The sequence below is a fragment of the Panthera pardus genome, unplaced genomic scaffold, assembly GCF_024362965.1.
Source record: "Panthera pardus isolate Hobbes unplaced genomic scaffold, ASM2436296v1 HiC_scaffold_18, whole genome shotgun sequence".
Taxonomy (NCBI): Eukaryota; Metazoa; Chordata; class Mammalia; order Carnivora; family Felidae; genus Panthera; species Panthera pardus.
The window spans coordinates 6,176,244-6,298,139 of NW_026526743.1; the positions used below are offsets into that span (position 1 = coordinate 6,176,244).

The following is a 121,896-nucleotide window of genomic DNA, read 5'->3' on the forward strand; positions in this document are numbered from 1 at the left end:
TGATCACCTGGGCACGAAGCTCTAGTTAAGAGTGTGGGTGATGGGTCCAGCTTTTTCCTATTGTTCTTCAGGTGTGCAAACAAGTGTTTTCTTTGTTTTTTTTTTTTAATGAATTCCTTCTTTTCTCCACTGATTTGAGATCTTTGGAAAGAAATTAAGTGCTCACAGAATAATTGGAAAAGCTATTAAGAGGGCTACTTTTTAGTGTTCCAAGAATGATTTTCAGTGTAAAATGCAAATGAACAATCAGAACAAACTCTCCTCTGGGTCAGGTATTACAATAATTGACTCAATATCCTATTTACAGCTGTCTGTAAAAATTACAAAGATGGAATCAAAAATGGGATGCAAGCTGTTGCAGCCACTCTGGAAAACAGTATGGAGATTCCTCAAAAAACTAAAAATAGAACTACCCTACCACCCAGCAATTGCACTACTAGGTATTTACCCAAGGGATACAGGTGTACTGTTTCAAAGAGACACATGCACTCCCATGTTTATAACAGCACTATCAACAATAGCCAAAGTATGGAAAGAGCCCAAATGTCCACCAATGGATGAATGGATAAAGAAGATGTGGTATATATATACAATGGAGTATTACTGGGCAATCAAAAAGAATGAAATCTTGCCATTTGCAACTATATGTATGGAACTGGAGGGAGTTATGCTAAGTGAAATTAGTGAGAGAAAGACAAAAATCATATGACTTCAATCATATGAGGACTTTAAGAGACAAAACAGATGAACATAAGGGAAAGGAAACAAAAATATACAAACAAGGAGGGGGACAAAACAGAAGAGACTCAAATATGGAAAACAAACTGAGGGTTACTGGAGGGGTTGTGGGAGGCGGGATGGGCTAAATAGGCAGAGGGGCACTAAGGAATCTACTCCTGAAATCATCGTTGCACTATATGCTAACTAATTTGGATGTAATTTAAAAATAAAAATAAATTTAAAAAGTACATGTAGGGTTTTTTCAAAAGTTTGCCTTCTGTATATCTCTTTTTAATATGTAAGTTGATTTGAAAATATTTTTTGGAGATGTTCTCTAACATAGACCTTGTAATTTGACTTGGAATAAATATGAAATTTTTAATATGAATACTTTTTTAAAGGCAAAAACTCTAGGGGCGCCTGGGTGGCTCAGTCAGTTAATCATCTGACTTCAGCTCAGGTCATGATCTCACAGTTTTTGAGTTTGAGCCCCGCATTGGGCTCTGCGCTGACAGCTCGGAGCCTGGAGCCTGCTTCAGATTCTGTGTTTCCTTTTGTCTGTGACCCTCCCCCACGTGTGCTCTGTCTCTCAAAATAAATAAAAATGTAAAAAAAAAAAAAAAGAAGTTAAAAAAAAAAGGCAAAGACTCTATTAAATATATTTAGGCATTACCCAGCCTTGAAATTTTTTTTCTCTCTCATCATGAATAAGACATAAATGTGAAGGTTGTATTTTTAGTAGCAGCTGCATAATTTCATTACAGATAGGTCTTTGCTTTTCCCTTTTATTTAAAATAGAAGAGAATGTTTTCTTTCCAAGCTATGAGTACAGTTATTTTATAAAGTTATTTTTCTCCATGTTATGAAAATACAGTAAAAATACATACAATGAGTTATAGAGTGAATATCAAGTATCTTAGTTTTTAGTATAAAAATTTTATTGACGTATAACTTACATGTAATGATATGCTCAGATCTTAAATGTACCATGTAACCAACTTTTACAAATTTGTTACAAATGAATTTTTTCATGTAAACTACACCCCCATCTACATAAAGAAATTTTCTGTCAAAAACAAAAAGATGGAATCAAAAAGCACTACTATCACTGATGCTGCACCCAGAGACCTTGGACTTGGACAAAGACATATTGCTGTAGGAAACACAACACCTTTTCATGGCTAAAACCTCAACAAATCAGGTATAGAAAGAACATGCCATAACATGAGTAAGTCCATTTACAACAAACCCAAGCTAACATTATACTCAATGGCGAAAAAGTGAAAGCTTTTCCTCTAAGATCAAGAGCCAGACAACTGGGGGCACCTGGATGGCTCAGACAGTTAAGCGTCCAACTCTTGGTTTTCGGCTCAGGTCCGCATCTCACGGTTTGTGAGGTTGAGCCCTGTATCAGGCTCTGGGCTGGCAGTGGAGCTTGCTTGGGATTCTCTCTCTCTTCCCTTTCCCCCCACCTCATGCACACATGCTCTCTCTCTCTCTCTCAAAATAAATTAATATTTTAAAATTTATTTTTATTATTTTTTTAACATTTATTTATTTTTGAGAGACTGAGAACATGAGCAGGGGAGAGGCAGAAAGACAGGGAGACACAGATTCCAAAGCAGGCTCCAGGCTCCCAGCTGTCAGCACAGAGCTCGATGCAGGGCTCAAACCCACGAACTGTGAGCCAAAGTCGGACTCCCAACTCACTGAGCCACCAGGTGCCCCTAAAAATGCTTTAAAAAGAACAAGACAACTGTGCCCACTCTCACCACTGTTATTTAATATAGTCCCAGCTAGAGCAATTAGGCAAGACAAAGAAAGAAAGGCATCCAAATTGAAAAGGAAGAAGCAAAACAGTCATTATTTGCAGACGACATGATCTTCTATATAGAAAATCCTAAAGACTTAACAAAACTGTTGGAACTAATCAATGGATTCACTAAAGTTACAGGGTGTGAAAACAACAAACAGTTGCACTTCTATACACTAACAGTGAAACCTCTGAAAAAGAAAACTATCCCATTCACAACAGCATCAAAAATAATAAAATACTTAGGAACACATTTAACTAGGAAGTGAACAATCCATACAATGAAAACTACAAGACCTTGATAAAAGAAACTGAAGACATAAACAAATGGAAATATATCCTGTGGTCATGGAAAAATTAATAAATTGTCCATACTACCCAAAGCCGTCTATAGAGTCAATGAAATCCTTATCAAAATTTTAATGGCATTTTCCCAGAAATAGAAAAAAATTCTTCAAGTATGTATGGAACCACAAAAGACCTTGAATAACCAAAGCAATCATGAGAACGAAAAAACCAAAGGCATCACACTTCTGATTTCAAAATATACTACTAAGCTATAGAAATTTAAAAAGTACATTACTGGGGCACGTGGGTGGCTCAGTTGGCTAAGCATCGGACTTTAGCTATGGTCATGATCTTGTGGTTCGTGGGTTCAAGCCTCGCATCAGGCTCTGTACTGACAGCTCAGAACCTGGAGCCTGCTTCAGATTCTGTGTCTCCCTCTCTCTCTGCCCCTCCCCTGCTCGTGCTCTCTCTCTCTCAAAAATAAATAAACATTAAAAAATATTTTATGTACATTACTAGTATAAAAATATCCACATAGCCCAATGAGACAAAGTCCAAAAATAACCCCCCACATATATGGTCAGCCAATATTTGACAAGGAAACCAAGAACACTCATTGAGGAAATAGTCTCTTCAGCAAGTGGCTTTGAAAGACTGGGTAAAAGCATGCAGAAGAATGAAATTGGACCCCTTTTCCAATCACAAAAATCAACTCAAAATCAACTTAACTTTATGTTTTAAGACTTAAACATAAGACTTGATGCCACAAAACTTTCAAAAGAATATGTAGGGGAGAATCTCCTCAACATTGGTCTTATTTTTTTTTTTTTTTGTTTTTTAATAAGACTCCAAGACCAAAAGCAATAAAAGCATAATCAACAAATGGTACCACCAACTTAAAAGCTTCTGCACAGCAAAAGAAACAACAAAATGAAAAGGCATCCTATTTGCAAACCATACGGGTTAAGGGGTTAATACCCAAAATATATAAACAATTCCTACATCTCAATAATTTTGAAAAAACCCAATTTAAAAAATGGACAGAGGAACTGAATAGACATTTTTCCCCCAAAGAAGACATCCAAATGGCCAACAGGTACATGAATGGATGCTTAATATCATTAATCATAAGGGAAATACAAATCAAACCCACAAGGAGTTGTCACCTCACACCTGTTAGAATGGTTATTATCAAAAAGAGATAGCAAGTGTTGAGGATTTCGAGAATATGGAACCCTTGTGCACTATTGGTAGGAATGTAAACTGGTATAGCAACTATGAAAAACAATATGGAGTTTCCTCAAAATATTAAAAATAGAATGACAGTATGATCCAACAATTCTAATTATGGGTGTGTGTGTATGTGTGTATATATATGTGTGTGTATATACATATATATGTATATATACATAGGCATATATGTTTGTGTGTGTGTGTGTGTGTATCCAAAGGAAATAAAAAACAGGAACTTGAAAAGATATGCACTCCCATGTTTATTGCGGCATTATTCACAATAGACAAGACATGGAGACAACCTAAGTGTCCAGCAGATGAATGGATAAAGATGTTGTGATACATATACACATAATGGAGCATTTCTCAGCCATGATACAGAAGGGAATCCTGCCATTTTCAACAACATAGATGGATCTTAAGGGCATGAATGCTAAGTGAGATAAGTCAGACAAAGAAAGACAAATACCATATGATGCCACTTATATGTGAAATCTAAAAAAGCCAAAGTTGTAAAAACATAGAATAGAATGGTGGTTAACAGAGGCTGGATGGTAGGGAAATTGGGGATATGTTATTTACAGGTACAAACTGAAAACACATAGATAAAGACGTCCTGGAGAGCTAACGTACAGCATAGTGATTATAATCAACAATCCTGTATTACAAATTTCAAAATTGCTGAGAGATTAGATCTTAATTGTTCCCACTATGAAGGAAGAAATGATAATTACATGATAGAGGTGTTAGCTAATGCTACCTTGGTAATCATATTGCAATATGTAAATATATCAAATTTACATGTTACACATCTTAGACTTGCATAATGTGTCAATTATATTTCAATTAAAGATATAACGATCATTGTGTACTTTATGTTAAAAAAAACTGGTAACTGGTGTTCAGGGAATGATTTACTGAACAGGATAATCATGGCTATTGTTGAAGCTGACTTCTATAGATTTAGATTCTTAATAGCCATTTTCAACATTCAAGAGTGGAAATTCGGAACTGTAGAATCCCTAAGGATCAGCAGTAAGAGACAAATAGTAGGAGAACATGAAGCCAAAGTATGAGAAGTATACATCAACCATAGGTAAGAGCCTACTAAAGTAATGATATAAAAAGCAAGAATAGAATTCAGCATGTAGAAGACAACAAAGATGGCCACCAGCATCACGATGGCGTGGGCAGCTCTGGTCTCTGGTGGGCATTTGTGGTAGCCTTTGCAGTTATGAGTATACTGTATTTTCTGGTGGTGCCTGTGCAGGAGTGGCACCATGGAACCAGTGGAACAGACTATGAGGCCAATAAAGATGGAATCAGAGACAGACAACAAGAATAAAAAGCCTGGGGTGCCTGGGTGGCTCAGTCGGTTGGGTGTCCGACTTTGGCTCAGGTCATGATCTCACGGTTGGTGAGTTGGAGCCCCGTGTTGGGCTCTGTAGCCCGCTTCAGATTCTGCCTGCCTGCCTGCCTGCCTCTCTCTCTCTCAAAAATAAAACATTTTAAAAAAAAGACAACTCCTGTAGTAGGTCCTATGGATGAACAAAACCATTTGCCTTGGGTATAGTTTTATGTGTCCTGCGAACCAGTGATTTTCACAGGAACATAGATATTAATTAAGACACTGGAAATCCAGCAGGTTCAAGAGTAAAGACCAAGGACCTTGGGGGCTCTTCCTCTGAGCATCATCCTCCCTGCTCTCCTAGGGAAGAGAGGGACACGCTGAAAGGTGCTCAGGACCCAGGTGGAGCACAGGGAGGTGGTGCGAGCCATTTGGCGGGTGTAACAGACAAGTTTACACCCAAAGGTGGACAGGGGTTGCTTTAAGACAAAAGATGCCATAGCATGTGGAGTCCCAGTGGAAAGAAGAACCAAGAGATTGGCTATAGCCATGTGGGGGAGAATCATGTTGGGGAGCCTCCGCTGGTGTCCACGCAAGATTGGAGATATGTTATGACATTGGTAAAAGACCCAACTCCAATCTATACCACAAAGATGGTTTTCAGAGCCACTTCCCCTGTGGTTCTTAGGATATTGTTCTGAAAAGACATTGTGAGCACTTCAGAGTGGCCTGGAGTGAAGAGTAGGCTCATTGGTGGCTCTTCGTAGTTCTATGACCTTGTAAAGGGATCCTATGGCTTTTCTTCTTCTGACAAGGGACATGTGACCATATTCCACAGGCAACTTAAACTGGATGACATACCACGGACACCAATTTCCCAATTTCACGTTATTACTTTGTAGTTATGTCTCTTTAATTTCATGCTCCGACCCCCTGCCCAAATATAAAATCCATGAACGTAAGAAGCATGCCTGTCTTGGTCAAAAATATGGTTGACACATAATGAGTATGACATAAATGCGTACTTTGTAAATAAACGTGAAAGGAGACAACAAGAATGTTACTGTAGGGTCTTTATAATTCATTATCATCCTGTCTGCCATTATAATACATTAATAAAGTTAAATGGAGGGGCACCTGGGTGGCTCAGTCGGTTAAGTCTAGCACTTCAGCTCAGGTTATGATCTTGCAGTCTGTGAGTTCGAGCCCTGCCTCGGTCTCTGTGCTGACAGCTCAGAGCCTGGAGCCTGCTTCAGATTCTGTGTCTCCCTCTCTCTCTGACCCTTCCCCACTCATACTCTGTCTCTCCTTCTCTCTCAAAAATAAATAAACATTAAAAAAAAGTTAAATGGAAATGTAAAAACAATACACAAATTATAAGATTATCTAAAAATTACAAGAATACACATTCAACTTCTGAGAACTCAGTATTATATATTAAAGCAATTTTCAAAAAATCAGTAGCCACCTGAATACACATGTCCCTGAAATGTCCTCAGATCCGCTACTCAGTATAGAAAATATCCCTAGTGGCCAAAGAATTCTAGTTATTAATAATTCCACAGATTGTAACTTGTTGAGAAGTCTGTTCCTCGAGAGCTTTTTCAGCACACCTCAGTCCACACCAAAAAGTAAACACTACTCAAAACAGCCGATCAAAACATCAAGTTGTACACCTTCAGTAGAGACAATTTTGTTAGTCAATTATATCTCAGTAAAGCTAGTAAAAGAGTATCATTAAACCATTGCACACACAGATTGCTTCACATCTTCAGTAGTTTTTGAGTTCCTGCATTTTGTCTGACTCTTTAGTTGGTTCTGGATTTTTTTTTTAATTTTTTTTAAGAGAGAGAGCAGGAGGAGGGGAGGGGGGCGCGAGAGGAGGGGAGGGGGGCGCGAGAGGAGGGAGGGGGCGCGAGAGGAGGGAGGGGGCGCGAGAGGAGGGAGGGGGGCGCGAGAGGAGGGAGGGGGGCGCGAGAGGAGGGAGGGGGGCGCGAGAGGAGGGAGGGGGGCGCGAGAGGAGGGAGGGGGCGCGAGAGGAGGGAGGGGGCGCGAGAGGAGGGAGGGGGCGCGAGAGGAGGGAGGGGGCGCGAGAGGAGGGAGGGGGCGCGAGAGGAGGGAGGGGGCGCGAGAGGAGGGAGGGGGCGCGAGAGGAGGGAGGGGGGCGCGAGAGGAGGGAGGGGGCGCGAGAGGAGGGAGGGGGCGCGAGAGGAGGGAGGGGGCGCGAGAGGAGGGAGGGGGCGCGAGAGGAGGGAGGGGGCGCGAGAGGAGGGAGGGGGCGCGAGAGGAGGGAGGGGGCGCGAGAGGAGGGAGGGGGCGCGAGAGGAGGGAGGGGGCGCGAGAGGAGGGAGGGGGCGCGAGAGGAGGGAGGGGGCGCGAGAGGAGGGAGGGGGCGCGAGAGGAGGGAGGGGGCGCGAGAGGAGGGAGGGGGCGCGAGAGGAGGGAGGGGGCGCGAGAGGAGGGAGGGGGCGCGAGAGGAGGGAGGGGGCGCTAGAGGAGGGAGGGGGCGCGAGAGGAGGGAGGGGGCGCGAGAGGAGGGAGGGGGAGCGAGAGGAGGGAGGGGGAGCGAGAGGAGGGAGGGGGAGGGGGGATGGAGATGATCTCAAGCCAACTCCACACTCCACACAGAGCCCAACGAGGGGCATGACCCTGGGATCACGACCTGGGTTGGACGCACAACCAACTGAGCCACCCACGCGTCCTCGTTCTAGATATTATAAATGAGAATCAAAATAGGTACTTGAGCTCAAAAGCAACCATAGCACACATTAGGTGGTGCATTAAAATAAAGACTGATCTGAAGCTTTATGAGTGAAAAAGAAGACTCTGTTACCTACAACAGAAAAATAGATTTATTCCAAGAAAAGGTGTGAAGCCTTCTAAAAGCAATAATCCTGATTATTACTGCAGAATTGAGAACCCACTGTCAGAAGGTAAAATAAATTTTTAAAAATCCCTGAGGTACTAATCCTTCTTGCTCTAGGGGAAAATTGGGACCATGTTATGGAACTACTGTGTAAAAAAAAAAAAAAACAGCACAAGAAGCCACACCATGAAAAGTTTGTTACCATCTGCTTTGGATTCACCCAGTTCAGGTCTTATCTCTTATTCCCCAGTCATCAATGGTAATTAATGGTGCTGGGACATGAGAACACAGCCTTGAGCTCTGAGAACCTGTTCCATCATTGGGGATATGGGAATGACATAACCTTGGGTCAGAGGCTTAATCTCTGAGTAGAGGAAGATTCCAAACTCTGCATCCTGGAAGCTCTTATGGTGTGTTATAATTATCCACTTATGAGCTTAATCCCACCTGGGGAGCATCACCCTCTGTGCATCTGTTTTCTCACTTAAAAGTAAAGTTTGGGTGGGGCACTTGGGTGACTCAGTCAGTTGAGCATCCGATTACAGCTCAAATCATGATCTCATGGTCCATGGGTTTGAACCTTGCGTTGAGATCTGAGAGCCTGGACCCTGCTTCCGATTCTGTGTCTCCCTCTCTCTCTGACCCTCCCCCACTTTGTGCTCTTTCTCTCAAAAATACATAAACATGAAAAAAAAATTTTAAAGACTATAGAAAAGTAAAGTCTGCATCAACACAGACCAGCGTTCGTAAACCACATGTAGATATGCAAGGTCAATTTCATGTCTGAGATCACAACAGGTAGAACAAAGTTCTCAAGTGGTTGTAGGAACTATTTTTATGACAGGTGTTATTTGTTCCCTTGTTTTAATTTCCTGCCACAGCGAGGGATAGGAGGGAAGAATAATAACATGGAAAATGCAATGAACAGATCAACTATACTCCAACACTCACACTATTGTGTGAGACTGGAAAATGAACCAGAGTTCATCTCACTAAAATTTTCTCTCTCCTCTTCCTGCACCAAGTTAAAGGTAGAAGGGCCCTTCTCTACTCATTTAGAGTATGAGCAATGCCCCCACGTTCCTCAGTGGATAGGTCACCAGACAGAGTCTCAATTAGAAGCATTGCCCCCAGAGCTCAATACAGACCAGCTAGACCTACAGATATCCTGACCACCTGCCCACAGCAGCAGATACACGTACCTCCATGCACACATGCAGAGTATCTGCCCGGAGCGTCCTAGGTTACCACCCAAAACACATCTTAACAGACTTACAAAGACTGAAATTGCATCAAGTGTCTTTTCGAGCCGCAATGACATGAAACTAATAATCGGTAACAGCAGGAAACCTGGAAAATCCACATTTATGTGCAGATTAAACCACGCACTCCCCAACATCCAATGGAGTGAAGAAGAAACCAAAAGGGAAGCCAAAAAAATATTTTGAGACCAGCATAAACGCAAACACAATACACCAAACTTATGGGATTCAACAGAAACTGTTCGAAGGGGGCTATTTATAGGGATAAACGCCTACCTTAAGGAAAAAAAAGAGCTCAATAAACCACCTCACTTTATACCTCGAGGAACTAAAAAAAAAAAAAAAAAAAAAAAAAGAACAAATGAAGCCCAAAGTATGTAGAAGGAAGCAAATAACAAACAGCAGAACATAAATAATGAAACAGAAGCCAGCAAAACAATAGAAAAGAGCAGTGCAGCCCAAAGCTGTCACTACTTACCGCTGGCAGGGACACACAGGAGGACAACTGCATTTCTGGCCAGGAAGCCGATTACATTTCCAACCTATCTCGCCCTCCATCCCTTTTCTTACAGGAGCCAGCTGAACTCACTTCCCTAGAAAGAACCAGAAACGTGTTTTCACTTCATCACGCAAGGAACCCACGTTCCTCCTTCTCCTCCTGGATGCCCCTCCACCCAGCACCCCAAACATCTCCCACCTCCTCTAGCTGCAATGCACTCTACTTCACCTGCTCAGACACCTGACGGTCCTTTTCCATCACCACACCAGCTTCTTCTCTTCATCTCAAAGTGGGGCGTATCCCTTGCCTTATTTACTCTTTCATTCTCTCTCTACCCCTGCACTGAGCTTTGTGAGGGCATGAAGTATTCTCCTAATAGATGCTCCTGATAGATGCTCAAACCATACCACCTGGACACGGTGAGCCACAATCGCAGGAGGAAAGACAGAACGCTTTCTGGTGTCTCCTTTGACTTACAATTAATTACCTGCAAATTCCCTGGCACGCCAGGGTGCTGGGTTTTACTGTAGCCTCAGTGACTCACTTTCCACATAACAGGACAAACTGCATGCCAGCCAGTCCTAAAAAGAAAGAAAAGACCCTGAAGCCCTATTTTTGCAACAACATTTCCGATGATACAGCTCCACTTTCACTAAAACAAAGTTTAAAGGCAAAAAAAAAAAAAAAAAAAAAGAATGAAAGAAAGAAAAAGAAATTTAAAGGCAGCTGTGTCTCTTGTGCCTACACTTTCTATTCCACTAGCTTCCTCGTATTTTCCAGAATCTTCTTGCTTCTGTGACTAGGTGCATACAGTATATGGAAGCAGCCAGAGTTAACTGTGGTGCTGAGCCGGCAGAGGGGTGTGCACCCCATCTCATCACAGATGAACGCAGACCCTAGAGCTGCTTTGTAGTAAAGTGATAACGTAGAGCCCAGAAGAGCCTCCTAGAGGCATCATCACGTGCTGTGGACAACAGGGGAAAAGGCCCTGGATAGAGAGACACTGAGAGTTGTTTCACATGCAAGCCTCAATCTGTTCAGGGCCAATAAAACAATACCTTTTTTAAAAAATGTTTTCTCAATGTTTATTTTTGAGAGAGAGAGAGAGAGAGAGAGAGCATGAGCAGGGCAGGGGCAGAGAGAGAAAGAGACACAGAATTTAAAGCAGATCCAGGCTCTGAGCTGTCAGCATAGAGCCGGACATGGGGTCAAACCCACAGACCACAAGACCATGACCTAAGCCGAAGTCAGATGCTTAACCGACTGAGCCACCCAGGCGCCCCAAATAATTCCTTTTTAACAATGGGAAAGAGGGGCGCCTGGGTGGCTCAGTCGGTTAAGCGTCCGACTTCGGCTCAGGTCATGATCTCGCGGTCCGTGGGTTTGAGCCCCACGTCAGGCTCTGTGCTGACAGCTCAGAGCCTGGAGCCTCTTTCAGATTCTGTGTCTCCCTCTTTCTCTGACCCTCCCCTGTTCATGCTCTCTCTCTGTCTCAAAAATAAATAAATGTTAAAAAAAATTTATAAAAAAAAAAAAAAACAATGGGAAAGAACTCAGTGACTCTGGTCATCAAGGGCTTGGCACAGATTCCAAAGAGACCAGGGCCTCCTCTCTCTTATGGTCAGGGACCCAAGGCACAGGATTTGCAATGAACCACACGAATCTAGTCCCACTCTGAGACACCCCCAACACACATACACACACACCCTCCACCCAGCTGTGGCACAGATGCAGACCCTCAGAGTGAGACACGGTGGGCATGTGTCCTGCCCAATGTTGGTGCACAACCACACCCTCAAGTACCTCTCTTGTTGGAGACCCTGCTCTCCTGGATTTTGCCCTGAACATAAGAAACCATTCACCTGACGGGTTTTTGCTCCAGAGTCTGTGCACAGAAGTGTCAGACAGGACTAGCCATAGTTATAGAGACAGGTTCCTAGACCTGATCTCCCCACACAGATGTCACCTGTTGTCTCGGTAACACTACCTGCATAGAACATCTGGGGTGTCTCCAACAGAGCATAAATTTTATCCCCAGTGCAAATCACCACCATCCTCTTTTCATGATTAAGGACAACTTCTGGCAATTAATGAGAAGATCCCCATGGGGGGGATGGGTAGCCAAACAGCCGGAAAATTTGTCTACATTCTCGGTGGAAAACTGTAGCTCAGAACCAGTTGTAACCTGGCATTAAAGGGATACCCAAAGGTGCATCAGGGAACATGATCAAGAAGACGTGACTAGTGACTTACCCATGAGCTGAACCCAGATACTCAGAGGCACTTCATTCTCTCCTCTGACCTTGGAATGTAGGATCCGCTTGGTTTTCCCACACCAGAGGCTGCTCCAAGGACGTAGGCTTGACAGAGTGATGTGATGTTGAAAACATCTGCACAGTACACGTGCCTGAGCCCAGTTAATGCCTCTTTACAAACCTTTAAGGGTTGGAGAGCAGATGTGGGGATTCGTTAGTCTTGCTGCTGCCCAAGACAAGTCTCGTGTGTAAGTTCCTCTTGCTGTTAAAATGGCCACCTACTAACCTGGAGGCGCTTGCGTCTTTCTCTGGTCTGTCCCCGCCCTCTCTGTATGGGGGCCCGTTTCACATCACACCAGGAAAGTCTCCACAGGACTCCCTTTGCTGGATTTCCAAGGGGGCGTGCTCCTCGCTGCTTTTTCAGCTTTCCAAAATGCTGACCGTGATCACTGGGTCAGGGCTCTGGTCTTAACATGACTTTAAATTCCATGCTTCTTGCTATTTATGACCCTATGGCTTTCCAGTCTGGAAAATAGCCCAGTTTCAAACCATCTTCCCCACGTCAAAATACGGGTATCCCTAATGCCCACATGACTCCAAAGGAAGATAATTTCCCTTCCCAGTAGCCACTCAGCCCTGCCTCCTGAGCCTCTCATTGTGCAACCAGACTCCCCTCCTGGATCATTTGCACAGGGATAAAGCATTCCTTTATCTATGCATTGGGCTTAGGGCAAAGCCATATAGGAAATATAATATGATAACAAAAGAATTCAGACTTCCAGTGCCAGCAACGCACCCTGTATCTGAAAGCCTGTAGTGCCCCCAACCTCTGGGACAACCTTACACCCCCTCCATGGATTTCCAACACTCTTTTCACCCAGAAATTGTTCTTTTTTACCAGATTTTGTTTACTATCGAGTATGTCTTCGTGTTTTTTATTCTACTTTTAGGGCTAATTCTTTTTTAAATTTTATTTTAGAAAGAGAATGAGAGAAGACAAGAAGGGGAGAGGAGCAGAGGGGCAGAGGGAGACAGACAGAGAATCCCAAGGAGCCTCCACATTCAGTGTGACACCCAACACAGGTCCTGATCCCATGACCCTGGGATCACGACCCGAGCCAAAATTAAGAGTCCGACGCTCAAGTGACTGAGCCACCCAGGCACCCCTAATTTTTTAAAGTAAGCTTCACCCACTGTGCAGAGCCCCATGTGGGACTTGAACTCACAACGCTGAGATCAAGACCTACGCTGTGATCAAGAGTCAGATGCTTAACAGACTGAGCCACCCAGGTGCCCCTAGGGCTAATTCTCTAACACTATGTTTCACCCACAATATTTTATACCAGTTTGAACATTTATCATTTCAAAGAGCACTATTTAACATTTGCTCATTAAAATAGAAATTTTAATGGATGTTTTCAAGCACACAAGCCTGTAGACTCATTAACCACAAGCATTATAATAAAGATAATGACTATATAAGAGCACGGATAGAGCAGAAATGTTAAAAATGGCACCATGGTTGATGTGATTAGATGTCTGCTCTGATTCATAAAATGTTGAATGACCCAACAGGTTGCTAGGAGCATAAGATCTCATAGCCCAGAAGTAAATTTGTATGCTTTAATAGGAAGGATAAACAAGCCATCTGTGGCCCTGTTGGTTGAGCCTCTGAGTTAACCTTAGTTCAGGTCACGATCTCACAGTTCATGAGTGCAAGCCCCATGTCGGGCTCTGTGCTAACAGCACAGAGCCTGTTTGGGATCCTCTCTCTCTCTCTCTCTCTCTCTCTCTCTCTCTGTGTCTCTCTTTCTCCCTCTGCCCCTCCCCTGCTTGCTCTCTCAAAAATAAATAAAACATTAAAAAATATATTAAAAAGATAAAAAGGATAAACAAGCAAGTAATTTGTTACAGTCACTGTAAAGAAAACAGTTTCCCCAACAATTGTAGACCTGTACTTATCTAAGTTGACAGCAATGATTTAGGTTCTGTGGATGTTGATTTTCCTGTGGGAACATTTGATGTGTTCAGACCCTCTGCCTTCCCCCCTCAGTTCCCTTCACTTGCTTTCCACAGAGCTACTCCCATTTCGTTTTCCTTCTTACAGAGATGATGACTTTCAGAGAGAGGATTTGGTGTCAATTCCAGATACTTATATTATCCAAGTCATTTGCTTGTGCCACAGATTTGGTGATCTCCATGTATGCTTCCCCTGGTGCTTGAAGTGATGGGTTCTTTCAAGAGTTAAGGCCTCTGGTTCCAGTAAAATTGTGTGTGGAATCAAGAGAGAGACTGCCTGTCACAGCCACACAAAAATGCTAAGCCCAAGACCTGTCCTTGGATGGTTCAAAGCAGCATATTTTGTAGACTGGAAAGTGCAGGATATGCAAGAGGGTGGAAGTCAGGGCAGAAACTGTCATGACTTTGGGGGACTGAAATGAATTCCCACCAAAAACAACTTTGGGCTTAAGTAAAGTGGTATCCTTCTGGATCTGGCCACATGAAAATGCCACAGAACTAAAAAAAAACAAAAACAAAAGCAAAAAAACAACTATCAAATAATCTTTCTTTATGGCAATTGCCAGTCAACAATACTCTAATTCCATCATTCTTCTACATTTACAAGTTGCTGCCAGACCCATCTATCTTTGATTGTAGCCTGTCCCACTCCAGCTCTGCAATCTTGGGCAAATGAAAGGAAAGAAGCCAAGGGTCAGTGTACAGTTTTGCATCCAGTGAGAAAGCCCTTCAGAAATTCGGTGACACCTTCTTCTCTCCTCTTTCCCGTGTTCATCCCTCTCTTGCCATGTCCTTCCCCTCTCGGGCTGCCTTGCAGTTGGCAGAACTGCAGAGGTAGTAGGTAGAATAGAGTAGAGGTAGTAGAAGGAATCCTTCTAGAATGCAGGGCAGTGAGGGCAGGAGTAGGCAAAGCAACCATGTCGTTGAGTGTTTTAGTCACCACCAATCCAGGGATGCAGGTGGTGAGGAGATAGGAGAGCCATGTCAGGAACAGTAGCAAGAAACCTGCATTGCATGAGAGTGCTGGGGGGATGGGAGAAAGCAGACAGAGGACGCAAGCAGAGTAGTTACGAGATTGGGATCCTCGAGCATGTAAATCACGGTTGAGCAAATAAGAAATATATTGAAGTGAATGTAGCACAGTTTTGTCACTGTTTATAAGCAGAGAACAGAGAGAAGCTAGAATTAATCCTGGGGGTTGGTTTTGAATTGGAGTAATTCAAATGTGAGTAACTCATAGTTCATTATGGACATGCATGTGTGCATGTGTATGAAACCTAATCATGAGCTTTTTGCTGGGAGGTCCCAGAAGGAATGGCATACTAGGAGCAATGTACAAAGATAAAAACAGGTCTTAGTGTCTAGCAACCAACCTCCATTTGAAGGCATCAGTATTCTTTGGTGAAATGATGGATGCAAGGGCTACATGGAAAACAGCACAAGATGAGCCTACAACGACTCCTTTTTTTAAACCGTGCAGCTATACAGATCTTCTATTGGCCAATCTGGGACTACATGAACATAAAAACAGATAAATGACTGTATCAGAATGCAATCTATTAAATCATACAAGAATTTAGGGATCCTTTTGACAGGAATAGAAGTGAATGAATGAATGAATGATTAAATAAATACATGGGGTGAAGGGAAGCCTCTTTCTTCAGTAGATTCCTACTAATGTTGAGGGCTGATATGAGAGAACCATCCTATTGTTTATTGATTCCCATGGGAGCTGTGACAGCTAAGGCAGGTGAGTATAAGGTGACGAGGAACAGCATATTAGGATAGTCTCAAGATATCTCCCCATTGGGGCGCCTGGGTGGTTCAGTTGGTTAAGCATCCAACTCTTGATCTCAGCTCAGGTCTTGATCTCAGGGTCTTGAGCTCAAGCCAGTGTTGGGCTCTGCTCTGGGTATGAAGCCTACTTAAAAAAAAATGGGCACCTGGGTGGCTCAGTCAGTTAAATGTCCAACTTTAGCTCAGGTTATCTCACAGTTCGTGAGTTTGAGCCCTGTATCAGTCTCTGCGCTGGCAATGTGGAGCCTGTTTGGGATTCTCTCTGCCTCTCTATCCCTTCCCCACTTGAGCTCTCTTGCTCTCTCAAAATAAATAAATAAACCTAAAAAAGGAAAGACATCTCCCCATAATGTGCCATGATGAGAAACATTGGGAAGAGGACAGCCTCTTTTCCAAGGTCCTGCTACCAAGGAAGTGTGAGCTGAATTTGGTCATAAGAAGCCCAGAGAGACCCAGGGGAGTGTCATTCAACAGAACAAAACAGGGTGAGAATATAAAAGAAAGGGAAAGTCATCCTAACAGTTTGAGCCTGGAGAAGAAGGAAGAGACATGGGCAACGAAGCATAGCACACATTCCCAGTTGGGAATCCCAACCAGAAAGGAAAAGAAGATGTTTTTGATCTCTTGGAAAATTTGAGTATGACCCGTGGATACAGCAGTGGTGGTGTATCTACATTGATTTTCTAAATCAAAGGACAGAATATTGTTATGTAGTCATGTCTTTGTTTGAGGGAAAACCACACTAGTGAGTTTGGGATGATGTACACCTTGTATGTACATTGCTCTCAAGTGGGTCAGAAAAAAAAAAAGTGATAACAGAATAAAACACACAGAAATTAGTTGATAAATAAGTGTGGTAAAATGTTAACTATTGGGGTATCTGGGGAAGAAAGAAAATTATGTATATTTGAAATTATTTCAAATTAATAATTTTAAAAATAAAAATAATTCAAAGGCATTGAACTTCTCAATTTTTAAAATGAGATTGGATATTGCTAAATATTTTTATCATTGATCATATTTTATTACTTTTTTTCAAATAGACATTTTGTACAATAGGAAAAACAGCAAGTGAAATAAATATATATTTAAATAAATAAACACTGAAACAATTCACACAGAGCAAACCTGTATTCCAAAACAGCTGAAGGAGGTGCTTAATACTGAAGGAAAATTCTACCAGAGGAAAATACACACAAAAGAATTATTATCAGCAGAATTGGCAATCATGTGGATACACGTGTAATCTATACTATATTATAATTCCTTATTTTCTATAAGAGACAACTGGCTCATGACAGCAAAAAATAATAGCATTAATTGTGGGTAATAACATATGTAGAATAAAAATTTATAAAAATAATATAAAAATTATAAGATACATGGAATTACACTATTGCAAAATTCTTACATATTCTTACATATTCTGTGAAATGGTCACAGTAGTTCTCACTAGGATATAACATTTTGGAAAGGCACTTTATTTATTTTTATTTTTTTAATGCTTATTTATTTTTAAAAGAGGGAGAGAGACAGAGTGTGAGTGGGGGAGGGGCAGAGAGAGAGGGAGACACAGAATCCGCAGCAGGCTCCAGGCTCTGAGCTGTCAGCATGGAGCCTGACACGGGGCTCGAACTCATGGACTGTGAGATCATGACCTGAGCTGAAGCTGGACACTTAATGACTGAACCACCCAGGTGCCCTGGAAAGCTGCTTTAAAACAGCTACAACAACCACTAAAAATAGTTATACCTTAACACCATTAATTTTTTCAATCTTTATTTATTTTTGAGAGAGATAGAAAGTGAAAGTGGGAGGGGGCAGGGAGAAAGGGAGACAGAAGATCCCAAGCAGGCTCTGTGCTGTCAGAGCAGAACCCCCAACATGGGGCTTGAACTCACAAACGATGAAATTATAACCTGAGCCGAAGTTGGACGCTTAACCAACTGAGCCACCCAGGCTCCCTGTCACCACTAATTTTTAAAAGGAACTATTAGGGGCGCCTGGGTGGCTCAGTCGGTTAAGCGGCCGACTTCGGCTTAGGTCATGATCTCACGGTCTGTGAGTTCGAGCCCCGCGTCGGGCTCTGTGCTGACAGCTCAGAGCCTGGTGCCTATTTCAGATTCTGTGTCTCCCTCTCTCTGACCCTCCCCCGTTCATGCTCTGTCTCTCTCTGTCTCAAAAATAAATAAACTTTAAAAAAAAAATTAAAAGGAACTATTAGAAATATCAGACATCCCAAAAAGAGGCAAAAGGAAAAACAAAGAAAAAAGCAGATGGGACAAAGACAAAATTAAGTCCCCAGTTTCTATATTTCAGTGGTAAACTAAAAAATCTGAATGACAAATCTACAGATGGTAGCTTTAACCCTCAATATTACTTTATCTTTTTTTAAGCGTATTTAATGTTTATTTATTTTTGAAGAGACAGAGTCCCAAGCAGTGGACAGGCAGAGAGAGAGGGAGACACAGAATCTGAAGCAGTCTCCAGGCTCTGAGCTGTCAGCAAAGAGCCCGACTCAGGGCTCGAACTCATGAATTGCGAGATCATTACCTCAGCTGAAGTCCGATGCTCAACCGACTGAGCCACCCAGGCACTCCTACTTTGTTTATCTGATCAATGAACTCAACCATGTAAAGAAAGTCTGCAAGGTTCAAAGGCAAAGCAACCCATTGGACAACATTGATTTTCTGTGTAATACTACAGCATATTAGGGAAACAGGAGTGAAATACAGTAAGAAAGTCACATAGAAAATTCCTCCATCTGCCAGGTTTCTTACCTGCATCCATGAAATAAAGGCTCTGCCCTCCATGGAGTTGTATTTATCTACATAAATATTGGATTTATGTACCAATGTATGCCAGTGTGTCCGGCATGCCCACACTGAGATAAAATTTGCAGAAACACTTCGAATACTCCTGAAGAAAACAGATTCGTTTCAGCAGCTGCAGTGGTCAAGGGGGAGACATGTTTCTTCAACAACTTTGTGTGTCCGTTTCAAGCTCATAATTTGCAGATTGACTTTGAGGTCTCTTGGTGCAACCCCAGTATCAAAGTCACCCTCTAAGATCACTGTGGATATTACGTAAAAAAACAGTGCTGAGTAAACGGTCACTGAATACAGTGATCATGGTAGTTATCAAAGCGGTCTTCTGCATATTTACATTTGATTTCTAACAACTCAAGAGTGGGACCTAGGAACCCCAGAATCCCGAAGGATCAGCAAGAAGGGGCTAAAAGTGGGGAAACATGAAGCCAAAATATTAGAAGTCTCTATCAACCATAGACGGAAATCTAAAAAGACAGTGACATAAAACGCAAAAATGGAATTCAGCACATAAAAGTTCACAAAGGTGGCCACCAGCATCAGGATGGTGTGGGCAGCTCTGATCTCCGGGGAACATTTGCGGTAGCCATTGGGGGTGTGAATATACTGTATTCTCTGGTGGTGCCTGTACAGGAACAGCGCCATGGAGCCACTGGACCAGATCATGAGACCAATAAATATGGCATCGGAGACACACCACAGGATGACAGTGCCTGCACTCGGAGTTGAGGATGAGCAGAACCACTTCCCGAGGATGTCACTACTGTTTCCTGTGTCCTGTGAACCAGTGACTTTCACAGGAACATAGATATTCATTAAGACACTGAACATCCAGCAGATACAGCAGGAAGGATCAATGATCTTGGGGGCTCTTCCTCTGAGCATCGTCCACACCGCCCTCTCTGGGATGAGTATGAAGAACTGATGGGTGCTCAGGACACAGGTGCAGCACATGGTGGTGCTGCGAGCTACTCTGTGTACATAATATAGAAATTTACACCCAAGACTGGACAGGGGCTTCCTCAAAACAAAAGCCGCCATCTTGTGGGGAATCCCAGCAGAGAGAAGAACTAAGAAATTGGCTACAGCCTTGTGGGTGAGAATGGTGTTGGGGAGCCTCTGCTTGTGTCCACACAAGATTGGAGAGACATTAAAGAAGAAGAGGGTGACATTGGCCAGAGTCCCAATGCCCATCTGGAAAAGCAAGATGGTTGTCAGAGCCACTTCCCCTGTGGTTCTTTGGACATTGTTCTGAAAAGACATGGTGAACGCTTCAGGGCGGTCTGGAGTGAACAGCAGGCTGTGTTAGTGCTGGCATAAGGATTCTTCTTATACTTACATGACCTCATGAAGGGATCCTGGGCCTTTTCTCCTTCTGAAAAGGGAGACACAGTCATATCCTACAGGCAACTCAACCTTGAGAGCATGTCATGGACACAAATTCACAATTTCACGTTATTACTTTGTATTTCTGTTTACTTTTATAATCTGACTCTTCGCCAAAATGTAAGTTGCCATGAATCTAAGCACCATGCCTGCCTTGTTTAAAAAAAAAAATGTGATTGACCCACAAAAAGTGTTAAATAAATATACACTTAGTGAATAAATGAGTGAGAGGAGACAGGCACATTGTACCCCTTTTAGAGTTCACAATTATCCTGTCACCATAATTCATTAACCTAAGATAATGAAGTAGGAAAATGCAAACCCATGTTCAAATATATAAGATAATATAACTCGTTAAAATTGCAAGAAAATCAACTGTCAGCTTTCGAGAACTCTTAACGTTATTCATCAGAGTGATTAGACAGAAGGAAAAAAATCAGTAGCCTTCTGAATATACAGTATGACCCTAAAATGTCCTCAGAGTGAACACACAATGTGATTTCCATGTCAAGTGTTGATCACAGTGACCAGAAGAAAGTTAGTTCCCATATGGTGTTAAAAGTAGACAGGGTGCCTGGGTAGCTCAGTTGGTTAAGTGTCTGACCTTGGCTCATGTCATGATCTCGTGGTTTGTGAGTTTGAGCCCCACATTGGGCTCTGTGCTGACAGCTCAGAGCCTGGAGCCTGTTTCAGATTCTGTGTCTCCCTCTCTCTCTGTCCCTCCCCTGCCCATACTCTGTCTCTGTCTCTCTGTCTCTCTCCAAAATAAATAAACATTAATTTTTTTTTAAAGTGGTAAGAGTAGAAATTTTGATTATGGTAGGTAGTATTTTTTCCCTTGTTTTAAGTATCTACCACTACCAGGGATATGAAGAAAATGTATTACTATGTTAAATGGGAAGAACAGATCAGGTATGTTCCTCCAAACTACTTCTGAGACTTGAAAATTAAATATAATTCATCTAACATTTTTTCTCTCTCGATGCCACACACACACACACACACACACACAATACAAAACAAAACCAAAAAAATGACCCCCCAAAAATCTCAGGAGGAATAAAAGAGGCAATTGCATCCTCTAGCAGGATTTCAGAAAGAAAAAAAAATAGGGTCATTAAATCATAATATCATTACGCCACAGACTGTTTTTCTCTCGGAATATCTGTTTGTACATGAATGTGTGTGTCAACGGATCTTATTAATGTCAGGATTTTGAAGTTATAACCCAAGCTCTACACATGAAGTTTCTACTTGTATATACACACAAGCCTAAAAATCTGTTAGGTCTGAGAAAATTAGCAGACTTTTGAACATGGTTAAGGTCAGTGGCTCTCCTCATCCAAAGCTTGGCTCAGAGCCCAACGAGATCCCCATCTTCTTTCTCTCTCCTTGGCAGGGACCCTAGAACACAGAGATCTGCAGTGAATCTCCCCACTGTAGTCCCACCCAGGGACACTCCCCAGCACATATCCACTAGTCACCAGCCCAGCCAGAGCACCTCTACAACCTTACTACACAAACCCAGTTTTGAATTCTTGTCCTATTGCAGACTCCTTGTCTCCTGGTTATTTCCCTGAGACTGAACATAAAGAAGCACTCACCTGGCTGGTCTTTGCTCCAGAGCTTTGTGCAGAGAAGTGTCAACCAGGATGAGCCATAGTTATAGGGCCCCTAGACCTGATCTCCCCACAGAGATGCCATTACCATGTCATGTGTAGTCTAGGTGACACTGCCTGCATGGAGAGTCTGGGGCATCTCTAACGAGAGGATTTCATCCCACTGCAAGTCTTTACAAGCCACTTCTGGTAATTAATGGTAATTTTCGGTAACTGATGGGAAGTTCCTGAAGAGTAGCTGTTTCTATGTTCCCTGTGGAAAAATCTAAGTTCAGAGTCAGCATTGCCATCCATAGAATTGAAACTCAAGGCTGGGTCAAGGGTCTCTTTCATAATATCTCCAAATGGGCATTTTCCTCAATGCTCTCGTGTTTCCAGAATCGGGCCAACACCACAATTGGCTCAAACTGAGCATCTCTCTTTGATCTGGTACCTAGAGTCTCCTCTGACTTAAATACCACAATTCTTACCATTTATGGCCCCATGTCTTTTACTTCTGTAGAATATCCCACTTGAAGCTAGTCTATCCTGCTTCAGAATCCATGGGCAGCCCCAATGTCCATGTACCTCCACAGGAGGTCATGACCTGATTCCCAAATCATCCAGAGGGCACTGCTCCCTCGTCTCTCATCAGTCAACCAGGCTGTCCTTTATTTTCAGACTTTGCCCTGGGAAGAAGTATTCCCAGATGTACACACAAGATTCAGGGAGAAGTAATATGTAGGACAGATGGTAGGGTAGCATGAGATTCTTTAAAATCAAGGAAAAGGCCATAAAGCAAATAGAAAATAGGGCAAAACATTAAAGAGAAAATTCACAAGATAGATGAGAAGACGGCCCTCAATCCTATGAACGTTAATTATGGCAAGTCAATTAGTTGCTTTTCAAGATCGGTTTGGATAGTCTATATATTTTTTTTTTTTTTTTGCATTTTAACAATTTTAGAATAAGCTTGCCAATTTCAACAATGGCAACAACAAATACAACACAAGTGGGAGGGAGTCAGGACTGAGATTTGTCAATGTATGGGGGCATAAATAGAGTCAAGGGATGTATGGGAAATCTCTGTACCTTCCTCTTGATTTTGCTGTGCACCTAAAACTGCTCTGAAAAACAAAGTTTGCTAAAAGTTTGTGGGAGGGTGGATGGGCTAAATGGGTAAGTGGCATCTACTCCTGAAATCATTGTTGCACTATATGCAAACTAACTTGGATGTAAATTAAACAATAAATAAATTTTAGTGGCACCTGGGTGGCTCAGTCAGTTAAGTGACTGACTTCGGCTCAGGTCATGATCTCGCAGTTTGTGGGTTCAGGCCCTGTGTCGGGCTCTGTGCTGAACACTTGCTCAGAGCCTGGAGCCTGCTTCAGATTCTGTGTCTCCTTCTCTCTCTGCCCCTCCCTTGCTTGTCCTCTGTCTCACTCTCTCAAAAATAAATAAATGTAAAAAAAATTTTTTAATAAATTTGAAAAAATTAAAAATAAATAAATTTTTAATATTCAACCAAAATTGAGTTCTATATAGGGTCAATAAGGCATGAATAATTTATGGTAGAGGCAACAGAAAACCAGGCCATCTTTAATTAAGCAATGTATTTATGTATATTTGAAAAAGAAAACATTGGATTAAACTCTGTATATGCAAGTGAAAAAAAGAATACTGAATTTTCTTTTATGCTTATTATTTACTTTGAGAGGGAGCGAGAGGGTCAGAGAGAGAGAGGGAGAGAGAGAATTCCAATCAGGTTCCACACTGTCAGTGCAGAGCCTGACACAGGGCTCAATCTCATGAACCGTGAGATCATGACCTGAGCTAAAATCAAGAGTCAGAAGATTAACAAACTGAGCCACCCAGGTGCCTGAAGAATACTGAATTTTTAAAAAAAGCTGTTGGAGTAGCATATTCTAAAGGATAAGTAGAGGGGTACCTGAGTGGCTCAGTCAGTTGAGCATCCAACCTCAACTCAGGTCATGATCTCACGGTTCATGAGTTCAAGCCCCACATCAGGCTTGCTGTTGTCAACCTGTCAGCACAGAGCCCACTTCGGATCCTCTGTTCCCCTCTCTCTGCCCCTCCCCTGCTTGCACTCTCCCAAAAAATAAAGAAATATTTGAAAAAATAAAATATAAGTCGAGATTTGGAAATGTATTTTTATTATTTGACCACAAAACTGATCAAATCTCAATTTGCACAAACTAAAAATGGAAAGTTTGGGTGGATGCTGGATATAGGGACAGCAAATAAAACCTAAAATCTATAGACACATTCTACCATCACTTCTAAGTCAAAATTGTCAGAGGATTATGGTTCCTTCAAATCCAAGCGCCTACCTCCATCCCAAGACACCCACTAAGAAAATAAAGTCATGCTTTCCAAAGTGTTTATCCATTTAATGTATTCCTCTAAATACTGCAAGGGAGGGTGGGAATTTTAAAGATGGGGTGGGGACTTAGGCACAGTTGGCACTTATAAACTGAGTCACATTCCACCGTCATATCGCTAGGACGCTGTAAAGGGACAGGTCTGAAATCACAGCCCCCACCTCCATGAATTACAGTTTATAGGACAGGGTATGTCAGGATGAGAACACCCACTGTGACTGAGGAGAAGCCTTTGTGAGACATTTACTTGAGGTGTTCCCCATCAAGAGAGCACACCCCTGACCCTGTACTCTTCGTTGACCCAAAGTTGGTGGGAAATGGTCAGGTGGGGATTTTTCTCTTCCACAGTGGTCAGTAGCATCTGAGTCTCCTCATCAAACGCAGATTTGTCCAGCCTGGGAAAATGGAAAGCACATTTTCTTGACTTCATGCATCATCGTTTGCCTGTCTACATCCCAGTGCTGCTTACCAATCCATTCTTTCCTAGAAGTGACTGGGAAAATCATTGTGAATGAGTGGAGAAAGGGTAGGAATGTGCAGAATGGGGTTGCGAATCATTCTGTTCCTCATCAGCATATCATCCAGGGGCCTGGCATATGGAGGGCACCGAAATATTCATTCTACAGATGCCAAATACATACACTGTACATGCAAATATCATGTTCAGAATAACACTGACTGCTACTCTTCTAGGAAAGTGCTTCTGGGTCAAAACTGCTCAGCCCTTTATAGACCCATCTGTCACGTCCACGATGAGGTTACATCTTTACAGGCAATACAAGGCAGGAGATGGTGTTTATAGGAAGGTGGCAGTTCTTACCTGGGCAATTTTGCCTCTCAGAGGACATGTGACAAGGTCAGGAGACATTTGTGTTTTACTTCAGGGAACGGATGTCATAGCTATTCTTTTTTCATTAATTATTAATTTTCAAATTATTATTATTTTATTGAGATACGATGGATACATAACATTGGATAAGCTTAAAATGTACAACATTGGTTTGATACATCTATATATTGCCAACTTAGCGTTAGCAACATCCATCATGTCACATTATTATAATTTCCTTTTTTTGTGGTGAGAACAATTAAAATCTTGGCTCTCAGCAACCTCAACGTTTCCACTTTTTATCATCATGACCAGAGGAAGGTGCTATGGGCACGTAAGGGGCAGGAAGAGGCCAGAGACACTGCTTAACATCCTGCAATGCACAGGATACCCCCATAGCAAAGGACCCTCCAACCCAAATGTCAGTCACGCCAAGAGTGAGAAAAACCTACTAACCTCACTCACTCTGAGGTGTCTCACCAACAAGGGAAATGGCGTCCACTCACCCAAGCCGCTGCAGGGTGCAGTCCAGATGGCACATGGCTTCACAAAGCACCACTGCCCCATCATGGTCCAAGCTAATCCAGTCCAGGTTCAGGTTCCTCAGTGATTTGCAGCCAGTGAGGGCCGAGGCCAGGGCTTCACAACAGGCAGTGGTGAGGTGACATATTTCCAGCCTGCAACAGGGAAACACAGCAGCTTTGGCAGGCCAGAAGGCACACCACTGTGAGATGCCAATTCCACACCTCTGAGCAGGAAACTTTAGAGTCTAGACCACTGGTTCTCAACCAGGGCCATTGTGTCCCCTGGGGGACATGTGGCAACATGTGAAGACATCTGACACACCTGGACAGTGCTGCTGGCATCTCTCAGGTAGAAAGAAGCCAGGGATGCAGCTGAACATCATACAGTGAACAGGACAGCCCCTTCCCCACCACAGCAAAGAACTACTCAGTCCCAAATGTCAATAGAGCCAAAGTTGCGTGAGCCCTGGCTTCACAGTATGGCATTTTGCTAATCAGATCATTCCAGACACACATGGTTTTAAACCTGCTTCCCCTAAGTACCACTAATCCTCCAGCCTTTCTTATTCTTGAAATGGGCAAGACTTCTCATAAAGATACTCTGTGACGCTCACCCAAGAGTCTCTACTTTACAGTTCGGATGCTTCAGAGCTTCACATAATTCCTTGACTCCGGCGTCTTGTATGTCATTGCTCCCTAGTTTCAGGGTCTTTAGTTTTTCATTGCAAACAAGAACAGCAGAGAGGTGCTTGCAACAAAGAGGAGTAAGGTAACAATCCGACAACCTGGGGAGAAAATACACACCACGAGATACAATCATGAGGTCCCATCTTGCACAGCTTAGCTTATTTTCAATTACGCATATGAAGGAAGATGTCCCCGAGTATTTCTGAGATGACGATGGTGATGTTTCCTCCACCTTCCTGCCCAACATGCTGGGCTGTGATTCTGCTGCCTGTCTCTGCTCTCCCAGGGCCTCTGTACTTGTTCTTGCTGGTTGAATGCTCCTGCCCAAGTATCAGTGGGGTTACTCCCTCACTGCCTTCAACTCCCTGCACTAACATCACCTTTGGTGAGGACCTTTCTCACTATTTTATATAGCATCATGTCCCCAGTCTCTGTCCTAACTCCCTGCACTAACATCACCTTTGGTGAGGACCTTTCTCACTATTTTATATAGCATCATGTCCCCAGTCTCTGTCCTACCTCCAAGCTCTCCACAGTATTTATCACCCACAGCATATGTATACATATGTTCATAAGTCTTATATAATGTATGCATATATTCATAAGCCTGTATGGACACATACACATGTATGGACATACCTAGACATACATATGTTATATATGTGTGTGTGTGTGTATGTATGTATCTGTCTGATATATGTGTGTATGTGTTTCTGTGGTTCTCAAGCAGGAATGATTTTTGTCCCTCCCTCCTGCCCCAGGGGACTTTGGGCAATCTCCACAAACAATGTTGGTCTGCCATACTGGGAAAGAGGGTACAACAGCATCTAGTGGGTAGAAGCCAGAGATGGTGCTAAACATCCTATAAAAGATCCTACAGGACAGCCGGTCCCCACAATAAAGAATGATGCAGGTCAAACGTCATAGTGCTAAGATTGAGAAACCATGATATATACACATATACTTACAGCCCACACTCTTGTATGTGTGTGTGTGAGAGAGAGAGAGAGAGAGAGACCCCATAAAATTGACTTCCATGGAAACAGAGATATTAGAGTGTTTCGTTTACTAATTCATCATCTTATCCACCCAGAAGAGTTTCCAGTGCCCAGTAGAAGCAATAATACTATGCTTCCTGCCATCATTTATCGATTGTTTATTTTGGGTAAGTCATTGGTAATAGTTCTTTATGTGCACTATTCCCGCTGGTCACCCCAATTCTTTGACATGGGAAACATAATTATCCTCACGTCACACTGGAGGAGAGGTGAGGCATCCTCACATGTTCATTGGCTAGCCTAAGGCACAGGGGATTCCATTTCTGGCCTTCCTGAGGCCAGAGACCCAACTCCAGAGCAGTGTGTCCTACCCAAGACCTGTCAAGCTCTTTGGTCAAGACACACGTGAGTACCACTGGACACCCCTGCAAGTATCAGGCAGGGCCTTGCTTTTTTCAGCAGACCCCGTGATGTTCCCCCTTCCTGTTTCCTTTTCAGGGTGCTGATATCCAAAAAGGATACTCTGACATTCATGCAAATCATAGCCAGACCTACCACAGCTGCTCGATGTTGCAATTTGGATGCTTCAGTGCCTCACAAAGAGATGCCACTCCACTATCTTCCAGGAGATTTGACTCCAGATCGAGCACGGATAGGGATGTGTTGCACACAAGGGCTTGGGAGAGGTAGTCGCAGGCCACAGAGGTGAGGCCACAGCACATCAGCCTGCAAAGACACACACACACACACACACTCAACTTGTCAACCCGCTCAGGCTCCAACTGGTAACCTTTTCATGAAGCCACATGCAAGTTATTCCTCATACTCCAGACTCACTTGAGAAAAGTAAGAGAATTAGAACACCCGACAGCTGCACAAACACAGAAGCAAGAATGTGGGATCTGGAATAGGGCGTCCCAAACTGGGCAACAGAATCTCAGATTCCAGCTTCAGGTCAGGTCACCACCGGCTAGGTGACCTTAGCCAAAGTCATCCCTTCTAGGGACTTGTGCTTATCATGTGGTGGAATGTGCTGGATGACGTCATATTTAACATGATTTCTCTGGTTATACCCACTGTTGGAAATTTGGAAAGCAGCGGGAAGCATAAGACACCAGCAGCTCACGAGTGAATGTTACCCCTGGATGTAGTGAATTTAGTTGATATTATGTTTGACATGTTTTTGTTTTGTTTTTAATTAGCGGTCAACATGTAAGAACCAAGAGATTTCACATGGAATTTCCTACCTCTACCTCCCACAGACAAGCCAGCTACCTGAAATTCCGTGGCAGGTGGTCACGCAGCAAAAGACACACGGCGGGGAACAGAAACTCCCATGTGGCAGGGGCAGGCCCTGTCCAACTCACCAGCACCTCCACCCAGCCCCTCACTCACTCTGGTTGTTTGCCTGGGCTTCAGGGGACCCCTGAGCACGACCTCTGGCAGGAAGCAAGCACAACTCTCTGATAAACAAACACTGCTCATCTATGATGGATTTTTCTTCCCATCTTCTCGTGTTTAAGATCAGCCAATGGCACGTACTTCATACTTTTTTCAATGAAATAAGTATTTTGAATTTTGAAACTTCACTGACACGTATTTTGAAAATTCATTAATACGTTAATGGTTGCATAAGATAATCTCCAGTGGCTTCACTACTGTATATATTTCCTAAATATCTCCACTTGTATTCTTTATACTTTCTGCCATTTTAAGTTATATTGAATTACTACCTTGCCTCAAATTTTTTTTAATGCTTTTTTAAGGCTTACTATTAAGACTCTTCATTTCACTTTATTTGCTAACATACTTTGCAAAAAACCTCAACAAATTAATACTCCCAATCATTGTATAAATCTGTCCATTTGGCAGAATCCTGGCCAAGTGGAATATATTTTAAATTTTTGAGCATTCGTTATAAAGAGCATTATTTTGTTGAACATTTTTACTTTTAAAATTACTAGTGACATTTGTACATGTTCAGCAGTCTTTCATTAAAAAAGTTTTTTTTTTATTGAAGTATAATTAACATACAGGGTTATAATAGCCTCAGATGTACAATAAAATGATTCAACAATTCTGTATATTAATTACTCAGTGAGCATCATGGTAAATGTATTCTTCATCCCCATCACATAATTCATTATTTCACCCATCCCGCCACCTACTTCCCTTCTGGCAACCACCAATTTGTTCTCGGTATTTAAGAATCTGGGGGCACCTGGGTGGCTCAGTTAAGCATCCAACCTTGGCTCAGGCCATGAATTCATGGTTTGTGAGTTCAAGCGCTCCGTTGGGCTCTGTGACAACAGCTCAGAGCCTGGAGCCTGCTTTGGGTTCTGTGTCTCCCTCTCTCTCTGCCCCTTCTCTACTCACTTGTGTGCATGCTCTCTCTTTCTCAAAAATAAACAAATATTTTTTTAAGAGTCTGGCATTTTCTCTCTTTTTTCATTCATTTGTTTGTTTGCTTTGTTTCTTAACTTCCACTTTTTCTTTTTTAAATAGGCTTCACGCTCAGCATGGAGGAGCTCAGCACAGGGCCTGAACTCACAACCCTGAGATCAAGACCAGAGCTGAGATCAAAAGTCAGATGCTCAATCAAATGAGCCACCCAGATGGCCGAAATTCCACCTATTTTTAAGGAATACTGATTATGGTGTAAAAACAAACAAATAAACAAATAAAAAAAACGCGTTGTGATGGATCTTGAAGAACCCTTTAGAAAACTACAGCCCATTTGAGAGGCACCTGGGTGGCTCAGTCTGTTAAGCATCGGGCTTCGGCTCAGGTCATGACCTCACAGTTTGTGAGTTCGAGCCCTGCATTGGGCTCTGTGCCGATAGCTCAGGGCCTGGAGCCTGCTTCGGATTCTGTGTCTCCCTCTCTCTCTGCCCCTCCCCCACTCACACTCTGTCTCTGTCACTCTCTCTCGAAAATAAATAAACATTAAAAAAAAATTTTTTAAGAAAGAAAAATACAGCCCATTTTAATTGCTGGTCATCAAGTACATGTTAATTCTACTCATTGTATAACATCAGCCACTTATTACATAGCCAAATGTTTCCACCTTCCCATATGTCATTTCTTTCGTACCCCCAATGGTGTTTCCTTCTAATCTTTATAGATCAAAGTTGGGGGGGGGGGGTTCTTTCTTTCTTTCATGGTTTGGTTTTAGTGTTTAATGTTCCTGGAACATATTTCACTGTTGATTTTCCTATACAGTCTAGAATGTCATCTCAGTGGTAGTATTCTTTCCCTTTCCTGTCTTAGATGCCACTGTGTGTGTGTGTGTGTGTGTGAGTGTGTGATGCACAGGCCTATGTGCACACATACATGCATGTGTGTGCACACAACACAGCTGTTTCTGGGTTGCTCATGCACAGCCACGGATTTGGCGTTCTTGCACCTGCCCCCACATGGAACCACCACGACATTCCACGTGATTTAACACTAAGTTTCCCATGTGGCCTCACTGGGCAAACAGGGGTCCCACTCTACCGCTGCCCTGGCCAACCGCCCACCACAGAGGAAGCACTCCACTGTGCATATTTGCAGCATGAGAGAAATGGCAGCTCTGGAGGGCCCCAGTAATAACCTAGAACGTGCAAACCTTGCTCCTAAAACGGACCAAATGAATGGCTTGTCTTAGATGTTTACATGCTCCCTCTCCCCAGCACCAATTGTATCTAAGGCATGGTCCTTGTTCACAATAACCAGGATTTACTGGGCTCTCAAGTAGACACGAGGTACCTAAGGGTGGGTCTCCAACTCTCGAATTCAACCTCATGGTGCCGCTATGGAGGAGGTGTTGTACCAGCTCCATTTTACTGACAGGGCAACTGAGGCATGGAGAGGCAGGTCTGACTATAGACTCTGTGTTCTGCAGTCTCCCTCAGTGAGCAGTTGATTACCTCCGCTATTGATGGGTCCGCATGTACATGTCCACAGTCTCCCCAGAGCCCACTTTCCCCAGATGGACTCACAGCAGTGTCTCCAGGGCACAGTCTGGGTGCTTCAGGGCGTCACACAGCATCAGCATGCCTTCATTCCTCAGAGGGTTTTCCACCAGGGACAGAAGCTTCAGCTTCTTGTTGCAGACCAGGACCGAGGCAATATCGTCGCAAGCTTTTGCTGTGATGTCACACCTCCCCAACCTGCATGTGAGACACATGTTGCAGGATGTGACCACAGGCTCTGAGCGGCCACAGACCATATCCCAGCTTCCAGTCTTACACCAGCAAATCCACCATCTACATTCCAGACTTGAAAAGCACAAATGTGGCAGGACCCCTGGTTGGCTCAGTAGGTTAAGCATCCGACTTTGACTGAGGTCATGATCTCACTGTTCATGAGTTCAAGCCCCACATGGGGCCCTGTGCTGACAGCTCAGAGCAGGCTGCTTCAGATTCTGTGTCTCCCTCTCTCTCTGCCCCTCCCCAATCAAATTCTGTGTGTCTCTCTCTCAAAAATAAAGAAGTATTTAAAAATTTTTTAAATAAAATAAAAATAAAAGCACAAATGTAATTACATGACTCTATTTATTTATCCCTATTGCTTTCCACTGAAGTTAGGAAAAAATCTGGAAACAATCAGCAAAACTAAAAGGCAACCAATGGAATGGGAGAAGATATTTGCAAATCACGTATCAGATAAAGGGTTAGTATCCAAAATCTATAAAGAATTTATCAAACTCAACACCCAAAAAACAAATAATCCAGTGAAGAAATGGACAAAAGACATGAACAGACACTTCTCCAAAGAAGACATCCAGATGGCCAACCGACACATGAAAAACTGCTCAACATCACTTATCATCAGGGAAATACAAATCAAAATCGCATTGAGATACCACCTCACACCTGTCAGAATGCCTAACATTAACAACTCAGACAACAACAGATGTTGGTGAGGATGCAGAGAAAGAGGATCTCTTTTGCAAGAGAATGCAAGGGAATGCAAACTGGTGCAGCCACTCTGAAAAACAGAATGGAGCTTCCTCAAAAAATTAAAAATAGAACTACCCTACGACCCAGCAATTGCACTACTAGGTATTTACCCAAGGGATACAGGAATGTTGTTTCGGAGGGACACACGCACCCCAATGTTTATATCAACACCATCAACAATAGCCAAAGTATGGAAAGAGTCCAAATGTCCATCAATGGATGAATGGATAAAGAAGATGTGGTATATATATACAATGGAGTATTACTCAGCAATCAAAAAGAGTGAAATCTTGCCATTTGCAACTACATGGACGGAACTAGAGGGTATTATGCTAAGCGAAATTAGTCAGTCAGAGAAAGACAAACATCATATGAATTCACTCATATGAGGACTTTAAGACATAGAACAGATGAACATAAGGGAAGGGAAGCAAAAATAATACCGAAAGAGGGAGGAGGACAAAACAGAAGAGACTCTCAAATATGGAGAACAAACAAAGGGTTACTGAGGGGTTGTGGGAGGGAGGATGGGCTAAATGGATAAGGGGCATTAAGGAATCTACTCCTGAAATCATTGTTGTACTATATGCTAACTAATTTGGATGTAAATTAAAAAAAAAAATCAGAGACAGTGGTTCTCAACAGGGGGATGATTTTTTACCCCAGGGGGACATTTGTCAGTGTCTGGAGAAATTGTTGGTTGTCACAACTAGGGAGAGGGGTGCTGCTAGCATCTAGTAGACGGAGGCCAGGGATGCTGTTCAACATCCTACATTGTTGTGGACAGCCTCTCCTCCCACAGCAAAGAATGATCTGGAACTCAATAAATCTGATTGTCCGTCAATAGTTCTAAGGTTGAGAAGCCCTGGTCTGAGCCTTAATGCGGCTGAAAAGAGAATCTTGTGGGGGCACCTGGTTGGCTCAATTGGTGGAGAATGCAATTGTTGATCTCAGGGTTGTGAATTCAAGCCCCCTGGTGGGTGTAGAGATGACTTAAAAATAAAAAATATTTTTTTTTAAAATAGGACATATCATAGGCTAGAGCAGCTTTCTCAATCTCAGCACTATTGACATTTTGAACTGGAAAATTCTTTGTTGTGGGACCTGTCCTGGATGTTATTGGATGCTAAGAGTAGAACCCCTGACCTCCACCCACTACATGCCTGTAGCATCCTCCCAAGGCAATGATGACCATTGAAAATGTCCAGATGCTGACATTTTCTAAGAGAAAAAACTGCCCTCTGTTGAGAACTAATGGTCTGGGGGGAACCTGATTTGGGGGACCTCAAACTGAAGTCAAGATTACAATTGGTCTGCCCCAAAGAGGCAAAGTTTCCCTCAGTAAATGTCTACAAATGACCCCTGGTTTCCTAGATCTGTTCCCCAATTCTTATGCTAATGTGGAATATTAAAACCCTGTGCAAATGGCCTAACATGAAATGGAGCAAAATACTCAGGAATTTTCTAAGTTCCCCATCACTAGAGAGAGCTAGAGTAGAAAAAAAAAGTCATGATATGGAAAGAGTTCAAATGAGGAAAAGGATCTACAGAAAGCCTGTGTGTTCAGACAACTCATGTATGGAATGTACCTCTCTCTCCTGATGGATCTCAACCAAGTTACAGTTAACCAAGTGTATGTGACTCTGTCGATTACATTTGCAAATTTCCACCAAAGAAGAGACTCTGAAGCAGGGGAGAGAAGAGCATATTCTCCAGGTGGGTTTAATGAGTTGGTTCTCAATTACACCCCCCTTTTTCTTTCTGCTATAAAATGGATTGATCCTGTCTAGAAACCACCCAACTATGGTAGGTAGGGGCATCCCAGATAATTTTCAAGAGGAAGAAATGATCTGAGGCAAATCGCTTTCCCTCTGGCTTTCATGTTGTCACCAACCAGATTGACATAAGTACAATTGTGGTCATTGATATGATTTCTCATTTTAAGTGTCTATGAATATCTTCAGGGGAAAAAAATGGAGTTTTGGTTTTGGCACAGGTGGTTGAGGACAGAACCAAGAAGAGGAAGGTAAGGTGTCCACGAGAAGTAATCCAAGTGACTACCAAAGGAGGGAAAGCTGTAACAAGCCTTCTGAGAGGTCTGAAGATCACTCTTCTGAGGTCTGGAGAGGCTGAGATGGAAAATTTACCATGTAAGAGACAAAAGACTGATGCAGGAAAGAAATGGGCACATTCCACGGAAAATTCCATGCTGGACAAGAAACGTCACTGAATGCGGACAAGCCGAGACTCACATCAGCTGTTCCACGATGCACACGGGGTGCTTCAGCGTCTCACACAGCTGCCTGACGTTCACAAGGGAGAGTCTAGTGCCGTGCAGGTTCAGGCATTTCAGATAAGGGTTGTGAAGAATGGCCTCAAAGAAGTCTGGGCCATTTCCAACATAAGATGCAAAATTATACCTAGAAAAAATGTGGAAACTCATGCAGCAGAGTCCAAGCACAAAGGAAGATACGTCTTACACAATTCCTCCCACCTGTCTACCATGCTTAGGCTCACAACACTGTAGATATCCCGTTGTTGCCACCTGTAAATTCTCTCTACCTGGGGTTTTCAGACAGCAGACAAACACAGAGGCTCAGCTGCTCGGTTCTCTCCTTTCTTGCTAGTCCCTGCATGCCCACACACCACCGTCCATACTGGAAGGGAGTGAACCAAACTCATCCCATATTAAATTCTAAGCACCGTCAGGATGGGGACACGATGCTTGTGCATCTTTGCACCCACAGGTCCAGGCCGGAGCTTGACATACAACGGGGATGCACGTATTTGAGTTAACTCTCCAAGAAGAACCATGTTTCCCAAGGAAAGGATCCATTTGTTTAAAAACTAAGGTTTTGGGGCACTTGGGTGGCTCAGTCGGTTAAGTGTCTGACTTCAGCTCAGGTCATGATCTCGCTGTCCATGAGTTCAAGCCCCACATCGGGCTCTGTGCTGACAGCTCAGAGCCTGGAGCCTACTTGTAATTAATTCTGTGTCTCCCTCTCTCTCTCTGCGCCCTCCACTCACTCACGGTCTCTCTCTCTCTCTCTCTCTCTCTCTCTCTCTCTCTCTCTCTCTCTCTCAAAAGTAAATAAACATTAAAAAAAGAAGGGGGAACCAATGGCGGCCACCCACCCCAGAAAACAAAGCACTTCCCCATTTGTGCATGGAAACTGACCTATAGTGGCTGGGGACCTACCCTGTTGACCATGTTCAATCCTAAAGTCCCCCAGTTTGCTCACAGTTGCTTCTTGTCAATAAAATATTGGTATCAAGGAAAGTGCTCCCCAAATTTTTCTTGAGCCATTGGATTGCAGCTCTGTGCATTGGTATTTCCCAAAAAATCCAGAGTAGAAAGGACGAAACTCAGTTGTTTACAGGTCAACATCCAACCTACCCGAACTTTTGGAGTTTACAAACAGGATGAGCCAGGGCTTTCCAGAGAATTTCCAGGGAGGGCTCATCAAACATACAATTGTCCAGATCTAACATCTGAAAGTTCTTGTTGGCCGTGAACACAGAACAAAGGTCCTTCCAGAAGGAGAGCTTCTCCTCGTCACTGTGGGAGAACAAAGACCATGACTCTCCAGTGGCGCAGTGCAACTCAGCACATTCTCAAAACAGGCAGAACACCATCCCCAGAGCCCCCAAAGCTCCCCAAAAGACACCCGGGCCTGAACAAGGAGAGGGAAGGCCAGGTTGGCTGAGCTAACAGGTCAAGTGGCTAAGGAAAGGACCCTGAGGCCAGAGCAATGGGAATCAAACCCCATTTGAACCACTTATTAGCTAAGTGACCCTAGACAAGCTATTCAGTCTTATTCAGCCTCCTTTTCTTCCAGCTTTAGGCAACAATACCTGACTGTTGTATGAATGAAGGTTGAGATTTGGTGATCCATCAGTGAAACAGGAAACTACATCCAAAAATATGAACATATAGGTACAAAATAAAGTCATGGAGATGTAATGTACAGCATGGGTGTGACTACACTTAATAATACTGTATTACATTTTTGGAAGTTGCTAAGAGAGCAGATCTTAAAAGTTCTCATCATGGGGCGCCTGGCTGGCTCATTCCAAAGAGCGTGCAACTCTTGACCTTGGGGTTGTGAGTTTGAGCCCCATGTGAGGTGTAGAGTTCACTTTTAAAAAGTGCACCTGGGCACCTGGGTGGCACAGTAGGTTAAGCGTCTCTTAGTTTCAGCTCAGATCATGATCTCGAGGTTGGGGAGTCCAAGCCCTGCATCAGGCTTTGTGCTGACAGTGCAGAACCTGCTTGGGATTCTCTCTCTCTCCTCTCTCTCTCTCTCAAAAATAAATAAACTTTAAAAAATAAAAATAAGAATAAGTTGTGCCTAGGTGGCTCAGTCAGTTAAGCATCCAACTTCAGCTCAGGTTATGATCTCAGAGTTCACGGGTTCAAGCCCCACATCAGGCTCTGTGCTGACAGCTTGGAGCCTGGAGCCTTCTTCGGATTCTGTGTCTCCCTCTCTCTCTGTCCCACCCCTGCTCTCACTCTTGCTCTCTCTCTCTCAAAAATAGATAAATATTTTTTTTATTTATTGTTTAAAAAATAAGAAATTTAAAAATTAAAAAGTTCTCATCACAAGAAAAATTTTTGTAACTATGTGTGGTGACAGCTGTTAACTAGACATATTGAGGTGATCATTTTGCAACATAAAAAATTACTGAGGGGCGCCTGATGGCTCAGTGGGTTAAGCGTCTGACTTCAGCTCAGGTCATGATCTTGTGGTTTGTAGTCCGAGCCCTGTGTCAGACTCTCTGCTGTCAGTGCAGAGCCTGTTTTGGATATCTGTCACCCTCTTTCTCTGCCCCTCCCCTGCTTGTGTTCTCTCTCTCTCTCTCTCAAAAATAAATAAACATTTAAAATGTTTTTTAAAAAATACTGAATTATGGGGTGCCTGGGTGGCTCAGTTGGTTAAGCATCTGACTCTTGATTCAGGCTCTGGTCACGATGTTGCAGTTCATGCGTTTGAGCCCTGTGTTGGTCTCTGTGCTGACAGTGCGAGCCTGCTTGGGATTCTCTCTCCCCCTCTCTCTTTCTCTGCCCTCCCGCCCCCAACTCTCTCTCTCTCTCTCTCTCTCTCTCAGTAAATAAATAAACTTTTAAAAAAATACTGAATCATGAAGTTGTTCACCTGACACTAATATAATGTTATATGTCAATTATACCTCAATTTAAAAACTAAAAACCTGGGGCGCCTGGGTGGCGCAGTCGGTTAAGCGTCCGACTTCAGCCAGGTCACGATCTCGCGGTCCCGTGAGTTCGAGCCCCGCGTCGGGCTCTGGGCTGATGGCTCGGAGCCTGGAGCCTGTTTCCGATTCTGTGTCTCCCTCTCTCTCTGCCCCTCCCCCGTTCATGCTCTGTCTCTCTCTGTCCCAAAAATAAATAAAAAACGTTGAAAAAAAAATTAAAAAAAAAAAAAAAACCTAAAAACCAAAAATGCAACCGTGAAAAGTCTGATTGCAAAAGCCATGTTTTTTACATGTAAACATCCATGGAGGACCCTTTGGGAACTAAAACAAGATACAAGTATGGTGTGTGTAGGGTGGGGATAGGGGTGATTAATAGAGGGACTCACTTTGTGATGGATCCCGAGTCATCTGAAAAGACATTTTCTATAGACAGGTGAAGTTTCTGCAAATTTTGGCAATGTTTCATACAGAATGCTGATATTACCAATTCTTCAATGTTACCAATGTAAATATCAACTTCCTCGAAGAAATCCATCACCTGTCTTACAAATTCTTTCTCATGGGTCTCAAACAAACCGCTGAACAATTCCTGGAAATTCACCACAACCTGATTGGTGTCACACTGACTTAAACTTTTAAGGCATTGGGTTATTTCCTGCCTTATCTCTTTGGACAGGAGAAAACCAAAGGACGTCTCCAGCATGTTGGTTATTTTTCCGGTTGAAACTCCAAACAAGAATGTTATCATCTGGGACAAGTGGCTCTGGACCTGACTCACACCTGCTGTTACAAGCTGGGTCACACTTCCAATGGCCGGGTCAGGATTGTCCTCGGGTTGTTTGAGCAGATAGAACATGGCAGCACAAAACTCTTGGATGCACAAATGCACGAAGGTAAAACAGTCGCCGTTCCTGAGAAGGAGTCTCATGCCCACCCACATCAAGGTATCGGACTCAGATACCCCACTCCTCCTGAGGTCCCCATGGCAAAACACAAATGTGCGCGTCCATATTCCCTCTGCAGCCAAGGTACACAGGCCTTTCAGTCGGGCTCTGCTCTGCTTGGGGGGACAGTTTTCATTTCTTGACTTGAATACATTAATTAAAAAGGATGCATACAAAGAAGTGGTGCTTTCGGACGCAACCTCAAGGTCTTTTCCTTTCTCCAGCTGCCATTTCATACAAGTACAGACCAGCCAGCATACAAGAGGATTATGGCAGAACATACAGAGCGGGACGTTGTCCCTCACAAAACTGAAGGCTTTCATGGCTTTGCTCCTCTCGCGGAAGAAATGGTAGAAATACAGCTTCCTTTCATGATGAGAGAATCCTGGGAGGACTATGTATTTTGGATGCTGCAACAGGAAATAATATCTTCTCATGCCCACTGTTCCCAATGCGACAAGCAGAGAAGACTTTGGAAGCATTTTTCTCTGCAGCAAACTCCTCACGATAATCTGCATTGGCTTCCGCTGCTTCTGGTCATCGCACAGCTGAGTCGTAATCTCCAAATCAAACTTGAGTTCCTCAAAGCCGTCCATGATGAACAGGATTCTCTCTGGCTGGGAAAAAATGTCCTCGACCGGCTCTGAAGACTGAGGCCAGTCCCTGGAGATGAGCTCCACTAAGCTGGTCTCTGCAATGGCATTCATTTCACAGCCATTGAGGAAGAAGATAAATGTGAATCTGTCCTTCCAAAGGTTGCCCTCTGCCCATTCCAGTACGGCTTTCCTCAGAAGGGTGGTTTTGCCAATCCCTTCTGGACCTTGCAAGACCACCGTGGGTGTGGGCTCTCCAGCCTGGCTGGCAGGATATGCAGCCTTCAGGGTTTCATACTCATTCTTTGTGGTTTCTTTATAGAAATCACTGGGAACTGGAAGGCAGGTTTCTTTCTCCCATATGAGACGGAATTTTTCTCTCATGTGATTTCTGTATGGGTTTGGTTTATCTGCGTAGACAGGGGTAGAATACCAGATAGTTAAACAATTTTTTTAAAAAGTGCACTCATTCTTTGACACCCAGAATGATCCCTAGAGATTTACTTGAGCACCTGTATGAAGACTACGGTATGTCCATGGATGGCCAGGCTAATTAACTTAGTTTTTATTAGGACCATAAGCTATCTCAAATCACGTCCATGTAAGCACCTAGCCCAAACCAGAAGACTATCTCAGAGCTACAAGGCAATATATTGTGTGAATGCTTCAGAGTCACATTCAAAACCTTCCCAGTGAAGAATCCCATAACCACTATCATTTACTGAGTGTCTGCCAGGAACCAGGGCTGAGAATGTTACTATGGTTACTATGTCTTTCATGTCAACAACCCATCGAGATTTGTTCTACTCCCACTTTACCCAAAAAAAATCAGAGAGGGAGAATGTGTCTCTTGATTAATTTGCGCTAGTGAATAACTATTAGGGTCAGGTGCCTGTCGCACATCTGTCTGATTTGAAACCATAAGGTCTAAGCTATTTCTGTTCTGACATGCTGACTGCAGGTTAATTTCAGAAACACACCCCTGAATCATCATTCTTCCAACCCACCCTTACGATGTACCTTCCATGTTCAAGGCAACACATTACAGGAGGTTAAATAAAATGACAAATGTGGTCAAGGACCATAGCCTGCATTGGAGAAATCTACACCACAGTAGGGGAGGTTCTTCTGCATGTTTTCCAAGCAAAGGGCACTGATGGTTTTGTCCAAGGATATAGGACTAGATAACATTCTTGGAATGTAGCGATGGCCCTCCTCTCGCTGGGGCAAAGGAAGATTTGTTTCTAAAATCAGGTGTTTCGGGGCATGTGGGTATCTCAGTCGGTTAAGGATCCGACTCTTTCTATGCCCCTACTCAGAAGGAAGAAGCTATGGAAGATGAGAGCTTCTACCTTCAACAACCTTAAAGATTTAAAGGTCAAAATTGTCCGGCAGGGATATGACGAGACAGTGTAAAGCAGGCTGAGGGCAAAACACAAGATAGCACCGCCCTCCCCCAGGTGGGACATATGTGATATTCCTTGGACACTCCCAGCTACCCAAAGACAAGAAAGGACGAAAAACAAATGGTGAAACTGATAACAGTCTCCACCAGTTTACCAGAAAAAGGCAATCCCATCATAGCCTAAAGTCCAGGAACTCCCTACTGTCTCAATGTTAATGCCTTGCTAGAGAGAAAAACAACCTTAGCTTGACTACAGCTAGGCCTCCAGTAAGTCTGTAGCATGTGAAAGTCTCTTTGGAAACTCCCCCTAGACTTTATCTCCCTGGACTCCATCAACAGTGCCCCCCACACTTATAGTGCAGCTCTTCCTGCCCATGAGTCCTGTCCCCGTGCTTTAATAAAATCACCTTTTTGCACGAAAAGAAAAAAGAAGGGATCTGACTCTTGATTTCGGCTCAGATCATGATCTCACAGTTAGTGAGTTCAAGCCCCATATCAGGCTCTGCACTGACATTGCAGAATCTGCTTGGGATTCTCTCTCTCCACCCACTCCTCTCTCTGCTCCCCCTCTGCTTGCGCTCTCTCTCTCTCTCTCTCTCTCAAAATAAACAAACTTTAAAAAATAATAATTAAAAATGTTTTCACAATAAAAACGGATGTTTCTTTCCCCTCTGGAGAAATTTAGACATGTCTCTCGCTCCCTGGAGACTTGCCAGGGTAATAAAGCTAGTGTCAGTCCCTGGAGGGCAGAGGGCAGGGCTGTCAAGGGGTGTTAGGTAAGGTCGGGATGTCTGACTCTCCAGGCTCCTCAACTATGTCTCAGATCTATGTGAGCCCACCTCCAAACCCTCCCTCCGCACCCCCAGGGAGACTCAAAGGACAAAACCTAATGTGAACATAAATCTCATTTCCTGTTATTCAGGGAGCAATGAATCTTCTAAATCCATCTGGGCTCATTCTGTCCTCATGGACCACATTTATGGACATGTGGCACGCTGGCCCAACAGCAGCTTGCTGCCTAGGAATTGCCGTGGCAATTGACAGTGCAGCCACTGCATGATGGGTCCGCAACCCAGGAGACAGGCCTTGGTTCAACTACTGTGCATCGTGAGACTTTAGGACTACTATCATCCATCTGAATCTTGGCTTACTTACCAGAAGAGGAAGTCTACTCCCACAAGTAGATAAAAATCAATGAGAGATTAACATGTAAAATTGGGCAGAGCATCCTGCAACTTTGAGTTACTGTATCAAAGGTAAATTTAAAAAAAAATGACTTTTCTGGCAATAGCCAAAGTATGGAAAGAGCCCAAATGTCCATCAATGGATGAATGGATAAAGAAAATGTACATACACACACACACACACACACACACACACACACACACACAATGGAGTATTATTCAGCAATCAAAAAGAATGAAATCTTGCCATTTGCAAAAACATGGATGGAAGTACAGTGGATTATGCCAAGGAAAATTAGTCACTCAGAGAAAGATACATATCATATGATTTCACTCATATGTGGGATTTAAGAAATACAACAGATGGGGCTTGGTCGGTTAAGCGTCCGACTTCAGCTCAGGTCATGATCTCACAGTCCGTGGGTTCGAGCCCCGCGTCAAGCTCTGGGCTGACGGCTCAGAGCCTGGAGCCTGTTTCAGATTCTGTGTCTCCCTCTCTCTGTGACCCTCCCCCGTTCATGCTCTGTCTCTGTCTCAAAAATAAATAAATGTTAAAAAATTAAAAAAAAAAAAGAAATACAACAGATGAACATAAGGGAAGGGAAGCAAAAGTAATATAAAAACAGGGAGGAGGACAAACCATAAGAGACTCTTAAATACAAAAACCTGAGGGTTGCTGGAGGAGGGGTGAGTGGGGAGATGGACTAATTGAGTGATGGGCATTAAGGAGAGCACTTGAGGGGCGCCTGGGTGGCTCAGTCGGTTGAGCATCTGGCTTCAGCTCAGGTCATGATCTCACAGTTTGTGGGTTCGAGCCCCGCATCGGGCTCTGTGCTAACGGCTCAGAGCCTGGAGCCTGCTTCAAATTCTGTGTTTCCCTCTCTCTCTGCTCCTCCCCCACTCATGCTCTGTCTCTCTCCTTCAAAAACAAATGAAAACATTTTTAAAAAAATTAAAAATAGGGGCGCCTGGGTGGCGCAGTCGGTTAAGCGTCCGACTTCACCCAGGTCACGATCTCGCAGTCCGTGAGTTCGAGCCCCGCATCGGGCTCTGGGCTGATGGCTCGGAGCCTGGAGCCTGTTTCCGATTCTGTGTCTCCCTCTCTCTCTGCCCCTCCCCCGTTCATGCTCTGTCTCTCTCTGTCCCAAAAATAAATTAAAAACGTTGAAAAAAAAATTTAAAAATAAAAAAAAAAGGAGGGCACTTGATGTGATGAGCACTGGGTATTATATGTAGGTAACGAATCAATGGGTTCTGCTCCTGAAGTCATTATTGCACTATATATTAACTAACTTGGATGTAAATTTTAAAAAAATAAATTTTTTAAAAATGAAAAAAAAAAAACGACTTGTCTGGAGGCACCTGGGTGGCTCAGTTAAGCGACTGATTCTTGGTTTTGGTTCAGGTCATGATTTCATGGTTTGTGAGTTCAAGTCCCAGGAGGGGCCCTGCACTGATGGTGCGAAATCTGCTTGGGATTCTCTCTCTCCCTCTGCCCCTTCTCCGCACGTGCTGTCTCAGTCTCTCTCAAAATAAATAAATAAACTTTTTTAAAAAAAGAAATACTTTTTTTAAAAAATGTCTGACATTTTGTCTCTCTCTTTTTTTTTTTTAAAGCGTATCCTTCCAGCAGAGGGTGTAAATGAGCCATCAATGAGTCAAAAAATAACTGATTTGGAAAAGTGTCTATTCATGTCTTCTGCCCATTTCTTCACTGGATTATTTGCTTTTCAGGTGTGGAGTTTGGTGAGTCCTTTATAGATAAATTATGGAAAGAGCCTAAATGTCCATCAACTAATGAATGGATAAAGATGTGATTTATATATACAATGGAATACTACTTGGCAATGAGAAAGAATGAAATCATGCCATTTGCAGCAACATGGATGGAACTGAAGGGTATTATGCTAAGTGAAATAAGTCAGAGAAAGATATCACATGTTTTCACTCATATGTGGATCCTGAGAAACTTAACAGAAGACCATGGGGGAGGAAAAGGGGGGGAAAAGTTACAGAGAGGGAGGGAGGCAAACCATAAGAGACTCTTAAAGACAGAGAACAAACTGAGGGTGGATGGGGGGGGCTGGTGGGGAAGAGGGGAAAGTGGGTGAAGGGCATTGAGGAGGGCACCTGTTGGGATGAGCACTGAGTGTTGTATGGAAACCAACTTGACAAATTATATTAAAAAAAAATAATAACTGATTTGGGGGCACATGGGTGGCTCAGTCGGTTAAGCGTCCAACTTTGGCTCAGGTCATGATCTCGAGGTTCGTGAGTTCAAGCCCCACGTCAGGCTCTGTGCTGACAGCTCGGAGCCTGGAGCCTGCTTCGGATTCTGTGTCTCCCTCTCTGTCTGCCCCTCCCCTGCTCACACACACTCTCTCAAGTCTCTCCCTGCCACTCAAAAATGAATAAGTGTTAACAAATAAAAATAAAAAAGAATTAAAAAAAAAATAACTGATGTCAAGTCAGACCTGTCCCTGCTGAAAAAGTCATCTAACATGAGGAAATGCTGTTGGGACCACGGTTTTCCCATTTGTAAACCTCAGGATAGTGGTGGGAATAAAAAGATATTAGGCATCAGTTGCACTTTCTGTAGTGCCGGGGACATAAGCTCTCTCTGATTATTTCCTAATGTTAGGATTCTGCCTCGTCCCTGGAGCAGGTCTAGTCAAAAGGACAGTCAACTACCATAATGCAACTCTACCTCAGCACACCTGGTGATGAACACCTGACCCAGAGCATCCCTTGTAAGAGCACGGGCTCAGCTCCCGACAGGAAAATGGGGAGACACCCCTTAGATGAACAGGACACTACCCGCCCACAGGCCATCACTGGCCCATGCATGGCCAGAGTTGCCTTACAATTCCATGACCTCCAAGGCTCCCTTGACCCACAATGCGTTCTCAACTGATGGAGAGTAGCCACTAATTTAATACTATCCCCTTCATTCTCACAAGGTTCTAGTGAACCAAGCTTCTTCCACGGGCCCCTGCCCCCTTCATCCTCCTACACTTACTTCTGATCTCTTCCTGAGCCTTTGTCCAGAGGTCACGCCGCTCAATCTGTAGAAACAGGTTCAGTGTCAGCTCCCATGCCTGCTTTCCTGGGTAGTGTTTGCCCAACAGCTTTGCTACATCTTCTCTTGAAGCCTTCTTTAACTCGGTCCATGGGATTGGCTTGAGCTCAAGTTGCAGAGGTTCTTGCTTGAGGAGTTCCTTAAATTTCCAGAACTCTTCCTTTCTGAGCTCCTCTAGGTACCACAATAAGCCAAAGTCCGAGAAAAAGGATTCAGCCATCTTGCCCTGGGGTTGTGAACTTGGAAATCTCCAGAGAGAAAAAAATTCTTCAAAAACAAGGAATAAGTAGTACCTGAGGGAGAATGATGTGATTACAGAGATAAATCTGCAGTTGAGAGTGGCTTAAAATTATTGATAATCCTGCTGGGGCACCTGGGTGGCTCAGTGGGTTAAGCATACGACTATGTCAGACTCTTAATTTCGGCTCAGGTCATGATCTCACAGTTCCTGAGATCAAGCGATGAGTCAGGCTCTGCACTGACTCCCAAGAGTCGGCTTGGGATTCTCTCTCCCTCTCTCTGCCCCGCCCCTGCTCGCTTTCTCTTTCTCAAAATAAATTTAAAACATAAAATAAAATAAACTCTGGGGCACCCAGAGTTTCCTCCCTCTTTCATAAATCCCCCTTGCTAAAATTCTGTTTTTCATATCTCTCCCCAGGTCATGTGCATCTCACAAGTCAGAACCGACAGACCAACCGAGTCTGAGAAATAGCTCTCTGGTGTTTTCACCCTTTCTCCTTAGTTATCTGATACGTGAGGTCCTCCAATTCTCCATGTCCCCGGTTACATTTTAGAAATACAGGGGGCCCCGGGTCAGCCTGAAGAGTCCCGTTCTGTCACCTAGAGTTGGGGCGGGGGGGAGGATAGACAACCTCTCTGTGACCTAAAATGTTTGTCACATTGGTACATCCTTGCCAAAACTAGGGGGCAGGGCTTGAGCATTTCTGGTACCCCTCTACCTGGTTCTTTATGCACACCAGATCTACACTAAGTGCTGAAAGGGGGAAACGATGGAAAAAAGAAAGATCAAGGAGAAGACGGCCTCACCCAATCTGGCCCCTGGTCCTCCTGGCTGGTCTCCATCAAAGAACAGCTGTGGAAGCCACACTAAAAGTCTGTGCCTGAACTTTGATTGGCCATAAAATCTCTCCTTCCCCATTGGCTGGCATGACTCTTGATCGTCTACACTCTGGAGGTGATGGGAAACCATTTAGGCGTGTTCTCTCCACCTCAGGTGTGAGCAATCTTCCTTCAGGCATTGCTGACAGCTGCTGACTGATGGATTTTCTGATGACACTACTAATTACATCCCCCTGTATGATATAACCGCCGGGCTTTTGTGGGCAATCTTCTCCCACAGGAGCCACTCTCTCCTGATCTGAATATCTGACTTCTGCTGTCCCATCATCTTGTGCAAGTTCTTAAACTTCCACAACAGCACCTACAATGGGGAGAATCTATAGATGAGGAAACCGATGAGTATTCTCGAATAACTCGCCAGGGATGGAAAAGGCAGAAGTTAGATCTTACGAATGTCTTTCTTTTTATTACTGTGATAAGAACACTTAAGACGACACCTGTACCTTTAACAAAGTCTTCAGTGCACAATACAGTGTTGTTAACTGTAGACACAATGTTGCACAGCACAGCCCTAGAACTCACTCATCCTGCATAACCAGAAGTTTATATCCCGGGAACAGTAACGCCATCCTTGCCCTTCCCCCAGCCCTCAGAAACCACCAATCTACTCTGCTTCCTTGGGTCTCTTTTAGATACCCCATTCAAGTGGAATCATGCAGTGTTTGTCCTTCTCAGTCGGTCAACCGACTGAGCCACCCAGGCGCCCCCAAAGACGTCTTCTATCTGGACTTTCATAGAGGGTGTTGGCCAACCATGCTTGGAGTATCAGATGATACTTTATTTTATGTAAACACATGACTCCATTCTGGGTACTGAAAATCAAGTCTACCAGCCCTCCTACAGGGGAGAGTTGACTTGTAACAAAAGTGTTCCGGGGCGCCTGGGTGGCTCAGTAGGTTAAGTGTCCAACTTTGGCTCAGGTCATGATCTCACGGTTTGTGGGTTCGAGTTCCCCATTGGGCTCTGTGCTGACAGCTCAGCGCCTGGAGACTGCTTCAGATTCTGTGTCTCCCTCTCTCTGCCCCTCCCCTGCTCGTGCTCTGTCTCTCTCTCTCTCTCTCTCTCTCTCCCTCTCAAAAAATAAACATTAAAAAAAAATTTAGAGGGGCACCTGGGTGGCTCAGTCGGTTAAGTGTCTGACTTTGGCTCAGGTCGTGATCTCACGGTTCGTGGGTTCAAGCCCCCCATTGGGCTCTGTGCTGACAGCCCAGAGCCTGGAGCCTGCTTCGGATTCTGTGTCTCCCTCTCTCTCTGCCCCTCCTCCATTTGCAGTGTCTCTCAAAAAAAAAAAAAAAAAAAAAAAAAAAGCATTTTTAAAAAAGTGTGTAGATAGCCAAAGCAGATAGTCAAAGCTTTGCCAATAACAGCTCAATGAGTGAGTAAACTCTCTCCCTCTAGCTACCTCAAGCCATCCTTTCTAGAACTCTGCAGAAGTTCGAAAGCAAAGCCATTGTTGGGTTCCAGATTCACCTCTCCTGTTGGCTGCTTCTGTCTTTGGGCCTCCAAAGGTTACAAAGGACGCCCCCTTCTGGTGGGAAATGCACAAACACCTGGCCCTCCACTGGACACTCTCTCCTACCCTCACCCCTTGGGCACACCCACCATGCCTCTCTGATCTGGTTTATTTTTATTTCATCCGAGCAGAAGTTGGAATTTCCCACCCAGGCAGAGGTTATATTACTCAGACCACACCTATTAAGGGTGTGGGTGAGAACTGAGAAACTATGTCCTACCCCCATGTAACAAACTTATTTAGTTGTAAGCCCTTTTGATACCTAAAGTGATAAAATGTCTTATATTCAGATAAAGAAAATGAATAAAGCCTACTCAAAACATTCTGTAAAGCCTCGTCAGTGAACAGAATCATTTCCTCAGACATGTTTTTCTCTATGTTTGCAGAAATTTATTTTTAGAGGTTCATTAAACAAACTAGAAACTATCTGGGATGCCTTGTTAGGTCAATGAGAACATTCCTTTGATTCTTTTTTGCCATAAATATTGCCCCAAATAAAAGATACTTAAAGTTTTTTGTTCTTACTTAGTTTGAGGGGAGGAGGGGTAGAGAGAGACGAAGAGAGAGAACCCCAAGAAGGCTCACACTGAGCCCCGAGGCGGGGCTCGATCTCATGAACCGTGAGATCATGACCTGAGTGGAAATCAGGAGTCAGGTGCTTAGCCAACTGAGCCACCAGGCGCCCCAAAAGATATTTAAATTTTTTTTAACGTTTATTTATTTTTGAGAGACAGAGAGAGAGAGACAGAGCGTGAGCAGGGGAGGGGCAGAGAGGGAGACACAGAATCCGAGCTGTCAGCACAGAGCCTAATTTGGAGTTCAAACCTACAAACCGTGAGATCATGACCTGAGCCGAAGTCGGACGCTCAACCAACGGAACCACCCAGGCACCCCTTAACTTTACAAAATTCTAAAACTCATGTATCTGTAATAGATTGAAATGATATTCCACTGTGACCATTTTTTTTTTCCCTGTTTGATATTTTATTTGTCTGTTTCGCATTTTCTATTTGCTTATCTTGGGTTTGGAAACTTTCACAAATGAACAATTATTATTTATATGAGGAGGAAAACGGAGGCATTAAAATAAAGAACAAAGCTCAGTGGCAGTAAGCACCTTACAGAACAGTGAGATTCAACACAGGATAAAGTAAGACCTTGATTGTCCTGGGCTTCAGGCCGTCAGAAGTCTGGTGAGTATCCTTCAGTGACATTGTACTACGCGCAGTTTGTGACATCCCCAAATCTGTTTTTCAAAGCTCTCCTTCCTTTTCCTCATGTGAAATGTAATCTTTACACCCGAGACATGTATCACAAATACCTTGCATGTACTCTTAATGTTTCCTTTTTACCATGCCTTACCAAAACTCAGAGGAATTTCCCGTGCTTTTACATGTGATTTAAAAAGCCATTTTTCTGGGGCACTGGGTGGCTCAGTCAGTTGAGTGTCCATCTGTCTTCAGCTCAGGTCATGATCTTATGGTTCGTGGGTTCGAGCCCCACGTCGGGCTCTGGGCTGACGGCTCAGAGCCTGGAGCCTGCTTCAGATTCTGTCTCCCTCTCTCTCTGCCCCTCCCCCACTCACTGTTTGTCTCTGTCAGAAATAAACATTAAAAAAAATTTTCTTTTAATCCGGGGAAAAAAAATGAAAAAGACAAGATTGACTTTAAAATTTAGACTTAATCATTTAAAGTTTAAGTGACTAAATCAAGTGTAAATGATCACAGTTCAAGCATTAAATGACATTGTGCGTCATTCCTATGCAATGATGTGCCAATACTCTGCTATTTAATGTCAAAGATCAAGGCCACGGTACCAGCTTTCACGAGCGGCTGTCTCAACAAGGAAACCTGAAGATCGACACACGAGTCTGCGGAGAACGATTCTAGGAGTGTTGCATCCACACGACTCCTGAAACAGAATGCTACGGGCACCAGTGACAGTCACAACAAAGTTTATTGCAATGAGAGGCAAGGCCGACCGATCTAGACCAACACTCTTGATAAGAGTGCAGCCCGGAACAGCTGGGGTACAGAGTTTTTAAAGCCGATCACATCGTTTTATCATTACCTGGGAACAGAACAGAGAAACAGTTCCCAGATGAGTTAGAAACAGTTGCCAGATGAGTTAGAAACAGTTGCCAGATGAGTTAGAAACAGTTGCCGAATGAGGTGTTTATTTTAGACTTTCTGCCGCTAAGTTGTGACCAGTGGATCTCCTTGACCTTGTCTCTGATGCTCTTTTCTTTGAGCTTTTGTTTCCTTCCTTGGTGAAGCCTGATTTACAAGAGTATGAAGCCGTGATTTACCGGAGTAAAAACAAGGCTGTTATCTTTTGACCTTCAGTGTCAGAACAAAGCTGTTATTTTTCAAGCTAAGTGTTAGCCCTACACTACAATTTAACCCTTACAGGAGAAGGGTTTACAAACTGTCCTGGGAACACAAGGTAGAGGAAAGATTTGTCTTGGGACCAGAGGAAAGGTCCCGATAGGAAGGAACAACCAAGGGGCTGTGACTCTCTTGGAGTTACGCCAGATCAAACATGCTGAAGTATTTCCACGCTGAAGGAAGGATGGGACATCATGTACCTGTGAGTTTACACTGCGGTGATTTTAAATAGTCTTGTGAAGAGCAGGCAGTCAAGGTGTCCCGATGCATCAGGAGGCACAGACGTTTGCTAAACAGAGCCGCCTGGCAGCAGGGGAGTCCCGGGCCTCTCCAGGTTGTCTGGGAAAGTAGGGTGGAGGCAGGAAGCCTGCACGAGAACCGAGAACCGAGAGGCACAAGGGGGCCTCCTGGGGGTGGCGGCGAGCTGACCCGAGTCAGGTTTTAGAATTACTTCATTTATCAGAGGTTGTTAGAAGCCTAAGACACTCACAAAGCAAATCTTGCCCAGGCTTTTTATATATGGAGAATCAAGGACAAAATAAGTAGGAGAATATTTAACAAAAACCAAACCCCAAATTTCATTGCGAAAATATATGTGTTTTATATTTATGTTTATATTTATATTTATGAGCTATTTGTTATGACTCATCTTTATTTTTTAATTTTTTTTTAATGTTGATTCATTTTTGAGAGAGAGACAGAGAGACAGAGCGTGACTAGGGGAGGGGCAGAGAGAGAGGGAGACACAGAATCCGAAGCAGGCTCCAGGCTCTGAGCTGTCAGCACAGAGCCTGACATGGGGCTCGAACTCACAGACGGCAAGATCCCGACCTGAGCCGAAGTCGGTCGCTTAACCGACCGAGCCACCCAGGTGCCCCATGACTCATCTTTAATTTCAAAATATTTTAAATGATTTTTCACACAATTTACTTTTTTTTTTTTTTTTTTACTTTAAATGTGCAGTAGGGAGCCTGGGTGGCTCAGTCAGTTAAGCGTCCGACTTCAGCTCAGGTCATGATCTCACTGCTCGTGAGTTGGAGCCCGGCTTTGGGCTCTGTGCTGACAGCTCTGAGCCTGTTTTGTCCAGATTCTGTCTCCCTCTGTGCCCCTCCCCGTTCGTGCTCTGTCTCTCTCTCTCTCTGTCTCTCTCTTTCTCTCTCTCTCTCTCAAAACTAAATAAACATTAGAAAAATGTTTTTAATGTGCATTAAAGACGGATGACAAGAAGGGATTTCTTTTCTCTAGTCAGTGATTGGCTGTAATATGGGGGGTCGGTGGGGGGAAGGAGGGGATCTCCTACGAGGGGATGATGTGCAGCGAAATTCCATTTCACCTTACTCTGGACCACAGTACAACGTGATTACTTAGCGACTATGTTTTTCCTCCGTCAGCTTGGACTTATATCTCCTCAGGAGCAGAAAATGTGGTCAAGGTGAAGGTATGAGATCCATTGCTAATGTTGAAATAAAATAATGATTTCCAAAGGAGAAGCCTCACCAGGCGCAGGTTGGGGTCCCCGTCCAGGACAGTCCCCGTCACCGCCCAGAGTCCCAACTCCCAAAGACGAGTCGACTTTCACACATGGGGAAACATGTTATTTGCAAAGGCCACGATCCCACTCATGGCTGGTCCCCACCTCCCCGGTGGTGTCTGAGATGAACCCAGCAAAGTCCAGGGCACAGAGTGCAATACTGAAGTCTCGCGTGCTTTATTGGAATCGGGAGGAGACGCCCCATGGCACACTCCTGGGCCATCAGCGATGACCGGGTCGGGGTTTCTGTGCCCCAGGCAGGGTCGTATCCACTGTGGACAGAAGGAAGCACTTCCACGAGTGGGCAGACCCCGTGGCCCAAATGCCCCCGATGCACTTCATCCGGTCTATCGTCTGTCTGGCTGTGGTTGCCAAAGCTTTGCCGCAGAAATCTTTCCTGGCTCTGGAGCCAGGACTGAGTTAAAGCCTCGTGTTAACTGGACTGAATTGTTTCCCAAATCAGCCGCTCAACCACAAGTTAGAATTACAGAGATTTCTTTTCCCTGCGAGTCTAAGAAAAAGAGACAAGATAATGTTAATGCCGTCAAGTATCTTGTGAGGAAACAAAGAGCAGACATGGGGGCCTTGCTGCCCCCTCCCCTCGCCATCTGCACGGGTCTCCCTTCAGGCTGGGTCCCGGGAGGGACCCTGAGGAGGAGGTGTGGTTAAGAACCCGCGAGGCAGGAGAGCAGGGATGGCAAACGTGGGCTGGGGGACGTGCCTCAGTTTCCATGAGAAGCGATACGGACGCCCGGTAGGCGCCAGCAAGGGATTCTGTGGAAGTGAGCAACCGAATGATACTTAACGTAACCACATAGACACAGCCTGACCCCCTCCCAGCCCCGCTGTCTCCCACTTTCTCATCCTGCCCCTTAATCTGTGATCAACACGGAGTTCTCTAAACTGCAAGGGACAGCTTTTGCACGTGATTGAAAAGAAATGCCTCCTCCTATGTATCTCATCTCTGTTGTGATGGAGCACATCCCATGGTAATGTTGTAAAACATCTCCAGTCTTTGATTCTGTAAAGAACGTGAAGCCAGACCTTCACGGGCTCACTTGTCGTCAGGGATGGGCTTTGGGGTTTGTTTACAGAACTTTTTTTTTTTTAATGTTTATTTATTTTTGAGACAGAGAGACAGAGCATGAACGGGGGAGGGGCAGAGAGAGGGAGACACAGAATCCAAAGCAGGCTCCAGGCTCTGAGCTGTCAGCACAGAGCCCCACGCGGGGCTTGAACCCACGAACAGTGAGATCATGACCTGAGCCCAAGTCGGACGCTCAACCGACTGAGCCACCCAGGCGCCCCTGTTTACCAAACTTTTTTTTTTTATTTTTTTAACGTTTATTTATTTCTGAGACAGAGAGAGACAGAGCATGAACAGGGGAGGGTCAGAGAGAGGGAGACGCAGAATCAGAAGCAGGCTCCAGGTTCTGAGCTGTCAGCACAGAGCCCGACGAGGGGCTTGAACCCACGAACCATGAGATCACCTGAGTCGAAGTCGGACGCTCAACCGACTGAGCCACCCAGGCGCCCCATGTTTACCGAACTTCTAAGCAAGGGTCCTCACGTTTGTGGAGAAAACACTTGTGGAGAAGTGGCCGTGACCTAGTCCGTGTGATTTGGGGAGAGACTTCTGAGTGGGCTTAACCATTTGTGTGGACCAAAATGGGGGAATTCACCTTCATGACCAAAACTATTTGATGGGGCGCCTGGGTGACTCAGTCGGTTGAGCACCCGACTTTGGCTCAGGTCACGGTCTCACAGTTTGTGAGTTTGATCCGCACGTCAGGCTCTGTGCTGACAGCTCAGAGCCTGGAGCCTGCTTCCATTCTGTGTCTCCCTCTCTCTCTGCCCCTCCCCCACTCCAGCTCTCTCTCTCAAAAATAAATAAACATTACAAAAAAAAAAGAAGAAAATGTTTAAAAAAAAAAAACTAGGGGCGCCTGGGTGGCTCAGTCGGTTAAGCGGCCGACTTCAGCTCAGGTCATGATCTCGCGGTCCGTGAGTTCGAGCCCCGCGTCGGGCTCTGTGCAGACAGCTCAGAGCCTGGAGCCTGTTTCAGATTCTGTGTCTCCCTCTCTCTGACCCTCCCCCGTTCATGCTCTGTCTCTCTCTGTCTCAAAAATAAATTAAAAAAAAAAAAAACTATTTGTAGCTAGCCTCATTCACGTATAGGGATCAATAAGGATGACATACCTTTAAAAAATGTTAACCGTAACCCCAATTCTTACCACCCACAGAGGAAAGATGCAACATTTGTCTAGAATGATCCCGAGGCAACCTTGTGGTCTTATCACATTAAAAGTAACACTTTGAAGTTAACCTCCTTTGTTTTCGGTGGCCTCTCTAACAGAGAAAAGTCCCACGGATGCTAGAACTCATCCAATTCTGACTGGATTAGAGGGGAGGAAATGGGTGGGATGGGCGGGGAGCAGTGCTAATAAAAAGCCCCTCCTGGGAGATCTCACTTCAGAACTGCTGCTGGGACAAGACCTGGGGCCAGAGCAGAAGAGGTGCGTACAACCTTCTTATTTCCCAAGTGTCTACACAGACCTATAACTACGGAGGACAAACGGGCGGTTGCCAGGGGGGTTGGGGTGGAGGTGGGAGGCACGGGTGAAGGGCAGAGGGGGGTCCCGGCTTCCAGTTAGGGAGTGAGTCACGGGGAGGAAAGGCAGGTGCAGGGAACATGGTCAGTGAGCTTCTGACAGTGTGGCCGGGGGACCCTCGTGCTGAGCCCAGCGTAACTACAGACCTGTCCAATCACTATGTTGTACGCCTGAAACTAACATAACTTTGCGTGCCAACTGTAGCCAATTTTTTGAATTTTTTCAAACTTTGAGGGCACCCGGGTTTCAGCTCAGGTCACGACCTCACGGTCTGGGTGTTCGAGCCCCGCATCGGGCTCTGTGCTGACAGTGCGGACCCTGCTGGGGATCCTCTCTCTGCCTCTGTCTCTGCCCCTCCCCTGCTCACGCTGTCTCAAAATAAATTAAAAAAAAAAAAAAGAAAACTTGAAAAATATTAAATATCTACAAGAACTCATAGGAGAAAGCAAAGTCTCAGAAAGGAGCGAACGATAAATGCAGCCAGTGCCGTCTGATGCCAACTCAGTGCAGGCACAGCGTGTGCTCCTGGGGTCCTGGGCCCCTCTGAAGGGAGCGGCAGGCAGAACGTAGGTTCCCCACACCTTGCAGATTCGGGACGGTCGCCCCGTGCTGGGCCAGAACGGAGCTTGGCCAACGCAGACGTGGTGAGCAAAGCCCCAGCCACTGCTGCGGCTTCTGTCCTGTGCAGCTGGGGTAGCTGCTAGGGGTTGGGGGGGTGGGGGGGTGGGGACTGAGGGGGATGGGGGTGGGGTTGCAGGGGGAGGGCGGTGCGGTCCTGGCTGCCCAGGAGCTGACCCACCTGTGGAACGGCAAACTCCTTCTCTGGCAGCCTCACAGACAATGAGGCAAATCTAATCGACCTTAGCAAAATGTAAGCCTCCCAGCATGAACTGGTTTCTGGAAGTTCTGCATGAGAGGGTATACACACTCTGTGCGTCTCGTCGGGTCTTCCCCGCTACGCGCGTGCGTGTCTCACGCTCACCGCACTTTTCTGTGTGGACAAGCCCCACCCGGGGTGCTCCTAGCCAGGGGTGGCTGGCCGGCCACCAGCTGGGACAGCTCGGGTGCGGTAGGGCCCCTCTCACCACCCACTTAGGGCCTGAGGGTGAATCGTGTCCTTCATCCCGTCCAGCATCTTAAACCTCAGAACCCAAGGGCGGTGAGTCCCGTATGTTTGTACGTGTGCGGGACCTTTGCCGCCGGTTAGTAGTGACTGCAAATCCCCGCGGGTGTAAAGGGGAGAGTGGCCCAAGGCCTCATGGAAATTCCAACGTGCACGTCTCTCCCCAGACAGGGGCCATGGCCGAACACTTTAAAGAAGTAAGCAGGTGTCTCGTGTGCCTGGCTTACCTCGAAACGCCCATGTACCTGAAATGTGGCTACGTCTGCTGCCTGCGGTGCCTGGATTCACTGCAGAGGGAGCCCGACGGGGCGGGCCTACTGTGCCCCTCCTGCTCCGTGGTCTCTCAGAAGGAGGACATCAGGCCCGGAAGCCAGCTTGGGAGGCTGGTTGCAAAGATCAAGGAGTTAGAGCCCCAGCTGCGAGCTGTTCTACGGATGAACCCAAAGATACGCAAGTTCCAAGGTATACAGCCTGTCCCCACACGTAAATGCCCTGGAAGACGCAGCCTGCCTACCCGTTTCTTCTAATGTTTTTTTTTTTTTTAAGGTTTATTTATTTTTGAGACAGAGGGAGAGAGAGTACGAATGGGGGAGGGGCAGAGAGAGAGGGAGACACAGAACCTGAAACAGGTTCCAGGCTCCGAGCTGTCAGCACAGAGCCCGACGCGGGGCTCGAACTCACAAACCAGGAGTTCACGACCCGAGCCGAAGTCGGACATTTCACCCGACTGAGCCACCCAGGCGCCCCCTGCCTACCCATTCCTTAAGGGGATGAGCTGAAACATAGCTTTCCAAGGCCCGGTCGTGCTTTCCTGGAAGTACAGATTAGCGCCGTCTATGAGAAAACAATTTCAGCTTCCGGCCGTGGCCTGCACCCGAGAGGAGTCACGCCTGACTCTCTCCCAAGCCAGGGTTACCGTGGACTCTCACGGCTCAGCTGCGCATCTAACGTGCTCAAGGATGCCAGGAGGGACCTCCCAGGCTCCTCGGAGCCCACAGAGCCCTTGCTCCTCCTGGCTCTGTCCCGGCTCTGTCCCGACTCCCCTGTGCTAGGTCCTGAGGGGTGGCGGGTCCCGTGGGCGTGAATGGGCTGTGAGGAGGGTGCTGGGGTGGGCACGCCAGCCCACAGCGTCGTGCCAAGGACGCGGGTCTCTGTGTTCCCGGAGTTCACTTCCAGCTCCTTGCAACCTGAATCTGAGATGGTGAGCCGTGTCCCAGAAACGTGACCGGTCTCGACACGTCCCCTGTGGCGGTCAGAGGGTCTGGGCATCTTCCAAACACCTGTGTGCTGGGACGCCAAGTGCACCAGTTGGTGTTCGGTCCAGAGGGTTTATTTCCGAGGCTCCTGGCTCCGCCCATGCGGTCACCTGGCCTCCCTACAGGGCAAGCCAGAGACGTGGGCAGCACCCACAGTCCTTTTCCTCCCACCCCCTGCCCCTCTGGCACTGCCCTGTGTCTGTGTCACGGCCAGAGCCCAGCACGTCCCCACTGGTGTCCACGGGGGTCCCTTCCTCTGCCTGGACTGTCCAGAGTTCACCCGTCTCCTTCGGGACCCCCAGCCTTACTCCTCTGTGTGATTACGACCCCAGGGAGCAAGGGCCCGGGATGCACTTGTCTGCTCAGCATCGGTAGACGAGGAAGGTACCGGCCAAGACAACGAAATATGTGAAAAACTTGCATATTTACTGTTATTCTGCACTAAGTGCACTGGTTTCCGTCCTTCACACATTCACCTGATGCCTGCAGGTCAGCAGGGCCCGCACGACTTTGCATGATAATTTGAGACCACGCCGCCCGGCGTCTTCGGTCGGATCACTTGGTGTGAAGAGAACACACGCTAGGAGTCAGAGGGACTAGTTCTGAGCACCGTCACCCACTCTGTCTATAAAGTCGACCTCCTCAGGGGCCAGGGAAGTTTCCCCGGGGAAATTCCGAGCAGCACGGAGCAGAGGGTGAAGGGGTGACGGCGGCCGAGACGTCTGGGCCTTTGCAGCAGACGTGCAGAGGGCCGCCGGGCACGTGTGCTTGCTGACTGGCTTCTGTCTCTCCCACAGTGGACGTGACCTTGGACGTTGACACGGCCAACGGCTACCTCGTCATTTCTGAGGACCTGAAGAGTGTGCACTGCGGGTGTTCCAGACAGAACCGGACGCCCCGGGCCGAGAGATTCGACTATGCCCTCTGTGTGCTGGGCTCCCCTGGGTTCTCCTCTGGCCGCCACTACTGGGAGGTGGACGTGGGGACCAGCAAGGAATGGGATGTGGGTGTTTGCAGAGACTCTGCTCATCGGCAAGGGCCGGTTCTGCTGTCCTCAGAGTTTGGCTTCTGGACGGTGGGTCTGAGGACAGATCTCTTCCAAGCCGGCACCATGCCTGTGACTGTTCTCTCGGTGAGCCCCCGGTTACACCGCATAGGGGTCTTCCTGGATATGAATTTTGGCACCGTTTCCTTTTACCACGTTAGCGACGGATCCCACATTTTCACATTCACTGAAATTCCTGCCGCGGAGACGCTGCGTCCGTTTTTTGCTCCTGGGAATCCGACCACGGACCGTCAAGAAGTCCTGAGAATCTGTCCTGTGAGGAGCCCAGGCGTTGCCGGCAACCCCACGGGTTCTGGGCAGAGCAAATGAACCTCCGATACGGAACATTTGTAGAGAATTCTCGTGTGCTCACAGCCGGAGCCGGGAACTCTCCTGCCAGTTACGTGCGTGGTGCAGACGTGGCAGGAAAACACACAACGGCTGGTGAATCCTGAACGCTAATTACATCAAAGCATTTAAGCGTCAGCACAGTTGTCTCTCTGGGGACTTGTTCCTATTTCTGTTCCGATGACTGGGTTCTGAGTTTTCAGATCAGTTTCTGAGTGTTTTTTATTTTCTGCAGTATTAACTTAGTGTGTAATGGAGGTTATAAACGAAGTAAAAACTTGGATGTGACCCAACGGGTTAATTGACTTCCTAGGTGATGTGTGGACCAAGACCTATGTAAAGAGTACAAATGTGTGTGTGTGTGTTTTCGGTTCTACTCAACCGCTGAAAGGCACACATTCCTTTCAAGTGCACACCAGTCCGGGAACGCGGGAAGGAGGCAGATAGGGCCGTCCAGGAGGTGGCAGCCTGGCATCACGGGGGCTCGGATGCACTTGGTACCACCGGAGTGCCAGCTTAAAGCAAGAGGTTCGCCCCTGGTCACTCTGCATTGGGCTGCACGCCCCCCCCCCCCCCCCCACCCTGGGTTTCCACACACAGCGAACATACCACTGTCAGCCCAGGGAGGTTCTTTGCGGGCAGGGGGCGGGGCTGTCACCCCGGCAGGATCCACCCCTTTCCGATACAGCGCCATTTTTAACATTTCCTTTTTGTGTGCCGAAGTCATCCTACTTTATTTTCTAATGTTCAGTTATCGCTGCCTAGTTAGGGCTAGGCTTGGAGTGACGGTAAGTGAACGGGTGAGAACACCCCCAGGTGACTGACACAGGGCCTCTCCCCCTGCAGTCCACTCCCCTTGGAGAGCACCGGACGCGGTTAACTGTTACAGGGCCCCGCATCAACGCAGGCTAGCACATCCCCCGGCAGTAGAGGGGGCCACCCGTGTGCAGTTCTCAGGAGGGGCCTCCAGGGTGCCGAGGATGAGGGGGGCCGGCCCGGTACAGCCAGGCCGGCATCAAAGGGTTGGCAAGCAGGTTAGAGCACCGTTGTCTAGAGTCGTGTTTGCTCGAAAGCGTCCAGAAGACGCGTTTAAGAAGGAATCATTAAATAGAACTCTGAAATTACAAATGTGCAAACTAAAATACATGAGTGATGAAAAAGAATTAGCCTTAAACACAGAAAGAAAAAACAGAAATACTCAGTAGGAAGCAACAGAGGGCAGAGACCGGGCCCACGGCAGGCGTGTCCTCGTCCCAGGGGCTGGGGCCCGACGGGCCTGCAGGGCTGGAAGTCACTCAAAGCACAAGGCCGTGCAGGGAGCTAACTTTCCTCAGTCGGCAGTAAGTACACTAGGCTCTCGGGCCACGTGGTGTCGCCCACACGTACAGAAGGCTATCTGTGTAAGCGGCAGCTGCCACAGACAATAGGAAAACAACAGCGGCTGTGTTCCAATAAAACTTTATTTACAAAAATAAGCAGCGGCCGCGGCCGTAGTTTGCCCACCTGAGTTGGGGCGTCATGCGCTGACTGCACATGGGTCCCGTGCAGCACAGAGCGGGGCGTGTGCACACTGAGAGCGTGGAAGGGGTGCGGGGTCCCGTGTGCCGGGCCAGGCGGCAGGGGGGCCAAGTAGGTCAGGATTCTGCATCGAGGGCGGACGAGTTCTGAAGGGAAGGTGAGGCAGAGGCAGAGGCTGGCCGAAGCAGGCTCTGTGTCGAGCTTCTAGGACACAGGTGAGAGGCGGGGACACCGAACGCAAGGGAGCCTGAGCGCTAGCAGCTAGCGCAGTGGGCCGCGCGAGCACACGTCCTGAGACGCGGGGGGGGGGGGGGGGGGGGGGGGGGGGGGGGGGCAGGCCTGTGAGTGGGCGGGGCCTCTGCCTCCATCTTGGCCTCCGGTGCCCGGGCGGGTCACAGACCCACACACTCCCCCGCAAACAAGCCCCGGCCGGCCTGTCCCCTCCGGCCCTGGCACAGGTGGCCCAAGGCCCCTGCAGACACACCCACCGGGACCCCCACCAGCCCCCACAACATTGGGGCCGGAGTCCGAGCGACTTGCAGGAGGAGGAGGAGGAGGAGCAAGCCAGTGAGGCAGGAACGGCCGGCCGGGCTCCTCAGCGCTCAGGTGGGGGCCGGTCACTACAAACCCGGCGTGCAGGCCTAATCAGGGGGTCGGGGCTCTTAGAGGGACGAGGCGGGGGCACCGGGGCTTTGGAGCTGACGTGCGTTCATACCGAGGGAACGAGAGGGGACGCGCTAAGTGCTGCGGCCGCCGTCTGGGGACAGACCCTCAGGACTTCTAGACAGCAAACCCAGCTCGTGTTTCTGTCTCCCCCCGCCCCTCCCCGCCCCATGGAAGGAGGGTCCAGCCCGCCGGGTCCCTGGAGCCCCGGGAAGACCAAGACCGGGGCTCGCCCACCTGCCCCCGTGCTCCCAGCACCCCAGGCCCTCCCTTCTCTGGGTGCTGAAGCTGCCGCTGCCCCGTGCATTCAGCCACCGCGCCCCTCGACGGCAAGGACAGAAGTCCAGCCGCCCTGCCGGCAAGCTCACTCCCGCTCCGCCATCTGTCTCTGACCTGCTGTCCCCGTGGCTGTCCCCGGGGCTCACAAGCCATCCCCTCATGTCGGCCGCCTCCTTGGAGTGTGAGACACAGACAGCCCTCACCACCATGGGAGAGGGACCCACGGCAGGGCGGGGGGGGCGGAAGAGCAAGAGCTCAGACCCGGTGTCCCTCTGCTCCGGTAGCAGCATAGACCACTGCCGGCTGTACCCGGATGGGCATGCGCACTGGTCACAGCACGGCAGCACCGCCGCGTGTCACGTGCACCCCGCCGTCGTCTCAGGAACCCTCACCTGCTCATCCACAGCTCACCCAGCCCTGCAAGACCCCTGACCCCCACGTGGGGTCCAGTGGCCGCAAGCATGTGTGAAGCGCCCACACCCAAGAACCTCATGAAGCTCTCCAGCCCCGAGTGGGCTGCCGCCCACGGGGACTCAGGCACCCCCCACGCCCCAACACGGCCGCCCACAGGAACTGACGCCTCCGGAACCCACACTTCTGAGACGCACCGGCTCTCAGCTGCCCCAAGGGGCAACAAAGAGGCCCAGAGCCCTGGGTCCCTCGGGGGAGGGGGTTGTGTGAACCACGGATGGGAACTTGGGGGAGTGACACCCAAGAGAATTGCCATTTATTCCCGAAGTTGCCAAAATTATCACCAAGGATTCACCAAGGGGTGCGCATAGGGACGAGGAGGCTCAAACACTGATTGAGGGGCCAGTCAGGAGTTGGGAGGGAGGGGAATGGGTGGGGGACCCCCAGCTGTCCCTCCCCTTTCTAATGCCACAGGAAAGGGGTCCTCCTCCGGCCAGCACCCCTCCCCATCCCCCATGTCACGTCCAGTTTCTCTCCGGGGAGGTGGGGTGGGGGACATGGAAGAGGGTGTAGTGTGAGTGGGCCCCAGGAGGGGAGGGTGCTGGGGTGGGGGCAGGGGTCCCCCGCTTCACATGCACTCACAACACTGGTCTCCCAGGGAGCAGAAATGGGGGAAGCCGGGCCAGGCCAAATCCCCCTCCCTCCTGGATTATAGGAGGAAGGGGTTAGTGTTGGGGGCTGGGGGGCCTGGGGGCATCATGGGGGGCAGGCCAGGGCCCCCACCAAGGGGAGAGATGTATGTCGGTGGTGCTCCGGGGACCGGGGGCACAGGGCTGAGCCGGAGCTGGTTCAGGGTGAGCGTCGCAGGGGGCGCGGACTGGAAGGGGTTGGTGATGGAGGGGCCGGTGGTCGGGGCTCCTACAGGGAGAGAAGAGAAGAGGAGACAGCAGAGCAGAGTCAGGGGCCTGCCCAGGTAGGAGGTCAACGGGTGGGATCCGTCCGGGAGGCTGGCACTCACCGCTTGGCAGGAAGGGGTTGGAGGCCTTGGCTCCTGGCGGCGTGGGGCCCGGCCGGCTCACCAGTGAGTCGAGGTCCACGAGGGCTGCATTAGGCCCCAGGAATGACTCTGGCGTCTTCCGCGTGGGCGGCGGCGGGGTGGGGGCAACCGCCGGCGGGGGGCTCCCCACAGCCTCGGCCAGAGAGCCTCCGACCCCACTCATGTCGAACGCCCCGGGACTGCGTGCGGGTACCTCTCCAGCGAGCAGCTCCAGCTCCCCTACAAGGAGCCAGAGAGGGGTCAGGGGAGGGCAGGCAGCGGGGGGCCTCAAACTGGGAGGCCCAGCCCAGCACCAAGCCAGGGGGACCCACTCAGGGAACTCTGGCGGACAGTCTCCAGGGCAGAAAACTGCCGAGGGACGTTCACGCAATCCCACAAAACCCCACTGGCTCCAGCGTCCGTCCCCAACAGAAACATCACGGTGGAGAAGCACGATGGCCCGGCAGACGGGAGAGCATCTGTGAGCCTGACTGTCTGCTTGTTTCTGAGATCCGGGAATCCCCCCTGCTGCTGGGAAATGCACGAAATCGGCAGGGAGAGAGGAAAACAGACCCGGGAAGGTAGCAAACCACGGACGGACGGGGGACTGGACAATAACCTCAGGGGGCCCAAGGGGAGGGAGGGATCCCTGGTGCCCGGCCTGCCCAGTCAGTCCCAAGAATTCCTGCTTCTGCTTCCCGGGTCCGCTTCAGGCCACTGGCACAGGGAGACGCATCGGCGCCTCCTGGGGACAGGCTCAGTGCCCTCCCAACACCTCGCACAGACGGGATGTTCTCCAGACACAAGCCAGTCCAGTCCGTGCCGGGAAGGGAGGGACACAAGAGCCAGGACGCCCAAACGCAAGGTGCCCCGAAGACGGGACGCCAGGTGGGGAAGGCGCTGGGCGCTGAGGCACCAGCGGCCAGGCCAGGGGGGCGGGCCCCCGCAGTCACCACACTGCTGGTAATGCAGGACACAGCCGGCCGGGCCCCCAGAAACACCAGAGGAACATTCCAGGGACACAGAAGTCAGAGTTCGGAATCTAGGGAAGCCGCAAAAACACAGTTCCTTATGCTACTTCTGCAGCTCTTCGGAGTATGAAATTATTCAAAACCAAGATCAAACTTTCTTTTGAAGACGTTCAGGATCAGTTACAACCGCAACGAGAGGGTCTGGGTGCCGGCCCACCCAGCCCAGAGGGTGGCTCACCCGTGCTGCTCCCGGAGGCCGGCAGGGCTGAACGCAGGCGGTCAAAGTCCGAGAACTCATCTGGCTCCGCGTCAAACCCGACGGCTGTGGGGGTCCAGGATGCCCACTCAGCTCCCCATGGGGACCCACCTCCCACTCCCCAGCCCCCGGCGCTCCAGAGACCAGACACCCCCAAGCTCCCCCGCACACCCGCCACACCCTTGGGCCCCGTCAGCCTGACCCCAGCACCCACCCAGTACCTGTGGTGCCATTGGTGCTGGGCTTGGCAGGTGACCCTCCCCAGGGGTCCGAGAAGGCCGGGGCTGGAGCCCAGGGATCAGAGGCTGGGGGTCCGCCTACCGGAGCCCCACCTGAGTGAGGAAGGAGGTATGTACGCGGCTGCTGGGTGGACGGTTTACCTCTGAGAACCTGTGCCCACTCCCTCCAGCCTCAGTTCTAGGCCCGCACCTCCCCAAAGCCTCGCCCTGCCCTGCCGTGTCCTGGGACGCAGCTGGGCACCCCAGTGTGGGCCCACCCCCAGCCTTTCCCGCCTCGTCCCCACGAATGAGCCATGGCTACACATGCTGTGGGGCCTCTGCCCACGCGTCCCTCCTCGGCCGTGAGGCCTCTGGGAAGCCCCCAAAGAGCTCCCCAGCTGGGTAAGGCGGTATGGCTCACCCAGACCTGCCCAAACCCCATGGCTCCCTTGAGACCCCCCAGGGCGTCCAGCCCCGTCCCAGCCCTCCTGCACCCAGCCTCACCAGCCACCCGCCCTGGTTCCACTGCAGCAACCTCTCTACCCCGCGCCCCTTGGCACCCCGCCACGGTCCTGCAGGCTCCCTCACGCCCGCTCCTCTGGGCTGTTCTATCTGACCCCCACAGCCACCCACTGTACTGCATCTGTCCCAATCCCTAAGGCATGCCTGGGATCACACACTGGATGTGGGGCCAGAGCAGGCAGGCAGCCAGCACTCACCATCAGAGCTCCCCCACGGGTCAGGCGTGGGCCCCTCTCCAGCTGCAGGGGCCTGGGTCCCACCCCAAGGGTCAACCGGGGGCCCTGCAGGGGCAGCAGGCCTCCAAGGGTCCCCGGAGGCTGGTGTAGGGGCCGGACCACCCCAGGGATCAGCAGCTGGAGGGACGGGGGCCCCTCCCCAAGGGTCCGACGTGGGGGCAGTCATGGGTGCCGCCTGGGGGCCTCCCCAGGGGTCCGTGGCTGGTGGTGGAGCCGGGGCCGTGAAGACGTCAGCAAGATCCATGAGGGAGGACTGCAGGGTACAGAGGAAAGAAAGCACATGAGGCCCGAGCAGGCTGGGCCAGGGGACTCCAGGGGTCCGGGAGGAGGGCCCTGGGGGGGGGGGGGGGGAACGGCTGCAGAGCAAGAGAGAAGCAAGAGCCAGGTGCTGTGGCCATGAGACTGAAGAAGGCAGTCTCCCCATCTCCCACCCACTACACCCCTGCTGTCCGCCACCCCCACCACTCAGCCCTCCCCAGTTCCTGCCAGAACAAGGAAAGCGACCAGAGCCCAGAGGAGCCCACCCCAGCCCTGCCCATGGGAGGCCCACTGGGGTCGCCCACTGAGTGTCAGGTGATTATGGGTCACCCTGAACAGTCCTGGCCTCAAGCCCAGCACACGTCCCAGGTCACCTGGAGCATGCTCCGGGCTTCCAGGGCTGTGTGTGTGTGTGTGTGTGTGTGTGTGTGTGTGTGTACGCGCTCACAGGTGCTCACCCATAGCCCTGGAAGCCTGGAGCACCTGTGAGCATGCACACGTGCACGCACACACACACACCACACACATGCACGCACTCTCACACAACGACCCTGTGTCCCAAGAGCACACGCCTCTCTGGACAAGGAGGTGCCCCACCTCCCACAGGACAGCAGGCACAGGCCTGGCGCCCCCTTCCTCCAGGCTCTCGAGAGGTGGGGCATCAGGGAGACCCTCCGGCTGAGGCTAGCCCAAGCAGGCTCCTCTATCCAGTGCCCTGTTGTGGCTGCGGGGCCAGCTCTGGCCACCCGGCCACCCGCCCTCCACCTGCCCATCAGGAAGGCGGCTACCCTCCAAGGCCACCATCCTTGAGGCCGGTCCCACAGTGAAGACGCTCGGGACACCCAGAGCAACCCGAGTGAGGCCACGGAACGAGGCCAGCTTGGATGCCCAGCCACGCAAGGGACCCTGGCCTCGATGTGCACGGCCACGCCTCGTTCACCCGTGAGGCCGAGAGAGGCGGGATGAAGAGCACAAGCTGAACTGCCAGCAAACATCACGTCTGCACTGGGGGACTGGGGACCCTGGAGGTCAGGGACCAGCCCTGTGTCGCTCGCCCGCTGACCCTCGGTGTCCCGGGTGCGGGAGGACGCTCAGGAGGTGCCTGGGCACACGTGCGCCACCCCCTTCCTGCCCGATCAGGCCGGTGCTCTCACTGTATCTCGCTCTGGTCTCGCTCAGCTACAGGCACCGACCGGCACTCGAAACATCTCCGTGGCGGGGTCACACTTGAGCGCCCGCCAGCCCCCACACGTCTCCACGAGAAAACGGTTCCCTGCAGCCACAGCCGCAGCCGCCTAGGGCCCCGCCCAATGCCCCGTGCTCACCTCCTCCTGGCCACCAGTCTCCCTCCTGCTCTCCTCTATGGCCATCTGAAGCCTCAGGTCGTCCCCACGGCGGATCCGCTCTTCCTGTTTGGGTCATGGAGGCAGGCGACAAGGGAGGGTCAGAATACGAGCGGCACGGCTGCCCCCCACCCCCGACCCAACAAAGGTGACTGAAAATTAGAATGGGATGTGGACGATGTGGGAGGGGAGGACGGGGAGGCCCGTGCGGTCTGGGCTGGGGACACGGGCCTGGCCAGGCACTGCTCTGACAGGCTCGGGAAGTGGGGGCCCGGCGTCTGACTCTGCAGTGTCTGCTGCGCTGGGTGGAGGTGACCAAGGCCTGGGCTGTGGCAGAGGGGACGGAGTGGCCACAAGGCATCTGCTTCCCGTGCTGCGACTGCACCGTCGGAGGACCCGCCTGACACATGTGTACGGCAGGGGCAGGGCTGCTGTGGGGCGGGCAAGGGGGTGCAAGGAGTCGGGGACCTGAGGAGGGTCTGAGGGGAGCCTAGGGAGGGGAGGGGGCTCTTCTGACCTTGTCGTGTTCCTCACGGCTCAAACTAAGGGCCAGCTGGAGCTGGACGTCGTCCTCAGGGCCGCAGGATGGGGGCTGGGGGAGAGAGAGTGTGAGGGGTCCAGGGCAGGACACGAGGTGGGGGGTGGGAGAGAGAAAGAACGAGGGAAGGAGAGAGAGGGAAAGAGAGAGAGAGAAGCAGGGAAGGAGAGAAAAAAGGAGGGAAAGAGAGAGAGAGAGAGAGAAGAAGAGAAAGACGGAGAGAGAGGAAGAGAGAGACGGAGAGAGTGTGAGGGGTCCAGGGCAGGACATGAGGTGGGGGGTGGGAGAGAGAAAGAACGAGGGAAGGAGAGAGAGGGAAGGAGAGAGAGGGAAGGAGAGAGAGGGAAGGAGAGAGAGGGAAGGAGAGAGAGAGAGAAGCAGGGAAGGAGAGAGAAAAGGAGGGAAGGAGAGAGAGAGAGAAGAAGAGAGAGACGGAGAGAGAGGAAGAGAGAGATGGAAAGAGTGTGAGGGGTCCAGGGCAGGACATGAGGTGGGGGGTGGGAGAGAGAAAGAACGAGGGAAGGAGAGAGAGGGAAGGAGAGAGAGGGAAGGAGAGAGAGGGAAGGAGAGAGAGGGAAGGAGAGAGAGGGAAGGAGAGAGAGGGAAGGAGAGAGAGAGAGAAGCAGGGAAGGAGAGAGAAAAGGAGGGAAGGAGAGAGAGAGAAAAGAAGAGAGAGACGGAGAGAGAGGAAGAGAGAGATGGAAAGAGTGTGAGGGGTCCAGGGCAGGACATGAGGTGGGGGGCGGGAGAGAGAAAGAAGGAGGGAAGGAGAGAGAGGAGGAGGGAAGAGGAGAGAGAGAGAAGGAGAAAAGGAAAGGAAACGGAAACAGAGCCAGGACGGACAGAACCAAAGGCACAGACACGGTCACCCAAACCGGTGAGGGACGGGCAGAGACAGAGCAGAAAGACTAGCAAGGAAGGAGCCACTCGGGACAAACACCCGAGTAAAGGGGACGAAAGTGGTCAGGACGAGGACACAGGAAGACCAGGTGGGAGGGCCAGCAGAGAGCGGGCTGGGGGTGGGGAGAGAGAGCACACAGGCCCTCAGGAGGTGGGGGGGGCAGGGGCTGAGGCATGAGATGGGATGAGAACGGAAGTCAAACCCCCAGAGTCAAACTGGCACGCCCGGCCAGGCCCAGTACCTGGTCGGCCTCCTCCTTGCTCATGGCCAAGGCCAGCTGGAGCTGGAGCTCCTCCTCCCCGCTGCTCTGTGGCCACGCCTGCTCCGCCTCAGGTGGGGGCCCCGAGCCCACGGCTGCTGAGGACGCTGCGGTGGGGAGGGGCAGTGAGACCCGGCTGGACAAAGAGAAGGGACCACACAGCCCAGGCGGGGGGGAGGGGAAGGCTTCCTTTCCGGGGGGGGGGCAGACTATGAGCCAGGTTTGTCCAGCCCCCCCTCCCCCCACCGGGGAGAACAGGGAATAAGGAGCGGGGGGGGGGGGGGGGGGGTCAAGGAAGGACAGCCCCGTGGGCCCAAGAACAAAAGCCAGCAGCAGAGGGAGGACGTGCGGGAGCCTCAGAGCCCACGACCTTGGTTCCCGAGCTGCGTGCCCGGGGTCTGCTCAGAGCCCCAGGGCACACCGGTCTCCAGGCCCACGTGCTCCCACGGGTCCAGGGCTGCGAGGCTGGGACCAGCTGGGTGTCGGGGGAAGAAGAGAACCTGCACCCTCGGCCCCCACCCCCACCGTGGGTGTGGCTGAGACAAGACGTGACCGGGAAGGGGGTGACTACCCAGAAGGAGGCACGGACAGGATGCAGGGCCTAATTTTGAGCCAGGGGAAGCGCCCACCTGCCTGCTGCTCGCAGCTGGCCCCTCACTGTCGGCAGGCCCCCCAGAGTGCCTGCCGTCCCTGACCTCAGACCTCCGGCAACCCCCTCCAGGTCACTCCTCTCCGTCTTCGGCACTGCCCGCTCTCAGGCAGGGGCACACCTGGGCCCTCAGGCGGCCCTGGGTTAGTATTTGCAGGTGAACAGGGTACCTCTCAGCTCTAGGGTCCCACAGCAAGAGGGAAGGGACACAGGAGTGCAGAGGAGGCTCACGGCCCGTCACCCCTCAGATGAGGACACAGAAATGATGGCACGGGGCGGGGAGAGCCCAGCGGCTGGGCACGGGGTGCCTGGCAACGACAGGAAGCTTCAAGACGGACGGGGGTGGGCCGGGAGGGGGGCAGTGAGGGCGCAGAGGCGCGGGGGGCTCCCGAGGCAGGCCTCACCCGTGGCGGTCTGCGCCAGCTTCTCCTTGGTCTTGAGCGCGTGGGCGCGCTCCTCCCGCAGCCGGTCCTCGTCACGGAGCAGGGCCACCAGCTGCTTGGCCTTCTCACGCACGTTCACGCCCTGGTCCTTGCCGTCACGGTCCACGTACTGGAAGTCCTTGAGCGTCTGCACCGCGTACATGTTCTCCTTGCACTGCTGGGACACGCGCTCCGAGCCAGTCTTGATGAGGTACTCCATCAGCGTCATGGCCTTCGGGGCGGGGGGCACACCGGTCACACACACGGCGGCCAGGATCCCAGTCCCGGCGCCAACCCTCACGTCAGCCGCACACGGACAGACACGCGCGGCCCGGCAGGTGACTACGTGGCCGCGAGACAGGACGCAGCGCGGCCACGTGCAGCCACTTGGAGGGACCCCACAGACACCAATGAGCACGCGAGGCGGGCGTCCCCGACAGGCACATCCACAGAGGATGTGGTTCACAGGAGATTCGGGGCTGCCGGGGCTGGGAGACTCTCGCTGGACACGGGATCTGTGTGCAGGTGACGAAGACACTCCGCACCCAGGCAGTGGTGGTGGTCGCCCAACCCCGGGCCGGTGCTCTGTGCCACTGAACCGCACACTTTACAAGGGTGAACCGTACGGCACGGGATCTGTGTGCAGGTCAGTAAAAATCCAGAAACGGGGAAAAGGCAGGTATGGTCGCTGCAGCCCCTCCCAGGCTTCCCCGAGCCGAGCAGACCCCACTCTATTTCTCTGAAACCACAAAAATACGCCTGTTAAGTCACGTTTGACAGCACCCAGTGCTCGGACGGCCAGACTGGTTTCTCTCCCGTCCTGTCCGTCTGGAACGTGTGTCATTACCGCCCGTGTAGAGCTTCGTGCTTCTGCAGACAAGGAAGCGACTTGCTCGTCGAGGTGGGAGGGAGGGAGAGAGGGAGGGAAGCACCGGGCCCGCAGGGCCTGTTGAGGCAGGGCTCTCTGCAGGGCACTCGTGCACTGGGACAGCAGGAACAAAGGGACAGGAGGAGGAAACACCCTGTGACAGCTTCTGCATTTTAAGAGATAAGAACAAATTCTCTTTCCAACAAGTTAAAACAAAACAGGGGAAGAGAGACTCCGGTCGTCGGACGACAGCGCACCTTACAGTTTGCAGGGGACTCCGGGGGCTTCCCGGAGCCCCTGAAGGTCACCCAGACCACTGCAAAGCAACAGACAGAGGACCTTCTGCTTCGGCTGAGCTGTCTGAAGAGCTACGCGATTTGCCAGGGAACCCCCGCTGTGGGGGCTTGACGTCTCCCCAACCTTCCTGGGGAGCCAAACCTGAACCTCACAGGCTTCCTGAAGGTGTGTGAACGGTTATTTACGCCAGTAATCAGAGGTTAGTCTTTAACCAGCCCTCGAGGTGTTTACGCATCACGGTAGGAGGGACAGGGTGGAAGGCAGGCTCCCAAGGTCCTGGGCCAGCCGCGCTCTGGAATTCAGCTTTCCCGGGTTCAGACCAGAAAGGCCACACGACACATAAAACAGATCTCCCAGCAGACGGTCCCACCAACAGTCAAGCTACCCGAGGCCCACAGATGGCAGACAGACCACCTCCCCTCAGCCTGGGATGGGACTTGCACCCAACAACTCACAAAAACTCGTTTTCAAAGCTCTGGAGCTGCAGTTGAATGGCCTGTGAACCCAGAAAGAATCCAAACACCCCACGGGTAACACGCATACGTGTGAAGCACAGCGGGCCCGTGGTGCGGGAGCAGCACGCGCACAGCAACGTAACGTAAACACGTAAGCGGATGCCACACACACCAACCTCCCAGATGCGGCCGTGAGCAACATACGCAGGCGCAAAGCACCAGGAGCACGGGTCCGTGGAAAGTTCTAGAACAAACGTGGCAGACAGAAGGCAGGACAGGATGCTGCTGGGGGAGGCGGGGACATCCTCTCTCTCTCTCTCCATCGGGATGGTGGCTACACAGGTGTGCGTACACGTGAGCACTAACCAGGCTGCACGCTCGTGATGTGTGCCACAACAGAAAACGTGAACCTATTCTTAAAAGTAAGCAACTGGACAGGCCAATAGTCCCAATAGTCCCTGCTAATTTTTGAAACAGCTTGTTCCTGGATCCCCCAGGACACCAGAACACGCATCAAGGAGCCACACGGGGTACCTAGGCACTCAGTTGGTTGAGCGTCTGACTCTTGGCTTCGCCTCAGATCATCACCTCGCGGTTTGTGGGTTCGAGCCCCGTGTCGGGCTCTGCACTGACAGCACGGAGCCTGCTTGGGATTCTCTTTCCCCCCCCTCCTCCCCTGCCTGTGCACATGCACATGCATTCTTGGGCTCTCTCTCTCTCAAAATAAATAAACTTAAATAAAAAATCATTGTTTACGAAAGTAAAAAAACAAAAAAAAACAGGAATCCACAAACAACTTCTCAAAGGGCCAGGTGCTAGATAACCCAGCTTTTCAGGCCACATGGCCCCCGTGCTATAGGGGAAGCAGCCGCAGATGAGCGGGCCTGGCCACGACAGATAGAGCTTCACCCACCAACACAGGTGGCTGGCCAGATTCAACCTCTGGCCCATAGTTTGTTGACCTCTTGTTTTAAAAGATAAAAACTGAGAGGCACCTGGGTAGCTCAGTCGGTTAAACGTCCAACTTCAGCTTAGGTCACAATCTTGCAGTTTGTGGGTTCGAGCCCCACGTTGGGCTCTGTGCTGACAGCTCAGAGCCCGAAGCCTGCTTCAGACTCTGTGTCTCCCTCTCTCTCTGCCCCTCCCGTGCTCGCGCTCTCTCTCATAAACATTAAGAAATAAGTAAACATTTAAAAGATAAAAATTGAGACCCTGCATTCCTCGGAGCAGGGAGGTGACACAACCCAGTCAAGAGAACGGGTTCCAAGGCTCCCCTCCCACCCCTTGCCCCCTGGGTGGCCCCAAGCCTCTTTGTGCCTCAGTTTCCTCACCTGAAAAGTGGGGACAGGAAAAGTACTTCGTGGTTCTCTGCCTACAGCAGTGTTTCTCCGGCTGCACTTGGTCCATGAGCCCCAGTGAGCTTCCCTTGCAGTTTCAAGAGGCCCTCCAAATCCCATCCCCTCCCTTCACCTCCACACAAGGGCTCACCCAGACCCCCCACCCCTTCCCCGATTCTCAGCTAGACAAACGCCACCCAGTCCTTCACAACAAACCACCAAATATCGGACCCAACATGGGGTCCGTGGAATTGAGACCCCAGTCCGGGTTTGTCAGGGTGGGTGTGAGAAAGAACACAGCATTTGCAGGTCTGAGAAACGAGGGAGCACCGTGCCCTGGGGCGCAGCGCAGGTCCCAGCTGGAGTCCATGAGACCGGGGACCTCGGCCGCCTCATCTACCACCACAGACACAGCAGGCCCTTGGCCAACGGTTCCCCAAACAAATGTCGACAAGAGGACTTGCCTGAACCTCGCTCTCCGGCTCCCACCCCAGCAGCCGGACCCTCACACGCAAGAACGTCCACAGGCCGCTCTGAGCCCCACTGCCGGGAGTGGGGGCCGGCCGCCCGTGCCAGCCTGTGCCCACCGCCGCTTCTTGGCCCAAGGGGAAGATGCCAGGCCCCAGACCAGTAAGCTGAAAAACCGCTCACGGGCACTCCCCAAAGACACGTTCCCTTTGACCAAAGCCTCCAATCTGTCTGTTCGCTGGGTGAGGACGCGCACATCCGCCACCAGGAACCAGTCAACAGACCACTTCTGTGGTGGGCACTGTGTCCACGTTTCTCAACGTGACACCTGCGTGTGTCCTTCCGCCCCAAAGTTCCAGTTCTAGAAAATGGCAAACATACAAGGGGACTCGCGGCGGTCTTGTTCACAAAAGCAAAACGTCACAGATCGCTTAACGATCCGTCACCAGGCAGCACTTGTTGAAAAAGTAAAAAAGGGAAGAAAACAAAGTAACGCATCTTTTATATCCTAAAGAGGAATGACCTCTGAGATGTGGCTTCACCTTCCCTTTTAAAACTGGGGTTTGATTTACACTTGCTACAACCCACCGTTCTCCACTGCAGTCCTGAGCCCTGATAATTGCACATGGCCACGTATCCGGCGCTGCAGTGGTACTGCGGCTCCACGGCCCCCCAAACTCCCTGGTGCCAGGGGACATGCGCACACAGATTGTTCCGGAGGAGAAACAGAAGCGGGGGACACCAGCTGCCTCCGAGAGGGACCTGGGCTCTGGGCACACAGAGGGACGCACACCGTGCACCTGCCTAGGCCTTCTGTGCGGATGAATCTTGCGACTGTGCCACGTTTTGAAGAAGTTTAAACCCTATGACTCAAAACTCCTAAGACCCTTACCCGTTTGCTGCCTTCGTTAGGTGAAAAGGAGGGCGGGAGGGAGAGAGATTCACATAAACACCCAGAACTCCAAGTCCTCGGGCACACCCCCGCCAGAGCCCCGCGCGCACGCCCGCCCGCCCTCGAGCACGCGTGCGTGTGAGGGTCGGGCTGCAGGCCCGGGCACTGACCTTGTAGACATGCCGCCAGTTCTTGCCATGGTCATTGAGCCGCTTCCAGATCATGCTCATGATCTCGGAGAAGGCGACAACGTTGTAGGTGAGGTCAGCGATCTCAGACATGAGGGAGCTGGATGGCCCCCAGGGGTCGTTGCTCGTGGCTTCTCGGACCTTGATCTCGGCCTCCGAGTAGTTGTGGACTATGTTCTTCATCTGGCGCCGCAGCGACGAGGTCGACATGGCGGCGGGTGACGGTGAGGGTGGTGGGCCCCCCGGGATGTGGCGAGACAGGGGCGACTGGAGGAAAAGACAGCAGCAGGGGCTGGGGGTCACCGCATCTGAGGAAGAAAGGCCCTTTAGAAACACAATTGGGACCTGGGGCTGTCCAGCCTGCAGCCCCGCCCTCGTGGCCCCCCACCCCCACCCTGGAGTCAAGGACGAGGTCCTAACCATAGCCTAGAAGGCTCCGGCCCTCGTTAACCCCCATCTTAGTCACCAGGTCCATCTTTCAGTTCCTCAAACATGCCCAGCTCCTTCCTGCTTGGGGCCCCTGCTCAGTGAGGCAGGGTGTGCAGTGATGGATCACAGACGGGACACCGCAGCTCGGTACTTCCGAGCCCACTGCCCTGGGTGGGCCAGGAACTTCCACACCTGTTTTCTCCCCTGTAGGGTGGGGTTTTGTTCCACAACCCAGGGGGCTAAGAACCCGGCGCGTGGGCAGTGCACTATAAACGTGGGTGGTGTCACGAGATGGTCATCCTGCTCTTCCTCAGCACCCAGGTCACTCCTCGTCACCCCCAGGGCTCTGTTTAAGCTTCCCAGATGTTACACACCCAAATGCCACAGTCATGGTTCCCTAGGGGCCCCATCAGTATTTTATACCCGTGGGTCTGATTCTGTGGCTGAGGCCAACCCAATAGCCCCATGGGGACAGAGACCACGTCTCTGGGGACAGCCGTCCCGGAAGAGCCATTCAACAAACAGCTGGGAAGAAGGGAAGGAGGGAGGGCTGGAGTGGAAGGGGCAGAATCTGTGGCAGAAACAAGGACACACAGGGAGACCGCTAAAGGGAATGGAGCAAGAGGCAGGGAACGCCAGGGGGACAGGCGTACCAAGGGTGGTGGGGGGGGGGGGGCGGGAGGCTCGGGGAGAAGAGATAAGGATGAGCCCGGCTGCCCACTGGGTCTGAGCCGCATGCCAGGTGCTCGCTGACCAAGAGATGCCCATTATTTCAACACCACCAGCGGGGCTTTCGGAGGCCAAACAATTCAGCCCAGGTCACACGCTAAGCGCGGCAGCACAGACTCAACCTCTGGCTGCTTGGACACCAAAACCTATACTTTTAAACTAACCCGTGTTGAGAGCAAGATGACGGGAAGGAACAGAAGGGCGGGAACCAGGTGGAAGGTGACGATCACAGCAAGCGGTGGCACAAGCCTTACCCCGTGCTAGGCATTCTTCTCCATGCTTTACACACAGTGACTCAATTAATCCTCCCAACTCCATGATTCACAGCACCTCACGGGGGGAGGAAACTGAGGCACAGGAAGAGAGACTCCCATGCCCTGGGACACAGGCCTCACCCTGGCTGCAGAGCAGACTGAGCACCTCGGTCCACATCCACTCCAATAAGCCCTCCCACAACCTACCTACGTCCTGGGACGGCCGGCTGGCCCCAGCTTTGAATTCCAGCTGGAGAGCCCAGACACAGGGAGGCAGATGTGAGGCGGTCAGGGGGCCCAGCAGGCCAGCTGGATGCACCAGGACAAAGAACTGATGTGACCAGCACAGAAGAGACAGAGGGAAGGGAACAAGACCAACAAGAAGAGAAAGAGGCACAGAGAAACCCAGGCAGAGACAGTACTCAGAGACCGAATCAAAACCAGGGACAGTGAGGCGAGACAACGAAGAGAAAGGATCAAGGCCCTAGAAGGAAAAGAGACAGCGACCCAGCACTACAAACTCATCAGAGAAAGAAAAACTAACGTGTGAAACAAAGAACAAGTAACTTGGGCCCAAATCCTGGCCATGAGCTACCAGCAGAACAACCTCCTTGAGACTCAGTTTGCTCAACTCTGAAAAGAAGGAAAGAATTCCTACCCGGCAGGCTTGCTGATTAAATAAGATGGGTACATAAAGTGCTTGGCGCCCTGCCCACAGATAGTAGGGGCTCAGTAACGCTGCCTGCTATTATCAGAGAAAAAGAACATTTCCAAAGGGCCGGTAAAGGAAAACACACTACTTTAACGCCGGGTAATTACACTAAACTGTGTTAGAAAAAACAGTCCACGAAAGCGCACGCATGCTGCTCAGAACGAGAACAAGTTTTTCAACACAAACGGACTCCCAAAGAGAAGTATTAGATCGAGTAGAGAACGAACGATATGGCAAAACCCTCAAGGGGTACTCAAATGACTGATGTCAAACATGTGCTGCGGGGAGCTGAAAACCTGTAAGAGCGGAATGCAGGGGTCCCAGCAGTTGACTGCGGGGCGAGCTGCTTCACTGCTACCGCCTCCAGGAACACGCACAGCGACGCCAGGATGCAGGAACTGTGAACGACCCTAACTTTAAACACTAGGAAGCGGAGGTTTGGAAATGAAAGAAGTCACCTGATAACCAGTACAGGCTGGCCAAGGAGTGGGCCTCGATTCTACAGCCCGGCTCTCGACCTCCCACCCCTCTGGAGACTCCAGGACCTGGGGGAGGGGGCAGATTCCAGACCAAGGAGCAGACGCGCAGAGGGACCTCGGGGTCGGGGATGTGCGCGAGGACGATGAATGGGAAAACGGAGGGGAGGAAGATGCACAGAGATGGGGACTAGGGTCACCGGGAACTGCAGACACGGAGGCCCAGAGGAGAGGAGGCAAAGGGGGAGAGGGAGAGGGAGAGAGAAAGAGACAGCGGCACGACCACCAATCCTCAACACCACACACCGACACTGACAGGGGTCGACACACGGGGACCGGCGCCCAGTGGAAGCGCCACAGCGGACGCGGGCAGCGCTGAGGCCCGGGCGGAGGCCGGCGGGATACGGACCAACACAGACACCGCGGGGTGGAAAGGCGCGGGCGCCGACACACAAAGGCCGCGGTGATGAGCCAGGGGCCGCACGCGACGGACGCCCGAGCGCCCCCGTACCGCCGTACCCCGGCCCGCGCTCACCTCGGCCTCTCACGCCGGGCTCCGGGGGGTCATGGCGGGCAGCCCCCTGCCCCGCTTGGCCTCGGTGTCGCGGGGCGCGCGCCTGGCCGCGGGCGGCGGACACGGAGGCGCACTCGGGCGCACGCGCGAACGCACGGAGGGCCGCACGCCGACGGCCCCGCCGCCCCGGCGCCCGGGAGGGGCGCAGAGAGCCGGGCGGGGGAGGGGAGCCGCCGAGCGGACGGGAAGCAACCGAAGGAGGCGACGGACCGGAAGCGGAAGTGGCGGCGCGCCCCGCCCTCCGCGCCGCATTTGGCCCCGGCGACTCGGCCCACAGGGAGCCTGCGCAGTCGCCGCTTCCGCGGCCCCGCCCGCCCGTCTACGTCACTTCCGGCGCGCGAGCGCCGTGGCCAGACGCGGTTGCGAGGCCTTGGGGACGCCCTTGAAAAGAGTGGAGGCCTCAGAGAGTCCCGGCCGGCAAACTCGGCCGAGGGAGGTGGGGGAGGCGAGGAAGGGGCCGGGCCGTGCCCGGCCCGCGAGGCCACACCCCCGGCACCCCGCGGTGCTCTAGGCGCCCCCTCTCCTTGCCCAGCGGGCGCACACGCGGAGCCCCGCCCCCAAGCGCCTGCCCCGGGCAACCGGCCACGCAGGCGGGGGTGTGCCCTGCAGGGCGCGCCAAGGGCGCCGGGGCCGGAGGGCAGGGACAGCCAGGCGCCCGCAGCCTAGGGCCAATGACCGGGGTGGGGGCGCGGGGTACACACACCGGACACACAGCAGCTCCGTAAAGTAAAATACAACAAAATGTTTAATGAGCAAATTCGTCTTAGCAAATATGAAACTGCCACAGAGAGGAGAGGGACGGGGCCACGGGGCTGGGGCACAGGTCGGGGAAGACTAAGGAGAAGAGAATCAACTACGTAAGAAACCGGGGAGGGGGGGCACCAGGGAGAGGACCAGAGGCCAAGAGGACGGGAGCTGTGGTCCTGGAAAGGGAGAAGGCAGGGCTCTGGGGGTCGGACAACAAAATTCAAAATAGTTTGGCCATAAAATATAAACACACTATGTTTCTACGGTGGGGAAGGGGAGAAAGAGGGTAAAAGGGAGGAGAGGCTGTTTTGGGGAGGGGCTCTGGGGGTCCTACCCCGCCCTGCTGTGCACCCCCTCCCCATCCCGACCCCTTCCCTCTGTGTCTGGGTGCATGTATCTGTGTGGGCCTGTGCGCGCACTTCCCCAATTCCCCTCCCCACCCCAACCCCCACCCCACCCTAATTGCTGCCATTCCAGTTGCTGCCGGCTGTCATTCGGCTGTCACTCCTCTGCCCATCTTCTTCAGAGGGAGAAAAGAGGGGGGGTGGGAGGGGGAGCAGCCCCCAGCCAGCCCTGCCCCCACCCTCCCCCTCCACCTCTACCAGAAGTCCCGGCGGTGGTAAGAGTCGGGGTCACAGTATTTTGTGACAACCACTCTGTTGGCGAACTTGCGACCCGTCAGGCCCTGCATGGCTTTCTGGCAGTCAAACACAGAGGTGAACTCCACGAAGATCTGCGGGGATAAGAGACCGGTTGTGAAGGCAAGGTGGCCTTTCAGCCTCCAAGGACAAACTGACTCAGAGCAACCAGCCAGCATCTACCCAAAACCCAGAACTCCACAGGAAGGAGAGGGCCTCGCTACAGGTTTGGGAGCATTTGGCCAACATCCTGCAGAACCCCAGGATCAAAGAGGCATGCAGAGTGAGAAAGAACAGAGGGGAGCTACAGTCAAGAGTCACATGGGACACCTGCATGCTCGCCAAGGAAAGAGGTCACTTGTGTGGAATGTCTTCCCTGTACCGGGCACTGCGCCGGGTGCTCCCCAAGCTCCCCCCAAGGGCCATGTTCTCCCCAGAGGACAGATGAAGGGAAGCTCAGAAATTAAGATTTCAAACCCAAGGTGATTAAAAAAAAAAAAAAAAAAAATCCCAGATATTTGACCCAATGAAGTTTCTCATCTTGTTTAAACCACCAGTTTACAGGAAGTGGAGGGAGGGAGAGGATAATACCAGCCTAATTCTGAATATGGGATTCTGTTGAACCTATTGCTTCAACAAAATGGCAGGGGGGGGGGGGGGGCAGAGACAATTATGTAGAACTGATAAATTTCGATAAAGTTTTATTAAACAAAATGGCATGAATCCTTGTTTGGATCCTTAAACAATATAAAAAAGTCTTTTGAGACGGTAAAGGAAATCTGAACACAAACTTAAATACATCCTCAGGATAATTTTGTTACTGTAATAACAGTATTGTAGCTTCATTAAGATTTTTTTTAGAAATGATCTGTTAAAACGTTTAGAGCAGCACTTCTCAAAACCAGCTTGTGTGTCCCCAGGCGACATTCTGCAATGTCTGGAGACATTTTTGGTGGTCACAAAGGGGGATCCGATGCTACCATCTAGGAGGTGCTTCCATTTACTGGGTGGAGGCTGGGAATGGAGCTTAACATCCAAAAAGCACACAGCACAGAACCTAAAGCAAGTTTTACCAGGCCCCAAATATTAATAGTTCAGATATTATAGAAATGCCCTTGTCACAGGTAAAATTTGGAAATCTGCTTTAAATTATTTTAGGAAAAAAAAAGGGAAACTGGGAAGCTAAATATAGAAATTAAGAATGACTAGATATGGATAACCTGAAGCTGGGTGATGGAGCATCACAACGCTGCTATGTATGCTCAATACAACTTAAATGATGTACTATATATGCCACTACGATAACTCTACTCTTATAAATGTTTGAAAAGAATGAAAAGTTTCAAAACAAAAGAGGCAGGATGATCCCAGAGACCAGCCAGGTCTTCCCATTCATCCTTCCCACAAGTATTTACTCCGCCTCTCAAGAGCCAGCCTCCATTCCAGCATCTGTCATAGCACTGACTGCAAAGGACATGCGGGGAGTGGGTGTTTCTGCCACACAGTGAGGACTGGGCAGGAAAACGGGAGAGGACATAATGCCCATCCGCCCCCTCCCCTCACCCAAGCCCTATCGTCCCTTGGCCCCCAGATGCTCTTTCCACTGCTTCCTGGGCAAGTTCATCCAGCTGACACCAAAACAGGGGTCAGTATGTTGACGACACCTACACTTCTATCAGACCTTATGCCTGGGACGAAGCTCTGTCCTGCTCACAGCTTCCTACACATCTCTGCTGAGGTGTCAACCTGCCCATCGACACTGACCCCCTCCCCCACAAACCTGCTCAACCCCCTCACTTCCTTCTCACCTGCCAGTTCCACCCAATCACCAAAGCCACAAGTCTGAGCATTTTACTGGACTCCTCTTCCCCCTGCAGCATAACTCAAGTCAGTGGGCATTTACAGGTAATGTGTTTCTCAAATCCATGGACTTATTTCTCTCCGTCCTCCTGATCACCATCTTTCACCGAGCTGATCACAAGCTGTTAGTTGCCAAAGCTTCAGAGATCTTACCACTATCCCTTCTGCCCCCTCCAAATTCCCAGGCTGTGGAGTCCAGCCCTGCAGGGTAGAAGAGGTACCGGCTCTGTAATCCCTAGCCACCCCTACCTTATTCTAACGAACCGTCTCCATGTGCCAGGCCACAGACCACAGTTGGGACCTTTCAAAGGCTTCCTGCTCACTGCAGAGAACACCCAACATTCCTCTCAGGCCGATTTGCCACCCTGGGCCTCAGCCCCCAATCCCATCTGCTTTATTCTGCTCAGGCTACACCGGCCTAGTCACTGTCCCCAAAGATACCAGGAGATCTATGCTCACTGGGCTCCCTGGCCAGGACCCTACCTGCCTGCTGGGATAACCTAGTGTCACTTGGGCCTGCTTAATACCGTCTCTTGGCCTCCAATCTCAACACTGCATCCAGAGCATTCCTCCTCCCTTCCCAGGTACCACCTAAGGTGGCAGATATGTTGTCTGACAAGGCTGGCCCCAAGGACTTGGCCAGCTAAAGCCTGAATCACTAGGTGAGTGGCTGGATGAACCTAAGTCACCCCCTCTTTCATGCCTCCCAAGGAGAGCGGAAGGTGCAGACTCCTGGCAGGGGGCCAGAAGTGACATGCCTCAGTGGGCTGGGAAATGTGACTGTATGGCCTGTGTCCTCTGAGGTAGGGCCCAGAAGGCTGCTGTGGGAGTCCAGAGTCGCACAGGGAAGCTTAGTGAGTACCTGGCACCCAGGAGACACAAGCGTGCTTGCTGCCATGGAGACCAATGGTCAGCACTTTTCTCCCCACTGCACAGACAAGACCAAACCACTTGCGAGAGATCATGAGACAGACCGAAGCTATGACAGTTGCAGGCCACACTCCCTGGGGACCCCACACCATGCGGGGAAAGGTGAGGGGAAGGGTGGGCACGCACGCACGCACACGCACACACACGCACGCACCTTTCCACAGCCGGGCACCTCGACGCCGTCCACAGGCCGGGGGATCTCAATGGACTTGACGAGCCCATACTTGCTGCACTCATCCCGCACGTCCTCCACAATCTCCTCGTACTCCTCGTCGTCCAGCAGCTCCTCAGGCAGCACCATGTTCATGAGGCACAGGACCTCAGTCGGGTGGCCGCCCATCTGCACCTGGGAGCTCATCAGGCCTGGCACTTGCAGGGTCACGGGGGTCTGGTTGATGGTGCTCTGTGGGGCAAAGGGCAGAGCAGTCACAGCCAAGGCCACACCAGCTGCCCAGAGGCCTACCCAGGGAAAACCAGGCCCTGTCCCTGTAAGGCTCAGGTGCCCACTCAGCACCACCAAAAAGCCAGAGCCAAAGACTTAGAAGGACCTCCTCCCAGCCCCACCCACCCCACCCCACCCCCAGGTGTCCCTCTAGCCAATGGAAAATGACGTGCCGGGGGGCTCACCAGCGTGGCATTCTTGGCTCCCACACTTGCCCTCTGCACGAGCAGTTTCTTATCCCCCAGCTGCATCCCGTTCAGCCCTGCGATGGCCTGTGTTTGAAGGACGAGGGGTGGGGGGGGTGCGGCGAAGAGGTGCGGGTTAGGGGCCAGGAGCTTGACACCTCCCCACAAGCCCCAATACCCCAGAGCCGGGCATTGGTGGGGGAGAGGGGAAGGCAAAGGGGTCAGAGCTTGGAAAGAGCCAGAACCGAGGGTAAGGGCTCAAGTCCCCCACGCAGGGCCCCGCTGCAGGCCGGCCTCCTCCCGCCCATCCAGAGGAGGGGAGACCAGTGTGGACACAGAGCAAGGTGCAGGGCAAGGACGGACGAAGCAGCACCAGGGGCCCGGGGCTCACCTGATCTGTAACGTTGATGTCCACGTACTCACAGAAGGCATAGCCCTTGGAGAGCCCCGTGGCACTGTCCTTGACCAGGTTGAAGGCCTTGAGAGGCCCGAACGATGTCAGCAGCTCTTTCACCTGAGACAGGGCCGCAACTCTGTCAGGGCTGGTTTGGGTAAAGGCTGGGAGGGGAGCAGTCAGGAGGCGGCGAGGGGTCTACCTGGTCATCATTCAGGTAATTGGGTAAGCCCCCGATGAACAGCTTGTGGGCAGAGTCCGGGACCACGGTGGACACAACTCCTGGGGGAAAAGGGGAGTAAGTAGGCTTTGGTCCCCAAGGCAGGAGCTTTACCCAGCACACAGGGACAGGCCCATTACGCCTGTTGTGGTGACAACAGGCCCACATCCCTCAGTCCACAAGCTTAGCCCAGGCATAGCAGCCCAGCCACGGCTGACAGAAACGGGTCTCCCACACCTGCCCAGCCTCCGAGCGCCCCAATAGCAGCTCTCCTTGGGGCGCGTGGCGGCACGACAGCAGACAGCCCCGGCGGGAGCCCCAAAGATGCAAGCTCATGTCCCAAACCCGCCAACCACGGCAGGTCATGTCTGCGCTCATCCCACGGGCACACCCACCCCCCTTCCACATCTCCACCCCCTTCCCTACCACCCGATGTCTAGCTCAGGTCTCCAGCTCAGGTCTCCGGCTGACCCTCGGTCCCTTCCTCTGTGGTCCTGCACATTTCACGACTACAACAGCCCGGCACTGTCACACACAGCAGACCAGGGAGTGCCTCGGAGAGGCCTGCTGCTCAGGGTCCAGGGTCCACGAGGGCAGGGACGTGCCCAGTTCACTCAGTACCCAGACCCTGGAGACCAGGAGGGCTGTCACAGTGCAGTCACACCAGCAGAATGCCTTTAACGACCACTCTGCGTCTACCCCAACCCTACCATCTCCACTCGTCTTTGGATTCAGGGGCCTGCCAGGTAGCTCAGCCCAGGGTCCTAACACCTCCCGGAGGCTCCCATCAGGCGTGAGCTACCCAGGGCTTGAAGGAAGGGAAACACCACCCACCCAGCCTGACCGGTTCCTGACTTTCCAAGTCCAGACCCTCCCTCAATGGCTGCATGGCCTGGCCCTCCTCTGCAGTCCGCACCAAGTGGCTGCGCCCCACTTCCTCCTGACCTGGGGAGGGACAGGGGGGCCTCAGACCCAAAGCAGGGTGTGCCCTCTCCCACCACCCCAGCCACTCTGACCACCAGAGCCGAGCACCACCAGGGTGTCCGAAGGAAAATAAGCAGAGGCCACAGGCCAGGCCCTGCACATCAAACTCGTGAAACCCGATGCCTTGATGCTCTCCAAAGCCGTATCGCAGCAAGACTCGACAGACTAAGGCACAGGAAGGAATTAGTCCCCTGCAGTCGCCCAGAAAGAGGGGCCTCCAAGCACCCCCCCTCCCACCCCCATCAATCACGACCCCACAGGTAGCTCTCAGCAAGCTACGGGCTTTGCCTACACAGGCACCACCGCTCTGACCGACGGCAGACAAGCACACCGGCAGGAGTCTCATCACCCCAACAGGGCAGTGCCAGAGCCAGGGGCGCCTCAGCCATCAGGCCCAGGCTGTGCCAGGCACCCCAGGGAAGCACACAGTGGCGAGGGCATTGGGGATGGAGGCTCAAACCCAGGATGCAGCCCCAAGTGAGCCTCCCTGAGCCTTGGTGTTCTCATCTATGAACCAGGGAGAAACCTCACACCTACAACAGAGAATGGCTCACAAGGCCCACCCCTAAAACGGGGCCTGAGGCAAGGCTGGCCAGGACCAGCGAGATGCCAAGGTCCCAGTGGCTGCAGACCCCGTGTGGACAATAGTTCTGAAGCTGGGTAGAAAGACTCACGCGAGGGTAATGCAAACTGGGAGCCCAGGTCAGTCCTGGTGCCCAAAATCAAGCCCTCGACAACATCCCCTCCCAACACAATGGGCAGGCTCCTCCCTGATCACACAACCGCTTCCCTCAGAGGGGCCACGGGGCACTCCCCTCTCATCCTCAATCTTGAAGCCTCACCTCCTCCCAAAGGCCATGCTGTACCAACGACCAAGCAATCCTTTCTCGTGCACTTCCTCCTCAGCAGAGGGACCCTGCTACGTGCGCTAACCACAGAGCCTGGCAGAGCAGGGCCCTGCTGAGGGAGCAGGTGCAGAGGCAAAGCCCCACTGGCAGGAGTCCAGTGGGGGAGAGCACCAAGCACAAAGCCTGGCAGCGGGAAGGTGTGGAGGGCCAAACTGAATTCACAAACTCAAAGGGTTCTGCGCTTTCCTGCCTCCAAAGACAGCTCTGGCTCTCCCTGCCGCCCCCCTTCTTATCTTAAAGGACAGTCAGGACCCCACATCAGCCCTGAACAGCTGGGCCTGACTTTGGTGGGAACGGATTTAACGTTTCAGGACTCCCGGTGATGCATATTTACTTTCAAGTCAACACGATTCCATCAAGACAAGGAAGTCACTTTCCAGGTTCCTGAATTGTTTCTCTTCCAACCACAAATACCTGAACTTTATCAAACACTTTCCCCTTTAGCCTCTTTATATAATAAAATTGACTTACTTTCTTCTGAAAAGCAAAGATCAAAACGTGAACCTCACCATGGAAAAAGCCCGAGCGGAGGATGCTTAACCTGCAGACAGATTCACACTTCCTGCGACGTCCCACTACCCGCCCAGGCCCCTCTGGACAGGCAAACCTCAAGTGAGAAGATCCACGAGTGACCCTTCAGCTGTTTAATCACAGCAACAGCCCCTCCATCAAGGGGAAGACCACCCCGAGCCACTGTCCCTGGATGGGAGATGTCCACTCCCACAGGGTGAAGGACACACGCAGAAGGCAGCACAAGACGATGGCAGAGTGATGACTCTGGACACAAGCCAGGTCCCCTGGGAGACCACTAATCATGCCCTTGCCTTGCTGGCCTTCTGAGATGGGCTCACAGTCTCCACAATGGCAACAGGCAAACCTTTCAATGAAAAACCAGGCGGCAAATATTTTCAGTCTGTCACACAGTCCTGACACAGGATCTCTGTCACCCAACTTGGCCACTCCAACACAAAAACACAGATAATAAGCAATGAGTGGGCTGGGCTATGTGCCAATAAATCGTTAAAAAACAGGCAGGGGGGACCTGGCTAGCTCAGTTGGTACAGCATGTGCCTCTTGATTTCAGGTGCATGAGTTTGAGCTCCACGTTGGGTTTGAAGCCCACTTTAAAATTTTTTGTGTTAGTATTTATTCTTTTTTTTGATAAAGACAGAGCGCGAGTTGGGGAGGGGCAGAGAAAGAGACACAGAATCCAAAGCAGGCTCCAGGCTCTGAACTGTCAGCACAGAGCCCAACGTGGGGCTCGAACTCACGGACCGTGAGATCATGACCTGAGCCAAAGTCAGACGCTCAACCGACTGAGCCACCCAGGTGCCCCAGGAGCCCACTTTAAAGAAACAAACAGAAAGCTACGTGTGGCCTCCTACCTGTCACCTGCTGACCATGTACTTACTATAGGGCTGTCACAAATATTAACACGATCCACAGCCTACTTGAGGCAGAGCCTGACGCAGCAGGCAGCAGCAACCGGTTATAAAAATATAACACGCTGAATTTACTTAACAAAAAACAATATTCCATAGCTCCACCTGGGAAACGGTCCCACAGATGCGTGCACAAAAACAAGGTCATCAGGCTGTGCATTTAGAGGGCGTCAGCATGTGTCATGCGTCGTTTCTTGAAAGAATTAAAGAAATCCACTGAATTTACCAAATTATTACAGCGGAAGACACTGGAGACAAGCTGGGGAACCAGCCTCCAGTCCTGAGGCGCCTGCCAGCCTCCCTGGGACTCCAAGTCCCCGACTCTGCCAAGGGTGGACCCAATTTCTAAAAGGTGTCCTTCGGTGCAAAGCCTCGGCCAGCTGCTTACTTGCTCCCCACCCAGAGCACCAGTGCTCACCTACCTTTCCTGGGAGAACGCCAGGGGCCTGAGACGACAGAACTGGCTCCCCCAAGCCCACAACACTCCCACAGAGGCCCCAATCCTCACTTACACCCGTCTGCCCACAGGGGCCCGCAAACAGCCTGGAGGTCGAGTCAGGCCTGCTGTCTGTTTCTGTACTTCCCGCTACTGCAGGACCCGTGGGTATTTTATGAAACCAAAACGTTGCCGAGCGTAACTGATAAAGGATGTGGCGCACAGCCAGGCCCGTTCAATTAGGTATCACAGGAGGCTGCGTGCAGACTACACCATCGCCACAGAACAGTCGTGACCAAAATGTACGGCTCACGAAACCAAAAACATTCACTCTCCGACCCTCTGCAGAATAAGCTTGCTGGCCCCAGGTCTGCCGTGCTCTCTACTGACCAGGACCGGACACAGCTATGGGGCACGGCCCGGAGCACGAGACTGAAGAGAAACTAGGACCAAAATAGGAGGGAACACCCAGATGCCGACCTCACACTGGGAACTCAATTGCAAACCGCTAACCTGCTTGTGCTCACACTGACCTCCCAGGTCCCAGAAAAGGAACGACAGGACAGGCAGGCTGCAAGCCCCTCACCTCCCTCGACGCCTCCCACGACCCTGGCTCTGCCACTTATGAGCTGCGCATCCTCAAGCGGGGAGGACACCAAGCTCTAAAGGTTTGGGGAAACGGATGAGAAGCACTCACACCACTTCCCAAGCAGCTCTGGCTGGGTCGGGGAGAGAAGGGCGGACGAGTCCCCCACTCACCAGGCACGTAGACAGAGGGGTTCTCCGACATGCCAGGCAGGGGCTGGTAGTCATGAGGCCTGCGGATCTTCAGCGACTGGCCTTGGAAGATGATGCCATCAAAAGCCATGGCCTGGGTGGTCTCATCCACGGAGCGAAACTGCAAGAGAAGCGGGTGGTGAGGGTCAGGGAACCCAGCAGACAACAGCCTGCAAAAGGGCCTAGGGCAAACAAGAGCTGCTACAGAGCCACAGGGACCAGGAGGAACACACGCTTCCCTGAGCCCACCGTGCACCCAGCTCACCTCCAAGAAAGCAAAGTTCTTGTCCTGGTTAATCTGCACAGCCAAGACAGGGTTGCCAGGGGCCTGGGTCAGCCCCCCAAGGCGCATCTGGGCGTTGAAGAAATCCATCATGGCCTCCTGCAGAGGGAATAGGAGACAGGGGGGGGCGGGGGAAGGGAGGTGGAGAGAGGAGGGGAGGGTGAGAGAGGGAGACACAGACGGGTTTGGGGGTGAGGGGAAGGGAGGGGGTGGGGAAGGGTGGAAGAAGGGAGGGAACAGTGAAATAGAAATGGGGGCAGAGAGACCAATAGTAGGAACAGAAGCAGTAGAAAAATGGGAGAACAGGGAGGAAGGAGGCAGAAGCAAGAGGACAGCCAGAGGCCAGGAGCGTGGGGCAGGCCACAGGGGCCCCAACCAGAGAAGAGACGTCATTCAAGAAAAGTGCAGGGAGACAGTGACAACAGAGAGTAAAAAGCACGAGATAGAGAGAACAGAAAACGAAACGTAAAAAAAAAAAAAAAAAAAAAAAAAAAACCGTCCAATAGCGACAAGAAGAAAGCAGTAAGAAAGCAAGAAAGAAAAACCCAGCAGGGACACAGAGCACCAAGTCAGAGAAAAAGAGGAGTGAAGGGACAGGGACAGGGAAGGTGGAGGAGAGGAGGGCAAGGGTGGGAGGGCGGGCGGGAGGGGAGGAGAAAAGAGTGATGTGGCGGGATCTGGCCCTGGAGTCCGGGGGCTGCTTTATCAAACGTAGCAAAGTGCAGGTTGAGAAAGTCAGAATGGACCTTACTTGCCTTCGACGACGGTAGCAAACTTTTTGTTGCTACGAGGGATCTCAGCCCCACAATATTTCACTTTAAAGAGAAATGGAAACAACTCTTTGATCTCGGGATTCTCGGGGTGCCATGGGAAGGGGTTGGGGAGAGGGGGAGGGGAGAGGACCGGTGGGGAAGGTAGGGGAGGTCAGGGCCATCAAAAACAAAAGAGCAGCGACCATGGGAGGGACGTGGGGAGAGGATGGGAACAGGCGGCAGAGAACCAGAGACGTGTCAGAGAAAACCGAGGGGAGCGTGCGTCTGTGTGTGTGTGTGTGTGTGTGTGTGTGTGTGTGTGTGTATGCGCGCGTGAGAGTCTCCCTCTCTGTCTCTCTCGAAACGGACTCGTGGATTTTCGTAGGTTCATTATGTGTGTGCTTGATCCCTGGGTTGGTGGAGGAGGTTGGGAGAGGGGAGACGGGAGAGGGGAAGAGGAGGGAGGGAGAGGGCCACCCCCAGCCCGGCCCCTGGCTGGCTCAACTCCATCGGTCCATCTGGGAGGGGGCCGGGGGGCCTTGCAGGAGCAGAATCTGACCCGTGCAGGTAGGGGGAGGGAAGGGGGGGGAGGGGAGGAATGGGTACGGGAATCGGGGAGAGGGTAGGGGCAGGGAAAAGGCAGGGGGCGGGCAGTACCTCAGTGATGCCAAAGGGGATGTTGCCCACGTAGAGACGCCGGGCCTGTCTGGTCATCTGGCTCCCGACCACGGGCACCGGCGTCGGGGTCACAGCCAGGCCGTCAGGGGTCATGGTGGGGAGAAGGGCGGTGGCTGGAATCTGACCCGCGGCTTCAAGAGGGGAACAACAGGATTAGATGGCAACAGGGCAATCCCCTACACCCCCCACCCCGTTCAGGGACCACCGCACACCTGGGAGGGCGGCTCCACATGGACCAGTCCCACCGAGGCCTCATCCAGGCCCCCAGCACCTACTCCACGGGAGGCTTCAGAAAGGCAGAAGCCAGAGAGCCCAGGGCACGAACCTCATCGTCCCTCACCACCCCACCCACCAAGAACAGGGTCTGTTCTCTCAACCACCCAGCAAGTTAAAGTAAGGAAGCGGCGGCCCCAGCCCACCTTGCATGGCCTTGTACTGCATGGGGGTGATGTGCTCAAAGCCAGGTGGCGGTACATCCCAGTATTTACGGACCTTCTTCTTCTTTTCGTGGCGGGGGGAGCGACTGGGAGGGCGGGAGGGGAGAGTGGGGCAGGACAACCTCAGTCTGACCAAAGGTGGGCCTGTGAGCCCCCCCAGGCCCCCCAGCCCCCCACCAGCAGTGCAGCACTCTCCAGAAGGGAGAGGATCTGGGTCAGGGCCGCGCCCAGGCCTGGGGGAGGTGCCGGTCTCAAGGCAGTGCTTGGGCCAGGGCTGGACAAGGACAGGGCAGGGTTCAGGGGGGAGAGGGCAAAGGGAGGGGACGTCGGAGTAGAAGGGGCAGGAAGAGAAGCTCACATCAATCCACCGTGCTCCTCTTTAGCGCCTCTGGTCAAAGGTTTGCTGGGGGGTGGGAGGGAAAGGTATGAGGAGGGGTGACTGGGGACCCTTGTCTTCCCCACACGCCACACCTCCCCAAGGGCTCCGAGCCCCAGGGCTGGGGGCAGGGCCGAGGTGAACAAGCAACAAGCAGGCCCCCTCGGCCCTGCCATTCCCCCCAACCTCCCCATCCCAGGAAAGAGGAACTACGAGAGAAGGGCCACACAGACCACTTTCTACTTGGAGAAACTGAGATGGAACGAAGCAGAACTTCCACCTGCCCACCCTTCCTCACCTAAGGGGACAGAGAACAAACAGGGGACCCTGGGAAGGGAAAAGGCATTAGAAGAGCAGAAGGCAGCTAAAGGTGGGGGGGGGGGGGGGGAGACGCTGCCCCCCCCCCCCCCCAAGAACTCCCTGTTCTCAGAAGGCAGAGCACAGGCCTCAGAAGACCATCCCAAGAGAACCACAGAAAGACAGCAGGGGGCGAAAAAGGAAGGGGCCCTAGGAGACAGGGGCTGGGGCAGCCCTCACGAAGAAGGAAACAGTCGATGCCCTGACGCTAGACTCACCTCCAAGAACCTACTGCCCCCACCGACCCATCAGAAACTAAACTCTAGAAACAACTGAACTCAAGACAGACAAGCCCCAGACCCCTCCCGCAGACACAGAGAAGAGCCACAGAGGCCCAGGCACACCAGGTACATGTGCAGGGACACCCTACACCCACGCTAGCCCACCCCCACCTGTGCCCAGCCAGGGGTCCCCCAGCCCTGGTACCTTCGCCGCCGCCTGTCCCGGGAGGCGCTGCGCTGGTCCCGGTTGCGCCGGTCGCGGCTCCGGCTCCGGCGCTTGCGGTCCCGGCTTCGAGAGCGGCTGTGGCTACGCTTCCGGTGCCGGTTCTCCTTGTCTCTCTCTGGGCCAGGGGGAGGGGGAGGAGACTGAGCTGAGGGAGGACACGGCCCAGCCCACCCACTCACTGGTGGCTATGCCCCAAGCCCCAGGGAGGCCACCCCCAAGGGGAAGGGATTCGATGGAGGAGGGGAGATAGCAGGCTTCCTGGGTCCACAAGCGAATCCAGGGACCTTAGGGGACCAAGGGGACGGGAGCTGGTTACCTGAGGGGAGAGGGCCTGGAAATGCCCCCGGGGTGTAAGATACCTGAGGACGCTCAGGAGGAGCTGGGGAGCCAGAGAAGACAGAGGAGGCTGGCTCCTGGTCCCCCTCGAGGGCTGAGGGGCCTGACCCCAGGGTCGTCCCTGAGAGGGGCAGGGCTAGAGGCTGGGGAATCAAGAGACCCAATGATGTTTTCCTGAATGAAGGAAACTGGCGACCCCTCAGGAAAGACCTCCTCAACCAGCTGGCACCCACAGCCCCACCATCAGGCCCCAGGCACCAGACAGAGATCTGATAGCCCCACAAAGCCAAGACACCCAACAGTCCCTTCCCAACCAGCTGAAGAATACAAGAGTCCCTCCTCTAGGGAGGTGCCCCTTCCTGAATTTGGGCTAAAGAGGAGGTGCCAGGAGGAGTGTGCCCTGCCCACTCCGGCCCACTGCCCCTCGCAGGCTGGCATCCCAAACCACCCCTACCTGCCCATTGTCCCTCAAAGCCAGTACAAGAGAAACCAGGGTCCAGCCCCCAGTTGGCTCATACTTTTCGGGTGGCGCCTAGAACAGAGCACAGCCTTGCCTGTAAAACCAGACACCTCTGCTCAACAGACCTCTCACCTGGGAAGGAGGTGCAGGCCCCGTCACAGTATATTTCCTCACCCTTAGTTCAAAGACACCCCGGACTCCCCAACTACCCATGTCCAGGGACAGAAAAAGGAACAGATAATAAGGACAGGGCGTTAAAGTGGACTTTGGCCTCACCCATACTACTTTATACTGTACGCTTCTTCAGACAATTAAATGTGAACTTTCTGTAGATTGAGTGTCAATTCCTGAACCACTCAGGAAAGGTGCTCCTTCCAAGCACCTCAGAAAACACACAGCAGCAAACACCAGAATGCTCCTGAGAGCAGGCTCCGTACTTAGTCCCACTTGCTCTCCATCCTCACCACTGCTTTGAGAAAACACTGTGGCCACTCAATAGGAAAAATGAGGCACAAGGAGCTCGTGTAACTTGCCTGTGGCCAAAAAGCAACAAAAGAGTGAAGCCTGAATGTGAACAACGTAACATCAGCAAGTACAGTTACCAACACCTGGGCACACATCTTAACACAAAGCAGGCAGAACTCACTAGGGTCTGCCTAGAACCACTAACGACAACATCATTATCTCCTTGAAAACTAAAGAAGTAAAAAAAAAAAAAAAAAAAAAAAAAAAGACTGGAAGCAACACGAAGTAGAAGACAAACACGGAGGCCTGGCACTGGGCACAGGGAGGAGCTGTGGCCTTGGACCGCTGGCTTCACGCTTGTAAGAGGAGCAGGGTGTGAGCCCCAAGCACTTTTCCTGCGGCTGAGGCTCTGAAACAGACAAGGAGGCAGAGGGACCAACAGGAAATGGTGATGCCTGCAGGGGTGGTGGCTGAGATCAGACAAGGAACTTAATTCCCTGGAGACACAGGTGCGGCACACACAGGCAGGGGCTAAAGCTCAGAGGCCGGCCCACAAAGACAAAGATCCACAGGCAAGGCAACACGTGGACAGAGTTTCCTGCCTCCAACACGAGAAAAGGAGCTTCGCCGCTCAAAATGCTGTGGGCACATTGTGGGAACAGCTCCACTAACCCAGGGGACATGCCAGGGCTGCGAGCGTGGCCTCCCAGTGCCAGTGGGGACACCCGGGGAGAACCCAGGCAGCACACGCGCCAGCACCTCTCGGAAGAACTCAATCAGCTCCACCTGGCAGCCCGGCCTACTGCAACTTGGCCTCGCAGCCAGCCAGTCTCAGGAGGCGTTGCAGCTTTTTGCCTTACCAACATGTATAAAACCCCGGAAAAACAACCCAACCTTTCCTTAGACAAAGGTTGTACCTACCCCAAGTGCGGGAGCACCTGGCAGAAAACATCTGAAAAACACCTTTCCCTGACGGTGCCAGTTGGGAGAGTGAAGACACGCCTCTCTCCTCAGTATTACACTAAGGACGTTTTCACAATAGAAGAGGCGTCACTTACTAGGCACTTCACGCATGCCAAGCCACACGCCACACGTTCGTACACGTTTACCCGCATTTAACCTCAGCTCTGCCTCTCACCAGCTGAAACCTGGGAGAAGTGTTTAAACTCTTTGAGCCACTTTTCTCGTCTGCAAAAGGAAGGAAATCATCAGCATCACATGGCGATTACAAGGATCCATTTAGAAAAACTACACAGGGCTTAACAAAGTGCCTGGCAATTGACAAGCGCCCAGAGTTTAACTATCAAGGATTGTTACTACCATCCTCGTTAATTCCAAAATCGCAGTGACAAAACAAAGAGTCAACGTACAAACCCCGACAAAACACAGAAATACGGAGGCAGCACAGCTGCTGGGCAACAAAGGTGTCCGAACCCAGGAACGCCCAACTCCAAAGCCCACATCACGTAGAAACAGACACCCCATGTGCGCTCTCCCCAGACGCTGTCTCCTAGGCCAGCCACCCCCAACCGACTTCTGGACAGGGTTCGCTGCGCTCCCCGTTCAGGCCTCCCAACGCGGGCAGCTTCTGCCTCAAGCCCCCCACCTTCGCTCTCAAAACGACCTAAAGACAGGACGAATTTTTGCAGCCCCTAACGACTGTCGTCGTCCGGACGTTCTTGCAGCCCCTGTGCTGCTTCGCACCAGCACGACCCCACGCCTTGCTAACTCGGTACCACCGGGGGCAACGTCCCCCGCCCTCATCTCCACGGCGACCAGATTTAGGAGGCTTAATCTGTGCCCTGAGACTGGACCGGACACGGGGGCCGCTCTCTAGCTGGGAGGGGACGAGACACAAACACCCCGCGACCGTCGGGACTCCCAGAAGTCCCGTGTCGGAAGGACGCACGCGTGTCCTCTCTCACGAGCGACACCGCGTCACGCTTGCCGATACCCGGGCGGGGACCCAGCCGGGGCCCACGTGAAGGGGGTTAGCAACCGCCATTTTGGAACAAAGGGGGCGTGGAGACCCGGGCCGCTGGCCCGGCCGGAAGCGGAAGTGCCGGGGCAGCGGGAAAGAAAGGAGGCTTTGCGGGATCTGATACCTGTAATCTTTCAGTTTAAAAAAAAAAACAAAACAAAACGGAAAAGAAAAGAGAACGGGGAGTCCGCGAGGGAACACCCGGCGGGTCCGCGCCGCCTCCGCCGCGGACCACGTGGGGTGTAGAACGGCGCGCGCCGCGCATGCGTCCAGGACCCGCGCCCGCCGCCCCCTCCTCTCTCCTCCCCTCCCCTCCAGCGCGCGGCGGCACGCCGGGTGGTCACGTGAACCAGGCGCGCGCCACGGAGCGGTGGGGGGGGTGCGCAGCGCGGCCCTGAAAGGAGGGGGAAGAGAGGGGGGGAAAATGGCGGGGGACACGGAGAGAGGCCCGGAGCCGCCCCGCCCGCCGCCCCGCGCCCCCAGCGCCCTCACCTTGCTTATTTTCGTTGAGCTGCCGCTCGAACTCGTCGAAGTCCGACATGCTGAGGCGGCCGCGTAAGGGCCCTGTGCAGCTCTGGCCTCGCCTTGCCGCCCGCCCGCTCTGGCCGCTTCGGCTACTTCCGCCGCTCGCTTCGGCTACTTCCGGCCGCCGCCGGCGCTCCGCCGCCTCCTACCTAATCAAGCCCGGGCCGCCCGCCCCGCCCCGCCCCGGCTCCGCCCCTCACCCCGCCCGCCCGCCCGCCCACGAGGTGTCCCTCCCCCCTGCCCGAGCCTGGCTCCAAATAGCGTCGGCTATTTCCGGACCGTAGAAGAAATCGGGAGCGGCTGCTTCGGCTGATTCCGAAAACACCCGAAGCGAGGATTTCACCGGCTTCCCAGGCTATCGTAACTTTTCGGAAACTAGCTCCTCAACGTTCGGGTGTTTCCGTAGGTCCGCTCGTTCCTCTGCGCCCAGCCCCCCCCACCCCAAGGGTTCGGCTTCTTCCGACAATTCAAACCGTCCCAGTCTTTGGCTGCTCCAGCAGATTTCCCCCGCTCTTCTCCGCTGACCCTATCGAGCTACTTCCAACAATCAATCCTAACCGTGCGGAACTTCTGCACTTTCTGTAGATTTCCAGCACTCGCTCTCGGACCCAGCCAGAGGATTAAATCCTATGCCAAGGTTCGGCTCTTTCCGGACACTGCACTCACTCGCTCCTCCCCGGCCGGAGAACTTCGGCTCCTTCCGCCACCACTTCGGGAAGGCCTCACTCCCGGGAGACAGCTTCGGTTTTTTCCGGCGACGCTTCGGCTCCTTCCGGCTTCGGGAAGAGAAAAGGGAGGGAGGACAGAAGCGAGGTTGGTCAGGAGAAGGGCTACAGAAAAAGGGCGGAGTCCCGGCTCTCTGCACCTGGCTCTCCGGGTGGGGAGAGTGGAGGAAAAGAAGGACCGATCTCGCGGAGGGCCTCAGAAGGTTGCGCGAGACAAAAGCTGCCAGCGAGGTGAAGGGTGCGCGCGGCCGCTGCGGAGGTTGCCAGCGCGGCTTTGTGCGCCTGCGCAGGTGGAAGAGGAGGGGAGCGAGATGGCCTTCTGCGCCTGCGTAGAGATCAGTCTGAGGCGAGGTTTCTCACTGTTCCGGGAGGCAAGTGGGTTCCAGAGCCCCTAGCACGCGTGCGCGAGGCTTTCCCTTCCTCCGGGAAGGGTACCGAACTCCAGACCGTTAAGCAAAGCCGCTCGCTCCTGGTTGCTGTGGCAACCGCGTCAGCGCATTTGCCCCCTCCCGCAGCGCAGGCGCAGCAGGCAACGTAGGGGGCACTTCCGGAAGGCAGTACTCTAACTACCGCCTCCTGGCGGGCGGACGCAGGAGCCTCCGCCCGGATGTGCAGTTTCCCCCTTCCGCGGTCGCTCCTGCCAGCGGTCGTTGAGTCCACGTCTCCTGCCCCAGCGCCTCTAGTCGAGATAGGCCCGCGGGTGGTGTTGACGCCTCCCTTCCCGAGCTCTGCCCCTCCAAGTTCCCCGGGGCACAGCTGCTTTTGCTCCTCCCGGCCCTCCCTCCGGGGGTGCTAATTACACCCTGTCTCCCCAACCTCCGGGTTCCTGCCTGACCGCCCGCTCCTCGTAGCTCCCCGGAGCCCCCGTCACGGTCTCCGAGGCAACGGCCACCCCCTCCAAGAAGAGACCGGGCCTCCTTTATTCCAAATTTTATCTTCTCTCTTTAATTTAAATTCTCTGAATAATTCTTTCTCACGTAGACTCGGGGCAGTCCGGGATGCGGATGGGGAGCTCCTGGCAGAGTGGGCCAGCCTCTCCTCGGGGCTGAGGGTTGACACGGGGTATGTACAGGGCCCGGCCCCGCAGAGAGTCTCGCAGTCCTCCCACCCCCTCCTCCACGAGGAAGGGCCCGGTGAGGGCAGGACGGTGCAGCTCACGGGGGAGGAGTGCCCACGTTCAGGAAAGCGCAGACACCGACCCCCTGGGCAGTAGCTCTTGGGAGACTGGCTAACTGGAACTCCTCCCCAGGGGATGCAGAGGAAGGGGAGGATGCTAGGAACGTGAGAGGCAAGGAGGGAGTCAGATCTATATACAAGGGACCCGGGGCAGGAGTGGGGATCTGCAGGACGAGGGGAGGCGCACGCAGAAACACGCCGCCCACCCCCCAGGCCCTCTGGAGGAGCACACCACTCATGCACACGCTTGCCACTGCCACGAGGGGCAGGGGAGGGAGGGACGTGGGGGCCGAAGGGCGTGTCCCGGGCCAGGTGGGGCAGAATCACCGCTTGAAGCGGTAGGTGATGGGAAGCAGCAGCTTGCTCTTCTTGAGGGCCTGCACCTTCTTAAGGGTTTCGTCGTCCAGGGCCAGGAAGCAGCGGCGCGAGTACTCGAGCAGGCGCTCCTTGGAGGGGTCGAACTCGCCCACCTCGGCCAGCTTCTCGGGGGCTACGATGAGAAGCTCTGCGATGGGTGTGGTCAGCGCCACCGTGTTGCGATCTACTCGGTGGTGCTCGAAGGCCCGAGACATGCTTTTCAGCTTCTGGAAGGTGCCCAGGATCTTCTTGTATCGGCAAAGGACACCGTCTGCATCCTTTACTGCAGGGCCGGGCCGGGGCACAGAGACAGACATGAGAGGGACAGAGGTGGACACAGGAGGCAGATGGGGCAAGGGCAGGTGGGGAGCCCAATACAGGAAGAACTACAGAACAAAACGGGAATCAGGACGAGGAGCAGCTGGGAGCCATGGTGAGACAGTGGCACCAGGGGAAAAGGAGGAGCCTTCTCCCCTCCCCATGTCACTGATGAGAAGCCTGAGGCTCAGGGCAGGGTGACCCCAGGAGGCAAAGCCTGTGAGGAGGGACTGCAGAGCAGGACCCCACGGGCAGGCTGGGACAACCAGGCTAGGGGAGAAGGGAGGGCCTCCCGGGGCATCACAGCAGGCCCCTCCCCCCATCCCTGCTCCTTGCTCACCCCGCTGCCTCTCCCGGGCCTTGGGCTTCCCGAAGCGCCTCCGGCCAGCACTTCCCTTCTGCTTCTGCCTCTTCCTCTCCACAGCACCGCCTTCTTCAGATGCTCCGCTGAGCGAGGAGGCCGCAGACTCAGGGTCTGAGGCCTCACCCCCAGCCCCACCCCGGCCATCCCCTTCAGCCCGCCTGGGCCCAGGCTTCACCCGGCAGTGGTCCTCTGGAGAGAGGTAGAGAGAGAGGGACACATACACATGAACTTCCAGAACAGGGGAGAGGAGGCAGGAAGTCCATCTGCAAGGTGGAGACAGATGTCACACCACACACAGGTCCACAGGAGAGGGGGGGCCTCAACCAGGGCTGGAATCCCCAAAGAGACAGTGCATATAGATGTTGCAGTCTCCACCAAGATGGCTGAGTACAGTGCAGGCGGTTGGATTTGGGGGCAGAGATCTTGAGTGGGGCATGGGTTCATGCTCCTCTGACTCCAACTTGACAGCAAGAAGTCTGGAGGAGGAACTGAGAAGACCAAGACAGGACCTCAGGAGAGTCTCTGTGGGACCTCCGGAAGAGTAGACTCTAGAAATCCAAGAAGCAAGACCCTGGCTGGGGAAGAGGTTTCAGACCCTGAGAGAAACCCCAGGCTCTGGGTCTAGTGCGCTGGGAAAGTCAGGCACCCACCTTCACCTGGACAGTGTGAGCATCTGAGGCTCTGATGCAGGGGCCACCGCCACAAGGTGGGCTGGGGGGACATCCGGTATTGGGGTTCTCACCAAGAAAATCCAGAGGCCCTTGGGCCAAACATCCTAGATAGGTTCCCATCAGCAACCCAGGCCACAGGGAGTTCCAAACCAGAGAGATCCTCAATAACACAGGTGTTGGGGGGGTGGGGGGGACAGACCCCTTGCCCAAAGTGTCAGGTGTGAATCACAGGGGAATGCGGGGTCCTGCGAGGAAGCCAATCAGGAGCTGAACATCATGAGGAAGGGAACAGAAGTTGTCCTCTCCAAAAATAGGAGCTAAATTTTGGGAAAGGAAAGCCCCGACTATCTGGGGCAAGGGATGGCCACAGGGTCTTGCCCATCAGCAGAAGCAGGAATCGAGCATGAAGGAAGCTGGGCTTGGGGTCCTGGAGACCACCACGAAGTAAGGAGGAGATAACGATGCCAGCTCCCCACTGGGCCACCAAAAGGAAGGGTGTAGGTGAGGAGGGTCCCAGATCCCCAGGAAGGGCCGGAGCTGGGTGTCAGGGCCTGGGGATGGGACAAGGGACTAGATCATCAGGCACCTCACCTGCATCCATGCGGGCAGAGGAGATAAATTTGTCCAGCTGACAACGCAAGAAATCCCTCTCTTCCTCCAGGTCCTCGATGCGTTTCTGTAGCCAGGAGTTCCTTTCCAGGGCCATATGCAGCTGGGCCCTGACCCCATTCATCAGGGCCACAGTTGGGGACGCGGCTTCCGGAGGCTCTAGGGACAGCGGGGAGGCTTGGTCACACCCCAGGCCTCAAGGGCCCTGCACCCCAGCTGCCTGGGGTCCCTCCGAGCCTGCCCCCCAGCTCACCCTCGAAGTTTCCCCGAGAGGGGCTCAGACTGTAAAAGATCTGTGGGTCTAGGTGGGGCGTCTCATCGAAGGGGATGGAGATCTCGAAGGCCTCATCGTCTTTCTTCACTGGAGGGGAGAGGCCAGGGGTCACCCCAGGGAAGGCCCCAGGCGCCTCGGACCAGCCCCCAACCACAGCAGCCCTGGGGAGGAAAGGGCAGGGATGGGTAGGGCAGCAGTGGGACCAGGGTCGGGGCAGGGTCCCAGCTTCCTCACGTGTCCTCCTCCGGCTGTTTCGGTCATTCATGGCGCGACCTCCGGCGGACCCGGGCAGCTAAGCGCCTCAGGGGCACTGGACAGAAACGGCAGCCACAGATGGAGGGACATCCCGCGGGAGGTGGGGCCCAACTCCTTAGGGCTGGGGAAATGGGGGTGCTGAAGGCTGGGACTCCTGGGTCTGAGGGAGGAGGGGACCCATACCCTCAGGACCGAGCGGGGACACCCGGGGTTTCAAACTCCAGGGCTCCCAGGGAATGAGGGGGCTGGGGACCCAGACCCCGGGCTACTGAGGGAAGGAGGAGTGGGTTCCCCGCGGGGTCGACAGAGCGGACACATCCTGGCCTGAATGGGTGGGACCCTCATCACGGGTCACCTCGGGGCCAAAAGAGGCGAGAGGTGCGGGGGGGAGGAGACCGTGCCCCAACTTCCAGGCATAGGGTGGGGGTCCGGCCCACGCGAGCGCCTTCCCACGCCCCTCCCCCGCACTCGTGTGGGCGAACAGGGCCCCTCCCCCGTGGTGGAGGGGGCGGGGCGCGTGCGCAGTGCGGGGGAAGGTCACGCGTGGGGATGCGCCCCCGCCCCCGCCCTTTGTCCCCCGGGTGGGAGGGGGAGCGATGTTGCCAGGGGGTCCCAGCGGGAGATGCGCTAGGCCGCGGGTGCTGATGTGGCCACCATCCCCCCGCCCGCAGGTGCCCGGGGTCGGAGGGGCCAGGCCTCGCGCTCACCCACCCGCGCGCGGAATCCGGCCAGGGGACCGACGGCGGCGGCGCCCATGCCCGGCGCCGGGGAGCGTCTGCAAAGTGTCGCGGGGAGTGGAGGGAAGCGCCCACCCGCCGCGGGCGGGGCGGCAGAGGCCCCGAGTGTAGGGGCGGGGTGGCGAGTCGGAGGGGCGGGCAGGGACGCCGGCGCTCGCTCGGTCCGCGGGTCGTTGCGCTTCTGCGGGAGTCTCCGGCCCCAGGTGAGGCCCGCCGTTTGCGGCAAAGGTCCGGGCTGCACTTGCGCGACGGCCCCTTGTCGCGCTACCCCGCCCTCCGCGAAGCCCGGGCAGGGAACGTCAAGAAACTCCCAATTCCTGGAGAGCAGCAGGCTCCGGGGGTCCCCGGAGTGGATGGCGAAGCACGGAGTGGGGCCCGGGAAAGGGAAGGAGACAACCAGGAAAGTTGAAGCGCCGGGAGAATCCTTTTAAACGAAACCCTGGGAACTGGCCATATGGATCCCCTAGCCCGCCACTTCTCCCACCGTGTGTGCACCACCATTACAGCCCGACCACACGGTTCCCAGGCCGGGAGGAGGGGGGGGGGAGGAGGGGGGAGGGGGGCGGGGATCTGGAACACCACCACCACTAGCACTGTGGTAGTGATTACGAGCTGGTTTTGGAACATTCCCACCCAATCTTGGCCGCTCCTCCCCCAAACCCCACTCAGTTTACTCACCTGCAAAGTGGGGAGATTATGATCCCTTTTAGGTTCGTTGTGAGGATGTACTGATAGGGTGCTGGCAAAACGCTCAGCCCAGGGCCTGGCCATAGTCTAGGCCCAACAGCGGGGCGCTGTTAGTGTTATTTGAGGTCAGACAGTGGGAGGCTCTTTCCCTCTCTGGGGAGTGGAGATGGCTAATTTGTTCTTCCACCCAAAAAGAGGTCGGAAGAAGAAATGAGGCCCAGCACAGTGCCTGGCACAAAACAGACGCGCAAAGAAAATTCATTAAGAAGGCAGATGTTTATTCGGCTCCCAGCCTCTCCTCCCAGTCACCAGTTGCTACTGGACTTTTCATTTTCTTTTTCTTTTTTTTTTTTTTTGCTACTGGAATTTTGGCCAGCTCTATGAGACCAGAGCTGTAACCTTGCAGAAGGAGAATTTAAAGGTCTGCACCATTTAGAAAGCTGTGGCCACACTCCTCTCCTACCTGCTTCACATCATAGATAAACTGTAGCCTAGGTCAAAACGTCCAGTGGGAGTTACCTGCCCTAGATAGGTATTTTGCAAACTACAGGTTCATGGGCAGGGAATTCAATATAGTAGAATGGAATTAGCAAAAAGGAAAAAAGTTAATTGCATGTGGCAGAGATTTAAGTACTGCTGAACTTTTGTTGCACATATTATTTTGTGTATGTTTACTGGGTTGCCATATAAAATGTGTTTCTTACAGGAGATCCTAGCTTTAAGGAAAAAAAGGTTTAACAACACTCTACCTAGATGACACCCATTGTGAGGGGTCAAGCTAGGACTGATCCCAGTGCAGAAGGCCAACCTTCCCATCCCCAGCCAGCCAAGCCAAGCACTGTGCGGATGCACTTGGGATGACCCAGGTGAAATGCTCAGCCCAGCACCTGGCCACAGGCGACGCTCAAGATCCGGGGCGCTGTTAGTGTTATTTGAGGTCAGGCAGTGGGAAGCTCTTTCCCTCTCCGGAGAGTAGACATGGCCGATTTGTTCTTCTGCCCAAGAAGAGGTGGGCCAGGCACTTGCTGAGTCTCCCTGCTGGGCAGCAGGCAGGCCAAACCGCTGTGCCCAAAAACAAATCTCAAGTGCTCAAAATGGGAAAGGTGTTTATTGGGTGTCCAGTCTCAAGTCCTGGCTGGGGGTTGCGAGGCAGGTCTGGGGCCCCTTCCCCCAGCATCAACAAGGGGGCATCAGGAAGCTGATGCAGATGCTTGATGGCTCCCAACCACGATTTTCAGGCTGGAGGATTTTCACACGTAGCACTGTCTCCTGGGCACCTGGTCAGGCTCAGCCTGAGGCCGGAGGGCTCCACCCTAGGAAGGTAAGGTCTCCTTTCCACCTTTATCTCCAAAGTATCCAAAGGCTACTCAGGGGCTCCTCCTTCAGGCAGGGCTTGGCCTTTGCAGGAAGTGTGTCTGTGTCTGTGTCCAGGGCTGCAACCCAGCCTTCCGCACTGGCCACGTGTCTGAGGGCCACAAGAGTCCGGGCTCCCCCCAGAACCCCATGGCACCTGGGGTACCCGGCAGCCCGGCTCATGGGTGCTTCCACCGAGTGTGCTTCTGCAGGGTGTTCTGCTCCATAAATCGGCGCGGGCAGTGTGGGCACTGAAACGGGCGCTCCCCCGAGTGGACCCGGCTGTGCTGGGCCAGCTCACCAGCCTCACGGAAGCGTCGAGGGCAGAGCGGGCAGCCATGGGGTCGCCCGCCACCAGCCCGGTGAATGGAGTGGTGCCGAGCCAGGTGGCTGGCCCGCTTGAATGCCTTCCCACAGGTGTCACACTCGAAGGGCTTCACCTCCGAGTGGGTGATGCTGTGTCGCTGCAGGTATGACATGTACTCGAAGACCCGGGAGCACACGGGGCAGCTGTAGCACTTTTTCTGAGCTGAAGCCCCATCTGCCCCGGGCTCTCTCTCAGACTCCTGGTCCACCAGCACGGTGTACGGGATGCCCTGGGTGTCAATAAGCAGGTAGTGGTTGGGCCTCGAAGGGGAGGAAGGCTGGGGAGGTCCTGTGGAGGAGGAAGGTCCGGGCTCTGGGGACCTGCCTGTCCGAGAAGGAGGGGCCTCCATGGCCTCTGCGGAGGGAAGCGCCAGGGGCTGCGGGCAGGGGGGCGAAGGCAACACCAGCATCCGGAGGGGTGGCTGAGGCCTGGGGGACGGGAGAGAGGATGAGATAACACAGACGAGGGAAGCTCAGGGGCACCAGCTCCGTTCCTTCACCTTCTGTGTGCCCTGCCCAGAACTTCTGCACCCCCCAGCCTCCGTCACTTCTCCAGTCCTTCTGCCCTGGACTCTACGACCTTCTGTGAACCTTCTACCGTCTCCGTCGTAGGAAAGGCTCTTCTGTCCTGTTCCATCACCCACTGTAAACACAGGCACAAGCAGGTTCTCGCTCTAACTTCCCTAGTCGTACCCTCCTCCGGTCACTAGGTGCCCCTCTACTCCGGCCACCCGCAGGGCTTCTCTACTCCCCCCCCACCCCCCACCCCGTAGACCTGCAGGTCTCTCCTTCTCTACGCTCCTGACCCAGGTCTGGGTGTTAGCCCATCCTATCACTCCGCCCAGGAGTGTTTTCTACCCATTCTGTATTCGCCTAAGCTCTAAGGCCCCCAGGTCCTGACCCACCGTCCAACAACCTCCCTGGACACCCCTGAGCCCCCCTCCCTTCCTAGCTCGGCTACCGGCAGATTCTCTCCAGTCCACGCCCATCCACTGCCTGCCCCCCCCCACCCCCCCCGCCCAGGTTCTCTCTAGATCCTAGCGCTCTCTAGGGCTCCACCCCCGGCCCGCGGCCCGGCCTCCGAGCCTTTCTCGGCGAGCTCGCGGCCAAGCCCTCCCGAGCTCCCGCGGCGGCCCCGCCCCGTTCGGCGCACAGGTCCCCGCTCCTGGCCCCGCCCCTCTCCGCGGCCCGCTCCCTGCTCCCTCCCGCCTCCCGGCCCCCGTACCCGGTGCAGCAGCTTCTCGGGTCCGGGCGACTCCGGAACGGCCCCGGGCTACCCCCGTGGTCGCAAGTGATGGCGGGGCGGGAGCCTCTGGGTGTCCCCCGGGAGCTGGTAGCACCGGTAACAGGAGAGAGGACCGGGGCCCAGAGAAGAGGGTCCAGGGGAGGAAGGTGGGGGCGGGGCGCCTGGGGCCTTCGGGAAACGGATCCGGCCAGAAACACACGCCGAGAGGAAGGTTCCCGGGTGCTAACGGTCCGGGCCGCCCCCTCTCACCCTGCCGCCCATCCGCCGCCCCTCCACACACACACACACAAATAAAAGCCCTAAAGTGGAGTGTGGAATGTTTATTGAGTAAGGGGTGAGGGTTGTGGGTGGGAAGGGGGATATACAGAAACGAGCCAGACCGCGCCGTGCTCTTTTGTCAAATCTTCCGCGCAGACAACCGTTCACCGCCTCGGAGGAGCGGAAGCCCAAGCCTCAGAGAGGTCGCGTCACTTGCAGAGGCTCACACAGCACAGCTGGGCCGGAACCCAGCTCAGAGGCTGGCTCCCAGGCCCAGGGAGGGGCAACGACTTGGTCTACATCACACAGCTAGACAGGAAGGTAAGGAAGGAACGGTTTTTCTCCCCTTGGACAGATGGAGAAACTGAGGCCCAGGGTAAGGCAGTAACCTCAGAGAGGCAGGGAGCGTGTGTGGGAGCGACGCTGTGTGGCTCGCGAGGCCCGGGGGCCCGGGTCGGGGCCTCAGTGCAGGCGCACGTGCTGCGCCAGCTCGGCGGCGTCCTGGAAGCGGCGCGGGCACAGCGGGCAGGTGTGCGGCGGGCCTGCGCGCGCGCGGTGCGTGGCGCGGTGCCGCGACAGGTGGCTGGAGCGCTTGAAGGCCTTGCCGCAGGCGCCACACGTGAAGGGCTTGAGGTCCGAGTGCGACACGCGGTGGCTCTGCAGCCGCAGAGGGCTGGCAAAGACACGAGCGCACTCCGGGCAGCTGTAGCCCTTGCGCGGGCCGGGTTCTCCCGGCGCCGCCTCGCGCTGGGGCGGGCCCCGGGGCTCCTCCTCCAGCTGCACCGTGTAAGTGTAGGGGACCCCGTTGGCGTCGATGAGCAGGTGGCGGCCGAGCCGCGGGGGTCGGGGCCCTGCCGCCGAGGATGGAGTGGAGGAAGGGCCTTCCGTCTTGGGGAAAGGGGGAGCCTTGGGGGGCGGTGGGTCCATGGCCTCTGGGGAGGAGGACCGAGGGTGGGGCGGCCGAGGCGGCAGCAGCAGCATCTGGGGTGTCAGCTGGGAGCAGTGGAGGGGAGAGAAATTAAAATCGCCGCTTCCTGGAGGAAGTGTCCCCATTATTACTGCTTGTCATGCCCTCTGCACCACTGACCTACCTCTCCTGCAAAACAGAAACCGACTCTAGGCCAGACCGCGTGTTCCATCAAGCCGCTTCCAGGACACCTCCAACTGGGCCGGGCACATCCCTGCCTCTCTCCTCCTGCAGCTTCCTCTCAGCCCCCGAGCCGCACCAGAGGCCTCCATCCCGCCCCTTGCCTTCCCCGCAACTCCCCCACAGCCTGCCGGTCTCCAAGTCGGCCTCCTGTCTTCACACCTCCGTGGCCTCTTTTATTTCTAACGGGTCCTCTCTCCTCTTCCCAGGCCCAGGTGGGGGCACCAGGGTCCCTGGAAGGCCTGCCCACCTCTGGACACGCCCGTGGCCTCGCTTCGCTCCCTTTCTTGGTGCGGGTCCAGAACGCCACTAACACAGTTCCCCGCCTTCCACTCTGGGCTTCTCTACGGTCCTGCACTTAATCCCCCCCACCCCCAAGTCTCAACGCCCTCACCCCTGCCTAACCCATTGTCTGCAGTTCGTGTACACATCCCTAGGACGCCTCGACCGCCTGCCTCCTGTGCGCCCCACACCCTGAACCCTGCTACCATCTAACCCCCCACCCCCACGCCCCATCCTTGTTTGTTCTGTCTTTACCCTTCAGGGCCTCCTCCTACTCCCCGCTGCTCTGACCTGGGCCCCCGAGCCCCCTTCCCCCTCCTCTCCGTGAGCATCTGGCACCTCTGTTACTCCATCCCTGCAGCCCGCTCCTCTGTAGCCCCAGCGCTCAGGCCCTCCGTCCCCCTCGTCGCCGCACCCTCGGGGCCCCTCTCTCCCTCCGGTCCCCCCGCCCCGGGCTCCTTCCCGGCCGCGCCCCACCCCCACTCCACCCCACCCCCGGCGCGCCTGCCCCTCCCCCAGCCTCGCGCCGTCCCGGAGCCAGGCTCCTCCCTCCGTCCCGGCCCCCGTACCCGATGCGGCGGCCTCTCGGGACCGGAGGAGCGGGCCGAGGTCCCGGGCGGCCCGGGCTTCCCCTCGCGAGTGCCGGCGGCGGCGGGACCGAGACTTCCGGGAGCTCCGGGCCGGCGGCGCCGGGGACGCGGGCGCGGGGGGCGCGGGCGCGGGGGCGCGAGGGGCGGCGGCGTCGCTGGAAAAGGGCACCCTCCGGAAACGCGCACGCCGCAACGAAGGTTCCGCTGGCCGTGAGCCGGCGGCTCCCACGGCCCGCTTGTCGTGAGCCCCGCGGCTGCGGGCGGAGGGCGCGGGCTCCACGGAGACAGCCCCGCCCCTGCCCCGGCTCCCCTCCGCACCCGACAGGAACTGTCCGGCTGCTGCGACAGAGATCAACTCATAAACCGTCTAGGCGGTCTGTCTTTGCCCGATGTCCCTGAAGGAAGGGGCGCGCCCAGTTCTGTCCTGTTGCCACTGGGCCGTCCCGCCTGCGCCCCCGGCCCGGTGATGCAGGGAGTGGAAGGAGGGGGTTTCTGTCCATCGGGTAAACGGGGAGACCGAGGCCCAGAGGCCAGCCATCAGAATGTGGCACAAGCCACTACTCTCCCACCCAGCAAATGGGGGAAACCGAGGCCCACAGAAGACCAGATGTCACCAGTGACAGAGATGAGGAGCTGGGGCATTCCCCACTGGGCAGATGGGGAAACCGAGAGCCAGAAGGCCAGAAGTTGCTGAATGTGGAGTTGGAGAAAGGTGGCTCTTCACGTCAAGTTGAAGGGAAGTTGAGGATTGATGGCGCCTTAACAAAGCGTGGTGCCAAGGGGGAAACCGAGGCCGGGCTGCAGGGCCCCGGTGCATGTGCGCGTCGCCACGGAGAGGGGCCAGGCAGGACAGGCCGCATCTGGAGATTCATGTGGTGGCACGATAGCCGCATGTGGGGCACCCACAGCTCGTCCTACAGTCATGCAGGGAATTGTCAAAGAGCAGGGAAGCGGTGCGGGAGACAGGGGACAGCAGCAGCAGGGCGGGGTAGGGCACAGTGGAGAAAGGGGTGTTATTGCTGTGCCCAGCCCCAGGACCTGAGGGAGGTGGGAAGCGGCAGAGCTATCAAAAAAGAAATTCCTGACCTTCACGCTGCCCAATGGGACAGACACTAGACGAGTGGAGCTACTGTGCCCTTGGTGTGGCCATTGTGGCTGAAGACCTGAATTTTAAATGGTATTTCTCTTAATTTACATCTAAATAACCACACGTGGCTAGTGGCTGCCTAGTATGGGGCAGCCCCTGAGCCACCCTCAACCAGTTGGAAACTGGAGACCAGAGGGCCAGAAAGGACTCACAGTAGTATTCGGTTTGGACCACATGCTACTTTTCAGTGTTTTACTGGGGGCAACATTTAAGAAGCCAGAAAATGTACACACAAATTCATAATTCCAGGCACACTTGGAAAAAAAAAAAAATGTCTAGGTGTGGCAATAAGCTGGAACTGAGAAAGTATTCTTCAGAAAACCTTCCAGAAACCCCCAAATGCCCCAACATTTGTGATATTAGGCTAAAATTAAAGACCCTCTAGAACTGTGCTGTCCAAAACAGCAGCCACCTGCGACACATAGCTTTTGGAGGCTTGACAAGTGTCCGGGCTGAATTGAGGTGTGCTGTAAATAAATGCAAGGCACCCAACAAATTCTGAAGACCTAGTTCCAAAAGAAAAGATTATCAACTCTTGCACAAATGACTTTTATATTGATTACATTTGGACATGAGAATACTTTGGACATACTGGTTTAAGTAAGGTATGTTATTAAAATTGATCTCACCTGTTTCTTTTCACGATTTTTAATGTGGCTCACATTCTGTTTCTACGGGACAGCGCTGTCCTGGAGATTCTTCCCCTTGTGATTTCACAAGGAGCCAGGCAGTAGGGACAGTGGAGACCCTGAACTGAGGGCATGCCTGGTTCAAAGGGCAACAACACTGTCTATCTACACCAGAGTTTCTCAACACTACTGATATTTGGGGGCTGGATCATCCTTTGGTGTCAGGGGCTGTCTTCTGCATTGCAGGCCAACATGCCTGGCCTCTGCCCTCCAGAAACCAGTAGCCCCCTCCCTCATTCCCACCCCCCTCTTGTGAGGGCAGACATGCCAAATGTCCCCCAGGGCAACACTGATTCTGGTCTACACAGACAACCACCCAATGAGTCTCCTGCCCAGATCGCCTTTCTGAGTTTTAGACCCATATAGTACCTGCGTCCATGAGAACCGCACCACCCCACCCCACGCCCATCCCTGGAAATGACAATGACCAACATTTACTGAGCCAGGACTGCGGCGCTGGCCTTTGCTAAGTGTACTGCATCCTCAGAGCAGACCTACGAGGTAGGGGTTGTGAAGATGCCTTTCATACATGGGGTAACTGAAGCTGGGCAAGATCATGTGATTGGCCTGGGTTCATACTGTCCTCAGGACAGTTCCTGCTTCTGCCTGACTCCACCAGTCAGAGCTCATGACCATTGTCTGCAAGGAGTTCACACCTCCCCACCACCACCACCACTACAGCACTGCAAACCAGTTTGCCCCCCGCTTACAGTGAAAGCCCCCCACCCACCCTCTGCCTCCTCCAGCACCCTCTTTTTATGGCAATAGTGCAACAATATATATTCTTTAAACCTACAGAATCATGTCATCCCCTGATTTAAAGCCCCCTCACTGCACTCAGAAAACCCGGAAACCCATCAAGCACAGTGCAGCCCCCAGCCTCTCCCATGTCCAGGACCTTTGTTTGCTGTTCTTTCTCTCTGGAGTGTTGTTTTTAGCCCCCCACGAGGATGGACCCTTTCTGGTCTCTGCTCAGATATTTCTTCATGGAAGCTTTGCTGTGTTTGAGGTCAAACTTGTGTGACCACATCCCTCACGCTGGCATTTGAGGCCCTTCATGAAGTGGCCCAGCCGCCTCACCTCACCCTCCAGAGCTCCAACCGCACACAGCACCTCGCAGCCCTCCGACCAGACCCCGAACTTTTGTGGCTCCCGGTGCAAAGGCTCATGTGTTTTCTTGACCTAGAACTCTTCCCCTTTCCTCTGCTGGCAGCCTCCTCCTCGGTCTTCCAGAATCCTGTGCGTCCTGAGCTCCTATACGCCCTGCTTGTCAGCTCCAGGAGACTTCTTATACCTCGTCTGCTCGGGACCTTCCCTGGCTCCACCCGGCATTCCAGGCCTCTCCCCGTGTGCCCCAGCCACCCTGACCAGTCAGCCACACCGAACCATTCTTGGTCCACGCTTCACACTTTGGAACGTTGTGTCTCTGCTGGTGCTGACTGTCTGGCATTTTCACCCCCCTTCTGCTAGCAAGTAAATCCCTGGCGCTCAGCAATCTCTCCCACTTCATCTGCAACCGATTCCTCGTGTCCCCAAACTTCCATTCACACAGCACATATGCGGCCTTGCTAAATCCTCTTAGTAATCCGGTCAGGCAGACCCTCCACTGAGCCTCAGGAAGGGCAAGAGGCTTACATCAGGTCTCCAGCCCAAGTGACAGAGCCGGCACTCACACCCGGTGTCCAGCATCCCCACTTCCCTCCCCAGCCTACAGTCTGAGCCCTGCCTCCTGCAGGAGCTGTTCCTGGACCAATCTCTTCTCAACGTCTACCATCCATTCCACATTATCTTGCATTCCCTCGCGACAAGCCCTTCTCCCCTTTAGGAATAAAGTGACTGCCGAGCCTGTGCCTCTGGGCCAATTTGGGTCTTAGCAATCCACTCACCAGGCTTCCTGCCCTCCTCTCGGCACCCCATCCCAGGTCCCCACACCCTCCCTCACAAGGCTTCTCAATTTCCAAGGCTCACTGCCATTGGGGCCACTCTGTCCCACGCCCCAAGACCGTTAAGTCGCCCAAACCCTCACCGCTCCATTGGGCAGGATCCTAACAATGCCACATCTCCTGCCCCGACCCACTGCTCCGAGCCTTGGCCCAGCCATCCTACCCTGGTGTAGTCGACAGTGTGGGCTGCAACGATGAGTTCCAGGACGCTTCCAACCTCCCAAGCAGAGGGAGGTGTGCCTAAGAAAGCTCTCTGGCCAAGAACTCACACCCACAAAGGAAATGTCCCTACACCATTTGGGTTCCAGCCCGACCCCAGCAACTTAAGAAGACTCAAAATTCACACTGATTTGAGCCTGTCTCAGCAGGCCCCATGAGTTGCCACAAATAAGGAATGGAGCAGTACGTGCTGCCTTTGAACGGTACCTCACACTTGTAGCTCGCCTATGAGACTTCCATCCCATTTACAGATTGGGAAACTGAGTTCCTGACCGGGACAGTGATCGATCCCAGGCGACAAAGGGGGGTTGTGGCGGAGTCCGGGATCCAACAAGAGGCTCCCGCCTGTCACCCCTGACCAGAGCTGGCTGGGGGCCACAAGCCATTCCGTATTTCAGGAATTTGGAAACTGAGGCTCAGGTCACACAGCAAGCCTCTACCATCTGTACCAAAAACAAGAGGTGCTATGGAGCCTCCGTGGCCTCTCCACCGTCCCGGAAGTTCCTTCCGGCCTAGTCGTCCCGGACGTACGGGGCCGGCTGCCGGGCATCCTTCACACTCGCCGACAGAGCCGACAGAGCCGGGCGAGCGAGCGCGACGCCGCCCGAGCGGGTGCGCGACGAAGGCTCTGACGCGCCGTGGCTCCTCGGGTGCGCGCAGCTCTGGAAGAGCCGGATCACGCTGGCGGGGCCTGGGCTCTGGCTTGGGGGGCTCCTCCCTGTGCTCGCGTAGGGCGCACCCCGGCGGTCCGAGAGGGTCCGAGGCCGCCGGGGGCGCAGGAAGAGGAGAGAACCCGCTGAGCGGCGGGGGCCACCCCGAGGAGAGCCGGGGCAGGCCGACCTCAGGGCGCCGAACCTGGGGCAGGACGGACGGAGTTCGGAGAGTTCTCCCTTCGCAACTCACCGCCTCTGAGCCTGTGCGGCCCGCGGCCCCGGGCCCGGCGCCCCGAGCCCGGCCGCGCGCCACCCGGTGCCCCACAGGTTCCTCGGCACCGCCCGGCGCCCCGCACGGTGGGACGAGCTCCGGGGGCCCCCCCAAAACTGCCCGCCGCGCGGGGAGGGACGCGCCGGCAGCGCCGGGCCCGCTCCCGCCGCCATGTGGCCGGATGGCGCCCCGGAAATCCGCCCCGACCGGAAATGATCTCCCCAAACAACGGTTCCGGCGGCGCAGTGGGAAACGGCCTGAGAAAAGGGGTGTTAGTGTCTCTGTTGCCGCACAGCAAAGACCGAGGGCCGGAATTATTCATGCCCCGCGGCGGCTGAGGAAACCCAGGCCTTGACACTTAACACCTCACACGGTAAGAAAATAGTATTCCCCCTGTGCAGCTGGTAAAACCAAGGCCGGAGAGAGGTCGTCACTGGCCCTGGGTCACACGCTTCTCAGGGCCAGTTACGGTAATGCCAGCTCCTCCATAGGTCTGGAGCGCTGGAGGCAAACGACCCCCAGATCTAGAGCACACCTGAACTCTGGGCCTCCACCCGCACAGCCAGCAGGGAAGCCCTTCCCTAAGGAATAGTCCCGGATCTGCTGGGCCACCTCCTGGGAAGGTCAGGGGTGGGCAGAGGGGGCCTGCAGTCCCACCCCAGCTGGGTGAGTCAGTGCTGGCAGAGGTTGCTGGAGCGCTTGAAGGTCTTTACACAGGGGCCACACACTTAAGGCCAGAATACCGAGCGTGAGACATGTGCTGGTGGCGTGGAGTGCATTCTTACAGGTTTGCAAGCACACCAGAACCCTGGGGGGACTTGGCCCATCTCCCTTTGCATCCTGAGCTGCTTCCTACACCCACAAGACATGTGGAGAGTACCTCATGGAAATCAATAAGTAAATGACTCCTTGGGTGTGGGGGCACAAGTGAGGACAGAATAGGTGACCCACTTGCTCTGGTTTGGGATGGGTCCCAGGACTTTCCCAGTTTCAAAACTGAGAGGAAGAAACAAAGACCAAGACAATAAAATAGATGTCCTAACAGATTTGGCAAAACATTACCATCTGGTTGAGGACAGGGAGTAGAGAATTCATTGGTGATTTACAGAGGGATTATTGAAGCCAGAGAGTGAACTCCCCTGTCATAAATCGCACCCGGTACAGAGTTAAAACCCAGGGTCCCTCCCTCTTGGGTGAGGCCTATGGGAAAAAGAAGATCATTCATCACCTTATGAGGTGAAAGCATTTTTTTCATTATTTCTCCTGCTTTCACTACCTATAGACGGCCAGCACACCTCAAGGTTGGAGATCATTCAGTTTGGGATAGAACAACCCAGAAAAGGATGCTGCCTTTTCTAGTAGAGATGCCAGAGCCAAGCTCTGCAACTGACATCTCTCAAGCTGGATGTGGAAGAGCTGGGGAAAGATTCCCGGCACACTGCTCACTGAAGACATCAGTTTTAAGAAACAATCATCAAAACTAAAAGGCAGCCTATGGAATGGGAGAAAGATATTTGCAAATGACATATTTGGTAAAAGGTTAGTATCCAAAATCTATAAAGAATGTATCAAACTCAACACCCAAAAAACAGATAATCCAGTGAAGAAATGGGCAGAAGACATGAATAGGCACTTTTCCAAAGAAGACATCCAGATGGCTAACAGACACATGAAAGATGCTCAACATCACGCATCATCAAGGAAATACAAATCAAAACCACACTGAGATACCACCTCACACCTGTCAGAATGACTAAAATTAACAACTCAGGAAACAACAGGTGTTGGCAAGGATGCGGAGAGAGGGAACCCTCTAACACTATTGGTGGGAATGCAAATTGGTGCAGCTACTCTGGAAAACAGTATGGATGTTCCTCAAAAAATTAAAAATAGAGCTACCCTATGACCTGGCAACTGCGCTACTAGGTATTTACCCAAAGAACACAAAAATACAGATGTGAAGGGGCACATGCACCCCAATATTTATAGCAGCATTATCAACAATACCCAAGCTATGGGGAGAGTCCGTATACCCACTGGTGGAGGACGAGAAAAGATTTGGTGTGTATATATGTATGTGTATATATGTATGTATGTATATACATACATACATACATATATACACACAACAGAATATTACTCAGCCATCAAAAAAAAAAAAAAAAGTTAGGGGCACCTCGATGGCTCAACTGGCTAAGCATCCGGCTCTTGATTTCAGCTCAAGTTATGATCTCATGGTTCATGAGATCAAGCCCCACTTGGGCTCTGTACTATCAGCCCAGAGCTCGCTTGGGATTCTCTCTACCTCTCTCTGTCCCTCTCCGGCTCGTGCTCTCTCTTTCTCTCTCTCAAAATAAATAAACATAAAACAAAAAAAAAAAAGACTGAAATCTTGCCATTTGCAATGACATGACTGGAGCTAGAGTGTATTATGCCAAGTGAAATAACTCAGAGAAAGACAAATACCATATGACTTCACTCATATGTGGAATTTAAGAAAATACAGATGAGCATATGAGAGGGGTGGGGAGAAGAGAAAGGGAAACAAACCACAAGAGACTCTTAACAATAGGGAACAAACTGAGGGTTGGGGAGGGGGGGGGTTAGATGGGTGATGGGCATTAAGGAGGGCACTTGTTGGGATGAGCACTGGGTGTTGTATGTAAGTGATGAATCACTAAATTCTACTCCTGAAACCAAGATTGCACTGTATGTTCACTGACTAGGATTTAATTAAAAATTTGAAGACAAAGGCATCAGTTTTCTGTCCCTGTCGATAATAGAGACTCAGCTTCCCCTAATGCACCAGGATGTGCTTCGCCTGCTCCCTAGTAATCCTGAACCACCAGCGGCAGAAGGAACACTTATAGGAAGCCTGATTACTTGAAGACCTTGCCAGGAGCCTCACAGATGAAGTTCCAGACACCCAAGAGGAAGAGGCCATGAGCCTGGAGACAGAGAGCATTCTTGAAAACCTGCAGGCACTTAGGATAGCTGAAAACCAGGTGGGAGTCAGCTCCCTTACTTCCAGGCTGTCACCAGGCTTCTCCACTCCCACTGTGTATATGTAGGTGTATGGTATGTCCTTCTGGTCACTGAACAGGTACTGGCCTTGACTCAGAGCAGGAAACGAGCCTGAAAGCCTGGAGAGAGGGGAGAAGGGTGTGGAGGAGGAGGAGGAGGAGGGGGTGGGGTGCAAACTCAGGGGACGGGTACTGGTTGAGGACATAAGCCTCCGCGATGAAAACAAAGCCATGGGCATCACTGAATCCAGAGGAGAAGCTAAAGGAGGAAAAACTGCATTAAGTGAAGGCACAGAGAATTAAGCTAAGGGTTGTGGTGACCAAAGACCTTCTCTGCACCCCCCCAGTCTTGGCTTACCCATGTCATCCTCCATCCTCTAGTCCTTAAACCCCCCATCTTGACAAGGGGCTGGGGGGGGGGGGGGGTGGTTTCCGTGGCCCTCTGTGCGCCAAACGCTAGGCTAACTGTACCACTTCTCCGCGCTGCCAGGACTCACACGGGCCTCCTGCATCTATCAACCGATTCCTACCGGTGTCCTTATGCTTCGGGGCCCCTGCTCCGGGGAAGGGAGAGGGGTGCTCCCAGGTACTCGGGAGGCGGCCCAGCTGTCTTTTAGGAGCATGGAACTATCGACTCAGACCGGAAAGGAGGGGAGCGGTGTTCACATGAAAACCGTCTGGGCGGAAACACACGCCCTCCAAGGAAAGGTTCCAAACGCCTTTTGTTCGATCAATCGCTCACCAAATATTTGTCAAGTGTCTCCTCATGTCAGCTTCTGGGGATAAAAGTGAGCAAACCAGATCGAAGTAGTCCGTCCCTTCGTTCCCTTTAGAGGCGACAAATCTTATTTTTATTGGGCACCTGCTGCAGCAAGGCGCTCTCGTGGGCCTCGTGGGGGCGACAAAGACCAAAACATTGAACCTGTCACCGCCCCCGCCCCCCCCCCCCCCCCCAAGCGACCTAAGCACGTGGAAGCAGTTACGGATGACAATCAGGACACTGAAAGCATCACTAATGGATCTTATGTAGGGGAGACTGGAATTTCAAAGGTCCTTTAGTGTCTCAAACTCAGCCCTACCGTTTTGCAGAGAACACTGAAGCCCAGAGAGGTTAAGTGAAACGTTGGTCACACAGCAAGTGGACGCCAGAGCTGGGATGGCAACTCAAAGTTGGGAGTCCATACAATTTCTCATCCCATTATGTTCATTCTAGGGAAATTGTTCCATGGCCCCTGAGAGGTACAAGGGGTGAAACTAGAAAGTTCAGATTGTAAATGGGAGCTTCCTCCGGGAAAGAGTTCCCTGAGTGTGACGCAGAGAGGTGGATCCTGGCCAAATACATGCCAGCTGTGGGTGTTGGCAAGGAAAAACCAGAAGGCGGGACCTAGACTCAATGCTAAGTGTTTTGAAGGATTAAGCATTCCATCATGATTCTGTGGCAAACTTCAGATTTTAATCAAACAGTTTAGCAATGATAGGATCCCAATTGAGTCTCCAAACAATCAGACTCCAAGTCTCTCCGGGTGAATCTGAGAAGCATTGTGTGACAGCATTGGCCATTTGGTGACTCCGTTTCCCCCTTTGTCATGTAGAGGCCACCATTTTTTGTTGTTGTTTTAATACATATAAGACGTAAATTACACAAAGTACACAAGCCTTAAGGTTACAGATCAGTGGATTTTTACATGTATTCGTAGCAGTATAACCAGCAACCCAGAGAGAGCTCCCCAAAATGCTTCCTATCAGCCATTAATCCCCAGGGAGGGTAACCACTTTTTGTTTCTTTTCTTTTGTAAATGTGTATTTTTGAGAAAGAGAGAGAGAGAGAGAAGGGGAGGGCAGAAAGACAGGGACACACAGAATCCAAAGCAGACTCTGTCTCTGAGCTGTCCCCACAGAGCCCAATGCAAGGCTCAAACTCACAACCCATGAGATCATGACCTGAGTCAAAGTTGGTCGCCCAACCAAATGAGCCACCCAGGCGCCTCCACTTTTTCTGATTTCAATTCCAAAAGACTGCGTTGGCCTGTTTTTAAACCTCATGTAAACAGGGGCACGTGGGTAGCTTGGTTGGTTGAGCATCTGACTCTTGATTTTGGCTCAGGTCATGATCCCAGGGTCGTGAGATCAAGCCCTGAGTCAGGCTCCATAATGATTGTGGGACCTGCTTAAGATTCTCTCTCCCTCTCCTGCCTCTCCCCTGCTTGCACATGTTTTCTCTATAACTTAATTTTTTTTTTTAACATTTATTTATTTTTGAGAGACAGAGAGAGATAGAGCACAAGCAGGAGCACAAGCAGGGGAGGAGCAGAGACAGAGGGAGACACAGAATCCAAAGCAGGCTCCAGGCCCTAGGCTGTCAGCACAGAGCCCTATGCGGGGCTCAAACTCACAGACCGCGAGATCATGACCTGAGCTGAAGTCAGCTGCTTAACCAACTGAGCCACCCAGGCACCCCTCTCTCTATAATTTAAACCTCATGTAAATATAATTGTATTGTACCTTTTTGTGACTGATTCTTTCACTCATCAATATCTCAGCCACACTGTTGTTTTCAATAGTCCCCCCCGCCCCCCACCAATGTTGTGTAAGTTCTGCTGTATGGCTATCCCACAATTTCTTTTTTTTTTCTTTATATATATATATATATATATATATATATATTTTTTTTTTTTTTTTTTTTTTTTTTTTTTTTTTTTTTTTTTTTTTTTTTTTGAGAGGGAGACAGAGTGTGAATGGGGAGGGGCAGAGAGACAGGGAGACACAGAATCCGAAGCAGGCTCCGGACTCTGAGCTGTCAGCACGGAGCCCGATGCGGGGCTAGAACTCACAAACCATGAGATCATGACCTGAGCTGAAGTCGGAAGGATGCCCAACCGACTGAGCCACCCAGGTGTCCCTCTTTTTTTTTCTCTTTAACTGTCAATGGACATTTGTTTTGGCCTATCATGAATAAAGCTCCTAAGAATACACCCACTCCTGTACGTGTCGTTTGGTGGATACAAGGACTTGTTTCTTCTGGTGTGTATCTGGGATCAGAAGTGTTGGGACCTGGAGTAAATGTACGCTTAGCATCAGTAGGTATTAATAGTCTTCTAAGTGGCTGCAGCAACTTACATTCCTGTCAGCAGCGTACGTGGGTTCCAGCTGCCTCACACCCTCCCCAACACTTGATACCGAAAGTCCTTTTAACCTCAGCCTAAGGGATGGGAAGAGTGTCACATTTCATACTTTCCTGATGCCAAATGATGCTGAGCACTTCTGCCTGTGTTTACTGGTCACTTTCATAGCTTCTTCTCCGAAATGTCTTTTGAAATATTTGGCCCATTTTAAGTTGAGGGATCTCTCTCGATGGCCAGGAAGGAGGCCCAGAGGGTTGAAGAAACCAAGGTCTGGAAAAGCTGAACAATTTGTTCGTGTGACACAACATTCCTAGTCCATCAGGCTGCCATCACAGAACACCAGATACCTGGTGGGAGAAATGTACTCACAGTCCTGGAGGTCAAGAACTGTGACCAAGATGCCAGCAGATTCAGTGTCCGCTGAGGGGCTCCCTCCAGATTCACAGACAGCAACTTCACACGTGGAAGGGGTGGGGAAGCTCTCTGGAGTCTCTTTTATAAGATCACTAAACCCATTCATGAAGCCTCCACCCTCATGACCCAGTCAATTTCCAAAGGCCCCCTCTCCTAACACCATCACATTGGGGATTAGGTCTCAATAAGTTAAATGCGGACAGGGAGACACAAACATTCAGTCTATGGAAACAGTAAAGCAGGCACTTACATGCTAGGTCCTGAGTCTCTGATGGTCTCTGAATATGGCCAGATACTGCCCCATCTAAGTGTTCCCCAACCGAATGCACTTACCAAGAATCTGGGAAGCAGATGTGCTCCAAAGGGCAAGAATGAAAAAGAAGCAGGACAGATGACAGTGGGTGCTTCCAGAGCACTTGGACTTGCATAGTTCAAGTCCAAGTGGGAGGTGCTGCAGGACTTGAAGGAAAAGTGTTTAGTAAACCCAAAGACACTAGAGCTTGATGCGGATGTAGGGAAACTGGAACCCTCAGACGCTGCTCGTGGGAATAAGAAGTGGTGTGTTTCCTCCAAAAGTTAAAGATGAAAGTTACCATATGACCCAGCAATTCCATTTGCAGATAAATCCTCAACAAAACTGAAAACACAGGGGGGCACCTGGCTGGCTCTGTCGGTAGAGCATACAACTCTTGATCTCGGGGTTGTTGCGTTCGAGCCCGACTCTGAGTGTGGAGAGATTACTTAAAAATGAAATCTTTTTTAAATATTTATTGATTTTGAGGGAGAGTATAAAAAAATCCTTAAAAACAAACAAAAAAACCTGAAAACACGTTCACACAAAAACTTAGGCATAAATGTTCAGAGCAACATTCTTCATAATAGCCAAAATGTGGGTAATATAAACAAATGTCCATCAACATCTGAGAAGTAGTTCAATCCTATGTAAGTATATCCTTTCCAAGGGATATTATTCAGCCAAGGCTGAGTAAACCTAGAGAACTACCCATCTTCCAGAGTGACTAAGCATAATGTACTCAGCCAGGGACAATACTGGCTGGAGACATGAACAGTTACTAGCTTGAGGAACTTAGACGATGTGCTGCAACCATCACAGGAGGGTTTTGAGCGAGGCACTAGCATTGTGAGGGCTTTAGGATTTCTCTGAAACTAGTGTCCTGAGGTCAGCAAGAAAGAAGCTGGGATGAAGGTGGTGCTATCACTTGGCCTGGGAGCTGGAGGTAGGCAGGAGTCAGAGGATGCTTTCCAGAGGAGGTAAGTTGTGAGGGAAAAAAACCCGCCAGGCTCCACCAGAAGGGTTACCCTGAGTGGCAGTCACAGATGGAGACCTAACACCTTGAGGAATGAAAGTGTGAGATTTCAATTGGGGGGGGGGGGGGGGTAAGAAATGCTGTGTTTGACCAGGGCACAAAGTAGTAACAGGTGGGGCTAGAAGGCTTGGTGGGCACTACACTTCATAGAAGGGCTTTAAATGTCAAGCCAAGGAGCTGGGATTTTTGTCTTGACTCAAGAGAGCCATGCAAGGGGCTTGAGCTGAATGAGGTCAGATCTGAGTTTCAGAAAGCTCTGCCAGACTGTGTTGGTGGGCTAGTGGAAGCTGAGAGGCCAGAGGGGGGCCGATGCTGAAATCCAAACATGAGAAAGCATGAGGTCCAAGCTAGAGAAAGGGTGGTAGACATAGAGAGATTTCAAGAGCGATTACACGAGGAGCCCTAAATTCTCATTTTTCAGATTCCATTGGCTGATTTTAGAGACTCTTTTCTTAAGTTCACTTATTGAGAGAGAGAATATGGATGAATCCCAGGCAGGCTCCGCGCTGTCAGTGCAGAGCCAATCTCATGAACCACGAGGTCATGACCTGAGCCAAAACCAAGAGTCGGACTGAGCCACCCAGGCTGATGTTAATGTCCTCAAGAACTTCAGAGCTGCAGAGAGGAACTCGTCACGCGAGAACAATAAGGGCATTAGCCCCTGCGTGTCCCACCATGTCCGTACAAAGGCATTACTTGGCGCTTTCATACCTGGTTCTACTTGATTACCCTGCGAGGTAACGCGTTACCATTCCCGCTTTACAGGACAGGGAACTGAGGCTGAGAGAGGGAGTTCACTGCTCAAGCGCACACTGGTAGTGACCTTCCCCCCTCCGCTCCCCCCCCCCCCCCCCCCCCAATCCCTTAAGCCAAGGGTGTCCGTGGTTATAGCTTCGGTTCCGGCCTTCGGAGGCCGATCGCCCTCCCTCCACCACCGTGGCCCTTCCAGCCTCCGCCTGCCTCTCTACGGTGTTCCTCCAGCCCTTCTGCACACACGCTTCCTCTCGTTTCCCTCCCACCCTGGCTGCTCTCTACCCGTCGCCACTCTCTCTATGGTTCGCCCTCCCCGCAACGCTCCCCGTACCCACTTTCTCTAAATAACTCAATCCCGGCCGTCGGCTTCTAGCGCCCGTTGAAGACGAGCTGGGGCATCCTCTCTGGTCCGCCCGGCGGGAAGCGGCGGCCACTGGGAGAGCGCCTGCAAGAAGGGCCCGGGGAAGGAAGGACCGTGACTTCCAGGGAGAGAACCTGGGAAGCCTGCGCGCCGTTCAGGCCCTTTGCGAAAACGCTCCGGCTGGAAACACGAAGCACAGAGGAAGGATCCGCTTTCCGCTTGCCCAGCCCTGAGGAACTGGGTATCCCAAGAAAGATCCCTGTTTCCAGATGAGCTTCCCACCTCTTGTTTCATTTTTGTTCTGACGGCGCTGGAGACACGCAGGGAAATCGGGAAAATGCCCACCTCGTGACACAGACCAGGGAAAATGCGGCCAAGAATGGGGAAGGAAGTCGCTCAGACGTGGTCAGCCAGGACTCAAGTGGATCTCAAGCCCTTGCCCCTGAGTTTCCGGAATCTCTGTGGGTTTTCTCCCTTGAAATAGCTGAGGTAGAAAGTGACAGGAGGGCTCCTAAAAGAGGCAGTGCAGGGCCCTCACGGTCAGGGTCCTGTCTGGTTCCCAGACTCTTCTACCAGGATTCTCCTTCACACATGGCAGAGCTGATTTCTTTTTCTCTTTCCTTTAAAAGTGGGTAAAAATCCGCCAAGTGGATTTACCGCAAAGCTAATGAAGCTGAGACTTGAAAGAAACTTGCTTATGATTTTCCCAAATTTGTCAACACAGCTAAAATAGTGATGAGTCTGCAATGAAGGTTTCTTAAGTTACCAATAATAAAATTTTGATCAACCACATCAAAGGAGAGATCATAGGGGTGCCTGGGTGGCAGTCAGTTAAGCTCCTGACTCTTGACTTGGGCTCAGGTCATTATCTCCTGATTGGTGGGATCGAGCCCCACCTTGGGCTCTGTGCTGACAACACGGAGCCTGCTTGGGATTCTCTCTCTCCCTTTCTCTCTGCCTCTCCCCCCTCTCAAAATAAATAACCATTTTTAAAAATGGATACAATATTTTTATGAATTTACTGTCTGACTCAGCTCTATAATCCTTTCCCCCTATATTCTTTGACTGGCTCTTTATATGACAACAACAGTTTTGTAATATTTTCTATCAACAGAACAGAAAGATAATCTGATCTCTCCTTTTTTGTTGTTTATTTATTTATTTAGAGAGATCACAAGCAGGTGAGGGGCAGAGAGAAGAGACAGAAGAGACCAACGCCCCATATCCACTTTTAAATTGGGGGGTTGTCTGTGGTCATTGTCACCTTTTAAGTTTGTAATTGGTTGAAACTTATTTTCTCATGCTAAAGAAATATTCACATGCATACCTTATTTCATATTTAAATTTTTGTATCCTCAGTTTGTAAGTCTCACACCCCACAAAACCTGGATCTGCCCCTGCTCTCACACTCGGTGAGCTCTCAATAAATACTAGCTATTATTGTCATTATTATTTTAATCTGGAGACCCAATAGGAAGGTGCAAGGATGATCTATTCTTGGGTGATTACAATTAGATTTAGACTTCGGATAGCCAGAATCACCAGAGACTTATTCATTCACATACTTATGTAATGACTCGTTAATAAATGTTTTTTGAATACCTGTAACATCCCAGACACTAGTGTGGGTGCTGGAAATGCAGTGGGAAATGATACAGCCATGGTCTCTACCTTCAGAAAGCTTACAGTCTGATGAATTGATGTGACGTTTTCAAAAGTCAGAGTTTACAAATCATCTACAGGGTGCATTGGTGGCTCACTGGGAAAAACATGCACCTCTTTTTTTTTATGTTTTCTTTTTTTTATGTTTACTTATTTTAGAGAGAGAGAGAAAGAGAAAGAAAGGGGGAGAGGAGCAGAGAGAGAGGGGAACAGAGGATTCCAAGCGGGCTCTGTGCTGACAACAGTGAGCCCAGTGTGGGGCTTGAATTTGTGAACCTCATGACCTCTGCTAAATTCAGACGCTTAACTGACTGAGCCACCCAGGTGCCCCAGGCATGCAACTCTTGATCTCGGGGTCATGAGTTCAAGCCCCACATTGGATGTAGAGATTAATTAACTAACACATAAATGAAAATCATCTACAGGTTCCCCCAACCACACATTTTCTTGTGGAAATTTACAACCATATAGAAAAGTTGGAAGAATTGCACATCCATATACCTACCATACAGGCTTATAAGTTTTAAATATCATCTACAGTTTGATCCTAAAATATCATGGTCAGCTAATTCTTTTTTTTAACAGCTCCATTGGGCCATAACTCACATACCATACAATTTACCCATTTAATTGATGATTCGACGGTTTTTGGTATATTTACAGATAAGTGCAGCCATCAACACAATTTTGGAGCATTTTCATCACCTCAGAATAAACCCTGTGCCCCCTAGCTATTGATCTTATATTCCCTCAACTCTACTCCAGCAATCACCTGGCCCTAAGGAAACACACATCTTGTTTCTGTCTCTGTAAATTTTCCTGTTCTGGATAGTTTGTATGAACGGAACAATAGAATATGCAGGGTTTTGTGTCCGGTTTCTCTCACTAAGCATAATGTTTTCAAGGTTCATTAATGTTGTAGCATGTATCAGTACTTCATTCCTTTTTATGGGATAAAAATTAATATTCTATTGTGTTATATATATATGTGGATATATATATATATATATATATATATATATACACACACACACACACACACACACACACACACACACCCATTCATGAATTGATAGACATTTGAGTTGTTTCCACTTTTGGCTATTATGAATAATGGTTCTGTAAAGCATGTACTTACAAGTTTTTATGTAGACAAATATTGTCATTTCTCTTGGGTACATCCCTAGGAGTGGAATTGCTGGGTCATATGGTAACCCTAACAGCCAATTCACTTAAAAAGCAAGGAGATTTTTTTAAAAATTAAAAAAAAAAAAGTGGGGGGGAGGGATGAGTGGCTCAGTCAGTTAAGCATCTGACTTTGGCTCGGGTCATGATCTCACAGTTCATGGGTTCGAGCCCCATGTTGAACTCTGTGCTGACAGCTCAGAGACTGGAACCTGCTTCAGATTCTGTGTGTGTCTCTCTCTCTGCCCCTCCCCCGCTCAGACTCTGTCTCTGTCTCTCTCAAAGATAAATAAATTGTTAACAAAAATTTAAATTTTTAATAAGAAGCAAGGAGAAGTGATGTGCTCACAGTAGGGATAGGAAGAAGCGAGGCTAGACCCCACATCTTCTATTTCCAAGTTCAGGACTCTTTCTTCCATTTTATAGACTTCTAGCATCAGACCATGCAATAGACTGTTGATGTAGTGCCAGGCTCTGATGGATTCAGAGGCACATAGGGGAAAAGGCAAGGAACCCACGTGTATTGAGCACCAGTTCATTCCAGGAATTACGCTAGACCCATAGCATTCTCCACCTATGGTGTTCTCAATACAGTCCTGCTAAGTAGCAATATGCTGCCCACTTTGTAGATGACAACTGGACCCTGAGAAGGGACATCATTTGCCCAAAGTTGCATAGCAAATGGATGCATGGATATGAACCCAGGTTTGTCCAACTTGAAAGTTTATGTTCATCTCACTGAACTACTGTCTCCTCTCCAACATTTAATTCTCTCAAGCTCTGATACATAAATTCTTCTATCTCCATTAATTTAGCTACT

General features: G+C 51.6%; 8 protein-coding genes and 1 pseudogene across 22 annotated transcripts; 1 reads left to right on the forward strand and 8 right to left on the reverse strand.

Moving 5' to 3' along the window:
- Positions 1–5,045: 5,045 nt before the first annotated feature.
- Positions 5,046–6,111, reverse strand: LOC109259884 (vomeronasal type-1 receptor 2-like; annotated as a pseudogene).
- Positions 6,112–19,251: 13,140 nt separating this feature from the next.
- Positions 19,252–20,333, reverse strand: LOC109259896 (vomeronasal type-1 receptor 1). The gene has a single exon (XM_019437783.2). The coding sequence runs from the start codon at positions 20,189–20,191 to the stop codon at positions 19,283–19,285; it is 909 nt and encodes a 302-aa protein (XP_019293328.2). The 5' UTR covers positions 20,192–20,333; the 3' UTR covers positions 19,252–19,282.
- Positions 20,334–24,152: 3,819 nt separating this feature from the next.
- NLRP9 (NLR family pyrin domain containing 9) lies at positions 24,153–45,196 on the reverse strand. Its single transcript, XM_019437916.2, has 9 exons — positions 44,658–45,196; positions 37,899–39,459; positions 35,696–35,857; positions 34,551–34,718; positions 31,336–31,506; positions 27,908–28,078; positions 26,282–26,452; positions 25,650–25,820; positions 24,153–24,709 (listed from the first exon to the last, which is right to left on the reverse strand). The coding sequence occupies exons 1-9, from the start codon at positions 44,935–44,937 to the stop codon at positions 24,577–24,579; spliced, it is 2,988 nt and encodes a 995-aa protein (XP_019293461.1). The 5' UTR covers positions 44,938–45,196; the 3' UTR covers positions 24,153–24,576.
- Positions 45,197–55,193: 9,997 nt separating this feature from the next.
- RFPL4A (ret finger protein like 4A) lies at positions 55,194–57,960 on the forward strand. Its single transcript, XM_019437913.2, has 2 exons — positions 55,194–55,485; positions 57,077–57,960. Exons 1-2 carry the CDS (start codon positions 55,200–55,202, stop codon positions 57,652–57,654), a joined length of 864 nt encoding a protein of 287 aa, XP_019293458.2. The 5' UTR covers positions 55,194–55,199; the 3' UTR covers positions 57,655–57,960.
- A 2,882-nt stretch (positions 57,961–60,842) lies between these two features.
- Positions 60,843–76,057, reverse strand: EPN1 (epsin 1). 2 transcript variants are annotated; one of them, XM_053905732.1, is made up of 11 exons: positions 75,793–76,057; positions 72,640–72,965; positions 68,135–68,384; positions 67,064–67,188; positions 65,901–65,975; positions 65,366–65,449; positions 63,744–64,035; positions 63,028–63,138; positions 62,789–62,872; positions 61,562–61,819; positions 60,843–61,461 (listed from the first exon to the last, which is right to left on the reverse strand). In XM_053905732.1, the coding sequence occupies exons 2-11, from the start codon at positions 72,865–72,867 to the stop codon at positions 61,253–61,255; spliced, it is 1,716 nt and encodes a 571-aa protein (XP_053761707.1). In that variant the 5' UTR covers positions 72,868–72,965; positions 75,793–76,057; the 3' UTR covers positions 60,843–61,252. The 2 variants fall into 2 exon arrangements, with proteins under 2 accessions (XP_053761707.1, XP_019293375.2); XM_019437830.2 differs by lacking the exon at positions 65,901–65,975.
- Positions 76,058–76,553: 496 nt separating this feature from the next.
- On the reverse strand, positions 76,554–93,069 carry U2AF2 (U2 small nuclear RNA auxiliary factor 2). 2 transcript variants are annotated; one of them, XM_019437784.2, is made up of 12 exons: positions 92,859–93,069; positions 89,104–89,239; positions 88,303–88,347; positions 87,927–88,030; positions 87,487–87,638; positions 86,060–86,176; positions 85,777–85,915; positions 81,230–81,309; positions 81,025–81,147; positions 80,622–80,720; positions 80,161–80,409; positions 76,554–77,311 (listed from the first exon to the last, which is right to left on the reverse strand). In XM_019437784.2, exons 1-12 carry the CDS (start codon positions 92,905–92,907, stop codon positions 77,177–77,179), a joined length of 1,428 nt encoding a protein of 475 aa, XP_019293329.1. In that variant the 5' UTR covers positions 92,908–93,069; the 3' UTR covers positions 76,554–77,176. The 2 variants fall into 2 exon arrangements, with proteins under 2 accessions (XP_019293329.1, XP_019293330.1); XM_019437785.2 differs by having other exon boundaries at positions 80,634–80,720; positions 92,859–93,068.
- A 1,465-nt stretch (positions 93,070–94,534) lies between these two features.
- On the reverse strand, positions 94,535–99,335 carry CCDC106 (coiled-coil domain containing 106). Of its 9 annotated transcripts, none has more exons than XM_019437791.2 (6): positions 99,056–99,335; positions 97,620–97,695; positions 97,365–97,472; positions 97,094–97,270; positions 95,808–96,020; positions 94,535–95,432 (listed from the first exon to the last, which is right to left on the reverse strand). In XM_019437791.2, the coding sequence occupies exons 2-6, from the start codon at positions 97,648–97,650 to the stop codon at positions 95,116–95,118; spliced, it is 846 nt and encodes a 281-aa protein (XP_019293336.1). In that variant the 5' UTR covers positions 97,651–97,695; positions 99,056–99,335; the 3' UTR covers positions 94,535–95,115. The 9 variants fall into 9 exon arrangements, with proteins under 9 accessions (XP_019293336.1, XP_019293338.1, XP_019293331.1 ...); XM_019437793.2 differs by lacking the exon at positions 99,056–99,335 and adding an exon at positions 98,352–98,617 and having other exon boundaries at positions 95,808–95,914; positions 97,094–97,268; XM_019437786.2 differs by lacking the exon at positions 99,056–99,335 and adding an exon at positions 98,352–98,614.
- A 354-nt stretch (positions 99,336–99,689) lies between these two features.
- On the reverse strand, positions 99,690–118,296 carry ZNF581 (zinc finger protein 581). Of its 2 annotated transcripts, none has more exons than XM_019437797.2 (2): positions 118,204–118,296; positions 99,690–101,212 (listed from the first exon to the last, which is right to left on the reverse strand). In XM_019437797.2, exon 2 carries the CDS (start codon positions 101,191–101,193, stop codon positions 100,597–100,599), a length of 597 nt encoding a protein of 198 aa, XP_019293342.2. In that variant the 5' UTR covers positions 101,194–101,212; positions 118,204–118,296; the 3' UTR covers positions 99,690–100,596. The 2 variants fall into 2 exon arrangements, with proteins under 2 accessions (XP_019293342.2, XP_019293341.2); XM_019437796.2 differs by lacking the exon at positions 118,204–118,296 and adding an exon at positions 102,009–102,256.
- ZNF580 (zinc finger protein 580) lies at positions 102,335–118,308 on the reverse strand. Of its 4 annotated transcripts, none has more exons than XM_019437801.1 (2): positions 118,204–118,308; positions 102,335–103,280 (listed from the first exon to the last, which is right to left on the reverse strand). In XM_019437801.1, exon 2 carries the CDS (start codon positions 103,266–103,268, stop codon positions 102,750–102,752), a length of 519 nt encoding a protein of 172 aa, XP_019293346.1. In that variant the 5' UTR covers positions 103,269–103,280; positions 118,204–118,308; the 3' UTR covers positions 102,335–102,749. The 4 variants fall into 4 exon arrangements, with proteins under 4 accessions (XP_019293346.1, XP_053761708.1, XP_019293345.1 ...); XM_053905733.1 differs by lacking the exon at positions 118,204–118,308 and adding an exon at positions 104,286–104,594; XM_019437800.2 differs by lacking the exon at positions 118,204–118,308 and adding an exon at positions 104,056–104,179.
- Between the last annotated feature and the right edge of the window lie 3,588 nt (positions 118,309–121,896).

Coding starts and splice junctions, on each gene's coding strand:
- LOC109259896 (XM_019437783.2), bottom strand. CDS start 20,191: ATGTCTTTTCAGAACAATGTCCAAAGAACCACAGGGGAAGTGGCTCTG.
- NLRP9 (XM_019437916.2), bottom strand. CDS start 44,937: ATGGCTGAATCCTTTTTCTCGGACTTTGGCTTATTGTGGTACCTAGAG. Junction 34,719..35,695: donor TGTAAACTCCAAAAGTTCGG/GTAGGTTGGATG, acceptor CATTTTTTCTAG/GTATAATTTTGCATCTTATG. Junction 26,453..27,907: donor TGCAACATCGAGCAGCTGTG/GTAGGTCTGGCT, acceptor TTTTCTCCCCAG/GTTGTCGGATTGTTACCTTA.
- RFPL4A (XM_019437913.2), top strand. CDS start 55,200: ATGGCCGAACACTTTAAAGAAGTAAGCAGGTGTCTCGTGTGCCTGGCT. Junction 55,486..57,076: donor AAAGATACGCAAGTTCCAAG/GTATACAGCCTG, acceptor TCTCTCCCACAG/TGGACGTGACCTTGGACGTT.
- EPN1 (XM_053905732.1), bottom strand. CDS start 72,867: ATGTCGACCTCGTCGCTGCGGCGCCAGATGAAGAACATAGTCCACAAC. Junction 65,976..67,063: donor GCAAGGAGGAGGCCGACCAG/GTACTGGGCCTG, acceptor TCTCTCCCCCAG/CCCCCATCCTGCGGCCCTGA. Junction 62,873..63,027: donor CAGCACCAATGGCACCACAG/GTACTGGGTGGG, acceptor GGACCCCCACAG/CCGTCGGGTTTGACGCGGAG.
- U2AF2 (XM_019437784.2), bottom strand. CDS start 92,907: ATGTCGGACTTCGACGAGTTCGAGCGGCAGCTCAACGAAAATAAGCAA. Junction 81,310..85,776: donor CCCCTCTGTCTACGTGCCTG/GTGAGTGGGGGA, acceptor CTTTTCCCCCAG/GAGTTGTGTCCACCGTGGTC. Junction 81,148..81,229: donor ATTACCTGAATGATGACCAG/GTAGACCCCTCG, acceptor GCCCTGTCTCAG/GTGAAAGAGCTGCTGACATC.
- CCDC106 (XM_019437791.2), bottom strand. CDS start 97,650: ATGAATGACCGAAACAGCCGGAGGAGGACAC. Junction 97,473..97,619: donor AAACAGCCGGAGGAGGACAC/GTGAGGAAGCTG, acceptor TCTCCCCTCCAG/TGAAGAAAGACGATGAGGCC. Junction 96,021..97,093: donor CTCTGCCCGCATGGATGCAG/GTGAGGTGCCTG, acceptor ACCTCTCTCCAG/AGGACCACTGCCGGGTGAAG.
- ZNF581 (XM_019437797.2), bottom strand. CDS start 101,193: ATGCTGGTGTTGCCTTCGCCCCCCTGCCCGCAGCCCCTGGCGCTTCCC.
- ZNF580 (XM_019437799.2), bottom strand. CDS start 103,426: ATGGAACACGCGGTCTGGCCTAGAGTCGGTTTCTGTTTTGCAGGAGAG. Junction 103,281..103,378: donor GTTTCTGTTTTGCAGGAGAG/GTAGGTCAGTGG, acceptor CACTGCTCCCAG/CTGACACCCCAGATGCTGCT.